This window comes from Pseudorasbora parva, chromosome 19 (genome assembly GCF_024679245.1).
Source record: "Pseudorasbora parva isolate DD20220531a chromosome 19, ASM2467924v1, whole genome shotgun sequence".
In the NCBI taxonomy this organism is placed as follows: domain Eukaryota; kingdom Metazoa; phylum Chordata; class Actinopteri; order Cypriniformes; family Gobionidae; genus Pseudorasbora; species Pseudorasbora parva.
In genome coordinates, this window is record NC_090190.1 from 1053686 (window position 1) to 1197864 (window position 144179).

At 41.3% G+C, this 144179-nt stretch overlaps 4 protein-coding genes and 1 long non-coding RNA gene across 6 annotated transcripts in view; 3 read left to right on the forward strand and 2 right to left on the reverse strand.

Annotated features, from left to right (window-relative positions):
- LOC137047989 (fucolectin-like) overlaps positions 1-10918 on the reverse strand; it is a 14179-nt gene extending 3261 nt beyond the window's left edge. Inside the window, exons 1-5 of the mRNA XM_067425933.1 lie at positions 10843-10918; positions 10635-10689; positions 10354-10418; positions 10219-10251; positions 2130-2162 (exon numbers count right to left, since the gene is read on the reverse strand). Of these exons, the coding sequence (XP_067282034.1) occupies positions 2130-2162; positions 10219-10251; positions 10354-10418; positions 10635-10648 (145 nt within the window). The 5' untranslated portion in view covers positions 10649-10689; positions 10843-10918. The remainder of the gene's footprint in view (positions 1-2129; positions 2163-10218; positions 10252-10353; positions 10419-10634; positions 10690-10842) is intronic.
- A 17439-nt stretch (positions 10919-28357) lies between these two features.
- LOC137048369 (uncharacterized) lies at positions 28358-39100 on the forward strand. The gene is made up of 6 exons (XM_067426505.1): positions 28358-28445; positions 30843-31125; positions 31887-32026; positions 37107-37386; positions 37558-37694; positions 38947-39100. Exons 1-6 carry the CDS (start codon positions 28358-28360, stop codon positions 38949-38951), a joined length of 933 nt encoding a protein of 310 aa, XP_067282606.1. The 3' UTR covers positions 38952-39100.
- A 5885-nt stretch (positions 39101-44985) lies between these two features.
- On the forward strand, positions 44986-52680 carry LOC137047985 (fucolectin-4-like). Its single transcript, XM_067425928.1, has 9 exons — positions 44986-45040; positions 46335-46399; positions 46501-46539; positions 48449-48734; positions 50494-50630; positions 50716-50748; positions 51717-52002; positions 52177-52313; positions 52600-52680. Exons 1-9 carry the CDS (start codon positions 45030-45032, stop codon positions 52602-52604), a joined length of 999 nt encoding a protein of 332 aa, XP_067282029.1. The 5' UTR covers positions 44986-45029; the 3' UTR covers positions 52605-52680.
- LOC137047992 (uncharacterized) lies at positions 51847-116572 on the reverse strand. 2 transcript variants are annotated; one of them, XR_010899300.1, is made up of 3 exons: positions 116275-116572; positions 116056-116170; positions 51847-51973 (listed from the first exon to the last, which is right to left on the reverse strand). It is a non-coding gene; the product is annotated as an uncharacterized lncRNA (long non-coding RNA). The 2 variants fall into 2 exon arrangements; XR_010899299.1 differs by lacking the exon at positions 51847-51973 and adding an exon at positions 111463-113953.
- A 12024-nt stretch (positions 116573-128596) lies between these two features.
- LOC137047986 (fucolectin-like) lies at positions 128597-141492 on the forward strand. Its single transcript, XM_067425929.1, has 10 exons — positions 128597-128688; positions 128878-128932; positions 130285-130349; positions 130444-130482; positions 133520-133579; positions 133670-133729; positions 133816-133848; positions 140594-140870; positions 141050-141186; positions 141286-141492. Exons 2-10 carry the CDS (start codon positions 128919-128921, stop codon positions 141288-141290), a joined length of 690 nt encoding a protein of 229 aa, XP_067282030.1. The 5' UTR covers positions 128597-128688; positions 128878-128918; the 3' UTR covers positions 141291-141492.
- The last annotated feature ends 2687 nt before the right edge of the window (positions 141493-144179 follow it).

Consider the following 144179-nt stretch of genomic DNA (forward strand, 5'->3'; position numbering starts at 1 on the left):
ATGTATTTAGCTTTTAAATATTACCTCAGAAACAAATGTGTGCGCGTGTCTCTATTAATGGAGCTACAGTGGTCCCTAGAGGCGACACCCACCAACCACTGGCACAATGGCTTAAGCTGAGTGTGAATTTGTGTGCCAAACATTTGAAATTATAGTTACATATCACATATTTGAGCTTCATGTTTTACAAATTATTTACTTCAAGAGTAAATCCAAAAATTACCGAGATCGTAAAGTCTTCATCTTGTACACGCTTTAAAAGAAACATATAACTTTACCGTTATTGAACTATTTTAAAGTGATGCCCTATAAATGAGATTACTAGTTATCAAAGTCCTTTTAGATCTTTTTGAAACCTGTGAAAGTTACTTACCGAAGCTGCTTAAGTTAAACTTCTTTCCTCGTGATGACACTATAATAAAAAACATTTTAATACCTTTCCTTTTGGTGGTGTTTGACGCTATGTACGGCAAAATTATGTGATTTTATTTTAAGCTTTGTATCCTACGTATCCATTTGAAAGTTAAATACACAAAAATAAAGCAAATACATTTTAATGGTGTCTTGAGTGTGTTTTTTTCTATAGTGCAGCACTCGTATTCAGAGTTAGACAGCATATTTTTCAGATACACCTGCAATTAGCTTGTTTCAAAAACCAGCAACACATACAGAACGCTTTAAAAAAAATACTCAAGGCCATATATTAGCAATTTACCACTGACAATATAGCTACTATAAAGCCCTAGGAATTAAGTGTTTTGTAATATAACTTGCTAAACAGCATGACGGTGAATTTACAAACAAATGAAAGGAGACACTGTATCATTTGATTTCTTTATTAACATCATTGTTTAGCAATTATTTCTAGTAGCCGAAGGAATCTTTTCTTTCTCTCACTTCTCGGTTAAAACACGGGTGGGTGTTCATCAGCCCCTGCAAAATCAACACAGATATTAACATGTGATGAACCATGGTCAGTTTATTAATGCTAACGGTAACGTACATGGACAAGCTGAGGTAATTTAAACTTGTTAACAGCAGTTTGCTGTGTAACCAACAACATTTTGATAATATCAACACTGGTAAAGGAGAAATACATCGTTTTAATTTACTGAAGTTGTGTAATTATCTCATTAAACTGCTAAACAACGAACGTCTTTGTTTTGTGAAAACAGTGCTATCGGTAGCTGATTTATATTAGTCTACTAATGATAAAACTATAATTTTTCTGAATTGGCTGGAAAAGGACACCCTTACTTTACATCATATAAACTTCTAACAAGACAGTCGTTTACTTATATGATTTTAAACAAATACAATTTAACCACAAATAAACAAAAAGTTGTTTATAAAGTACTTACACTTGAAAACAGCTGCATCTCCGTTTTCCGCCATTTTCAAATATAACGCCAGCTCCTCTCTCCCGTGGCATCATGGGATAGTAAAGTGTCCATCGTATGCGCACTTCATAATCTCGCCGGAAGTAGTATGCCATCCGGGTACTTTTCGCATACTGTTTTTCGAATTCTATGAATTCGGACATACTACTCTGCTCGCGTACTGTTTTTCGCATACTATATAGTATGGAAGTACGCGATTTCGGACGCAACCTATATCTCCGCAACGCTTTGTCGTATTCAAACCAAACTTGGTACCTGTCATTACAAGCATGATGTGAGGCAACATGCAGCGTTTCGGCGCAGCGCCACCTACTGGTCAGGAGATAGCAAAAATTGCTATTTTGGCTAATAACTTTGGTCTCATTAGATTCAGGGCGTCATGTCGAGTCGAATGATATCAGATTTTACCATGTCGGCCATTTTGGGTGTCGGCCATTTTGAATGATGTGCTAAAATGCTGTATTTTACGAATGCATGAACGGATCGTTACGAAACTTGGTATGGGTCATCAACACAATGCCCTGAAGTAGCCCGAAAAGTTTCAAAACAGCGCCACCTAGTGGATAATTTTTTTTCCAAACGCTTATTACTTTGGGTGTGGTTTGACATGTTTGTGTCATTGGTCTCCTACCTTGTATAAGCTACTGTTAAGTTCATTTGCAATTTTACTCAATTAAAAAATTAAATTATATGCCACTGACAACATTCAAAGTAATGAACAACACTCACTTGCAACACAAATGTAGGCTGGCGATGCATTTTCTGTTAATAAAATAATAACAGTTATACACACATTAAGTACATAAACAAATCATATGACAGAGTCTTTTTTTCTCTGTCCATACCTCCAAACACCTCAACCTCACACAGAGTGAGACATTCATTGCACTTAGGAATAAATTATTGACAAATTGCCCCATAATAGGCTTAAATGGAAATGTTTTTGTTTTTAAATGTATGACTGCATAACCTAACAACCAGAATTGGATTCCTGTTGCCATAGACAGCATTTTGAGTTCCTCAACTATTGTATGTGGAAGACTGGACAGCTGTGGCTGTTTTTTTTTTTTTTTACTTTTTTTTTTTTTACTTTAATGCACTAAAGTATAATTACAATATAATGGGGAAATTAATGCTAAGCTATGTAGATACAATTATTATTACACAGCTCTCTGGAATACATGATTCTGATTCTAATGGCTTGCATTTTTATCAAAAAAGAGCATAAGGGTTATGTAATAATTATCAATGACTTAATTGATGATACTCGACCTCAAGGCTAGATTATTGTAATGCTCTACTGGGTGGTTACCCCGCACACTTAATAAACAAACTCCAGCTGGTCCAATGCGCAGCAGCTCGAGTTGATAATGCATAGAATATCAAAATCAACTGCAGGCGTTCAGTCTTTATCGTACTTAGTACCTAAACTATGGAGCAGTCTTCCTAGCATTGTTCGGGAAGCAGTCTGTCAGTTTAAGTCTAGACTAAAAACACCACTTTAATCTGGCATACACAGAAAATTATCAATTATTTCTATTATTTAAATCAGTTAAATGATTTTTAGGCTGCATTAACTAGCTCAGCCGGAAACCGGGAACACTTCCCATAACACCTGATGTACTCGTTACATCATCATAAGAATGGCATCTACGCTAATGTTAGTCTCTCTGTTTATCCAAAGGAAACGACAAAAAACACTGTATTATGCATGCCAGATAAATTTTGCTCTTTTTTTAAAAGCTATTTTAGACCTATTTCAAAGTTTGCATTCTCTAGCCACCAAACAGTGTTGCCATGCAAATTAATGGGCAGAACAAATTAAAAGTTTAGTTCTATTTTAGTTCAATGGTGTCGTGTAATTGGCCCCAATGTAAATAAGTAAATGATTCTTTACAACGGAAATGAATATATTAAAAACATACTTTAGCTGGACAATTACCTTTTCTCGAACTGATATACAGCCAAAACAATCTCTTTCCCATTGGTTTCCAATTATCACTGTAAAGCTGCTTTAAAAACAAGCTATATTGTAAAAACCGATATATAAATGAAGGTGACATTGTAACACTCAGCCTGTTAAAGGCCGTTTACACAACTATCACGGTACGTTAATCCTATTTTTAAAAGGTGCTCAAATAAACTTTTCACAACATCCACTTAGATAATAAACCAAAGTGTATTGAATCAACAACCCCAAACCCAATAAACAAATATATATATGTATACAATATTAACAATGGTAGAAAAATAATGTATAGAGAATTCAGTCCAAGTCCTGTGTGTGTGTGTGTGTGTGTGTCGAATCGGTCTCACCGGTGCAATATTATAGTCCGGGAGCTCGATGAAGCAAAGTTATCCTGTGCTGGATCCTCAACCAGAAATAGTCCACTCTTATTTCCTTAGGGAGATCATCACATCCACAGACGGTGATAACCAAGCTCTTGTGTAATGATCGATCGATCGCGTAATCCTGAGAGCGTCCTCTCTCGAGCGCCGGTAAGCCGGCTTCTTTTATCTGATGTGCCACATCAGCCGTCAGGACCGATGACGTCACTGGGGATTCCCTGACGCTCCCGACGGAAGTCACGCGAGAGTAAGAACGAGAACCAACACATATCCGGGGCAAACAACGACAAGGGGAAATACATACAACAGCTGTAATGTGTTAATAATTAAATGAATTAACGGCAGTCTATATATATATGTATCCCTTTATGTGGCGGCGCTACATAGATCCCCTCCCCCAGCCAGCGGCATCGGAGGAGAACGTCCGTAATAACGCTTCAGGTTTACCACATTTAATACATCGATTCTAGGTGGGTTGCCCCAGCACACAGTGTAATTTATTGGCCCCGTTTTACTTTTTATTTCAGCTGGACCCTCCCACTTGGGCGCTAGCTTGGCAGAGAACCTATTCGATGAACTAGAGAGAGGATGAGTTTTAATCCAAACTAGGTCACCCGTTTGAAACTGCGCATTTTTTCTACGGTAATTATAATACCTAGCTTGTTTGGCTTGGCACATCCTCATTCTATTCTTCACCTCCTCCACCATGATGTTTTGTCGTTCCACCAGGGAATATGCAGCTTGATCTGGCGACGGTGGCCGATGGATTAGGCGCTCCAGTGGTCCCCTAATTTGCCTGCCCATCATAAGCTCCGCAGGTGTCCTTCCTGTGGTTTCCTGTTGGGCATTGTTGATGGCATAGCGGAACTCGGGCAGCCACTGGTCCCAGGTCTGATGTTGTTGACCCACATAAGCCGCAATCATGGTCTTTATGGTCCGGTTGAATCTTTCAGTGAGATTTGATTGGGGATGATAGCTCGTGGTGAGTTTTTGAACGCAACCCCATGTCTTGCACAGATCCCCCAGCAGACTAGAAGTGAATTGGGGACCCCGATCAGACACCAGATATTTAGGCACCCCCCATCGGGTAAATATCTCCTCTCGGAGTATTTTCACTAACTTCTGGGTCTTTCCATCCCTCAATGGAAACATTTCCACCCACTTAGTGAAATAATCCACAATGACCAGGAGGTAGGTGTTCTGTTTTTTACTGCGGGGAAAGGGTCCCATTAAGTCCACCCCGAGCATGTAACCTGGTTCTGTGATCGGTGAACTTTGCATAAATCCAGACGGTTTTGTGTTACAGGGTTTATATTTCTGGCATACCTCACAGCCTTTGACGTACTGCCACACATCCTTCCTGATGGAGGGCCACCATGCCACATCTAGGATTTTCAGCAGGGTTTTCAACTGTCCCAGATGGCCACCTAGGGGGTTATCATGGTAATAATGCATGAAGTCAGTGGTTAATGATTTGGGTACTACCAACTGGAACTTCTCTCCCTTAGTTCTTAAAGGCACTTTGCGGTACAACACCCCCTGGTGGTCTTCAAAGGTGATGGGCTGTTCCTTGGCAGACCGAGGGTTGAGGCCAGACTGCAGGTGAGTAATAGTATCGTCCACCCGTTGAGCTTGAGCTATTTCTTCCAGAGAGTGTGGTAATGTGGTCGAATGTTGTGTAGACATGGCTAGACACGGGGCATCATCTGTAGAAAACGGCTCCTGAACCCGGGATAGAGCGTCGGGTCCCATGTTGAGGCAGCCCTTTCTATGGTGAACCTGAAAGTTGAATTGTTGCAGGCGGAGTGTCCAGCGAGTGAGTCGAGAGGAGGTTTTAGGGCAGTTGAATGCCCATGTGAGAGCTGCGTGGTCAGTGAAAACCTCAAAAGGCCATCCCTCCAGGTAATGCCTCCACTTCTCCACCGCCCACACCACTGCTAGACATTCCTTTTCAGAAGTGCTGTAATTTTTCTCTGCTCCTGTTAAGGTCCGTGATGCATAAGCCACCACTTGTTCTCCTTCCTCAGAGTGTTGCGTGAGTATAGCGGCCAGTCCTACATCACTCGCGTCCGTGTGAACCTGGAAGGTTTTGTTGAGGTCAGGTTGAATTAAGACGGGTGCATTCTGTAGTGCTTGTTTCAAACCATCCATACTAGCCTGACACTCTGTAGTCCAGTACCACTTTACTCCTTTCTTTTTTAGATGGTTCAATGGGGCGGATATGTCTGCGAAGTGGGGTATGAACTTATGATACCACCCCGCCAGGCCCAGACACCTTTGCAAGCTCTTGAGATCTTGTGGTGGCGGGTACTCAGCCACTGCTCTGGTCTTCTCTCTGTCAATCTCCACCCCCCTCTCAGAGACTATATGGCCCAGAAATTTGAGCTGGCGCTTGAAGAAGTGGCATTTCTTCATGTTCAACGTCAAATTGGCTTGTGTAAGTTTCTGAAAAACAGAGTTAATGTCTTGAATGTGGAGCTCTTGAGACTTTGAATAGATTATTATGTCGTCGATATATACAAAGCAGATTTTCCCTCTCAACTCTGCTAGCACACTCTCCATCAAACGCTGGAAGGTGGCCGCGGCATTTCTGAGTCCATAGTGCATGGACTTGAATTGGTATAACCCTTTGGTGGTGATAAAAGCCGTCTTCTCCTTGCTCAACTCCTCCATCTCCACCTGCCAGTACCCAGACTGCAGATCTAAGGAGGTAAACCATGAGGCCCCTTCTAGCGATTCCAGAATGTCGTGAATCAAAGGCATTGGGTAAGCATCCGGTACGGTCTTGCTGTTAAGCTTTCTATAGTCCACACAGAAACGATATGCACCATCCGGTTTGGGGACCAGAACCACCGGAGAAGACCAAGGAGAGAAGGAGGGCTCAATGATGCTGTCCCGCAGCATCTGATCCACCTGCTCCTCTATGACCTGCTTCTTTAGAGGTGACACTCTATATGCCCGTGATTTGATGGGTATATCTTCGGTTACCATAATCTTGTGTCGTACCACTGATGTTTTACCCAGGGTGTTAGAGGTGGTGAATGGCCAGGTGGAGATCAATTTTGCCATCTCTTCCGGATTGTCGGAGTCCCACTGGCTGATCTCTGTGTTGAGGTACGGGAGTTCGGAAAACCTGCCAGTTGGTGGTAAGGCGTAATATAGGTTCAGCGTTGCAGCCGTAAGAGTATGAGCTTGTTCTTCCGGGGTCGCTGCGCCTGTTGGTATCAGTGATGGCAAGAAAGGGTAGTATGTGTATCCTTTTTCAGATTTTAACCCATACCTCCGTTGTCCCACCTCCAAGACTGCTCCTGTGACCCTCAGGAAATCCAGACCCGCAATAAGCGGAAAGGCGAGGTGAGTGTTTTTCAGGATATAAGTATCCATAATACACTCGTGGTCATGCCATTGAAACCTAACCTTTTGCAGGTCTCTGGACTGATGAATGGTTCCATCCGCCATAATAAATCGCTGAGGGCTGGAGTTCATTGCCACTGGCTTCTCTGCCTTCAACTGATTCCACAGGTTTTCTTGCATTAAGGTATAAGTGCTTCCTGTGTCCAATACAGCATTCACTTCTTTACCATTCACCTTTACCGGCACCACAAGGAGTGACGACCCCGGATGGTGTTGTGCCAGAGTTACTCCTGCCAGGTTTTTGTTGAAGGTACGTTCTCCAGATTTCTTGTAGGCCTTCTCTTTGCTGCTCTGAGAGCCGACTTTTTGCCAATAGTCCTTGGCTCCCATGCAGTCCTTTTCCACCCTTGAGCCAACCTTCACCAGTTGTTCCACTGAATTCACCGTTCCCCTTAGACATCCTGCGACCCTGGGGTTGATGTTGTTTAGTATTCGGTTCACCAGTTCCTCCTCAGATATCTCAGGCTTCCACTTCAGACAGAGAGCTCTATAGTCGTAAGCAAAGTCCCTCAGGCGTTGTTGTGGCTGCTGAACCAGAGTCCTCAGTTTTTCCTCCACTTCAGAGAGGTAATCATCGGCGAGGAAAGCAGCCATGAATGCCTTTTTGAAGGATTTCCAATCTGTTATCTTTGACTTCTCTGCCTTCCACCAGCTCAGAGCTGGTCCCTTCAAGACTGTGCTTAAGGTTCCAATAAGCTCGACACCAGGAAGTGGCCTGATCTCTAGGAAGTTCTCACATTGTTCAAGGAAGTTAAGCACCTCCGCTGTTTCACAGGAGTCTCCAAAGGACGGGAACTCCAGGCGGATGGGAGGTCGAGCGTAGAATGAGGATGTACCAGCCCCTACTGCAGAGGTAAACACATTAGGAGTTTTAGAATGCACAGTAGGTTGAATGTCATATGTATCATTAACCGTGGGAATTCGCTGCCTAGTTACAGGAGCTGGGGTTGGGGGATGTCGGACCGAAGCCACCCGAGAGGCCTCAGGGGTGAAGGCCTGCAACCTGGAGAGTGTGGGAGTGCTAGTTAGTCTCAACTTCCTCATTTGACTTTCCCATTTATGGTCTCGCCTGAGAAAACAGTTTGTGACTGCTTTTTCTAATTTTTCTAGCGACTTTAAAAAATAGTCCTCCAAACCTGCCAAGCTAGAATCCACGGCCTCCCTGAAACTGGTTTCTCTGTTCAATGTACTGTCCATTGACTGTTTAAAATCATTTTCTAAGGTGTGTACCTTTTGATTAAGAGCCAATAAATCCACTTTACATTGTGCCAGATCTGTGTGTATTGATTGTACTACCTCAGCATTCCTCATATGACCTTCATCATCATCATCATCATCATCAGACTGTTCAGAGTCAGACATGTACAGTGAACTAATCATAGAAGTTATTTCTGCAGTAGGATTACGCCGGGTCACAAACGGGCCTGCAGTAAAATCTGTCTCATTTTGTTCTACATCATCTTGAACATTTACTGGCGTCACCGGGTTATCAGTATTCTCTATCTGAACTTGAACAACTGTATCCCTATTTACCTCATCCATAATTCCGGTTGAAAAAACAAAAAAACAACAAAAAAAACAATTCAAACACCTTAATAAGGAAAATCCCCGTACGGGCCACCAATATGTAACACTCAGCCTGTTAAAGGCCGTTTACACAACTATCACGGTACGTTAATCCTATTTTTAAAAGGTGCTCAAATAAACTTTTCACAACATCCACTTAGATAATAAACCAAAGTGTATTGAATCAACAACCCCAAACCCAATAAACAAATATATATATGTATACAATATTAACAATGGTAGAAAAATAATGTATAGAGAATTCAGTCCAAGTCCTGTGTGTGTGTGTGTGTGTGTGTCGAATCGGTCTCACCGGTGCAATATTATAGTCCGGGAGCTCGATGAAGCAAAGTTATCCTGTGCTGGATCCTCAACCAGAAATAGTCCACTCTTATTTCCTTAGGGAGATAAACATCCACAGACGGTGATAACCAAGCTCTTGTGCAATGATCGATCGATCGCGTAATCCTGAGAGCGTCCTCTCTCGAGCGCCGGTAAGCCGGCTTCTTTTATCTGATGTGCCACATCAGCCGTCAGGACCGATGACGTCACTGGGGATTCCCTGACGCTCCCGACGGAAGTCACGCGAGAGTAAAAACGAGAACCAACACATATCCGGGGCAAACAACGACAAGGGGAAATACATACAACAGCTGTAATGTGTTAATAATTAAATGAATTAACGGCAGTCTATATATATATGTATCCCTTTATGTGGCGGCGCTACAACATGACTTGACTTGCTCTGGTGGTTGCTGGGTTTCTAATTTCAATCAGCTTACAATGTTAGATCTATTGTTCCCGAGAACACATAGCATGCGTTTCTAGTGCTAAGCTGGTCGGCGAGGTAGCAAAGGTACACATATAGTGAAACATACGGTCCCATAAAAAAACAAAGCAGTATATATGTCCCGTAGTAGTGAACACACACCCAGGGAGCAATTGTGGATTAAGGGCCTTGCTCAAGGGCACATAAATCATGAGTAATGAGTGGAAGAGAGCTCTGTTCATTCACTTCCCCACCGGAGATTCAAACCCACAACCTCCAGATTGCAAGTCCAACTCTCTAAACGTTAGGCTACAACCGAGAGTAATAAACAAGTACCAATTTAAAACGGTTTCATCTCGAATCAATGTCATACAGAATATAGTATTTAATTATGTAATTATTTATTTGGGTGCTCATTATCTCTTAAATGTTTGTCTTGCTTGAATGCGTTCGTTTTTCTTGCTAGGAATAATTTTCACGGAAGCTTTGCGTTTATTACAAGTGAGCTACTACAACATTTTTTACTCAAGTCAATATTTTGTGTCAAATTATTTATTTGGGATTAGTAACCATGTAATAAGCCAGGGACCTGATCAGCCTGTCTGTATTTTGCCATAACAACCAATAAGGGATAATGTACATGAAGACGGTTATCAAATGTTTAGTAAGAATATTATATCTATTTTACTGAGAACATTCAAAGTAATAAAGAACACTCACCTGGACCACAAGGGCACGATGGTGTGTCCGTTACTAAAGTAATGAGAGTTATGCACACATGATTAAGTACATACATTTAATCTGGTTACTGATTTTTAAATCCAGGCATTTTTACTTCTATTATTCTAAACGTACCAGTGGAATTAGCGACGCACATCCCAGTAAAAAGTGTCAGAAACAAAATCACACGTACAGCCATCCTGATATGAGACACAACAACATACAGCTTCATCTCAGCATATGAAGAATTTTTTTTTCAATTTCTTATCTTTATTTAAACAAAGAAACTGGTGAGTTTTGTGCCAAGAGTTTTGCAAATTTATCACCAATAAAACTGATCAAATGTATTCAATGCATTTTTAATCCAATTATAATTTTACCCTGGTGTAGACAGTTCATAAACATTCATAACTCACCTGGAAATCATCATTGAATCAACCTCACAGAAGACCTTCACAATTCAGCAGTTATCTGTAAATAAGTTTTTATATAATACATAAATTACATTTATTACATAAATTACATAAATTACAAGTTATTCATATGAGGAATATTTTGCCCTGTCTAAACACTACAAACCAACAATGCGCTATTAAACAGAGATATATGAGTAGCAATACTCACCAGCACTCTGTAAAGAGGGTCTAGTTGAATAATATTGTGCTCAGAAATGATGCTCTATTTATTGGGGAATTAAGGTCCTCCTAATCAAATAAGTCTTATCTGATATCATTAAAATCAACATTAATTTGACCTATTACAAAATATTGCTTGTTTTTGTGATCTGATATTGTGAAAGTCCTAGATCAAACATTACTTTGGAGTTTGAACATCCGACATGCAAAGCAAATCGCCCACTTGATTGTACCCAAAATGAGGCTTTATTTGGTCATTGATCACAACCCCGGGACTATGTGAGACCAATGCATTCCACGATACGGGGCTTGGAGGAGATTGTGCTGCGATATAATACTTGAATCTCCAGTGTTATTCGTAACATCACTAGCATGTTTTGTGAGCGCAAACTGCAATCAAGGGATATAAAGAGGGGAAAAAGGTGCGTGGACTCGTGCAGATAAATAAAGATTTATTAACAAAAAATAAAACATAAACACAAAACAAAACCCACAAGGGGGCAACGTGCAAACTAGAAATAACAGAACAGAACTAAAACTTACATTCGTGGTCAAAATTGTTGGTACCCCTGGTAAATATGATCAAATATGGCTGTAAAAAATTCACAAAAATCTAACCCTTTCATTAAAGTAAAATATTTGAAAATGAGGGGTAAATCACATTATGAAATTAAAGGACAACTCCGGTGAGAAATGACCCTAGGGGGTAATCAACAGATGGTTACCGAGTAGATCATTCTCTGGGATGCGTTTTCATGAAAATCGAATGAAAAGAGTTTATCTTTAAAAACAGATTAGCTTATAACGCTAGTCTATGGGGCACAGGGAAGACACAGGGTGGTAAAATTAAATCGCTAGTTAATACCACTAACAAGGCTCAAAATATCCTCACACTAACACAGTAGCATAATGAGTGTCCCTACATGCAAACCGAAGCATTGAGAACTTTGTAAGAGTACAAACAGTTTAATAAGAAGATACTTTATAAACATAGTGCCTTACGCATTCACGGACAGGCACCATCTTGGAAAACAGTCTCGACGAATCGATCCAAGAGCGCTGTTCTAAGTGAGCTGGTCGATAGGAATTAAGTTTGTGAAATGTAATAACATGGAATTCTGTTGTGTTCAGTGTTTTCTACCGGAAACAACAGACCACATGAGATTCCTAGTCACAGTTCATCACTTAGCACAGCGTTCGTGGCTCGATGAGTCAAGACTGTTTTCCAAGATGGCGCCTGTCCGTGAACGCGTAATGCACTCGGTTTATAAAGTATCTTCTTATTAAACTGTTTGTACTCTTACAAAGTTCTCAATGCTTCGGTTTGTATGTAGGGACCCTCATTATGCTATTTCATTATGCTATGCTATTATTTTTTAGCCTTGTTAGTGGTATTAACTAGCGATTTAATTTCACTACTCTGTGCCCCATAGACTAGTGTTATAAGCTAATCTGTTTTTAAAGATAAAACTCTTTACATTCGATTTCCATGAAAACGCATCCCAGAGAACGATCTACTCTGTAACCATCTGTTAATTACCCCTAGGTTCATTTCTCACCGGAGTTGTCCTTTAATTCTTTTCTCCAAAACACGTTGGCCACAATTGTTGGTACCCTTTTATTAAATACTCTTTGCAACCTCCTTTTCCCAAGATAACAGCTCTGAGTCTTCTTCTATAAAGTCTGATGAGTTTGGAGAACACCTGAATAGAGATCAGAGACCATTCCTCCATACAGAACCTCTCCAGATCCTTCAGATTCCCAGATCCATGCTGGCGCTTCTTCTCTTCAGTTCAGCCACACATCTTCTATAGGGTTCAGGTCAGGAAACTGGGATGGTCATGGCAGAAGCTTCATTTTGTGCTCAGTGACACATTTGTGTGTTGATTTTGATGTTTGTTTTGGATTGTTGTCCTGATGGGAGATCCAACCACGGTTCATTATAATATTTCTAGCAGAATCCATCGGGTTTTGATTTTTTATCTTTTGGTATTTGCTAAAATCCACGATACAATGTATCTGAACAAGATGTCCAGGACCTCCAGCAAAAAAAATAGGCCCTCAACATTATAGATCCAGTGGTATTTTTAGCTGTGGGCATGGGGTACTTTTTATCCCTGTTTGCACCAAACCCATCTGGTAGATTTGCTGCCAAAAAGCTATTTTATAGTTTCATCTGACCACAGAGGATTTTTCTTGAATCCCTCCCAAACAACATGTGGTGATGTAGGGGTTGTTTGAATTTATTTTTTTTAGGCTTTCTGACCCCAAGACTCAACTAATCTCTGCGATTCTCCATCTGTGATCCTTGGAGAGTCTTTGTGCACAAGAACGTTCCTCCTCGCCATGCATTAGGACAATATAAACACGTCCCCTTTCAGGCAGATTTGTAACATCTTTAGTTAAATGGAGCTTCTTAATTATTGCTCTGATGGTGGAAATGGGGATTTTCAATGCTTTAGCTATTTTCCTACAGCCTCTTTCTATTTTGTGAAGGTCAACAATATTTTGCTGCACATCAGAACTATATTTTCTGGTTTCACTCATTGTGATAAATGATTAAGGGAATTACAGTATCTGCTTTTCAACAATAATAAATAAATTGAATTAATAAATAAAACAATTGTTTATAAAAACTGATTATTTATCCAGAATATTATTAATATGAGGAATATTATGTCCTGTCAAAACATTTAAACCAAAAATGTGCCATTAAACATGAATATTGACCAGATTTCCATTGTAATATTCCAGCATTATTTATATCTTTATTTTTGGCATATAGCAGAGTCGTCTGCAGATATTTTTATTTTCTGAGGTTTTTTTCCCCCATTGATTTGCTTGTGGTCACAACATAAAAAAACAACTAAAAATAGACAGACTTTTGCATGCCTTCGAGAAACTCTCCTAGAAACTATTCACTATAAGAAGTCTTCCAGAAACTATTCACATGCACACTGGAATTTTTTGCATGCTTACACATTACAATTTCCAGTTATATATATATATATATATATATATATATATATATATATATATATATATATATATATATATATACTACAACCTATTTCCTATCTTACTATGAAGAACAAGATCTGTGCATCATCTGTGGTGACAGAGAAACCATGACGCGAATTAGGCTGATGGCACTGTGTGCTTTTGCCTATTTGCCAAGTTCAAGGGTCTATGAAAAAGACTGGTAGTACATCATATTTCAAGGACTTTCTAAATCTGCTTTAACCCACGTTGAAATGGACTGATGGCGCAATATGTGGCTCATTGTGCATTGTCCTATATGCATTGTCCTATAGTTTAATGGTTTCACATTTGCACATGAAAGCCTATATATTTCGATTATTTTCTCTTTCCTTTTAGTAGTTCTGTAATACGGTACTAAGAATATTGTGAAAAAACCCAAAATGCTTATAACTGCAATTTTTCATAATGAAAAAGTGCACCTTGAATTAATTGAGTTGTGTTTGATAGTTGCTAAAGCATCACTAAAGAGCTGCCATGAATTTTTTGTAAGATAAATATATTTTTAATACATTCTTAATTTTCTATATAGAATGCTAAAAAGGGGCAATAGCCTGGAAATGCAAAATATTTTTCCATACTCTGTTTTCTTTTCTTCATACTTTTCCAAACTGCGTAGGAACCCTGATGGGTGCATGGGTCCAATATTGCATCACCATAAATCTTTTTTATTTTTTTTATTTTTTACAAATGTATATGTTGTGGAGCAAAAACTAGACAAATAGGTTATCTTTTAAAAGCATGAGAAAACTTTCTTGACAACACCATTGCTTTTTAATTTATGTTACGAATAATATTTAATTTCATATTTATAATCACACAAACTCGCCAAACGGAGACGTATATCAAATGAAAGCTCTATTATCGCAGTGTGGTTTATTTCACTGATCTAACACTTTACAGTTACATAGTTATCAAAATAATCACAAAGAGGGAAATGACTCCTGCATCACATTCCTCTAATGCTACATCAGCTCTTTCCTTGTTTTTTTTCTTCAAGATGAGACTCTTTTAACTTGTCTGTGAGCATGCATGGTCAAATGACACTGCAATATGTCTGATGCGAAGATCAAAACGTGATATGCAGCCAAAAACCTTTATTATATGTAGTTACCCAGACAGCAAACAGGCATTGAAAGTTTGTTAAATCAACATTCCATTGTTAACCTTTAGTCACTGAATCAACATCAAACTTGAATCATCAGACTTTTGGCAGTTTGATACACACTCAGGGTGCAAAATGATGTACAATCAACATCAGAGTTCAATGTTGATTTAGTGACAATGTTGATTTAACAAAAATTCATTACCTGCTATCTGGGTAACTAGGGGAAATAAAGGTTTTTAGCTGCATGATCACATGTTTTGATCTTCGCATTTGAGACATCTTTGGAATACAAATGATGATAATTTTGATGAAATCTGAGAGTTTTTTGTCCACTGATAGACTGGAATGTTATTACCACTTCCAAGACCCAGAAAGGAAATTGTCATGTCCAAGGACGTATTGGCATTTGTTTCTTCCACAATAAGTGTTATTGGAGTATTTCTTCTTCTTCTTCTCTCTATCTTTCTCCCTTCCTGTGTTTTCTTGGCTGATAGGTAAATGGTTACCACCTGTGTTCATTCATCTAATCTGGAAGTTGTCTACACCGTAATTGGTGCGTGTCCTGAGGAGTCCAATATAAAGCTGCAGAGAGAACGCGGATGGCGGAGAGACATGCGGCGGTTGAGGCTGATCCGTTCTTTGTTGTAATGTGTAATGGGTGTCATAGAGTGTTAACAAGTTGGTGTCAGTTATAATCAGTTAAGAAGTTATGGGTAACGTAGGGTGGAGGATACCTAATATCTTTTCTCCTGTTTAATGGTTAGTTAGGGAGTGAGGGAAGTTATCTGTTGTTTTGTTTGTTTTTCTTTAACGTAGGTCATTTAATACTTAATTCCTTTTTGGTAGAGGTATTTTTGTTTTCTTTTGTTTAGGCCCTCCTCTCGAGGTAAAGTTTGTTCTTTTGTTTATTTTTCTATTCATTTATGGATGGGCTTTATTTCAAAGGAAATTTATATTTAAATTTGTGATCGCATCTTGGTAACAATAAAAGGCAGATCAAAATGGCATTTCAAAATTAAAAAAATGTTGTTTGATTATTTGTTGCTCTGGGTCTGGAGAGCTGGAGAACCTCAGTCTCTCCTTCTTTTTTTGTTTGTCATTCCCTATTTTCTCCTAGATTAAGGGAAGACGTAACAAAATAAAGACATTGGAAAGACATGAAATTACAGCTTTGTCCCTGTTATGATTGAATCACAGGACTGGATACCACTTGCCTTGTTAAAAACTATTGTCATATGTATCAGGCATAGGAGAGAAACTTTTTGTCTTTGTGTCAGCTGTATGTGTTTCTCTGGGACAGTGCATTAAGTAAGCATTATATAACATGTGTTTCACACTTTCAACTCAGGTAGAGACGAGGTGGTTTCGGTTGTGGCGCAGGTTCCCTCTAGGAGTGTCAATGACGTATGACCTTGGTGCATCCCCCTGGCCTCACTAACACCGCTACAGGCAGCAACCCAGTTTTCCCAGTTGGTCTCCCATCCAGGTACTGACCAGGCTCAGCCCTGCTTTGCTTCAGTCTTGGACTACAGGGTGATATGGCTGCTGGCCCAAAATGTGACTTACCTTTTACTTCAATGAAAGCTTAGATTTTTTTGCGACTTTTTTGAATGATAGATCAAAAGGATAAACAATGCATATTTATTTTTTACAGAAATCATATTTTAATCATATGTGCCAATAATTCTGACCACAACTGTATATATAATTTAATGTATATTATCACAGGGTTAAGGTTAAATTAAACAATACAATTAATTTATAAAATGTATCAATAAAAACATGAACATTTTTGTGCCAAAATTATTGAAATTGTGACAAAACAGACACACAGCCTTTAAAGTAAAAAGCAAACAAACAATTATTAAAACAAAGTATTTAAATTCTAGAACGTTTGATAATTTCTTATTGTCACAAACTTGGCCTCTATGGCTCCCTTTGATCGCCACCAGAGGGCTCCCTCACCCAAGTATTACCCTTTCTTGCACTACATTTCCTATAACCCCATACCTGAACTGATTGCACACAAACCTGCCTCATATCACCCAGACTATTTAAGCTTCACACTCTCACACTCATTGCGAAGTCTTGTTTTTGCCATGGCTGACATTACTGAGCATTTCCCCTTTGATCTTGGACTGTTTTGAACCCTCAAGTTTGTCTTGCAGCCTGCCCTGTGATTTACCTGCCTGTTTACTGTTTTACTCTGTCTTGTCTGCTGCCTGACCTTACCCTTTGCCTGCTTCCATTCACGATTTTTCTTTGTACATTTTTGCTGTTATTCACCCCTGCCTGTACGTCTTTGTTTGTTTATAATAAAGCTGCAAATGGATTCGACCGAGTCTGCTGCCCCATTACAGTTATAACATCTGTACTTATAGGATACTTCTTTTTTTGTAATCCTGAGACCAATTTATGAACGCGATCTTCCACCAGTGTTATTAAAGTTTTATTAATAGTTTGAATTCGTTTTTATGTTTATATTTTTAGTTTTCATATTCATTTCAGTTTAATTTTTAGTTAAATATAATTTGTTTACAAATATTGCAATTAAGTTTTAGTTTTATTTTTTAGTTCCAATTAATAATTTTAGTGCTTCAACTTAAACTAAAATGAAAATTAGGTTACTTTGGTGTTTCAACTATATCTTATTTTATTTCAGCTTAATTTCAATTAACATAATAGTTTTTTTAATAGCTTTAAGAACATAACCCTTCCCTCCAGTTGTAGAACGACTGCTAGAATCACAGTACTGGGCGTTTACCAGCAGATGGCATCATTGTGACATTTTTTAAATTACTCCACATTTTTCTGTTTGTGGAGACTGTGACAAACACCTGACAACCTATCAGTTCAGCTCCTTTTTTTGCATAATTGAATGAGAAGTGAGAACACATGGTTGTTCAGACGCAAACTATTAAGGAAACACCAGGCCATTTAAAAAAAGACTCCCTTCTATCCCTTAAAAAGGCTGTGAGTGGGAGGAAAGAGGGGCTTGATCAAAGCATAGACTAGGTTTGTCCTGGGCAGAGAGTTTATGACAGTGTATATATGTGGGTGACAAACCACTTAAATGAATCTGTAATGTGCATAACATCATTACACACTCTAATTGTCAAGGTATATACAACGATGATTGACTATTGATGATGGTCTGAGACAGAATGAAAGATAGTATCACATTTGAATGAATTCTTGTGGAAATCTGGGGCTTTATTAATAACCAAAATTGTCTTGGTTATTGACATAACCCTCATTGATTTATTTGCATGTCAAGCCTTTCCCCGGTACATACTGGTATATAAGGCTCACATTCACTTATTCAGGATTTTGTTGAGGAGCCGAGATGGTGGTTCAGGGTTGTGTGTGTGTGTGTGTTAGTGGGGTTATGTCAGGGGCCAAGACTAATAAGTTATGCCGACTGACAAATGGGTTCCCTATGGAAAGCGCCACAACCACTGAACTGTGTTGTGACAGTAAGAGACGCAGATGCTGGCAAGTTTAATGTGCCCTTTTGGCAACTGCTCTCTTAAGTAATGACCTTCCCAGCACCCCATGTAAGCCCTCAGTGATGTGTTCATCACATATGCAAAATCGAATGGCTCTTGCATCCAAGGAAGGTACACCAAAATGGCACAGAGAATAGATGGTGACGAAATATAAGGCCGAGGGAATGGCCACGAAACCAAGCCGAGAGATGATGCACTGTGTGCGGGCTGAGACTTACAGGAATGACCTGCCAATACAATTTGCCCATATCAGAGCAGGTTCAGCCCTTCCCATGGGGAGGTGGTGCTGTCCGGGGCACAAATCAAAGCTCAGAATTCAAATTAGGCCGTTGGAATTTCAAACAGCCACAGCTCCGCCGCTGTGCCGCCTAGAGGCACTCGTGGGCCCCTCTCCGACGCCCCCGACACCAAGCTTCTGGGGCCCCCACGGGCTGAGATATAGGGCCCAACAGAAAAGGGTGCACTTCCCCCAGGGCCCCCTAACCACCCCTAAGGACGGGCCACAGGGACCTGCCCTTTCCGTGATACGCCCGCTTTTGTCCGAAAATCCCTTGCGTAAAACCGGTTGGTTCTCAGGGGTCAGGCCGAGTCGTAGCTCCAAACTCCGGGAGTAGAGAGGTCCCGCAGTGCCCCTTCCGTCCCCACTGTCCCCATTTTTGGACTTTGGGGGATTTTCACATCGGCCAAAGGCTCTGAACTACAGATGGCCACTGCTCCGCCAATAGAGGCACCAAACTTGGGGTGTAGGAGGGACCGGGGGGGGGGGGGGCTCTCTGATGCCCCCCACCCGAGCTTCTAGCACCCCCACGGGCAGAGATATATGGCCCAAAAGGAAAGGGTGTGTGCTTTGGAAGGAAGGGTTTTAGAGGCTCGGGTCTCCGGGGTCCAAGAAGGCCCCAATGGCCCCCTCACCAACCTGCGCGCACCTCTTTTTACGGGCTTTCCGGCATGCCATTCCCTTAGTTTGTTACTAGCGTGTGCGTTTCAACTGGCAATTTCGCCCTCTCCCCGACAAAAGCCTGACGGGTCGTTTTGAGTCCGACTGAGGGAATGGCCATGAATAAAGCCCAGAGATGGGGCGTGGGCTGAGACTTACAGGAATGACCTGCCAATACAATTTGTCTATATCAGAGCAGGTCACCCCCCCCCCCACACACACACACACAGGGAGGTGGCACTTACCGGGGAAGCACATTATGTTGCTTAATTTGACTCAACACGGGAAATCTCACTTGGCCCGGACAGGTAAAGGATTGACAGATTGATAGCTCTTTCTCGATTCTTTGGGTGGTGGTGCATGAAGGGTCAAGCCGAGTCGTAGCTCCAAACTCCGGGAGTACAGAGCTCCCGCGGTGCCCCTTCCGTCCCCACTGTCCCTATTTTTGGACTTTGGGGGATTTTCAAATTGGCCAAAGGCTTTGAACTTCAAATGGCCACTGCTCCGCCACTGGGCTGCCTAGAAGCACCAATCTTGGGGTGTAGGAGGGACTGGGGGGGCCCTCTCTGATGCCCCTCACCCTGAGCTTCTAGCGCCCCCATGGCCAGAGATATACGGCCCAAAAGGAAAGGGTGTGTGCTTTAGAAGGAGAGTTTTAGAGGCTCGGGTCTCCGTGGTCCAAGAAGGCCCCCAGGGCCCCCTCACCACCCCGAAGGAGGTCCTTTCAAAGATAAGGCCGGTTTTATCCACAAGTCCCTTACGTAAACTGGGTACATCTCGGGGGTCGGCGGAAGGGACGTGCTGCAGGGCAATGGTGACTCTGGATGTGCACCGCTCACGGATCTCCACAGCTACGGCTCGCGCCGGGACCGCCGCGTGGTGTCCACCTCCCTAGCCCAACTCTCGCGCACCTCTTTTTACAGGCTTTCCGGCATGCCATTCCCTGGGTCTATTACTTGTGTGTGCGTTTCAACTGCCAATTTCGCACTCTCTTTTTTCGCAATGGCTGGTCTTAGTTGGTGGAGGGATTTGTCTGGTTCATTCTGATAACGAACGAGACTCCAGCATGCTAAATAGTTACGCGGTCCGAGCGGTCGCCGTCCAACTTCTTAGAGGGACAAGTGACATTCAGCCACGTGAGATGGAGCAATAATAGGTCTGTGGTGCCCTTAGATGTCCGGTGCTGCACACGCGCCACAATGGGTGGATAAGCGTGTGCCTACCCTGCGCCGAGAGGCACAGGTAGTGATAGGGGCCCCCACTCGGGATCAGGACTGGGGATTGAAACTGTTTCCCATCAACGAGGAATTCCCAGTAAGCGCCGGTCATAAGCTCGCGTTGATTAAGACCCTGCCCTTTGTACACACCGCTGGTCGCTACTACCGATTGGGTGGTTTAGTGAGGTCCTTGGATCGGCCGGAGCTCCTCGCAGTTCCTGGCAGAGCGTTGAGAAGACAATGAAACTTGACCATTTGGAGAAAGCAAATACAATGAAAAAGTACCGTTGACATTGATCACACATCATTTTCATAAAAAAACTTTACTCTAACAGAGAGTTTTGTATAGAGATTCAGTTAATTTACATTGTAATATCATAATATACAGACAAGCATGAATGTAATGGAAGAAATTTTGAGTTTTACATCCAAATCCAATCCCATGCGGAAACAAACATGATTCATGTTATCCCCACTCAAAAGCATATGTTAACTTTCATTTCGCAATTTTAAGATAATTGAGTGCTCCGGGGATGAAGATTTAGCCGTGCTTTCCCCTTCTTGGAGAGTATTACAGGTTAAGTTGACAGCCATGCTTTCCCAGGCTGCTGCGATTGCTGGGCTTGATTTGAACCCTCCACTCTGTTCTGCACATTCATGGCTGGACGATGGGTTTCTTGGTGTGGGATATGCTGCATAACATTTTTACTACCCTGGTATCTTTCTTCCAGGAGGTGTAAGAAAGTGGTTTGGGGTTGATGTAGGAACACATGGAGACTGACCTTGCCCCCGGCAGGATGCTGCTGCCACCAGACCACCAAGGGTGCAGCAACCAACATCCAGGCCACAACATCAAACCTCTTTCAGGAAGGAGATGCAGCCCATCTCAGCCACCAATAAACCCTCAAAGCATTTGGGGGAAGCAACATACCTGAGATGTCCAGAATGTGATATCCGGACTTGTTTGCACCACTCCTTCCCCTGGAAGAGGACCTGGTGGAGAATCTTCTGTTTAAAGACTTTATTTCTGTTCTGTATCCACATAAAAATAAAAGAAGTTTCTTCAATCTCTAGGTTACATGAGGCGTGGTTTGACTGTGAGTGAAGCAGCTTTTCCCCACTCTCAACACCCTCTTATCTTGCCACATTGCAGGAGTTTGCAGTTTGAGGACACAATGCCTCCTCACACATCTCCAGCCAAACCCTAGCAGGATTCATGAAGCCAGGTAAGAGTCTCATCACACTCACTGCCTCTACTGGGCCTCAGCGCTCAACCTCACTGCCCCACTGTGGGTACGTCGGTAGTTCTACTGATGGCACTTGCACAGTGTTTGGGAGCCTGTTTAGTGCTTTTCAGCCCATCTCTTTGGCTCATTTGGAAATGATCACACCCGTTTACATGATTGTATTCACCCGGCATCCCTCCAGGTTTAGTGGTGTCCAGTTTACCTCAGTAACAAACAAAGATGCCCCTGTCCTGCTTGCAGAGATTATGATCTTGAATGGCGAAATACAACCTTCACCACGCTTCCGTTCAAGATGCTTATGCAGAAATGCATTCTCATGTGCGTTTGTCCCCAAGATTGGTTTTGCAGGCACCTCAGCCAGCTCAGTCATCCAGAGCTTTGGGTCAACTGGGAAATGAGAAAACTACTGATAGAGTTCTGTGCTCCAGTCTGGCCGTGTTCGATGATTAGATGTCAATTGTGGGGTTCGCAAAAGGATCTGTCAATAGGGTTTGAGACTGCTGCAACACTTTCTTAGTCCTCTAAGTTCCGGAACCCAATGGCTGATCGATCTAATTCTGAGGAATTAGATGCGCATTGCATTGAGGCAGTTGAAGGGTCTAATTTAGGATGGATAGTATGCGAATTGGGACGCAGGGTCTGTTTATGTCTATGGCAAGTCACACAGGGGCTGTGCTCCTCTGCAGCGGTACCTACCAGTCTGGCCTGAAATAGTCCCAATATAAACACTTATTATAAATTTACCATAATGATTCAGGGTAAGACAAAACCATGGTTTAGAAAATGGATTCATGTTGTACATTGTCATCGTATAATATTTGTAAATCTTGAACACAAAAAGTTACAGACAGCAGCTTTAAATAATAATTATAAAATAAAGACATTCTTCTTCTAAATAACAATAAACGTCATTAATAATAGAAATCATAATAAGAAGAAGAATCTTACAAATTGTCATGCAATTATTAATGTGAATTAATGGTAGTACTCCACATCACATCATCATCACTATTGTACACCCCAATACATTTGCCGTGATATGAAATTAAATGCTAATTGTTTCAAAACACATGCTGTAAAATAATGAATTGTGATGGTCATTTCTCATCCATACAGCGATTTTAACTGCTGGAGTGCGCTTCTCAACCTCCACACTATTAACAGTACTCGTAATTTAGGTCCACATTTTGTTTTTGAGGGTGCCTTTAATCCCACTCTTTAAACTCTCAAATAAAACAATTTTGTTTTTTTTCCACCAGGTGATGGTCTCGATTTCCACGTTGGAGAAGTTTCACTTCTTTGCCGTCTTCCGTGTTTCCATGGCGTAAAATGAGGGCGTAGGGGAGGCGGAGACTTGAATATATAGGGGCGTGTTATTCTAATGACGATTGTTTTCAGCCGCCGCATTTATCAAGGGCAGGTATTGCGTACACCTGGATTGCAGAGGTGCGCACAGCTTCATAAATCAGGCGGTGAGAGGAGTGAACATTTTTAAACCCGTAAAAACCCGTTTCTACGCAAGGTTGATAAATGGGGGCCACTGTGTGTATTGTGTCAACATCTTTACTTTGTAATTGTGTTTTATATTTTTATGCTGAAAGTTGTGTACCACTGATTCTTGTTTAATTATTTGTATTTAAGTTCTGTCTGGCCACAACAAATGTCACTCTTGATTTATCTTGTATTATTTTGAAATCATTATTATAGTTTAGATTGATGTGGAGTCCTTTATTTATGCAAATCTGGAGCATGGAGCACATAATTGGGGAAAATCTGATTTCTGACTGTCACTGTTATTAGCAGGTGCAGCTTTCGTGACTAAAAATAAAATAATAAAGTATTCATGGGGTGAGATTTAAAATTAGATATCAATAAATTAAGTGCAGTTAACAGAAATGCTGAAAAGGTTATACGCTGAATCCTTCAAACAAGCCGTTGGATTTCGTTTTTGGGCTAACCGATGGACGTAACACATAGACAAGACAAATAGATAAAATAGTGGGTCCAGTGGCATTAACAGTTAACAGTTTAATAACAGAATTGAAAGGAGGATGATAAAAAAAGAAAAGAAAATTACAACCAGTGAGACGTAGCTGTCATGAGAACGAACCTCAATGGTTCTTGCAGAAGAACAGAATTTATGACAGTAATTAAGTAAGTAATAATTAATGACATAATTTTTCTTTCTGGGTGAAAAATCCTTTTAAGGACATATCAGCCTGCGCCAAACCAGAACTTTATTGTATTAAGCAGGCCGGTGGAGTGATTGCTAATGGGCGCCAACATGCCACACCAGTCTCGTCTTGCACAGTCGTCACTCCTCGTTTTATCCTGCCATAACACTCGATGCCAGCGTTGCCACATTTGTCTTTGTTTCATATCAGAATAAAGGTATATAAAATATTACTCTTTTGTAATATATCCTTTTATTCAGACATCTGGTAAGACTTATTTTGGCTGGGAGGTCCATGATTCAGCAATAAATAGAGCACCATTTCTGAGCACAATATTATTCAACTAGACTCTCTTCATTGACTGCTGGTGAGTATTCATATTCATATCTATATTTAACAGCACATTTTTGGTTTGTAATGCTTTCACAGGGCATACTATTCCTCATATGAATAATATATTGGATAAATATATATATATATAAATATACCAATTGTTTATTAAAAAAATAATTCCATTCAATTATTTTATAAAAACGTGTTATTTTGTTTAAAAATCAGATAACGGCTGAATTATGAAGGTCTTCTGTGAGGTTGATACATTGATTTCCAGGTGAGTTAGTTGATGTTTATGCTCTTTCTACACCAGCTTAAAATTAAAATCGGTATGAATGAAACATTAAATACAGTTTAAAATTAAATTTGGTATCCCTTTCATTAGATTTGCAAAACTTGTGAATGTTTGTACTTTGCAAAAAACAATAATAAACCAAGTTTATTAACTTTAAGATAATTTAGATTCAATTACATTAAAACATCTGTTACTTATTGCACAATGAGTTTCATTAGGGGGCAATTGTTCAGTCTATCGGATGGACTGAATGTATGCAGTTATACTTTATCACTAAATTGTGTAGCATTTAATACAACGTATTATTGATAGCAACTGTTGTTAGGTAAAGAAGGCCTTGTTAGTGAAGAAGCTGTTAGTGTGTTTCTCTGAGAGCATCATATACAATGGAGGATTTACTAATAAAACAAAACTTTACTTTGGACGATTCAAGTCAGGGTGTAAAGATGTAGTTTATAGTAGTCTTCACTCTTTTGCCTTTGGCTTTTGCCTTCCTTAGTTGGGGATACTAAATATTCAACTATATTACTGATCTGCCCACATAGACTCTATGATTACTGAACTGAGCTGGATGACAAATGTTTTCTCCAGAACGACTGTACAGCCGAATTAAATTCTGTTGCATTATTTTCCTGTTTAACACAGCTGCTTTAAAATAATCTGCATTGTAAAAAGGTGACTTGACTGCAATGCAGTAATGTCAAGAGAACATTCAACAAGAATCAGCTGTATGAATAATTATACATGGTGTCCTCAAGAGCTACACAAACTTTGATCCTATTTTGAATTAGGAAAGCATAATGCAGCCAAAGATGAATGATGAAAAACATAAATGAAATATAAAAATAAGTATTTTAATAAGTAATTGACAGCACTGAAAACAAAATATTTGCGAATCTGTGTGAATGTGTAGCAGCTCCCTTGTATTAATATTAAAACCGTGGCATTCATGTTTTTATTATTTTGTATTTAATTGTCATGTCATTTACATATTTTCAGTCGCATTTGTTAAATGCGTTTTACTTGTCTACTTACTGTAATATTTCTCCTATGCAGCGACTGACAATACAATCGTAAAATACATAAATTATACGTAAACGTTTACGTAAAATGCATAAAAATAACCCCACTGCTTAAGAAACCCTCTTAACCGGTATCCCTTCTGCCTTTCATTGCAAAGACCCTTGAGCGAGTTGTGTTCAATCAACTCTCTATGTTTCTTGAACGGGACAACCTCCTAGACAACAACCAATCCGGCTTCAAAAGCGGCCACTCGACTGAGACTGCCTTGCTCTCGGTAACTGAGGCACTGAGACTGGCAAAAGCAGCTTCCAAATCCTCAGTGCTCATCCTGCTGGATCTGTCTGCTGCTTTTGCAGAGTTAACCACCAGATCCTCCTGTCAACACTTAAGAAGATGGGGATCTCAGGAACTGCTCTCCAGTGGTTCAGGTCTTACCTCTCTGGTAGGTCCTACAGGGTGTCATGGAGAGGTGAAGTGTCTAAGTCACATCATCTAGAGCTACTGGGGTTCCCCAGGGCTCAGTGCTTGGACCACTTCTCTTCTCCATCTACATGTCATCATTAGGTTCTGTCATTCAGAAACACGGCTTCTCCTATCACTGCTATGCTGATGACACTCAACTCTACTCCTCATTTCAACCAGATGATCCTACAGTCAGTGTTCATATCGCTGCCTGTCTGACAGACATTTCTGACTGGATGAAGGAGCATCACCTTAAACTCAATCTTGCAAAGACAGAATTACTTGTTGTCTCAACCAACCCAGCACTTCATCAAAATTTCTCCATTCAGCTTGGTTCATCGACCATAACTCCATCAAGGACAGCCAGAAACCTTGGAGTTGTGATTAATGACCAGTTAAACTTCACTGACCACATTACTGCAACAGCCCGGTCCTGCAGATTTGCTTTATACAACATTAGAAAGATTAGACCCTTCCTATCAGAACAGGCTGCACAACTCCTGGTTCAAGCTCTTGTTCTCTCCAGACTGGACTATTGTAATGCTCTTCTAGCTGACCTTCCAGCATGTACTATCAAACCCTTTCAGCTGATCCAGAATGCAGCGCCGAGAGTGGTCTTTAATGAGCCGAAGAGAGCGCATGTCATGCCTCTCTGTCTCACACACACACACACACACACACACACACACACACACACACACACACACACACACACACATACACACACACACAGAGAGAGAGAGAGAGACGTCACGCCTCTCTTCATCAGACTGCACTGGTTGCCAATGGCTGCTCGCATCAAATTCAAGGCACTAGTTCTCGCCTACAAAACAACCACTGGCATTGCACCAATATACCTAGACTCACGTGTTCAAACTTACACACCCTCTTGTGTTCTGCGAGTGAACGTCACCTCATGGTTCCATCCCAAAAGGGCATGAAATCGCTCTCACGGACATTTACCTGGACCGTTGCCACCTGGTGGAATGACCTGCCGATCTCAATTCGTGCTGCCGAGTCTGTAGCCATTTTTAAAAAAACATCTTAAGACACATCTTTTCCAATTGCACCTGACCAATAAAGACTAGCACTTAAACATCCATATAAATTTGTGTACTGTGCTCTGTGTGAACTAAGAATTCTCTCAGCTCTTGCAGGTTGCTGGCCTTGTTTGTTTCGTTGCTTCTATTGCTCTCCCCTTTTTGTAAGTCTCTTTGGATGAAAGTGTCTGCCAAATGATTAAATGTAAATGTAAAATTCACAAAAGACATGCATTGTCTTTGTCTGGTGTAATCCAAATCTTTAAAATCTATATGTTTGCAAGAAACAGATTCAAATTGAGTCCTTTATCCGAGGAAGAGATCTTCCTCCACATTCTAAGCAGTGACCATACAAACGTCAAATCCCATGCTTGATTTGTCATGAATTCAAAATTAAATAAATTGTGCACTCAAAAACATTGACATGTTTTATGGCAGTGTTATCGAATGCTCATTGGCTCTCGCCTGCTTTGTCACAGATTGTGACATGTTGTGTTTTAGCCGACGTACAGTTGAAATGGAAAATGTGTACCTTCACAGAATGAAGCTGGATTAACATTGTACTAATAATTTTAAATTCTGCTCTGTACCTCATACAAAACTTTATGACCAGAGAAATATGGGACGCAAAAACTCAATCCATCGCTGCTTTTCTGCCCCATCGTGAATAAGTCTGTGGTTCGCATGACCCTGCTGGTTCAGTTTTTGGGAGCCTAACTAGAGCTAGCTTGCTCGAAAGATCAGGCTCGGCTAAACTTATGTGATTCATGGTCTCCTCCCCACTTTCAGGGAATCCGCTATGCCATGGTGGGTGGCAATGCCCCTGTCATGTGCACAGAGGTCAACACCATAATGGCGCGGCAGTGGCTCAGTGATTCATGTAGGTTGTCTACAAACCAGAAGGTTGGTGGTTTAATCCCTGGTTCCACCTGACCAAGTGTCGAGGTGTCCATGAGCAAGACACCTAACCCCAGCTGCTCCCGACGAGCTGGATGGCACCTTACATGGCTGACATCGCCGTCAGTGTATGAATGGGTGAATGTGAGGCAAAATTGTAAAGCGCTTTGGATGGCCATAGGGTCTGTCAAAAGCGCTATATAAATGCAGTCCATTTACCATAATGGTGAGGGGTGCAATCGAGGCCGTCTCTCCAGCTGAGATGAAGTCTGGCTTCTACAGCCCCTTTTTCATTGTACCCAAGAAGAGCAGTGGGTTACGATTAATCCTGGACCTGCATGTCTTGTAGCGATTCCTTAACATTTTCGAATGCGTTCATCCGCCAGATTGGTTTGGGTCAACTGGGAAAACAACAAACTCTCCCCTGTGCAGAGGATCTCTTTTCACAATCACGTGCAGTCAATGCTGGTTTGCCAGAGTCAATTCGAGGGCAAGAATGCGGTTCCACTGAATTTATTTCAGAGGCTCTTAGGGCATATAATCGTCCTTTTTTAATCGGGCCCCAGGAGTGCAGGAACAACTTAAATGGTGAACACAAACAAGAATGATTACTACACACAGCTGACACGTATAAACTAATAATGAAGGTAACAAAGGTGAGTGGCGGAAGTCTGAACGAAGAAACAAATTAAAACAAACTGAAAAACCATGAACTAAACAAAACATAATGAAAACAAATATGCTGAGATGAGGTGTTGTGTTGTTGTGTCTTATATCAGGATGGCTGTACGTGTGATTTTGTTTCTATCACTTTTTACTGGGCTGTGTGTCGCTGATTTCACAGGTACGTTTAGAATAATACAAGTCAAGATGTCTGGATTTTAAAATCTGTAACCATTCTGTATTAATACATATTAATTAGATTAATTTATTAACATTATAGGCTGAAATGAGATAAACTTGTGATTTATTTATTTGTATTTTGTGGCAAGCAGGGCAGGGCTGAGAGCCATGGGAACAGAGCGAGGCCAGTGGCGTGATTGCTAATGAGCGTCACCTGCGGCTTTGAGTCTCTCACGGAGGGGCTACAGGAGGTTAAAAGGAGGAGCGATGACAACAAAGTGAAGAGGACCAGGCCTGAAGTTTATATTGTGTCTTGTTGTTTTTGCCTTACCGACACTTCATCCTAAATAAACCCATCTCCAGTGCGATGACTCAAATCCTTCAAATATTTATATTTTTGTATAATCGATGCTTCATCCTCAATAAACCCGTCTCTTGTGTGATACCTGGACCTTTCAGATATTCCAATATAATATGATTTCTGACCTGTAAGGGTGCCAGAATAATAATCATACACGGTGTGTTAATAGGCCAGAGGAGAACTGTCCCCCTGACTGAGTCTGGTTTCTCCCAAGGTTTATTTTTCTCCATCATGCCCTGATGGAGTTTTGGTTCCTTGCCACTGTCCCTTTTGGCTTGGCTTGCTTAATTGGGGACACTAAAATTTCAATCAAATTTTTCAACTAAATATCCAAATAAAATTAATTACTAAATTAACTATATCAACTATATCAGTGATCTGCCCACATTGTCGCTATATGATAAATTGAAATGAGCTGATAAAATTACTGTTCTCTCCAGAACAACTGTACAGCTGAATCAAATTTTGCTGCAACATTTTCCTGTTTATCCCTGTGAAGCTGCTTTGAAACAATCGTCAATGTAAATAAAGTTGACTTGACTTGACTTGTTTATGTTTGTGCGGAAGTTGTCTGTGTGGATCTGCCATTTTACTTTCATTTTGTGTTTAATTTATAGTTAAAGTATATTTAACATTTGGCGGTTCCCGCCTCCTTCTTGGATGCCAGCCGCCCCTCCACAACCCAGGCAGTCAGTTGGTCCGTCTCCCTAGTAAATCACTCCAGACCAGAAGCTCGAGCTTCAGTAGACGGCGCTCAGTTGGATGGCACTGCAGATTTCCCACAGCAGAGAGGGATCGTTGGCAGCACATTCCTCTTTCCTCCTGGATTTCGGCACCAGTATAGCAATGTTTTAGGTTCAGGGAAGGAGGAGGAAATACCACATAACCGGCAAAGCCAAAGTGAAGCGGTATCCCCTAATGGACGACTGCCGCACAAAGTCCAGGCCTTGTCAATCAATCAATCAACTTTATTTATATTGCGCTTTTACAATGATGGTTTCAAAGCAGCTTCACAGTGTTAAACAGGACAATATTGCAACAATTTTTTTTTGGCTTGTTTGATTTGGATAGTTTATAGAATTAAATATGACCTAATTAATACATTTAATTTGTATATTTAGTTGAATAACTTGGATTGTAATTTTAGTGTCCCAACTGAGCTAGCCAAGCCAAAGGTGACAGTGGCAAGGAACCAAAACTCCATCAGGGCATGATGGAGAAAAATAAACCTTGGGAGAAACCAGACTCAGTCGGGGTGCCAGTTCTCCTCTGGCCTATTAATACACAGTGTATAAGTATTGTCCTTCCCTTTCGTCACTCCTCCTTTTATCTTGCCAGAGCTTCTTTGTGAGACTCGAGGCTGGTGTGGCGTGCAGGTGACGCACAATAGTAATTGCACCACCGGCCTCACTTCATTCCCATCGCTCTCTGCCCTGCACTATTTGCCATACGTTGACCCTGTCTTATCCTCTTTTTGTTGTTGATTTCATCTCATATTTAACAGGAAATCTTGCTCTCAATGGTGTAGCCGTGCAGTCATCCTTAGGACACCCACAGGGAGATGCTCAACACGCAGTCGATGGAAACAGAGACTCAATTTACGCGAAGGGCTCATGCACTATCACTAAAACTGAGTTCAATCCATGGTGGAGAGTTGATCTTGGAAATGTCTACAGTATAAGCAACATTACCGTCACTAATCGTGCAGACTGTTGCAAAGATCGACTTAGAGGAGCTCAGATTCGTATTGGGAACAAGCTGGACAACAACGGAAACAACAATGAGCTGTAAGAAATGTTTCAATTGTTTAATCTTCCCATGTTTATGATGTTCAATCTGGTGGCAAAATTGTACCTCCTCCACAAACCAACCACTCAGCGAGTCACAGCCATGGAGATGAGCTTTACTTGAACATATTTTATTCAGATTGTCGTTAGACATTTGTGCGTCTAGACCATTTTTTCTTGTAGCAATGTAATATAAATCATCAACAATAATTTGTATAGTGAGTATTATGTAACCATTTGATTTCAGTACAGTTTAATTGAATTTGTTAGACGTGTGCATTATTATTATTATTATTATACCTTTTATTTATAGGCGCCTTTCAAGGCACTCAAGGACACCTTAAAAGTTCACACAAATAAATAAATAATAATTTAATCATACAATAAAGACAATACAGATCTAACAACTATAAAATCACAAAAACCTGCCTAAAAAAGTAGTTTTAAGATGAGTTTTGAAAACTAGAAGACTTAAACTATTGCAAACTTTTACAGGAAGTTTTTTTACATAAATGAGGAGCCACGTAACTAAAAGCTTTTGACCCCATGGAAGTTTTCCTAGTGTTTGGAAGAACAAGTGTAAGTCCAGTGCGGGAAGGTGTGTATAGATCAAGAAGATACCAAGGAGCCAAAGTGCTTTACAAGTTAAAAAAATTTAATTTACACAAAATTTACCTGGATGTCAATACATATTTTGAAAAATAAAAGTAATATGGTTAGAAATGGAAATTTTGGTAATAATGTTCTTTGTGTATTTGCAGGGCTGCAACTATTCTCACTGCTCCTAATGGCTCAGAAACATTTTCGTTCGAGTCTGTTAGTGGCCGATATGTCAACATTTTTTTACCTGGGAATGATGAAATCCTCACACTGTGTGAGGTCGAGGTGTTTGCAGGTGAGGGTCAGACAGAGAAGAAAACTGTGATAGAATTTGTTTATGTACTTAAATGTGTGTCTAACTGTTATTATTTTATTCACAGATACATACACACCACCGTACATTTGTGTTCCAAGTGAGTATTATTCATTACCTTAAATGTATGTCAGAAATACATTCAGCTGCTGGTCATATTATTATAATATAATCAGAAAGTTGGTTTATTTCACTAATTCCATTCAAAAAGTGAAACTTGAATATTATATTAATTCATTACACACAGACAGATATATTTCAAAGGTTTATTTTTTTAATTTTGCTGTTTATAACAGACAACTAAGGAAAATCTAAAATTTAGTATCTTTGATCATTTGATTATTACTTGAGACCAATAAAAAGAAAGGATTTTTAGAAATCTTAGCCAACTGAAATGTATGAAAATGAAAAGTATGAGCATGTACGGAACTCAATACTTAGTTGTGGCTTCTTTAGCCTGAATTACTGCAGCAGTGTGGTGTGGCATGGAGTCGATCAGTCTGTGGCTCGGCTCAGGTGTTATGAGAGCCCAGGTTGCTCTGATTATGGCCTTCAGCTCTTCTGCATTGTTGGGTCTGGCATATCGCATCTTTCCTCTTCAAAATACTGCATAGATTTTCTATGGGGTAAAGGTCAGGCGAGTTTGCTGGCCAATAAAGAACAGGGAAACCATGGTCCTTAAACCAGGTACTGGCTGCTTTGGTACTGTGTGCAGGAGCCATGCCCTATTGGAAAATGAAATCTTCATTTTCAAGAAGTATACCTCCATAAAGGCTGCGTTGACCTTGGACCTCAGAAATCACAGTAGACCAACACCAGCAGATGACATGGCACCCCAAACCATCACGCACTGTGGAAACTTTACACTGGACCTCAAGCAACATGGACTGCGTGCCTCTCCTCTCTCCTCCAGACTCTGGGACTCTGATTTCCAAAGGAAATACAAAATTTATTTTCATCAGAGAACATAACTTTGGACCACTCAGCAGTCCTTTTTGTCTTTAGCCCAGATTAGACGCTTTGACGCTGTCCGTTGTTCAAGAGCAGCTTGACACGAGGAATGCGAATCTGAAACCCATGTCTTACATATGTCTGTGCGCAGTGGTTCTTGAAGCACTGACTCCAGCTACAGTCCACTCTTTGTGAATCTCCATCACATTGTTAAATGGGTTTTGTTTCACAATCCTCTCCAGGGCACGGTTATCCCTATTGCTTGTACACTTTTTTCTACCACATCTTTTCCTTCCCTTTGCCTCTCTATTAATGTGCTTGGACACAGAGCTCTGTAAACAGCCAGCCTCTTTTGCAAAGACCTTTTGTGTCTTGCCCTCCTTGTGCAAGGTGTCAGTGGTCGTCTTTTGGACAACTGTCCAGTCAGCAGTCTTCCCCATGATTGTGTAGCCTACAGAACTACACTGAGAGACCATTTAAAGGCCTCTGCAGGTGTTTTGAGTTAATGAGCTGATTAGAGTGTGGCACCTGCAGGTGTCTTCAATATTGAACCTTTTCACAGTATTCTAATTTTCTGAGATATTTAATTTGAGATTTATTTAAGTTATCAGTTATCAATAAAATTAAAACAAATAAGCATTTGAAATATATCAGTCTGTGTGGAATGAATGAATATAATATACAATTTTACACATACACCAATTTTAACACATTACAATTAATGCGAAGCGCAACCCATTAGTGCTCTGCAGTGGTCAAAAAGGATATAAACAGTGCATTTGAAGTGATCTCTTTTTGCAGGCTCAGAGGGTGTTTTCACACTTGGGTCCTCTTTAAAAGAACCAAACTCAGACTCCTTTAAGTGGACCAAGAGGTGAACCAAGTGAAAAAGGACCCAGTTCTCTTTACGTTCACACTGTCCCTGTCCCTGAAAGAGGACTCAGATCCTTTTTGGTTCCCTTTAGTAGGAATGTGGTCTCAGACCCTTTTCTGTTCATACTGTTGATTTTTTTTATCTAGTCCAGTTCAGCCCATTCACTTGCATTGTTTGTTTCTCAGTAACCAATATATTTGTTTGTAAAGATTATTATTACTTTATGACATTGCAAAGGCTGTTGTATTAAGTAGTTAATCTTTTTTACATTTATATATATATATATATATATATATATATATATATATATATATATATATATATATATATACTACATATTCTTGCACTAGCTATTTCACACATCCACCTTTGTAACTAACATTTATTTTCAGATGTTTTACTTGATTCATGTTTATTTTATTGCAGAAGACAATGATAACATCAGCACACAAAAAATAAAATAAAATATAGATGCAAATTAAATCAACTGCTTTAAATGTTCCTGGTAACGTACAGGTATGCCTAAAAGCAGCAAAATTCACATAAATAATCACATTAAAAAAAACTGCTTATTCTTCTCTTATGATGTACTCCAGTGATTCTTATGTTAGGCTAGTAATGCAGATGTTTACATTCACTTAAGACAAAACCACCTGTTTATGTGAAAAGTTTGTTTTTATATATGTGTTCACTGAACCCGAGGTTCCACTATCGGCCGAATTCTTCTCTCCAGTACCCTGGCATAGACTTTCCAAATATATAATCTCATCCACCCCCGGCGCCTTGCCACCGAGGATCTTATTAACTACCTCGATGACTTCAGCCCGGGTGATGGACGAGTCCCCCCCCCGAGCCCTCAGCCACTGCTTCCTCAAAGGAAGACGTGTCAGTGGGATTGAGGAGATCCTCGAAGTATTCCCTCCACCGTCCAACAATATCCCCAGTTGAGGTCAGCAGCTCCCCATCTCCACTGTAGACAGTGTTGGTAGGGCACTGCTTCCCCCTCCTGAGGCGTCGAACGGTTTGCCAGAATCTCTTCTTGTCTTTCTCCATGGCCTCACCGAACTCCTCCCAGGCCTGAGTTTTTGCCTCCACAACTTCCCGAGCTGGTGTCCGCTTGGTCTGCTGGTACCTGTCAGCTGCCTCAGGAGCCCCACAAGCCAGCCAGGCCTGATAGGACTTCTTCTTCAGCTTGACGGCATTCCTTACTTCCGGTGTCCACCACCGGGTTCGGGGATTGCCACCTCGACAGGCACCGGAGACCTTACGGCCACAGCTCCGAGCAGCCGCATCAACAATGGAGGTGGAGAACATGGTCCATTCGGATTCAATATCTCCAGACTCCCTCGGGATCTGGTCGAAGCTCTGCTGGAGGTGGGAGTTAAAGATCTCTCTGACAGGGGGTTCAGCCAAACGTTCCCAACAGACCCTCACAGTACGTTTGGGTCTGCCGAGTCTGTCCAGCTTCCTCACCCGCCATCGGATCCAACTCACCACCGGGTAGTGATCGGCTGATAGCTCCGCCCCTCTCTTCACCCGAGTGTTCAAGACATACGGCCGGAGGTCAGAAGAGACGACCACAAAGTCGATCATCGACCTTCAGCCTAGGGTGTCCTGGTGCCATGTGCACAGATGGACACCCTTATGCTTGAACATGGTGTTCATTATGGAAAAGCCATGGTTAGCACAGAAGTCCAATAACAGAACACCGCTCGGGTTCAGATCAGGGGGGCCGTTTCTCCCAATCACGCCCCTCCAGGTGTCTCTGTCACTGCCCACGTGGGCGTTGAAGTCCCCCAGTAGAACGATGGAGTCTCCAGTCAGAGCACTTTCTAGCACCCCTCCCAGAGACCCCAAGAGGGCCGGGTACTCTGCACTGCCATTCGGCCCGTAGGCACAAATGACAGTGAGAGACCTATCCCCTACTCGAAGGCGCAGGGAAGCGACCCTCTCGCTCACCGGGGTGAACTCCAACACATGGCGACTAAGCTGGGGGCTAAAAGCAAACCCACTTCAGCCCGCCGCCTCTCACCATGGGCAACTCCAGAGTGGTAGAGAGTCCAGCCTCTCTCTCTCGTGTGTTTCCAGAGCCCAAGCTGTGCGTGGAGGTGAGCCTGACTATTTCTAGTCGGTATCACGACCTCCCGCACAAGCTCAGGCTCCTTCCCCGCCAACGAGGTGACATTCCAAGTCCCTAGAGCCATTTTCCGTGTCCAGAGATCGGGTCGTCGGGGGCCTCGCCTTCGACTGTCGCCCGATCCACTATGCACCGGCCCCTTATGATCCCTCCGGCAGGTGGTGAGCCCACAGGAGGGCGGCCCCACATCGTTCTTTCGGGCTGAGCCCGGCCCCATGGGGGAAGGCCCGGCCACCAGGCGCTCGCATACGAGCCCCAACCCCTGGCCTGGCTCCAGGGTGGGGCCCCGGCTGTGCCATGCCAGGCGACGTCTCGGTCCTTGATTTTACGGTCATCATAGTGGGCTTGTCAACTCCTCTTAGTCTGACCCGTCACCAAGGACCTGTTGGCCTTGAGAGGCCCTACCAGGGGCATAAAGCCCCGGACAACATAGCTCCTAGGATCATTCAGGTACTCAAACTCCTCCACCACGATAAGGTGACAGTTCAAAGAGGGGAAAAGGGAACATTATTAAAATTAATTTTAATTGCTGTCTTGAAATAAACTGAAATCTTCTATGAAAAAAAATATATTTGTAGCAAGACAAACATTTAATGCACAGTCATGTATACTAAATAAAGAATTACATGGACATATTGATTTGAGATTCTATTATTTTTTATTACAATGTACATAAACAATAAGTCAGGCAACAAGACGAACACTACAGTAGTCTTAATACTAAAAATACTTCAATACAATCTCTAACTATAACAGAGATGGCACCAGTTGCGTTTGAATGAAACGAGAGAGCGGGTCTGTGTGTGACACAAGAAACATCAAAGAAAGACCGGCTTCAGAAACCGGATGAGCTTTCTGTTATACAGCGCTGCTATTGATGATGCTCATTATCTGGAAATATCTGACCTCAGAATGCCATGACTGACCAATCAGAATCAAGTATTCCACAGAGCCATGCTTTATTTTGCTGATTATATTTAGCACATTAAAATTATAAATAAAGAATATCATTTTTTACTTTTTACTATTTATTTTTTTTACTTTTTACTTTTTTACATTAAAATTACATAAAAATTTTTTTTTTTTTTTTTTTTAATGTTAAACAGGGAATCTTGCTCTTGGAGCCCCAGCTGTCCAGTCTACCACTTACCCTCAAGCAGGAGCTACATTAGCTGTCGATGGCAACAGGAACTCAAATTTCAATCTTGGGTCATGCAGTGCAACTGATGGGGACATGAGCCCCTGGTGGAGAGTTGACCTGCAGGAAATCCACGCAGTAACCAGAGTCAGCATCACTAATCGAGGAGATGCTGTTGCAGAGAGGATAAATGGTGCTCAGATCCGCATCGGCAACAGCCTGGAAAATAATGGCAACAATAATGCGCTGTAAGTATTGTCTCTCTCTTAATACTTGGTTAAACAATTAGTAAATAAGATGAAATTATTTTGAATAAATCCTTTTAATACAAACCTGCCTTAAACAGAAATACATTTAATGTGCGTCATGCCGTTTTGCTACGCTCATCTCTATTTCTCTGTTACTGTGTGTCTTCACAGAGCTGCAACTGTCGTGTCCATCCCACTTGGAGTGGCAAAAACATTTGAGTTTAAGCCTATTAGGGGCCGATATGTCAACATTTTTATACCTGAGCGCAGTGAATATCTCACACTGTGTGAGGTCGAGGTGTTTGCAGGTGAGTGATAAAAGAGGAGCGACAGTGTGTGTAGACATTTGGGTAACACTTTATAGTAATGTTCAGTTGTAAGTAAGTTATAAGTGGTTAGTTAATGATGAACTAATCTTTTACAAAACATAAATGATTATCAAGTGATATGCTAACATTTTATCTATTGTTTGTAAAATCCGTTACAAGTCATTTACAATGAATGAATGAATGAATGAGGCATTTATATAGCACTTTCATATGTACTACTGTACACCCAAAGCGCTTTACACTCATGTCAGGGGTCTCTCCCCAACCACCACCAGTGTGCAGCATCCACTTGGATGATGCGACGGCAGCCACAGTACAACGGTGCCAGTGCGCTCACCACACGCCAGCGAAAGGTGGAGGGGAGAGAGGGTGATAGAGCCAAATCAGTGGATGGGGATTATTAGGAGGCCATGATTGGTAAGGGCCAATCGAGGGAATTTGGCCAGGACACCGGGGTTACACCCCTACTCTTTTACAAGAAGTTCCATGGGATTTTTAATGACCACAGAGAATCAGGACCTCGGTTTAACGTCTCATCCGAAGGACGGTGCTCTTTGTCAGTATAGTGTCCCCATCACTATACTGGGGCGTTAGGACCCACACAGACCACAGGGTGAGCGCCCCCTGCTGTCCTCACTAACACCTCTACCAGCAGCTCCTGGTTTTCCCAGTTGGTCTCCCATCCAGGTACTGACCAGGCTCAGCCCTGCTTAGCTTCAGTGGGAAACCAGTCTTGGGCTACAGGGTGATATGGCTAATGGCTAATAACGAATAATAACTAATAAAATAAATACTCATTATTTGATATGCTTTTTTTAAAGATAACAAAGATGATTGTAAATCATTAGCATATCACTTATGAACATATAGTCATGATTTGTAAATGATTAGTTTATCATTATCTAATAACTTGTAAATAATTTATAACTGAATCTGCAAAACACAAAAAGTAACAATTTATTAACATTTATGAAATGCATAGTCATGTTTTTTATTATTAGTTAATCATTTACTAATCACTTGTAAATGTAACAGAACTTACAAAACATACATAAAATGTTAGCATATCACTTGATGATCATTTATGAATGTTTTTAAATGATTAGTTCATCATTAACAAACCACTTATAAATGACTTACAACTGAACATTATTATAAAGTGTTACCGACATTTGTTCTATTTATACTGTGTGCATTGCCTTAATGATTTGTGTTCTGTTTTCATTGCCAGATTGAGTGGAATGAGATGTTACACCACTGTCCACCTATCAGTGAAATACCAAACTACTGTTTTCTGAGCAATTATAATATTGCACTTTTTCATTCTTTTCATTTGACCTCTGCACCTTTTATCCTTAAGATAAAAAATCAGTTTCAGTGCATATTCAGTAAATGTTTGAAGTGGATTGTACAATGCACCTGATTCTTAACCGCAGTATGATCCAGAGGGGTGTGTATTTACCCTACTTTGTTTATATTTGATTTATACTTGAATAAATTACTACAGCATCACATGTGGTATTGTGTGTTTCTGGATCAATAACGCAATGTCAATGTGGCATTCCGAAGGGAGGGTTATAGATTTAATTCAGCGACTACGCCACCCTGGATTTTCGCCAGGGACGATACCAAGTAAATTCTCTTTTGTTAAGACACCACAGGTTCGTTATCTATATGGGTGAAGAGACGCAAGTCGCATGTATGAAAAATTACTACTTTATTGTATCAATATTGAATAAAAGACAACTTCAGAGCAGGAGTCGCCAATCTGCATCCGACACATACACACACAATACAAATAATACAAAATGACCAGAAGCGGAGGTATCTGGAGGGTTGGGCCCACTGTCCAATTTAGAACGTTACCATGATACAATACACGCCCATACCACACGTGAAGATTGGATACAAGAAAACACACAGCACTAGGTGTGAACACCACACTATGGCAGCAGGACGTCACCCTCCAGAAAACTCCCAGCTCCTGTAACAAATTAAATGAAAACACAATGAAAAACAATTTGAACAGAAACCAAAAACAACAGAACACAAAATGAAACATTAAAAGGTGAAAATATCCCTAAATTAAATTAAATACAAATTCACACTTACCATTCACTCGGACTTCTGGCAGTCCAGTTACAATGTCAGAGTGAGGTGACATACGTTGACTGAACACACACACAGTCCTGATATACAGCCACTAGTATCAAACAGGTGGCAGTCGGCAGAAACAGATCGGCCAGTCAGGCCGCTCAGACCTCAGAGGCGATAATCTCAGAAACAGTTACTATTAGGAAGATAAAACTAAACAGTACAATGATGAAACTGTGGTATCAGCAGACTTTCAGGAAAACCGAGTCGGACTTGTAGTGTAGGTGAGATCCCAATGTATTAGTATTTGTATCCCAATGTATACTACATTGTTTCATTTATGTTTAGCAAAAGCACTCAATACAGTGCTTTATATCCAAACCCAACAGTATTTATATCATTTTTTTTTACCTCAAATACAACACTGTCCAACAGCCACAAGCTCGCCATCACTTCCACTGGATGAGGTCAAATTACACAATCCGGTGTCCGATACTCGTGAGACATCACTACCGCTGCTTGTTTCCCATTGAGATATGCCATATTGTGTATTTTGACCTCACCCAGCAGAAGTGATGGCCGCTCTTGAGAAGCTTTGAAAGGATTCAAAGCTTCATGAAGCAGTGTTTCGAAATTGTCCATCACTAACTACGGGTAATAAAACTTTTTGGATGCATGTCATGATCGCATGATTTTGATCTGCACACCTGAGACATATTACAGTGTCGTTTGGCCATGCATGCTCACAGACGAGTGAAAATAGTCTAATTTTGAAGGAAAATCCCAAAAGAAAAGGCTGATATAGCGTTAGAGGAACGGTAGTGATCGGAGCAAGAATGTGACGCAGGAGTCATTTCCATCTTTGTGATTCTTTTGATAATTATGTTACTTTAAAGTGTTAGATCGGTGAAATAAACTACACGCTGATATTCTTGATCAGAGCATTCATTTGATACGTCTCTGTTTGGTGAGTTTGTGTGACAAATATGAAATTAAATATTATTCGTATTATTATTTGCAAGTCAAGGTGGTTGAATTCAGACCTTATATTTATGTAACATAATGAAAGCTGAGGTTCTTTCAAAAGATGCCATATGTCTAGTAAAAATGATAATGATGATACAATAATGGACCCACCTGTGAAATGATCTGGTTGATATTTATATTTATGTTTCATAACACATTTATTAATTTGTTGCTATATGTATTAATTCCGTTTATTTATTACTTAAAAATATTTTGTTTAAAAGCAGCTACTTCTTCTTTGAGGTTGATACATTCATAAAATTCAGGTGAGTTGAATGTTTATGCAATTTCTTTTAGAGCATGATAAGCAATAGAGCTTAAAACTAAATTTTTGTTTGGACAAGTCAATGTGTAAAGATATAATATATAATATTCTAGAAGTGTCTTGTTGCACTCGTTGTAATCCAATAATGACAAAAGAACATTCAAAGTGTATCAGTTCTATTGTCAATTTGTTGCTAAAATTGTTGCTAATAGTGTTATTTTTCATCTGTTTATCATTAACGCTGATGGTTCCATGGGGGGGGGGGGGGGGGGGGTTTGCTAAAGCTCTTGTATTTTCTATTAATTATGGAGAGAGACCCCCATAAGGAATCATACTGCCAAAGATAACTTGAGTTTATCAAAGTATTTGCCAAAGTGGTCCTGCCTGAATTGTGTTTGTCAGAACTTGAAGGTTTCTGGACTCTTTGTGCTCTTCACAAAACACACACTAGTGATGTTACGTATAACACTGAAGCTTCGAGGAGCATATCAAGCACGCAGCACAATCTCCTTCAAGCCCTGTATTGAGGAGTGTTTAATCTAGGGCTGTCATGATATCAGCTTAAAAAAGGGGGTTCTTTTGCAAGGTCCAGTTAATGTTGATTTAATCTTATGCCTAAATGCAGCTGTGCACACAACGGTGGCCTTTTCTGTCATTCATCTCAACACTAAAGTGCTTACAGCAGCTCGATGGCCCAGGGGGAAATACTGTTACCTCACAGCAAGGTGTTTCTATAACACACACATGCACATTTGACAAAATGAGGATTCAAAACTTTCCATTTGTATGTGTGTTTTCGGTAACACTTTAGTATGGGGAACTCATATTCACGGTAACACTTTATTTTAGGGTTCAGTTATTAACTAGTTGCTTATTAGCATGCATATTACTATGATATTGTCTGTTTATTAGCACTTATAAAGCTCATATTAATGCTTTATTCTACATGACCATATTCTACATCCCTTAATCCTACCCAATACCTAAACTTACATTTTACAAAAACTACCTTACTAACTATTAATAAGCAGCAAATTAGGAGTTTATCTGGTCAAATTTCGTAGTTAATAGTGAATATGGTAACACTTTATTTTAAGGTTTAGTTATTAACTATTAACTAGTTGCTTATTAGCATGCATATTACTACCCAATAATTTATTTAACAAAGTTTTACACACAAAATAAACGAAAAAGAGAGATGGGGAGCCCAATAACCGTAGGTAAGATAATCATACAACGGATATGAGTCTCCCCACTCTAAACCAAAAATGTAACTAAAGTAAAAAGGACAATGTGACAGAAATGGCTTGTGGCGTCGGCGGCTGGCAGCGAGAGAAAGCACAATCTGTATTTCCGGCTTTATATCCCAGCTTCCCGGGCTTAACCAATCCAGAGCTAGGGAAAAAGGAAATCACATTCAATTATACGAATAATGCACTAGGGCTGGGCGTCCACGTGGTGTACATAACAGGGGTTAATGATAAAGAGCTTGTATTTTCTATTCATTATGGAGCAAGAACCCTCATAAGAACTGTATCACCAAAGATAACTCGTGTTTATCAAAGTATTTGCCAAAGTGGTCCTGTCCGAATTGTGTTTGTCAGAGCTTGAAGGTTTCTGGACTCTCCTCTGGATTGCAGTTTCCGCTCTTCACAAAACATGCGAGTGATGTTACGAATAACACTGAAGCTTCGGGGAGCATGTCAAGCACACAGCGCAATCTCCTCCAAGCCCCATATCGGGGAGTGTATCGGTCTCATAGTCACATGACATGATCAAGGACGAAATAAAGCCTCTTTTTGTGTAAAATCACCAGGGCGATTCACTTTGCATGTCGGGATGTTCAAACCTCAAAGTAATTTTTAATCTAGGGCTGTCATGATATCAGCTTAAAAAATAGGGGTTCTTTTGCAAGGTCCAGTTAATGTTGATTTTACTCTTATGCCTAAATGCAGCTGTGCACACAACGGTGGCCTTTTCTGTCATTCATCTCAACACTAAAGTGCTTACAGCAGCTCGATGGCCCAGGGGGAAATACTGTTACCTCACAGCAAGGTGTTTCTATAACACACACATGCACATTTGACAAAATGAGGATTCAAAACTTTATTTTAATTGTATTTTTTAATGTGTGTTTTCCACACATTGCATGCTGGGATGCATTCCAGTCCTGTCAGACCCATTTCTCCATCTTCTTCTATTTTTGGTTTCAAATGTCTCAGTATATGGATTCTCTCACACGAATAAACATGCACATTCTGATCAGATAAAATAGCAGCCAATTCTTTATGTTTGCTGTATGCCATTATTGATAGTTTATTGGTGTTTTTTGGGGAGTACGAGCTTTTAAAGAATATATCTACTTTTCTCAGTTCTATTCACACTTTACTTTGTAAAGCAATTTGGATCAACTGGTGTGTGGCCAGAGGCCTGACAGCTTCAACTGGAGAGCAGTGCAGCTTTATACTCTTTAGAAACAGATTATGCACTGTTTGATATTTTGCTATTGTTATATTTGTATCCAGAATTTATAGTTTGAATGTAAAAAACAAAAAAACAAAAACAAAATATAAAATTAAAGTAAAATATCTTTATTTAAATAAAGTGCAGAAACAATAATTGTAAAGAAATGTTTTTGTGGAGCACAAATCTAAACATTATATGGTATCTTTTGAAAGAATCTCATCTTTGTTTGTTACATATAAAGAAAGCTGAGGTCCTTTCAAAAGATTGTCAGGGTTCTGTCACTTGTTTAGCATATTCTTGCACTGTAAAAAAGTCTCCAATTGAAAATTTTCTAGTGACTGATCACATCTAAACTTTTTCAGTTGGCTGAATGGAAATTCTGTGAATTGATGCAGTTTAATTAACAGAAAAATCAATTCGGCCAACTGAAAAATTTAGATGTGATCAGAAACCTGAAAATTTTCAATTGGAGACCTGTATTATTCTACAGTGTGGGTTTGTGACCAAACTCTGACACTCCCGGGTTTGTCTAGTTTTCTGTGAGCACATGGCTGGTGTTTGTCTTTGCTGGCCATGTGCTTGTGCTTGTCATGTTTTGTGTGAGCACGTGGTTTGTCACGTGTTCCTTGTGCCATGTGAATTAGAATTAGACCCCATTGACATGCATTATACGAGCTAGAGTTAAAAATCTTAATTTGTGTTCTACTGAAGAAACAAACACATCTACATCTTGGATGCCCTGGGGGTAAGCAAATGAACATCACATTTTTATTTTTAGGTGAACTATCGCTTTAATTCTCCTTGTGTCTGCAGTCCTGTGCTGCGTCTGTGTCTCCTGTTTCTTGTCCTGCTTCACCTTCCTGACTCTTGTGATTTGTCCTTGTCAAGTTTGGTTTTCTCCCTCGTGGGTGTTTGGTTTGGTTTGGTTTTATTTTATTTAATAAATAATAATTTCCTCCTGTAATTGAGTCCTCACTCTTTTCTAATTTACCCAACCATGACAACGATAGCATATATGTCTAGTTTTGTGCTCCACAACTTATAAATTTGTAAAAAAAAAAATAATAATAATAATTATGATGAGGCAATATTGGACAAACCAGTAAAATTATCTGCTTAATATTTATGTTTAATGGCACATTTTTGGTTTAAATATTTTGACTTGCATAATATTAATCATATGAGTAATATACATAGTTGTGATGTGATCAATGATGAAATAAAGCCTAATTTGGGCAATCATGTGGGCGATAATGTAAAAAGTAAAGTAATGTTTGATTAGGGCCGTCACAATATCACAGAAACAGGGAATCTTTTGTAACAGGTCCATTTAATGTTGATTTAACGGATATCAGATAAGACTTATTTGGTTGGGAGGGCCTTATTTCAGCAATAAATAGAGCATCATTTCTGAACTAGACTCTCTTCACTGCTGGTGAGTCTTCTGTGAGACTGATTCATTGATGATTTCCAGGTGAGTTATGAATGTTTATGAACTCTCTACACAAGTGCACAATTATGAAAATGAAAATATATTAAATGCAGGTGATAAATTTCATTAGTGATGAATTTGCTAAACTCTTAGCACAAAGCTCTAAGCCGTTCACTCTTGTAACGCAGCCGTGTTCTTTAATGTTGTGTTTCCTTTTTCAAAACCATAATATCAGAGTAAATGTCACATTCATAATAAACCAAGTGAGATAAAAAATAATAATAATTATGATGATGATTAAAACATCTCAGTTACTTATTCACATTTAATATTAACCAATCACTTATGATTAATAGCAACTGCTGTTAGTGAAGAAGCTGTTAGTGTGTTTCTCTGAGAGCATCATATGCAATGGAGGATTTACTAATAAAACTAAACTTTAGTTTGGACGATTCAAGTTAGTCAGGGTGTAAAGATGTAGTTTATAGTAGTCTAGAAGTGTCACTTGCTGCAAACTATGAATGACAAGAGAACATTCAACAAGAATGAGTTTTACTGATACTCTGTCTTTTAGAAAAGGGCAAAATGTGGCTAAACAATAGTGTTGCTAATTATTCTAAATAGCATTAAATAACACTGAATATTTAATGCATTGAACAGCATTTATCTGAAATGCAAAACTATTATAATGAATAATAAAATATCAACATTATAAATGTCTATACTGTCACTTTTGATCAATTTAATGCATCCTTGCTGAATAAATGTATTAAACCTGTGAACAGTAGTGATAATGTTTCAAAAGCTTACTATTTCAGAATACATGCTGTGCTTTTTAATTTTCTTTTCTTAAAATAATCCTGTTTCCAACATTGATAATAAGCAAATCCTCATGTGAGAAGGATCTGAAGACTGGAGTAATGATGATAAACTCAGCTTTGATCACAGGAATAAAATGCATTTTAAAATATACTCAAATTGTAAATATATTTCACAATATTACAGTTTTTCTGTATTTTGGACCAAATAAATGCAGTTTTGGTGAGCAGAAGAGGGACCTTTTATTTTGGACCTTTTAACAACATTAAAAAAATCTTACCATCTTTTGACCGGTAGTGTATAAGTTAAAACTAGATCAAACTCAGCAAAGGCATTTAAAACCCAAAGAATGGAGGCAGGTTAGTCTCATTACACTGACTTTAAGTCTTGGGTTCTTCTACTATTTTATCATTACAGTAGCAATATATATGTTTCATTGTTTATATGAGGATGATAAATTGAAGATGATTCCTTCATATTCTGAGATGAGGTGTTGTGTTGTTGTGTCTCATATCAGGATGGCTGTACGTGTGATTTTGTTTCTGACACTTTTTACTGGGCTGTGTGTTGCTGATTCTACAGGTATGTTTAGAATAATAGAAGTATAAATGCCTGGATTTAAAAATATGATTAAATGTATGTACTTAATCATGTCTGTCTAACTGTCATTACTTTATTAACAGTAAAGGACACAACATCGTGCCCTTGCTCTAGTGGTCCAAGTGAGTGTTCTTCATAACTGAATGTTGTCAGTAACACACATATACTACTCTTAGTAAACATTTGACAACCGTCTTCATGTACATTATCCCTTATTGGTTGTTATGGCTAAATAAACCCAGACAGGCTGATCAGGTCCCCAGCATATTACATGGTTACTAACCACAAATACATAATTTGACACAAAATATTGAGTTAAACTTTTTTGAGTAGCTCACTTGTAATAAACGTAGAGCTTCCTTGAAAATGATTCCTAGTAAGTCAACAACATGTTCAAGCAAGAAAAATATTTAAGGGATAATGTACAGTCATAAGCACCCAAATAAATAATTGCATAATTATATACCGTATTGTCTATGATATTTTGACCTGTTTATTACTCTCAGTTGTAGCCTAATGGTTAGAGAGTTGGACTTGTAATCTGGAGGTTGTGGGTTTGAATCTCCGGTGGGGAAGTGAATGAACAGAGCTCTCTTCCACTCATTACTCATGATTTATGTGCCCTTGAGCAAGGCCCTTAATCCACAATTGCTCCCTGGGTGTGTGTTCACTACTATGGGACATATATACTGCTTTATTTTTTTTTATGGGACCGTATGTTTCACTATATGTGTGCCTTTGCTACCTCGCCGACCAGCTTAGCACTAGAAACGCATGCTATGTGTTCTCGGGAACAATAGATCTAACATTGCAAGCTGATTGAAATAAGAAACCCAGCAACCACGAGAGCAAGTCAAGTCATGTCACCTTCATTTATATATTGCTTTTTACAATAAAACTTGTTTTTAAAGCAGCTTTACAGTGATAATAGGAACCAATGGGAAAGAGGTAGTTTTGGCTGTACATCAGCTCAAGAAAAAAGTAATTGTCCAGCTAATGTAAGTTTTTAATATATTCATTTCCGTTGTAAAGAATCATTTACTTATTTACATTTAGGCCACTTACAAGTCACCATTTCAACTAAAATAGAGAACTTTTAATGCTTTCTGGCCACTAATTTGCATGGCAACATGCAAGAGAATGCAAACTCTGAAATAATTCTGAAATTGCTATAAAAAAGATAATTTTGTCTGGCATGCATAATACAGCGTTTTTAGTCATTTGCTTGGGAGAAATAGAGAGACTAACTTTAGTGTAGATGCAATTCTTCATTTTGCCAGGCTTCATTTTCAGGTTGAAATCTTTCATTTTCATTCCAGGTTTCATTCCAGGTTTTATTTTTCAACATATAACGAGTACATCAGGTGTTATGGGATGTTTTTCCGGTTTCTGGCTGACCTAGTTAATGCAACTGAATAATCATTTAACTGACATGAATAATACAAATTGATCATGTTCTTTGTATGCCAGATTACAGAAATTAGTCTAGATTTAAACTGACAGAGTGTGTCTGCTTCCCAAACAATGCTAGGGCGACTGTTCCAGAGTTTAAGTGCTAAATAGGGAAAGGATCGACTGCCTGCTGTTGATTTTAATATTCTAGGTATTATCAACTGGCCAGAGTTTTGAGATTCCAAAAGTTTAAATAGGGAGCCCGTGCAGTGTTGACAGAACAGGGTTAATATGATCACACTTCCTGGTTCTAGTAAGAATTTGAGCTGCTCTGTTTTTAGGCAGCTAGAGTTTGTTTATTAAGTGTGCGGGGCAACCACCCAGTAGAGCATTACAATAATCTAGCCTTGAGGTCAAGTATCATCAATTAATTTATTTGATAATTATTACATAACCCTTATGCATTTTTAAATAAAAGGCAAGCCATTAGAATCAAGTATTCCATAGAGCTTTGTAATAATTATTTGGATTACATAGCTTTGCATTATTTTGCCAATTATATTGGATTTATACTTTAGCACATTAAGGTACTAATAAAGAAAGAAAGAAATAAGTTGTTAATTATTTTATGTTAAACAGGGAATCTTGCTCTTGGAGCCCCAGCTGTCCAGTCTTCCACACACCCGGTGCTCAAGGCAGATGCTCGAAATGCTGTTGATGGCAACAGGAATTCAGTTCTGGATAGTGGATCATGCAGTCATACTGATGAGGACATGAGCCCCTGGTGGAGAGTTGACCTGCTGGACGTCTACACAGTAACCAGGGTTAGCATCACTAATCGTGGAGATGCTTTTGCAAAGAGGATAAATGGTGCTCAGATCCGCATCGGCAACAGCCTGGAAAATAATGGCAACAATAATGAGCTGTAAGTATTGTCTCTCTCTTAATACTTGGTTAGAAAATGAGAAAAACAAGATACAATGACTTTGAATGAATATTTTTAACACAAACTTGCCTTTGACAGAAGTACAGGTGCTGGTCATATAATTAAAATATCCCCAAAAAGTTGATTTCTTTCACTAATTCCATTCAAAAAGTGAAACTTGTATATTATATTCAGTCATTACACACAGACTGATATATTTTAAATGTTTATTTATTTAATTTTGATGATTATAACTGAAAACTAAAGGAAAATCCCAAATTCATTATCACAGAAAATTAGAATATTGTGAAAAGCTTCAATACTGAAGACACCTGCAGGTGCCACACTCTAATCAGCTCATTAACTCAAAACACCTGCAGAGGCCTTTAAATGGTCTCTCAGTGTAGTTCTGTAGGCTACACAATCATGGGGAAGACTGCTGACTGGACAGTTGTCCAAAAGACAACCATTGACACCTTGCACAAGGAGGGCAAGACACAAAAGGTCTTTGCAAAAGAGGCTGGCTGTTCACAGAGCTCTGTGTCCAAGCACATTAATAGAGATGCGAAGGGAAGGAAAAGATGTGGTAGAAAAAAGTGTACAAGCAATAGGGATAACTGCACCCTGAAGAGGATTATGAAACAAAACCTATTCAAAAATGTGGGGGAGATTCACAAAGAGTGGAGCTTTAAGAACCACTACGCACAGGCGTATGCAAGACATGGGTTTCAGATTCACATTCCTTGTGTCAAGCCGCTCTTGAACAACAGACAGCGTCAACAGCGTCTCGCCTGGGCTAAAGACAAAAAGGACTGCTGAGTGGTCCAAAGTTATGTTCTCTGATGCAAGTAAATTTTGTATTTACTTTGGAAATCAGAGTCCCAGAGTCTGGAGGAACAGAGGAGAGACACACAATCCACATTGCTTGAGGTCCAGTTTAAAGTTTCCACAGTCAGTGATGATTTGGGGTGCCATGGCATCTGCTGGTGTTGGTCCACTGTGATTTCTGAGGTCCAAGGTCAATGCAGCTGTATACCAGGAAGTTTTAAAGCACTTCATGCTTCCTGCTTCTGACCAACTTTATGGAGATGCAGACATTATTTTCCAACAGGACTTGGCACCTGCACACAGTGCCAAAGCAGCCAGTACCTGGTTTAAGGAACATCGTTTCCCTGTTCTTAATTGGCCAGCAAACTCACCTGATCTTAACCCCATAGAACATCTATGCAGTATTTTGAAGAGGAAAGATGCGATATGCCAGACCCAACAATGCAGAAGAGCTGAAGACCACAATCAGAGAAACCTGGGCTCTCATAACACCTGAGCCGAGCCACAGACTGATCGACTCCATGCCACACCACACTGCTGCAGTAATTCAGGCTAAAGGAGCCACAACTAAGTATTGAGTTCCGTACATGCTCATACTTTTCATGTTCATACTTTTCAGTTTGCCAAGATTTCAAAAAATCCTTTCTTTGTATTATTTTGAGAAGGTCTTTAAAAAGTCTTAAAAAGGTATTGAAATTAACTTCAGGATTCCTGCATATACCCTGTGCGATCGAGGCCTCCTTTAATGTAATATTCAAATTTTCAGATATAATGAATTTGAGGTTTTCCTTAGTTGTCTGTTATAAACATCAAAATTAAAATAAATAAACATTTGAAATATATCAGTCTATGTGTAATGAATGAATATAATATACAAATTTCACTTTTGATATGCTCATCTCTATTTCTATCTTACTGTGTGTCTTCACAGAGCTGCAATTGTTGTGTCCATAGCACACGGAGAGACAAAAACCTTTGATATTTTGCCTATTCATGGGCGATATGTGAACATTTTCATTCCTGGGCGCAGTGAATATCTCACACTGTGTGAGGTCGAGGTGTTTGGAGGTAAGGGACAGAGAGAAGAAGAATGTGATATAATTTGTTTATGTACTTATGAATATGTGTCTAACTGTTATTATTTTATCAACAGATAAGTACACATCAGCGTACACTTGTGCTCCAAGTGAGTGTGTTCCTTGCTTCTAATGTTGTCAGTGTCATATACAATATATTTTTTATTTTGTTTTTTAATTGATCAAAATTGCAAATGCACTAAAATGTAACTTATACAAGGTAAGACCAATGACATAAACATACAGAAGAGAGAAAAACAAAGTAAATAATATATTTTGTAGTAAAAATAAAATAGTAATAGTGTTGCAGTAGAAGTAGATAATCATACTAATAATAATAACAATAATAATAAAAAGTAGCTGTGGTAGTAGTAACAACAATAATATTCATGATTATAAGTACTGGTAGTACTTGTAGTAGTACTGATAGCATAAGTAATTTATGATAATAGTATTAGTATTGTTAATAATAATAAAAATAAAAATAATAATAATAATAATAACAACAACAACAACAATAATAATAATAATAATAATAATAATAATAATAATAATAATAATAATAATACAAAGTACCATAAGCGCCTACAAACCAAGCTCATCTAGTCTGAATGTGACCTGACAGAACAAAAGTCATGTTTGGTTGCTCCCTTTTCTTTCCCCCTTTGGCTTGGACCATGATGTGCAGCGGTTAGCTCCCCAGCCAGAGACACCACATCCAGCCCAGATATTAATCCAAAACAGTTATTATACATGGGAGAAGGGATTGGGGCAAAGGCGGTAAGAGTCGGTCTGGTTCCTGGTGACTGATTTATATGAAGATGAGTCAGGAATGGTTTCCAGATAGATTCCAGATAAGAAATGTAGATATAATATATTTTTTAGTGACTGTTATTTTTTATAATGTGATGTATTCTATAAGAAGATAACCAGTGAACATTTGATAACCAATAAGGGATAATGTACATCAAGACAGTTACTGTATGGCAAAATAAACCGTGACTGGCTGATCAGGACCTATACAGGGATACTAACCACACACAAAAAAAGCTATTGTTTGTTATTTTATGTTAAACAGGGAATCTTGCTCTTGGAGCCACAGCTGTCCAGTCTTCCACACACCCGGTGCTCAAAGCAGCTGCTAAAAGTGCTGTTGATGGCAACAGAAATTCAATTCTGGATAGTAGATCATGCAGTCATACTGATGAGGACATGAGCCCCTGGTGGAGAGTTGAGTTGCCAGAAGTCTCAGAGGTAACCAGAGTCAGCATCACTAATCGTGGAGATGCTTTTGCAAAGAGAATAAATGGTGCTCAGATCCGCATCGGCAACAGCCTGGAAAATAATGGCAACAGTAATGAGCTGTAAGTATTGTCTCTCTCTTAATACTTACACAAATGGTTAGAATATGAGTAAATAAGATTAAATTACTTTGAATAAATCCTTTTTAATACAAACTTGCCTTTGACAGAAGTATATTTATTATGCTTCATGTTGTTTTGATAAGACCATCACTCTGTTACTGTGTGTCTTCACAGAGCTGCAACTGTAGAGTCCATCCCACATGGAGAGACAAAAACATTTAAGTTTAGGCCTATTAAGGGCCGATATGTCAATATTGTTATCCCTGGACGCAGTGAATTTCTCACACTGTGTGAGGTCGAGGTGTTTGCAGGTGAGTGATAAAAGGAGAGAGACGGTGTGTAGACATTTGTACTATTTATACTACAGTGTTAAAATAAATAAATGAATGTCTCCAACTGAAAATGTTCTAGTGACTGATCACATCTAAATTTTTCAGTTGGCAAATAGAATTTCTGTGAATTGATGCAATTTTATTCACAGAAATTCAATTCGGCCAGCTGAAATATGTAGATGTGATCAGTCACTAGAAAATTTTCAATTGGAGACAGTGAATGTATACAATGCCGTAATGATTTTTGTTCTGTTTTCATTGCCAGATTGAGTGGAATGAGATGGTTACAACACAGTCCCTCCTTTGATTATCTTTACTTTCTACATCAATAAATGACTTCATCACATGTTGTATTGTGTGTTTCTGGATCGAAAAAGGTTCCATTCAAATTTTACAATGAGGAGGAGGAGGTGTAGTGTTACAGCTATCCATCTAGGATTGAGGAGCTGGTAACAAAGTAAATACTTACATTTTATCAAAAAAAGAAAGAACAAAATAATGGACAGGATGAGGATGTCCAACCAAAAATAGAGACACCAGCCACCATAGTCACATGTTTACTGGGAGCCAGAGCGCCTGACATCAAAGCTAATTTAAAAGTGCTTGCTAATGCTAATCATAAATTCTCTAAGATTATCATTCACCTCGGCACTAATGATGTTGACTTCGCCAGTCGGAGATCACCAAAATTAACATTAAAGAGGTGGATAATCTCACAAGTACGATGTCAAAGGCAATCTGTTTCTCTGGTCCCCTCCCTGTTAAAAGTCCTGTTCTTTGCGATCCCATCTTTCAAACTTAAGTTAGTGTGTAATGTTGCTTTTAGAGCATAAATAATACCTATAAAATTATAAAGCTCAAAGTTCAATGCCAAGAGAGATATTTTATTTAACAGAAGTTCCCTTTCAAAGCCTACAGCGAACGGTCGCTTTGGACTACACCCCTGCACTTCCTGCTGTAATGACATCACTAGAACAGTTTGTTGACTAGCTCTCTGCCCACAAGTACACGCAAAATAGGGGGCGTGGTCTTGTTGCTCTCCCACATGGAGAAGAGCGCACATTGAACATGTGCATCTCCCTGTTATGGTAGGAGGCTTGACCTTTCCGGACAACTTGAGCTAAGCTGCTGTCCAATCACAACACGGGAAGTGCTGGCCCAATCAGAACTTGTTACGTATTTCTGAAGGAGGGACTTCATAGAACAAGGAAATCATCAGGCCATTTTTAGGACAGATAAAACAGCGGTATACAGTTAAGTAAATTGAGTGAAAAATACTTTGTTTTTTTACAGGCGAAACATGAACTCATGTTATATTGCACACTGTAAACACAATCCAGGCTTCAAAAACACATGAAAAATTGGACTTTAAAAGGAGTGATGAGATAGTTAGCAGATTATCATCACTCAGTTGCTGGTTGTCTAAGTGGTGTCTGCAAAATAACATAGGGTTCATAGACACTTGGAAACGTTTTTGGGGCAGACAAGACCTGTTGAAGATAGACCGCATTCATCCCTCCTGAACTGGTGCCGCTCTTCTCTCTAGTAATTTGGTACAGTCTTAGAGCTAAACCCTGAATCACTTGTGCCCAGGTCAGTAAGCAAACAAACTGGCTAAACCAACCGTCTGTTAGCTGTCTCGCATCACCAGAGTCAGCTAAATCCCAGCTCATAGAGACTCTTTTACCTAGATATTATCACATAGAGACTGTGTCTGTTCCCCAAATTAGTAAATACAAAAAAACATCTAAACCATTCAACAGTAAAAATGTAATTGATGTCCAGCAAATAAACAACAGATATAATACAAACTAACAAATGATAAAGCTTGGGTTGCTGAATTTTCGATCCCTTTCTCCAAAAGCGCTTAATTGTTCATGATATGATTACAGATAATAATCTAGATGTGCTGTGTTTGACAGAAACCTGGCTAAACCTGAGGACTACATTACTTTAAATGAGTCCACCCCCCGAGATTATTGTTATAAACACGAGCTGCGTCTGAAAGGTAAAGGGGGAGGTGTTGCTGTAATTTATAATAATATCTTCAGTATTACTCAGAAGTCTAGTTTTTTAAATATAATTCCTTTGAAGTTTTGGTGCTCTATGTAGCGTTATGTAGTGTAAATGATAAATCCCGTTTTACATTTGTGTTGGCTACTGTATACTAACCCTGATAGAAAATCAGCAAATTCTTTGATAAAGTATTATTTGTTGGTGATTTTAATATTCATGTAGACAATGAAAAAGATGCATTGGGATTGGCATGTAGAGAAATTCTAAACTCTATTGGAGTTAGGAAACACGTATCAGGACCCACTCATCGCCTTAATCATATTCTAGACCTAATACTGTAAAATGGAATAAATGTTGAAATGGTTGAAATTTTGCAGCAGAGCGATGACATCTCAGATCATTACCTAGTATCATGTATGCTTAATTTGGCCAAGGCTGCAAAGCCGTTCCCTCGCTTCAAATATAGCAGGACTATCACCGCTGCGACTAAAGATTGCTTTGTAAATAATCTTCCTCATCAGTTTCATCTCCTAACCATCCCAGATAGCCTAGAGGAACTCAATGTTGCAACAAACTATTGACTCTCTCTTTTCCAGCACTTTAGACACAGTTGCTCCACGGCGCTTAAAATAGTCCAACGCCGTGGTACAATGAGCACACCTGGGCCCTTAAAACAGCAGCCAGAAAAATTGAGAGCAGCTAGAAGAAAACAAAACTAGAGGTTTTTCGCAATTCATGGTAAGAGAGCATGATTGTATACAGAAAGGCCATAAAAACTGCTAGATCTGCTTATTTCTTGACTCTCTTTAAAGAAAACAAACATACCGCTAGGTATTTCTTCGATACAGTGGCTAAATAACCAAAAATAAAACTACAACTTCTGATGTTTGTAAACAGCACTACAGCAGTAATAACTTTATGAACTTCTTTACATGTAAGATTGATAATATTAGGAATAAAATTATAACCATGTAGCCGTCTACTACAGTATCACATCAGACAGAGCATTGTAGTGTCACTGAGGAAACAGTACACTCATTCACTGCTATAGGAGATATAAATCATTGGCTGAACTCATTAAATCATCAAAATCAACAACATGAATGCTTGACAGATATACACACATTATACTACTGAGGAGGAGATCTAACTTGTTTACACAGAGTGCTGCTAGTCTGACAGGAGGATGGCAGGAAAAATTGGGGTCAGTCAAAACGGTCCCATTGACAAAATCAGTCAGCATTTATGTCAGTGTTTCTGTAAATTTCTAAGCTTTTAGTTGGTTGTATATAACGTTTAACAACCTATTTGGAGAACAGAGATATTGACATTTAAGGGGAAACCTGGAACAAAGGGAAATGCTCAGAAGTGACGAGAGGAGTTGAGAATGTTAATTTCCAAAGAGTTTTGTAAACTTTGTCAAATTTAGTAGTCATTTAATTGTGTTTTAATCATCAGATAATTGATTAAAGGTATTTACCTTTAATCAATTATCTGGACAAAAAAAATTAAGGAGATTATTTTTGAATGTCTGTTCTTTGAAATTAGCTAATAAAAAAGAAAAATCGTTATTTTCATTGTTTCATTTTTGTTTTCAAATTATCGACCTATATCTTAAAATAGAACATTGCGACTTCCGACTCATTTGGCCAGATCAGGTCACATGTTTCTTCATTCCTCTTCCCTTATCCCTTCTTCATCCTCCCTCTATCCTTCTACACCAATGTTGTCCATCTCTGTGCTCTGTTCTCTGATCTCTCGATCTTCCATGACAGTACACTCAATTTGGATGTTATTTAGAGGAACTCACTAAGAAGAGATTTCTTAAAAAGGTAGAGAAACATAAGTCCTATGTTTAAAATGGAGCGTATATTTCATGCTTACACATGTGTTGCACAATCCACTTTCCTTATAAAGAACACTGTACATCATGGAACAAATACATCAGCAATACTATAACTATAACCCAATCTTTATCTAGTGTATACACCTGGGAAGTATATTTCAAAATTGTGATGATGAACACAGGGCTCATCATCATGGCAACGTACATTCACATTATTATTGAGTGTTTTAATGTATTATTTTCATGATTATGATTTAAATGTCTCAATGTCTAGTGTTTATAACATTTTGTTATGTTTACAGTGTGATCAATGCTATTCATGGTTTGAATTGTGTTTAAATTTAAATGTGATAGCATTGTTGATCTAAACCAGTGTTATTGTGTTATGGGTGTTAGTTGAGTCGACCCCTGTAGATGGTATGATCCGTGAGGGTTTGGTGGGAAATATGCTTATTTAAGTTTGGAGAGTAGGTTATGTAACTCGCCATTAAACAAAAGAATTAGAAGAAGTAGAATGGCACGCTTCTTCTTAACGTATGTTTCAGTGGTGAATTATTGATTCGTCGCTCTGCTGAGAATGTCTTGTGAGTTAACCAGGAACATACTCTGAGTTGTCTGAACTTACTCCCGGACTTGTTTTTGGCACCAGCATACCTTGAAGAAGCAAAGTTTGGGTTAATCAACTGAGAGTTCAAGGTATATGTGATGGTAAGTTAACCGTGCTTTCTGGAATACACCCCCTGGTTATTATACAAATTTATTCTTTAAGGATAAACCCCTTGAGATGCACCATCTCGTTTTCAAGGGGGTCCTCATACACAGCATTAACCAAACAAAAAACAACACAGAACAGAACAATGAAACACAAAACAAAACAATAACAACAATCATCAATCTAAATAAACAGACATACCACTACGCAATTAGTATATAAAAAAATAAATAAATAAAAAACTATAATAATAATAAAAATAAGGAATTGCTGCCAAATTAATGCATATAGACGGTTTCAACGGTAACAACATAAACAAACACTACTGCGCATGCGCGCTTTTGTGGCCCAAACTTAACTTCCGGTAGACATCAATAACACCAGAGGATGCGTTATCTTTCTTATGCGTTAGCATCTTTAATTTTGATTGTGCACCATTATCTTAATGTATAGATTTTTTTTTGTTTCAGCATGTTTATTACAAATAATCTCCCATTTATGTCTTTAATATAGAGTGGGAAAACGCCCCACTTAAAGGGTAGGTCACCCAAAACTAAAAATCCTGTCATTCATTACTCACCGTCACGTTGATCCCAGAGTTTCCGCTAGAAAAAAATGGAGCCGGTCAAAGTGACCGGCAGAGGTTTCGTTTTCCGGACATTTTGATGATATATGCCGGTCAAAAACTCCTGAAAGCAGTTTATGTAACTTATTAAAAAAAATTACCATGTTTATTAGCCGAACTTTCAAATAGACGGAAAAAAAACATGAACGTCCGATTGGCGTCAATCAACCAATTTTTTTAACTTATAGGCGTAATTTGCGGGTGGGACAGGTGGGACATGTCCCTACCACTTTTTTAAAACATCTTGCTTCACGGATTAACCTAACTAATACAAACAATGCAGTTCAATGCAGGAAACGCGGCTCATGCAGTCTTCACACAGACGAGCGCTTTAATCTAACGCTTAACGCCGTTGCAGAGACTTTCTGTTTGTTCCGGTCAGATCGCGAAACAAAATGCACAAAAACTGTTCCTGCTCTTGATGTACAACCACTGATGGTATTCAGTTTTGATGAGAGAAAAAATAGACCACGAGGGCATATTAGAAACGAGAACTTCTGACAAGTTTAACAGACTAGACCAGTGATTAAGCAAAGTGTGCAAATCTATTTGCCTTTATTCACGTGAAAAATCTTTAGATGCAATAATTAAACGCAATTAATAAATTTAATTATAAACTCAGTATGTCTCATTTAGTTGGTAACATTTAAAAATTGGCCACAGTGTGAAATGACAAAATCATATAATAGAATATAACAGTATACTGATAACTGTAAGCAGGTAAGCACTACAAGATGTTTTTGAAATCATTAGAGAAAACGACAAAATTACTTATTCACAAAATTACGTGTGTGAATAAGTGCTACCTGTTTAAAATGTGCTTGCACCCGATCAGATTCAGTATAAGGTAAAAAAAAAAAATCCCTTAAACTTTAACATCCCGCTCATGCCCATCGCCGTGATCATCTGTATCCAGCTGGTTGTTTACCGTGTGAGTTCTGAACACTGCACCATGTGCTTATTTAAATCTTTTCGTTTCTACACATATTAGGCTACATATTCCTCATGTCTGTGAGGCAAGCCTGCTGAGTTTCAGTTTGAGACGCGCTTCGGTTCATGATGAAAGCGATGGCTTCCGCGACCTAGTCTATTTATTTATTTCTTATTAATTAAATACATGCAATTAACCGAAGAACCCTTTATTAAAATTAAGAGACAATTTGTACAAAACGAAAGAAAGGCTTTTTACAAAACAAAACTTAATATTAAACTAAATATAACCACCAAAATCATTTCTGACCCACTCGCATCTTTGCACTTATAGCCTATCATAATCAGATGAGATCTAAAAATAATATTATAATATTTAAACATAAATATGAAGAAAAAAAAACATTGTTTAATGGCTACAACAAGTATAGTAAGCTACAGATTTATGTCATGCCTGAGCTGGATTTGAACGAACATCATTTTACCGGTGGGTTCACAGTAGCCTATATAAATGCATGCGCACTCGCCTTTCATTTATGCAATGCGTCGGCATAACATGTTTCTTTGTTTCATAATATAAGAATAATGTTGGGAAACTTGTGTCATGTGCTCTCTGTTTGATTTTTAATATTTATATCATGTTAACCAAGAATAGTACTTTAAAATGTATTTCTACTGAGTAGTGCGCCATACAAACAGACACAGACCGGAAGTTAACTTCGGGCCAGGCGTGTAACCGTAGCAACGCGCGTGCGTTCGATGAAACCGTCTATACTCATATCATCTAAAACAATTACAACAAGTTTCAAAACAACAAAATAAACATTTTTTAAACATATTAAATGAAGTCACCGTTCGTACTTTTAAAGGTAAATTATTCCAATCTGCGGGAGCCTTAAACCTGAATGCTTTCTGTCCAGAAGTTTTCTTAACTGAAGGAGTGAAGAAAAAATACTGTGACAAATGTCTCAAATTATATAATGAAGTATATGGCATCAAATACTGTCTTAAATAACTGGGGTAATTAAAGTGTATACATTTAAAAATAAACTGCAGCCAGTGAATATGCCTTCTAATATTGAGAGGAGACCATTTAAGTAACTCATACATAATACAATGATGCGTAACAAATGGGCATCCAATAACAAATCTACACAATTTATTATAGGCTATAGTTAGAGGCAAAATATCAGTTTTAGATGTGTAACGAGTGAAAGTGAATTATAAAAGTATGTAATACTTTGCTTTTCACTAAAATCCCTTTTATTGTTTTGTTCATGTTTTTCCTTGAGCATTATTTGCTTATTTTGCTGTAAACTTTATGGGGACTTTTATTTTGACGCTCTTTTGGTGCTCTATCGACGCCATTTTCGAGTGAATGCGCGCCTCTCGCCAGTTCGCATTGCATGCACTGGAGAGAGGTAAGCGGTTTTCTGAGCTCTTCGTATTATGGACAAATTAAGTCTTTAAAGTGTATAAATTGGTCCTATATCTTGCTGTGGACTGTCTTGAGACTATTAGCAGTGTTTTGGTCTATGTTTTGTATCCGTGTGAATTGAGAATATGTAGTTATATCGAGTGCATGGAATGATATGTTGTTGGCATGGTTCTGAGTATTAACAGTTATTATGTCATATAGGATATCTTGTGAATCTTCCATGAAGAGATATCTTTGTGCATATCAATTCACAGGTATTTTACTTTTATTTCATTTTCATGTTCTTGCACTGTGAATAACGCTATGTCTCAATGTTAGTATTATTTCTTTTAAATTGTAAACATATTAGTTCGCATTGCATGCACTGGAGAGAGGATATCTTGTGAATCTTCCATGAAGAGATATCTTTGTGCATATCAATTCACAGACAACATCCATTTCTGAGCCAGTTTGGTGTCAATAAAGATCCCCAATTGATGAGCAGCAGTGAGAGTGTCCTGGTTCTTCCTTAAACACAACGCAGAGAGAAAGAGGGAAAGAGAGCGTAACGGCGGTCGTCAGAGGACCGGTTACATTGGTGCCGTGACCCGGATGTGAAGAATTGCTTCCAGATTTACGTCAGTTGGGTCGCCGAGGGACGCTGCATTCAGGTTCACTGTCTTATTAGTGAAGAACTGTGAGAAAACAAACATAGACACTTATTTCTAACACTGACTTTTCTCATTTGAGCGACACTTTTTCTGATATTTTTCATGAGTGTTAATTCTGTCCAGAAATGTATAATTAAGTGTAATTTTTGCGTGTGAGAGAAATTGAAAATGGCATTCAGTTTAAAAGCTGATGAATTTGATGCATATGAGACAATGACTGGGTTAGGTCTTGGGAGAGGGAAGTTTTTTTGTGAAACTCCAGTTACTCCAATTGTGAGGGAGAGTAAAGTGAATCGAACACCCCCTGTATTATGCTCCACACGTGTAATTGATCATGATCCAAATCCAGGAGCTGAGACTGTGCCCTTAGCCGTTCCAGACATAACAGATCCAAACTGGCAAGGTTTGATAGCACATATTGCTCAACAAGTCGGCCAGACTATGTTAGCATCCCAAAAAGAGGCTAGTTATGGTCAAGAAGAGATCAGAGCTGCACAAACACAAAGGTTAGGTGCTAGCAAAACGTTCTCAGACATGCCTTCACTTAATTTGACTGGAGTGAGGTTGGTCATGCAGAGTGAAGCAAAAGAACCCCCAGTGTACCGTGGTGATACATCAGACAAGCTTAGTGTGCGTGAATGGGAGGAGCTGATGGAAACATATCTGAGGAAAAGAGGAATACCATTAGCAGAGCAGCATCAAGAGATCTTGAGCAGACTGATGGGTAAAGCTAAAGATGTCGTCAGAGTCACTCTCCGTTGTAATTCAGCTTTAAGCCCAGTTGAGAACCCAAAAGTTATTATGGACATCCTGAAGCAGCAGTTTAGTGATGTTCATTACTCATGTATGCCCTTGGCTGACTTCTATGGAACTGTCCCATTAGCAGGAGAAGACCCAGTTGAATACTGGGTGCGTCTGAATAAAGCAGTGGATCTTGCGGAGGAAGCTTTAAAGAGACTTGGACGACGGATAGAGGATCCATGTCAAGAAGCTGCAATGATGTTCGTGAAGTACTGTCCTAATCCCGCTCTTGCTGCAGTGTTCCGTTTTAAAGCTCCAGAAAAATGGACAGCACAGGAGATCCAAGAGCAGCTTGATCGTTACCAGAAAGAGTTAAAAGAGCAGATGTCAATCAAGACGAAACGTCATGCTCCTACAAGACACGTCGCTGCTCATGTTCAGATGTCCCACGAAGATGAGGAGGATGTTGGCTCTCCGATAGAGTCAGGTGATTGTAGCAGAGTCAACACTGCACATACCATGCAGAGTGATGACAATTGCATGAGAACTTTAATTAGTCTTCTTGATCGCGCACTGTCTCAAAATGTCCAAATGCAGTCTCACCAGCCACAAAGCAAGTTCTGTAGAGTATGCAGATCCAAGGATCACTCTACTACCGCACACTGCCGTCGAGACCGTCTGTGTTTTGCATGCCTTCAGCCTGGGCATAGCAAGAGAGAATGTACAAGTGACAGGTCCAGGTCCGGCCCAGCACCATTCCGGGGACCACCAAATTTAAACTAGGTGGCTCACGTTTAGAAGGGGGATGCGTGAGCACAAGTGAAGAACCCCTAGAGAATAATGATCTTCACCAGTTTTATGAGAACGCATGTGCGCAGGTTCCCACTGGGACCAAGGTGATAGCGCAAAATGTCCAAGCAGTTGAGGTATTCGACGATTTGTTCTATACAGCAGTCAGTGTAAATAATGTGTTTTCAATGAAAGGAATGCTTGACACGGGTTCCATGGCCTGCACTTTTAGTGACAAAGCAGAAAAGAGGATGTTAAGTGAAAATGTACTGCCTTTGCCCACACTACTTCAGGAGGAAGTTGTCTTGGTGGGATGTGGTGGCAAGGTTACAAGACCAAAATGCTTATATGAGGTTGAATTGAAAGTTTATGGAGAGAGCTGCCTGGTGCCCGTTCTCGTTGTACCCGGCCAGCGGGATGATCTCATCATTGGCACGAATGTAATCAAATTCCTTGCACATCGCATGAAAGGTAGCAGTGATTACTGGAGACTTGTTTCTAATCACAGTGTGGAACCAATGGCAGGATGTGAGCAGTTCTTGGATGTGATGGCCAACACGTGCCGGTGGAGGGGTTCAGAGCTGCCAGACAAGGTGGGAACCATCAAGTTACAGCAGAGTGTCACCCTTTTGGCAAGGCAGGAACATCTTATCTGGGGAAAGTTGCCTAAAAATGTCCCGATGTCTCCAGGGAGCACAGTTGTGGTGGAACCAACAACTTCGAGGTCTGCGTCACGAGACATCATGATCGGGCGAGTCATCACGCCATTATGGGGTGATCGCTGGGTTCCTGTTAAAGTCACTAACTTCTCTGACAAGCCAGTCACCTTAAAGAGAAACCGCAAATTAGCAGATGTGTTCCCGTGTGTTGCAGTAGAAGATTTTGAACTTTTCCAAGGGCTAAGTCAAGCTGAGGTGGTTGAGGTGGTTACAGAGGAGAATCAGCATTCACCTGATTCATCAGCTGATGTTAGGCGAAGATTGGCGACCGTTGGTCTCGCTGATCTTGACATCCAGTCTTGCTCTGTCAGCCACGAGTCAAAAGAGAAATTAATCCAGTTGCTGGAGAAGTACAACAATGTGTTTTCCAAGCATGCATTGGATTGTGGCGAAGTTAAAGGGTTTGTTCACCGCATCCGACTAATGGATGAGCGTCCATTCAGACTCCCTTATCGTAGAGTACCGCCAGCGCACTACCAGAAGTTGCGGCAAGTTTTGTCCCAGATGGAAGAACAAGGGATAATCAGGAAGTCTGTAAGTGAGTACGCTTCCCCGTTAGTCCTAGTGTGGAAGAAGGATGGCAGTCTGAGGATATGCACAGACTTCAGATGGTTGAATGCAAGGACAATAAAAGATGCACACCCACTTCCACACCAGTCTGACTGCTTAGCTGCCTTGGGCGGAAACACACTCTTTAGCACCATGGACCTGACGTCAGGATTCTATAACATACCCATGGCCGAAGAGGACAAAAAATTTACTGCGTTCACGACTCCAGTAGGGTTGCACGAGTACAATAGAATGCCACAAGGGTTATGCAATAGCCCTGCTTCCTTTATGCGGATGATGGTAAGCATCTTTGGAGACTTAAACTTCAGCAGCTTATTATGTTACCTTGACGACTTGTTGGTGTTCGCGCCAAATGAACAGCAGGCACTGGAGAGATTAGAGGTTGTGTTCAGTCGTCTGAAGCAGTACAATCTTAAGCTGAGCCCTAAGAAGTGCCATCTACTGAGAACTTCTGTAAAATTCTTGGGTCACATTATAGATGGAGATGGAGTTTCTGTAGATCCTGCTAAAGTTGAGGTTATTTCCAGGCTGTCCAAGTTTGACTTGATGGAAGATGACAGATGTACTCCATCAGTACGGAGAATTAAGTCAGTCCTTGGTATGATCTTATATTACCAACATTTCATTCCTGGATGTTCTGCATTGGCGAAGCCACTTTTTGCTCTCACAGCAGGGCAGAGAAGGAAGCGTGGAAGCAAGGGAGAAACTAAAGCAGGAACTTACAGGAAGCTCAAGCCCTCAGATTGGACTGAGGAATGTGATCATGCATTATGTACCCTCAAGGAGAGCTTGCTTAAAAGTGTGGTTTTAGTACACCCTGACTTCACTCGACCTCTAATTCTTGCAATCGACGCTTCACTGGATGGGTTAGGAGCAGTATTATCCCAAGTGCCTGCGGGCGAAGAGCGAGCTCGCCCAATCGCATTTGCGAGTAAGACCCTGAGCAGGTCGCAGAGGAACTATCCAGTTCATAAGCTTGAGTTTCTGGCACTCAAATGGAGTGTGTGCGAGAAATTTAGCCACTGGTTAAAAGGTCAAACATTCACAGTCTGGACAGACAACAGTTAGCTCACGTATGTTATGTCCAAAGCTAAACTAAATGCTTGTGAGCAACGTTGGGTGTCCAGATTGGCAGCTTACACTTTCGAGCTGAAGCATATAGCAGGGACGAAAAACATAGTGGCAGACGCTCTAAGCAGAGACCCCTTCGTCGAAACTGTGAGTAGCAGGCTAATGAAGGAGAGCTATCGTGATTTACTTGTGGAAGCTAAAGAGGTTGATGGAGATGGAATTCGAGATGCCTTTCGTCAAGGAACTCAGAACTTGCAGATCTGCCTCCAATCCTGTCTTGCCTTTCCATCTGACAGCACCACTGTCCAAGCCTGTTTAAGTTTACATGATCAGTGGGAAGAAACATCAAAAGCAAGAGCTGTACAGCTAATTCAGTCTTATCAAGATCTAGTTCCAGATAGTATTGATGCCCTCCCAACTATTCCTGCAGACAAAATTCGTGAGTTGCAGGAGGCAGATTCAGTCATTTCAAGGGTGACATTCTTTTTGAATTTAAAGCGTCAACCATCAAGGCGAGAAAAGGCCCACCTGAGCTCTAGAGCCATAACTCTCTTTAGACAATGGGACAAACTAAAGATTGAGGATGGAACACTCTACCGAGTCACACAAGATCCACATAGTAAACAAAGGCGGTATCAGCTGGTCTTACCTTCTAGTCTCAAGAGCCAAGCTTTGAAGGGTGTGCATGATTTGGCGGGTCATCAAGGCCAAGCGAGAACCATTCATCTAGCCCGCCAGCGCTTCTTCTGGCCAGGAATGGGGAAAGATGTTTGTGAATACATCAAGTGCTGTCAGAGATGCATTCTGGCCAAAGCTCCCGAGCCATCCGCACGAGCCCCGCTTGAAAGTATTAAGACTTGTATGCCCATGGAGCTGGTATGTCTTGATTTTTGGACCGCAGAGGATGGGAAGAAACACTCAGTTGATGTGCTTGTTCTGACAGATCATTTCACGAAGTTGGCTCATGCCTTCCCCTGTGCAAATCAGTCTGCAAAGCAAGTCGCAAGGAAACTGTGGGACCGTGTATTCTGTGTGTATGGATTTCCGAGTCGCATCCACACTGACCAGGGAGCCAACTTCGAAAGTGCTCTTCTAGCGGAGTTGTTAAAACTATCAGGGGTCGCTAAGTCTCACACCACCGCTTACCACCCCATGGGAAATGGAGGGGTAGAGAGGTTTAATCGAACCTTGGGGAGTATGCTCCGAACCCTGCCTCTGAAAGAAAAGCACAAATGGCCAGAGCAAATACAAACGCTGACCTTCGCCTACAACGCTACGGTTCATGAGACAACAGGGTACGCTCCATTTCAGCGTATGTTTGGCCGTGTACCAAGATTACCCGTGGATGTTATGTTCAGACAGGTGATACATGACCCTGTAATTGTTGATCACAGTACTTACCTGGAGTCGTTAATGTCGTACCTTCATGAAGCAGCTGAGATTGCGCAGCGACACTCTGAAAAAGAGCAGCGTAAACAGGCAAGAGGTTACAATAAGAAAGTCAGGGGGACATGTCTGAATATTGGGGATCGTGTGCTGGTGGCGAATAAAGGAGAAAGAGGAAAGAGGAAGCTAGCAGATAAGTGGGACCCTGCAGTGTACACTGTAATGGACAGAAACTTGCAGACGCACACCTACAAACTAAAAGATGAAAAGGGGTGTGTGAGAATAGTGCACAGGAACATGCTGCTGGATATTAGTTTCCTACCTGTTGAGTCGCCTGATGGAAAGGGAAACATTTTACCTTCTGCAGTGGAGTCAGAGAGTGAGTCAGGGAGCGTCCGAAGTGAAGCTTGCGTGGAAGACCTTGATGCGATGGATTTGGAGGAGAGAACCTTGAGATGGGTGAATGAAGACTTTGAAAGCCCTGTAGTTCGAGAGTCCGAAAGCCGTGTAATTCAAGAGTCTGAAAGCCCTGTAGTCCAAGACTCTGCTGTTGAGGAAGCGTCAGGAACAGACCCTCTCAGTTCAGGTGGAAGAGAGTCCAGTGATCAGTTACAGACTGAAGAGAGCAGTAGCGGAGACTTTCCTCAGAGTGAAGCTGAAGCCAGTGCAAGATCTCTTGACGTTAATCTTGACTATGACATAGATACACATGCACACATTCTGACTGACATTCATACTGACACCCGCGTTCCAGTTCTTGACATTCAAGGTGTTAGAACAAGAGCAGGCAGAGTTGTTAAGAAGGTGAACAGATTAATTGAGTCAATGGTTCAGAATCCCTTTTACCTCCAAGGTGTAGGAAGTACATTGAAGAAGAGATCTGGTTCATTTCTTTCTCTGTTCTAAGGAGTATTCTGTTATTACTGTTTTTTTTGTACTGATGTGAAAAGATATTTTGATTCCTAACATAAGGGCAGGTTATATTATGGTGTACGAGGCATCATAATTTTCCGAGATGATCTTAGGCTTGATCACCCTGAGGTTTTTCTTGACCTATAAGTAGGTGACTCTCAAGTTGAATTAATGAATGTTTCATTATAGACCTGTACCTGTTGTTTGGTTTGGATTCAGTGCAGATTTTAGTGAAATCCGGAAGGGGTGAATGTAACGAGTTAAAGTGAATTATAAAAGTATGTAATACTTTGCTTTTCACTAAAATCCCTTTTATTGTTTTGTTCATGTTTTTCCTTGAGCATTATATGCTTATTTTGCTGTAAACTTTATGGGGACTTTTATTTTGACGCTCTTTTGGTGCTCTATCGACGCCATTTTCGAGTGAATGCGCGCCTCTCGCCAGTTCGCATTGCATGCACTGGAGAGAGGTAAGCGGTTTTCTGAGCTCTTCGTATTATGGACAAATTAAGTCTTTAAAGTGTATAAATTGGTCCTATATCTTGCTGTGGACTATCTTGAGACTATTAGCAGTGTTTTGGTCTATGTTTTGTATCCGTGTGAATTGAGAATATGTAGTTATATCGAGTGCATGGAATGATATGTTGTTGGCATGGTTCTGAGTATTAACAGTTATTATGTCATATAGGATATCTTGTGAATCTTCCATGAAGAGATATCTTTGTGCATATCAATTCACAGGTATTTTACTTTTATTTCATTTTCATGTTCTTGCACTGTGAATAACGCTATGTCTCAATGTTAGTATTATTTCTTTTAAATTGTAAACATATTAGTTCGCATTGCATGCACTGGAGAGAGGATATCTTGTGAATCTTCCATGAAGAGATATCTTTGTGCATATCAATTCACAGACAACATCCATTTCTGAGCCAGTTTGGTGTCAATAAAGATCCCCAATTGATGAGCAGCAGTGAGAGTGTCCTGGTTCTTCCTTAAACACAACGCAGAGAGAAAGAGGGAAAGAGAGCGTAACGGCGGTCGTCAGAGGACCGGTTACATATGCATTCAGATAGACTATGTCAGCATAATCAAAGAAAGGTAATATAAATTGTGTAGCAAGTCTTTTTCGAACACTAAATGTAAAGCAAGTTCTAGATCTGTACAGTACACTTGTTCCAAAATTTATTTTTCGAAGTATGTAGTTGATGTGATGTTTATAAGTGAGTTCAGGGTCCAACCATAATCCCAAATATTTAATTTGATCTACTCTACTAATATGTGTACCATCATTACAAATTATTGTTAGATTACTTGATTTTAATTTAGACATACGCTTTGTATTAAAGACCATAGTATGAGATTTAGTTTTATTAAGTAATAAATTATTTGAGCAAAGCCAGTCTTGCAATGCATTAAAGTCAGACTGAAGTAGTGTTTGGATTTGTGTCATGGTGGGTTTTGTGGTATAAATGACAGTATCGTCTGCATAAAGAAGAACAGAAGATTGCACAAGAACTGAGGGAAGATCATTAATGAAAATCGAAAAAAGAAGAGGACCCAATGTTGAGCCCTGTGGTACACCTCTTTCTTGAACAAATAAATTTGATCGTTTTCCTTGAATGACTACGCATTGTTTTCTATTATGTAAATAAGAATTAAACCATAATAAAGAGTTTTGAGAAAGACCAATTGTATAAAGCTTATCTAATAATAAATAATGATCAACTAAATCAAAAGCTTTTTTTAGATCAATGAAGATCGCCCCTGTTAGATCGCCCCTGTCCAATGCTGAATACACATCGTTTGTTAATTTTAAAAGTGTACTTGTGGTTGAATGATTAGGCCTGAATCCGGATTGGAAAGGTGATAGAATATTATTCTTTTCAAGATACATTGATAGTTGATTATAAATTAATTTTTCAAATACTTTAGCAATAACACAAATTATCGAAATTGGTCTATAATTTTGTGGGTCAAGAGTATCACTTCCTTTATGGATTGGGGTAATTCGGGAATACTTCCAAAGAGCTGGTAGCTCACAAGTCTGTAAAGACATGTTAAAAAGATCAGCAAGTGGATATATGAGAATATGTGAGGCTAATTTAATATATCTTGGCTCGATTCCATCAAGTCCAGCACCGGTATTAGCACTAAGCTGATCAATAACCTTCAGAACTTCTATAGGTGTTATCTTAGTAAAGGTAAATGTATTATCAAATAAGTTTGATTTATTATAACAGTTTGTGGATAGATAATTAGATGGTAAATTAGAACAGACAGTAGAAAAGAACTTAGCAAATACTTGGGCAATAGATATGGAATCATAAACTATAGTGTTCTCATCTCTTATCTGCTTAATATCGCATCTGTCTGAATTATTTAATAAACCTTTTATATTACTCCAAAACTGTTTGGGATGTTTAAAGTTATTGAATAAACAATCTTTATAATAGTTACATTTAGCGTTACGAGTCATAGTTTTTGATAGATTTCTTAAGGATCTATAATATTCCCAGTTTTCATTTGTTCTTGTTTTACGGAATTTAGCCCAGGCCTTATCTCTCTGTCTAAAAGTACTTATAAGTTCTGCATTTATCCAAGGTAAATGTTTTCCCTTAACCTTTGATATTTTCCATGGAGCATGTTTATCAAGTACTCTAGTAAACTCTGAATATAAGAAATCCCATGCATCCTGAACATTGGGTATTATCTGATATCTATCCCAGTTTATTGAAATTAAATCATTAATAAATAAATCTAGATTCATCTTCTTGTGTTGTCTGATTTGTATCATTCTAGGAGGTGATTTAATCATTTTAATTTTCCATATACAGTAAATAATAGAATGATCGCTAAAGCAGTCCGACATGATACCAGCCTTAGCAAATCTATCAGGGTGGGTAACAAGAATCCAATCTATTAAAGATTGACTCATTGGTGTAATTCTAGTTGGTTCTTTGATTAATTGTGTTAGGTTCAAATTTTCAAAGTTATTTTTATCTTTAAACTTATCAAGCCAATTTTTATTAAAATCGCCTAAAATAATAATTTCTTTCTTAAACAAAATGGAATCAATAGTAGAAAACAAACAGTTAAATGATTCAACAGGTACAGATGGCGGTCTATATATACTTCCGATAGTTAAATATTTGTTCGGATGAAAGGTTATCTTAACAAAAAGACCTTCAAAATATCTAGGTTGAATTGCAGGTATAATTAATTCAGATGTTAATTTAGAAGAAACATAAATTGCTACACCACCACCTCTGGAGTTTCTGTCAGTTCTATAAAGTTCATAATTTTCAAGTTTAATTTCCCTATCGGAAATCTTACTACTCAACCACGTTTCTGACAAAGTAATAACATTCGGATTATATTGGACTACCCAAGCACGTAGCAGATCAATTTTAGGTAGAAGACTTCTTACGTTCAAATGTACAATTATTAAGCCTTTAATATTATTCATTTAATAATAAAATAAATAAATAAAATAAAAAATGAGTGATAAAAATAATAATGTTTGTAATGCTAAGTAGTAAATTAAATTAGATATTGGACAAAAGTAGGAGTATTGCAGCAGTATAATATATTGTGGTGGCATGGCAGAAAAACACATCCACATATAACGATCAACAAACCAGACATAACTCCAAAAAACACTAACTAACAACATCAAAAACATTAAATCTGGCACAGCAGCCCTAGCCATCCTAAGCCAAGGCATAATCATAAGTGGGTCAAATTAAGTCAGTATGAACACAAAGTAAACATTTAATACACAGGCCGGTCTGTATTACGAAAAAAAAAAAAAAAATTACAGACTCATTAAATGAAATATGGGGGGGGGGGGATAAAAAAAAAAAAAAAACAATAACAACAGAGGAACATTATCGAAAACATCAATTCTCACATCCCTACGCAAATAAACAAACAAAAATAAATAATATATTTATATTCCCCTCTCCACCTACGTTTAACCACTCAAACTTCCCCCAGGAACAAAGTTGTCCCAAACAGTATTTTATCTTTTCCTCTCCTCTTTATAATGGAGAGTCCATTGGTGACATGAAAACAGTTTCTGCCGTTTTGTGGCAAGTAAACAATTGTGGCTTGCCATCAACAATCACACTCAGTGTACACGGATAGCGGAGAGAGTATTTCAAGTTCAGCTCGCGCAGTCTTTGTTTGACTTTATCAAAACTGCGGCGTCTCTTTAAAAGATCCGCGCTGAAATCAGGGTAAACATAAATACGAGTACCTTTGAACACCAACTCCTTCTTCTCCCTGGCAAGACGAAGAATTTTGACCTTATCCTGAAAATTGCTACATTTAATCAGGATAGGCCTTGGACCAGCTCTCTCGTTGTTCCGAAACAAAGGAGTGCGATGCGCCCTCTCAATGGCTGGCGGCGAAGGAAAGTTTTCACGTCCGAACAGCTGTTGGATCAGTTGGGATATAAATCCGTGAATATCGCGTCCTTCAGATGATTCAGGAATTTTAACAAAACGAAGATTGGAGGCTCTGCTGCGATTTTCTAGATCCTGGACTTTCTCCATCAGGTATACGTTATCTTTTGTTAGAGCTTTAATCTGTGTCGTAAGATCTTGTAGATTATCTTCATTAGTACCAATACGCTGTTCAAGTGACACAACATGTTCCCCAAGAGTATCCAGGGACATTTGTATACTGCTCAATTTTATTTGAATGGGATCGACTTTAGAATCAAGATGAGTAAGCATCTCAGTCTTAATCTGTTTAATACCGTCCCATAAAGTTTGCAAGGAGATCTGATCTTGTTTCCCCAATGCCATTATTCCACTGATCGATGGTTATAAAGTCTTCATCCAAAATATAGATTAGAATGATAGAAATTGTGGAAAATTATATTGCAAGAAAGCAGTACAACAATGAGTGTTGAATCGAGCGAGTCAAAAAAACAAATATATCAGCTCAAACAGACCGACCTCTGCGACACGCACTCACGCTGCGGCCATCTTTGCCCTGGTTGTGGTTATGGTTGTTGCAGCATTATGGCAAACATCTAAATTTGCTGGGGGAATTTTTTTTGGTGAAAAAGAAGGGCCACTCTCTTGCAGAGTTTAGCTCCAACCCTAATCAAACACACCTGAAGCTAATCAAGGTCTTCAGGATTACTAATGTTACAGGCAGGTGAGTGTTTTTTTCCCCCCAGGGTTGAAGCTAAACTCTGCAAGAGAGTGGCCTTTCTAGATCTACGTTCTCCACCCCTGCTGAAAAGGATGAAATTGATCGTTTAGTTATGGGATTGGTCTGGTGTGAATTGTTGTAATTTGTGTGATGTTGTAAGGGTGGATCACCTACAGTGGTTCAGGCTGCAGGGTTGCCGAATGACTAAAGAAACTTTATCAGCAAGATGATAGAAAACTGTACATTTCTCGTCTATAACCACCCACTGCTACTTATACCAATGACGGAAATAATCACCGTAAAAATAGCAAAATGGGAGAGCGTTGCTATAATGTGACTATATTTTATTGCAATAGATAACACTTCGAAGTCAATACAAAATCAAAACTAGATAGCACATAATTTGTAATAGACATAAATTATTTGCAATTTCTGGTTATTGTTATACTTAAAATGGTTCAAAATAGATTTATGAGAAGATAAAAACTTATACCATTAATTGTACCAAGCATGAATGTTACCTTGGGGATAGAAAAAGAGAGAGGAAGAGAAAGAGAAGAAAGCAAAGAAGAGAAGGCCCAAAGACCTCAAGAGCCAGGAAATAAAAGAGAAAGAGCAACCGTTAGAATGGACTAAGCTCAAACATGACCCGCTCAAACTGATCAATCAGACCAAACTTCCCCTACCGTACTAAAGGTGTGACACACATTTGGCCTGCAGGCCTTCAGCATCTCTTTGTCTTTATTCATTCCAAATGGCCCTTCTGATAAGAAAGATGGGGGTTGACAACAGTAAAGCAAATATCTTTTTTGGATTTCAAAAATCATATATTTGATTATTTTCAATTCCTTCAATGTTGATCATTTGCCTAAAGAATGGGGATGTAATGAGTGGGATGTTATTTGGTCTACTTGGTGGCAGTAATGGATAGGAGAAAATTAGGTGCATGTAGTGAGGAAGTTGTCATTTGTATTGATGTCCCATGTGGAATAAATACCCCACAATCGAGTTCCTCTTATATTTATGATGCCTGAATAATACACATATCTTCTGTAATAACATCTGTGGATAATTAAGAGGTAGCCGAACTGTCTGGAAGGTATTTATCAGTGAATGTTTTTTTTTTTTTTTTAGAACATCATGTAATAAAAATTGGTTTTTATTGACAGGACCTTCTCAGTCGTCTCTGGGTAGAACGAACCTGCTTGCATATCCTTTGGTGAAAGTCCCGAGGTGGCGTAGTTGGCTACATTAAGACTTTATTTGAGCTTAAAGTGAACTTCCCTGTTGTTCAGCTTGGTTATCATTTTTCAATCCGCATTACCTTCTCACAACAATCCATTCTTTAATTGACTGTACTCCACATTTTTTTTACCACCATATTTATATTCACTTTATTTGATTCACGTTATTATATATATCACGTTATTTGATTTCTTACTTTGCAATAGACGCCCCAATCCTCCTTGTTCCCAGTTCTGTTTGCTGTACCCTTTGCCACATCTCTCAATTATAATGTGTTTCAACTCATTATCAATCCATGGTGCCCTAACATTCTTCACTGTAATTTTTTTTCATAGGTGCATGTTTTATATAAGTGGCATTATTAATGTTCTTATTAACAATTGCTTTGTTTATTAATATTGTGACCGAGCGTTCATGCAGGTAAAATACTTTGTCATAAGGAAAACAATAAACGACAGCCGACTGAACATTCCTTCCGTTATTCTCTGTCACACATGTAGTCACCAACCTGAAAAACCCCCGACACCCCAGTACAAAAAGTGCGCATGCACCAACCTATCTACGGCAAGCCCTGAGGGGAAAAATACACAGACATATACATAACGAGCGCCAGAACGTACCAAATTAATTCATTATGCTAGATCAAATAAACTCTGTTACATACGCCCCCCCCCCCTTTACAAAATAAACGTCCCCGTTTATATATGAATAACTATATTCACAGGCATAACAATAAACAGCTGTGTACAATGAAACAGAGAACAAAGCACTTTTTTCCCTTATATTTCCGATAAGTCTAACAAGCACAATTTCCAGCAATAACATGCTCATCAATATAACAAATCTTCATTCACAGAAAAATACAGGTCTCTCAATACAAAACAAAATCAACGAACCCTCCCAGTTCTACTCATGTCTGGTCTAATTGAACGCGGTGGGTCAGACAAAACACTCAGATCCTCCTGGGGAGAATCACACACCTCTCCACCAGAGTGGTCAGGCTGTGAGTCCCGAGCATTAGACAGTGTCTGGTTCTGTGACAGAGGAGACACAGGCAATGTGTAAGTCCACAACCTATTATAGTGTACTACCTGCACCCTCTCATCTCAAGTCAAAAGGATTTTCAATCCTGTAGGTCAGTCCCTGTTCCCCACATGAGTCCATGACTGGTGCAATTTTATAAGGTCCCTTCCAATGGGGTGCTAGCTTCATACGGCTCTCTTCTGGGTAGTGGAGCCACACCATGTCACCTACATCATAAGGCTGGTGACGTAAGCCAGCATCATCGTGCAGTTTTTGACGATCGTGAGCTGCGTTACCGTGCATCCATGCACTACTAAAAGCAGAGTTCAGTTTTGTCAGCAATGAGGAAACAAACTCAGCGTGTGATGCTGACATCTGAGAGTCAAGTGCACGGGTGGGCAACAGTACATCAGCAGGAACACGTGCTTCTCGACCATGGGTCAAGAAGTAAGGTGTGAAACGAGTGGTGGAGTGAGTCGTTGTGTTGAAAACAAAAGCCACATGCTTCACATAATCATCCCATTCAGCTCCATAGGTCAAAAGTGTCTTAGCTAGTTGATCAAGTCCGATTAAAGCGCTCAACCATACCATCCGACTTTGGATGGTAGGAAGTGGTGTGTGTCTTTTTAATGTTCAGCAGATGACAGAGATTCTGAACCACCTCCGCCTCAAACTGACGACCCTGGTCCGAATGCAAAGTCTCTGGAACGCTGTGGATCAGAACATAGTCCTCAAACAGACAACAAGCCACTGTCTGTGCTGACTGATTAAGCAATGCATATAAATTGACACATTTTGTGAAATAGTCCTCAACAACCAGCATATAACGGTTTTCTTTCGAAGTCCCCAGCAGCTCTAATATGTCCATGTCCACTCTTTCAAATGGGCGCACTGACTGGGACCCACCCATAGGTGCACAGTGGGCTGGAATAGGACCGTGTCGTGTTTGACAGGTTTTGCACTGCTCACACCATGCTTTGATGTCCCTGTACATGGAGGGCCAGTAACAGAATTGTCTCGCCCGTTCCCACACACGCTCAGAAGAGAAATGGGCAGAAGCGGGGGCCCCATGCAACTGCAAAAGAATGTCTGATATTAAAGCAGAGGGAACAACTATCTGGATTACAGGGCTACTTGTGAGGGGACAGAAAACTGTGCGCCATAACAGTCCATCAGTCATAAAAAGACGGTTAAATTCAGTCCAAAACCTGCGTAAACATTGAGTTGTAATTTGTAATTTTTTCTTGTAATTTTTTCCTTGATTGTCTTTGGGATTGCGTCACCCAACTCAACACAGTCTCAATATTGGGGTCAGCCTGCTGCAATACCCTTATATCTGATAAACTGTGAGACAAAACATTCATGAAAGACATACTGTCTAAATAATCAAGTGAGTTCACAGCAGTTGCATCTCCTGCAGAGTCAGTGACTTCAGATGAACATTGAATGTAGTCTTTTTGAGTAGAACTCACCACATTCACTTCCAGTACCTCATCAACACAAAGCAAATAAACAAAACAAAACTGCTGCCACCAATGTGACGAGCGTTCATGCAGGTAAAATACTTTGTCATAAGAAAAACAATAAATGACAGCCGACTGAACATTCCTTCCTTTATTCTCTGTCACACATGTAATCACCAACCTGAAAAACCCCTGACACTCCAGTACAAAATACATTGCACACGCATATACATAACGAGCGCCAGAACATACCAAATTAATACATTATGCGAGATCAAATAAAGTCTGTTATAATATTATTCATATGAGGAATTACGACCTGTCAAAACATTGTAAACACAAAATGAGCTGTTAAACTCTGAGATATAAAGCAAAGCTTCGAATCAATTAAACCAATTGTTTGGACAAAATGTTTTACTGTTTCGAAGCATTTTAAACGCCACACGCTGGCAACCCCTGATGGTCAGAACAGTGTTAATGCAACAACTCAAAGCAGACATGCATTAAAAACAGCTTTTACAAACACAAGGCAAAACATTTCGAAATAGTTATTGCGTATTAAAGCCTATAGTTTACTGAAATCATGTGACTTCCAATTGGATACACACTCCGAACCACTGATTCGAAACTTCATGAAGCATCTATTACTGCTACTTTTTATGGTGTAAATAGAAAATATCAACTTAGTATGCTTTTCTCTTAGTAAATAGCATCTACAACTATTTGCATTTGTGTAAAAAGCAATTATCATTAAGAAAATGTGCTATTTTCACTTGGTGCAAATAGCCACTGCCAATAAATTTGTATTGACATATTGTAAAGTGTTAAACATGTTAAACATGAAGATGACAATAAACACGACTGCATCAGGATATGCTGTTCTTGTTCCTCTAATCTTCTCGGGTATTTTCATAATAATAAAGTATGCAGTGCTGAATGACAGTTTAACTGTTATGTTCTGTTTGGTTCAATGGACGTCCTGTGTTCTTCCTGTCACATGTTCCTTTGTTCTAGTTTTCCCGCCATGCGTCTGTCGTCGGGGTCACCGTCGTCATTAGTTCATTATGGTCCAGCTCTGTGTTATCATCCTCATCTAGGTTCCCTATTTAAGTTCTTCCATTTCTGTCACTCCTTGTCCGGTGTTATAAGTCTTCAGTTGTATTAAGTTGTGTGTACCTACCTACCTGCCTGTTTGAGTTATTAAACTTCAATTTGCACTTCATGCTCCTACCATTGTCTTCCTACCTGGACACAGCCCTGACACATAGGCTGCATTTACACTGCAGGTCTTGATGCACAATTCCGATTTGGTGACTATATCCGATTTTTTTGACGACCCGCTTAAATCATCTTTTCAAAAGCGACCCGTATCCGATATTTGCATTTACACTGTACACTGGCAAAACAGCCCAAGACGCTCTTAACCGGTGAAAGGAAGTAAAACAGCGCGATATGCAATGGACGCAGACAAAATGATTGCACAATGTTTTGCTGTCTGCACTGTTCCACACATCTTTAAAGTCGGCAAAACATTTCTCTCTTAAGGTGGAGAAAAAGAGGAGAGCCCTTGACGGGGTTGCCAGGTTATCACAACAAAACCTGTCCAATTGCAGCTCAAAACTGTGTTAAAGTAGCCCAATGCCGCATGAAAACCGCAGACTTGGAACACTGGATCGCAGTTTGTGTCCACCTGAGTTGACGTCATTCGCCTCTGTCCTTTTTTCAATGACGTACGACTCGCATTTACTGGGGAATATCCGGTTTGACCGCTTACATGGCAGACGCTAATGCACGCATCCGGATTTATTACCACATATGAGTGAGACCTGAATCCAATCTGAGGATATCGGAATTCATGCGTTTTTTTACTGCTTACACGTTCACATGTCATATCCGCTCTGTGCCATATGAGAGGAAAAAAATTGGAATTGGGTCACTTGAGCCATGCAGTGTAAATGGGGCCATAGACTGTATCACTGTATAGAAAACTATAAAATAATGTGTTGTGTGCCTCATTCTGTGATAAGAAGCCACATCAGCTTTTTTTTACACTGTTACAGATTTGGATTCCTATGCTTAACATGGACAAAGTAAAACTGTTTCAGTGCCAAAAGTACTCATTGTAAAAAAACTCTTTGTCCTGCAGTCACAGGACTTCACGGAATCAATAATGTCACCAAAGAAGTGTGTTTTTGGTTGTCAGGGCAAGACAACCCTGCACAGCTTCCCAAAGAACCCAGCGTTAGTGGGACAGTGGATGAAGTTAGTTTTTTCTGGAGCAGCAACAGAGATGTGCAAGTGTTTTTGTTTGTTCCCTGCATTTCAGCGACAACGGTTTATAAAAAAAAGCCCAGGAGCGGTCCCAGCGATTAAAGGGGGGGTGAAACACTCAGTTTCAGTCAATCTCATGTCAATCTTGAGTACCTATAGAGTAGTATTGCATCCTTCATATCTCCGAAAAGTCTTTAGTTTTATCATATTTATAAAAGAAATATGGGCTGTACCGAGTCTTTCCTGAAAAAACCGAGCGGCTGGAGGCGTATCGTGTGGGCGGAGCTAAAGAATGACAAGCGCGCAAAGCGGTGACATCCTCAAGCGTGGAGAAACCCATGGCTATCTCAGCTAATACAGATAATGATCCACAATCAGATCTGAGGGAGAAATAAATTGAACAGGAGAAACGGCAACATCAGGATGTCCGTCTCTGTGGTATGTACTGTATTTAGGGGCCTTTGTGTGTCTTTAGGTGCAGTTTATGAGGACATGATTCGGTTTATGGACTATTGTATGTGACTAGACCTTAGAGGTAGCAAGCAAAACGGTTTTGCACGTCAGAGTCAGAATAGTGTAACGTTATAAAGAACAACAATGGAGTAACCGTTAGCGCATTTGAATGACGAAGCACGCGATCGTATCGTTTACTGATGTTTACTCATGCGAAGGTAGCCAATAGCAGAGACATTTGAAGTTGATTTACTCACCGGCTGCTTCCAAGTACCGAACCTTTATCGCTGGGACCGCTCTGTCAAAAACACACTTCTTTGGTATGATTTGGTGAAGTCCTGTGACAGCAGTGACCGTGGAAATCCACTTTGCGACACGACTGAAGCAATGCCTTGAAGCTTCCCGTTATTTCTGCGTTCAAATCGGTTCAAATGCAGCGCTGCCTTCCCGGAATGCTGTGCTGAAGCGTTGAAGTCGCTCGACGTCACCCATAGGAATAAAGTGGAGCGCGGCGCGTCATAAGTGTTCACGGACGACTGGATCTGCACCTGAGAGACTGTTTACGCCGTGCATTTCCTCTCTCTCCCTCTAGTTACGCGCGCGCGCGCACCCTACCGGGAGAAGAGCCCGTACGGCCCATACAAGGACCTTCCCCCCCCTTTAACGTCAAGTAGACCCATACTCGAAAAAAACTCTCTGAAACTTGTGAGAAACCGGAAGGAGTATTTTTAACACAGAAATACTCCATCAAACGTCCAACATTAGTTTTTGAAACTTTGTCTGTTTAGGATGGGAATCCAAGTCTTTAACAGTGTAAAAAGCTCAGTATGCATGAAACAGCATTTCACCCCCCCTTTAATGTTCAAGGTCATGTGCTGAAAGCAGGCAGTGAGTAAAACTACTTCAAATGTACTTCACAAATGTTGTTGGCTATCGATTACAGTCATATGCGCTACTATTCCATTAATTTTCTATGTAAACACACACAATTCTGACATGCAAGCCATTCTGCTTGCTACTGCTAACATTAAATTGCATACAATAGTCCATACACTAAATTATGTCCTCATAAACCATGAGTAAACACACATGAATGTTGTAAAACTTGTGCATGACAGGCCGTCAAGCAAATATATACGTTACAGTTACAGTACACACCATAGAGATGTCCTGCTGTAGTCGTCGTTGCTTCTGCTCCTGTTTAGTTTCAGCCTTCAGATCAGATTCTGGATCATATACGTATGGCTAAATCTGCTTGATCTCCACAGTTTATTAAGAATAACGTTTTTTTCCTTGTTTCAAGGGGGGGTGAAATACTGTTTCATGCATACTGAGCTTTTTACACTGTTAAAGACTTGGATTCCCATCCTAAACAGACAAAGTTTCAAAAACTAATGTTGGACGTTTGATGGAGTATTTCTGTGTCAAAAATACTCCTTCCGGTGTCTCACAAGTTTCAGAGAGTTTTTTTCGAGTATGACTCGGGTTGACGTCGAGAGAGCGGAAGGTCCTTGTATGGGCCGTACGGTCTCTTCACCCGGAAGGGTGCACGAGCGCGTGACTAGAGCGAGAGAGGAAATGCACACCCATAAACACTCTCAGCTGCAGATCCAGTCGTCCGTGAACACTTCTGTCGTTATAGTCCGCGCCGCGCTCCACTTTATTCCTATGGGTGACGTCGAGCGACTTCAACGCTTCAGCACAGCATTCTGGGAAGGCAGCGCTTCATTTGAACCGATTTGAACGCAGAAATGACGGGAAGCTTCACAACATCGCTTCAGTCGCGTAAAGTGGATCCCCATGGTCACTGCTGTCAGGACTTACCAAATCATACCAAAGAAGTGTGTTTTTGACGGAGCGGTCCCAGCGATAAAGGTTCGGTCCTGCTTTGGAAGCAGCCGGTGAGTTAAACTGCTTCAGATGTCTGTGCTGTCGGCTATCGTCGCGTGAGTAAACATCAGTAAACGACACGATCACGTGCTTCGTCATTCAAATGCGCTAACGGACTCCATTGCTGTTCTCTGTATAACGTTACACTAGTCTGACGTGCAAAACCGTTTTGCTTGCTACTGCTAAGGTTTAGTCGCATACAATAGTCCATAAACCGAATCATGTCCTCATAAACTGCGAGTAAACACACACAAATGTTGACAGGCCACTAAATACAGTCCATACCACAGAGACGGACGTCCTGCTGCTGCTGTTTCTCCTGTTCAATTTATTTCAGCCTCCGGATCTGATTCTGGATCATATCTATTAGCTGAGCTCAATAGCGATGGGCTTCTCCACGCTTGAGGACGTCACCGCTTTGCGCTCATCATTCTTTAGCTCCGCCCACTCGATATGCCTCCAGGCGCTCGTTTTTTTTTCCGGAAAGATTCGGTACAGCCTATATTTCTTTTATAAATATAATAAAACTAAATACTTTTCGGAGATATGAAGGATGCAATACTAATCTATAGGTACTCAAGATTGACATGAGATTGACTGGAACTGAGTGTTTCAACCTTTAACAGCAGAAGGGATTGTATACGAGAAGGTAAGTATTTCAGATGTGATGAATGGTAGATGACTGGAGAATGGGAATACTGACAGTCTCTGTGGTTGTAGATGGATGAGGAGATTGTGGATGGCGGTGATGATTGAAGCGGATGCACACACCTCGGTGAAGGGAAGGAAGCCTGGTATTGGAGAAGGAGACGAGGAACAGACATAGAGGACCAGGGAGACAAAGGAGACATGATGGAACAGGAGATACAATAGAGGAAGGTAATCTTTGTTGGAATCGAGTAGGTAATATCAGGTGGTGAGTCCTTACTCATGAAGGAGACCAGACAATGTGACTGTGATAGTGATGTTTGATTCTTGAACAAATCGTTCTTTTGAGCCGGTTCTCAGCATGTAACCTGTTGAGCTGGTTCATTAATCGAACTGTAGTTCCAGGTTGATAATGCAAGACGCAGAAGCTGAAGTAGCACGTCCGACTAAAAAAGAACTGAAAGAGATGGTTCAACCAGCTGTCGAAGTTTGCAGAGGATTGCTGAGGACTCAAGGAGAGAGAGCAGCCTGGTTTGTATGAGCACTGGATTAAACTCTGATGTTGTTTCATCGGACTTTGGTAGTTTGATACACACTCAGGGGTCAAAATGATGTACAATCAACATCTGAGTTCGATTTTGATTCAGTGACTTAATGTTGACAATGGAATGTTGATTTAACAAGTTTTGATGCCTGTTTGCTGTCTGGGTTACTACGGGTAATAAAGGTTTTTGGCTGCATATCATGTTTTGATCTTCGCATCTGAGACATATTGCAGTGTCGTTTGAACATGCATACTCACAGACAAATTAAAAGAGTCTCATCTTGAAGAAAAAACTCAAGGAAAGAGCTGATGTAGCGTTAGAGGAATGTGACGCAGGAGTCATTTCCATCTTTGTGATTCTTTTGATAACTATGTTACTGTAAAGTGTTAGATCAGTGAAATAAACTGCACACTGATATTCTTGAGAGAGCATTCATTTGATATATGTCTCCGTTTGGCGAGTTTGTGTGATATAAATATGAAATTGAATATTATTCATAACATAAATTAAAAAGGAATGGGGTTGTCAAGAAAGCTTTTAGAAACTTTCAAAAGATTTCATTTATGTCTAGTTTTTGCTCCACGACATATAGATTTGTAAAAAAAAAATATTATGGTGATGCAATATTGGACCCATGCACCCATCAGGGTTCCTACGCAGTTTGGAAAAGTATGGAGAAAAGAAAGCAGAATATGGAAAAATATTTGACATTTCCAGACTATTGCCCCCCTTTTAGCATTCTATAATAAAAAATTAAAAAATAATGCAAATGCATTTATCATACAATTTTTTTTTATGGCAGCTGTTTAGTGATTCTTTAGCAACTATCAAACAAGACTGAATTAATTCAAGGTGCACTTTTTCATTATGAAAAATCATTTTGGGTTTCTTTTCACAATATTCTTAGTGCAATAAAAGCTACTAAAGCTACTAAAAGGAACAAAAACATAGTAAAATATACAGACTTTCGTGTGCACATGTGAAACCATTAAACTTTACATATAGGACGATGCACACTGAGCCACATATTGCGCCATCAGCCCATTTCAATGTAGGTTAAAGCAGACCTAGAGAGTCCTTGGAATATGACGTACGACCCTAAGGAGAGCCAAAGTTTGAACACTTTTTCACAGTACCAGTCTTTTTCATGGACCCTTGAACTTGGCAAATGGGCCAAAGCACACAGTACCATCAGCCTAATTCATGTCATGGTTTCTCCGTCACCACAGATGATGCACAGATATTGTTTTCTTCATAGTAAGATGGCAGTGACACACAAAGGATATATGATGTAGTATATATATATATATATATATATATATATATATATATATATATATATATATATATATATATATAGCGACAACATACAAAGCCCCTAAAAAATAGACAGATTTTTGCATGATTCGATGTCTTCCAGAAACTGTTCACATGTTCAGAAACGTCTCGGTTACGTATGTAACCCTCGTTCCCTGAGGAGGGAACGGAGACGTAACGTCAGTGACTGACGAATGGGGGTTTCGCTTAGAAGCCTGTCATCTCCGAGACTAGAAAGCGCCCAATGGCAGTGCCAATGCCATGGGCATGCGAGATTTGCATGCGTAACTCCGCCTGCCCACGTGGGTATATAAGGAAGTAGCTGGCATCATCGCATTATGTTTTACCTGCTGAGGAGCCAAGTTGAACTCCGTTCCAGCGGTACAGCGGATGTGCCAACGGGACGTTACGTCTCCGTTCCCTCCTCAGGGAACGAGGGTTACATACGTAACCGAGACGTTCCCTTTCGTTCAGTCACTCCGACGTAACGTCAGTGACTGACGAATGGGGGTCCCAATGCAATAACGCCACTCGGCTGTCTTCCAGTGCCCTGCGCAAGCGTGAGAACCCTGATGCAAGTTAGAACGGTCAAAGGCCTCTACTTAACGCAGGAATACCAAGGTACACTGGGAGGCATATTCCAGGAGAAGATATGCGCCAAGATGCCTACCCGTAGGGAGGACTTAGTAATACACGTATGACCCCGGGGGGCTGCATACGGAAGATCACTGGGGTACCAGCCGCAGGTGGATTTTTAACCCCAGGGGGTGGCAAGGTTGCCAAGGGAATACACCCGCTCAGGGAGGCTTACGGTGGAAATACACATGTGGGGGTCGCCGGAGGGGAACCATGCACATGGGGCACCTGGCCGGACACGAGTGTCTGGGCTAAGGGCAGACTTACTGGCGTCGTCGTCAGTGCTGGAGGAGCTCAGGGCTCTCGGGGAACTCACCTGAGAAGAATATCGCACGTATCCAGTCCGTGGAGTGGAATGGTGAGCAAGTGAAGACACCTGAGCCAATCCATTACCGGCCACTTGTAGAGGCGAGTACATAGTCGGATACAGGCTCCACTCGGAGGTTATAAAACCTGGCGAATGTGTTTGGTGTCGCCCAGCCTGCAGCTCTGCAGATGTCTGTCAGCGGAGCGCCATGTGCTAAAGCCCAAGAGGAGGCCACGCTCCGGGTGGAATGGGCCCTGACCCCAAGGGGACATGGGCGTCCCTGCTGCTGGTAAGCCAAAACAAAGGTGTCCACTATCCAGTGGGACAACCTTTGCTTTGAGAGAGCCTTCCCTTTCAGCTTCCCACCATAACAGACAAAGAGCTGGTCTGAGGTCCTGAAACACTGCGTCCTGTCTACGTAAGCGCGAAGGGCGCGTACTGGACAGAGCAATGCCAAGGCTGGGTCTGCCTTCTCCAAAGGCAGCGCTTGCAGGTTCACCACCTGGTCTCTGAACGGAGTGGTGGGAACCTTGGGCACATATCCAGGCCGGGGTCTCAGGATCACGTGAGAGTCGGCCGGCCCGAATTCCAGGCACGCTTCGTCAACCGAAAATGCCTGCAGGTCCCCTACCCTCTTGATGGAGGCCAGTGCGGTCAGGAGCGCTGTCTTCATAGACAAGAACTTAACATCTACTGACCGCAAAGGCTCAAATGGGGCCCTCTGCAGAGCACTTAGAACTACTGAGAGGTCCCAAGAGGGTACGAGAGGAGCACGAGGAGGATGTAGTCTCCTCGCACCCCTCAGGAACCTGATGACCAGGTCGTGCTTACTTACCGTTTTCCCATCCAGGAGGTCATGGTAGGCGGCGATAGCGGCCACATAAACCTTCAGGGTGGATGGAGACAGCCTTCGATCCAACCCTTCCTGGAGGAAAGAGAGCACAGACCCGATCGGGCATTTCCAGGGGTCTTCTTGGCGAGAAGAGCACCAATTGACGAAGAGGTTCCACTTCAACGCATAGGCCTGTCTCGTGGACTCGGCCCGAGCGGAAGTGATGGTAGCCACCACCGGAGGTGGTAGGGTACTCAAACCTGCCGCGTCCCATCCAGGAGCCACACGTGGAGGTTCCAAAGATCGGGACGTGGGTGCCACAGGGTGCCCCGTCTCTGAGAGAGTAGGTCTTGTCTCAGAGGAATTGGCCAGGGAGGGGGCTGTCGCAAGGAGCACTAGTTCTGGGAACCAGGTCCGGCCGTGCCAGTACGGGGCGACCAAGATGACCTGCTCCTTGTCCTCCCTGACTTTGCACAGAACACGTGCAAGAAGGCTCACTGGGGGAAACGCATACTTGGGTAGGCCCCGCGGCCAGCTGTGCGCCAGTGCATCCGTGCCAAGAGTGCAGGGACTCGGTCAGGGAATAGTACAGGCTGCAGTGGGACGAGTCGTGGGAGGCAAACAGATCTACCTGTGCGTCCCCGAACTGATCCCAAATCAGCTGGACCGACTGGGGATGGAGTCTCCACTCCCCAGGGATTGGCTGAACCCGTGAGAGCTCGTCGGCTGCACGGTTCAAGATCCCCGGGATATGGACAGCACGAAGGGACCTCAGGCGCTTCTGACTCCATAAAACGAGATGGCGAGTTGAGACATGCGGCGGGAGCGTAGACCGCCCTGGTGGTTGATGTACGCTACTACGGCCATGTTGTCCGATCTGACTAGTACGTGTTGACCCTTCAGCAACGCTCGGAAGCGGTGCATGGCGAACCGTACTGCCAGCAACTCGAGGCAATTGATATGCAGGCGGCTCTGGCTCTCTGACCAAGAGCCGGCGGCTGCATGACCATTGCACATGGCACCCCAACCCGTGGTGGACGCATCTGTTGACACAACAACATGCCGGGAAACTCGTTCTAAGGGCACTCCTGCCCGTAGAAAGCTGAGGCTCGACCACTGGGTGAGTGCCTGTCTGCAGGCCTGAGTCACTGGGACCCTGAGCGTGCCAGACCGCCATGCCCATCTCGGGACTCGATCGCGAAGCCAGTGCTGAAGCGGTCTCATATGAAGCAATCCGAGCGGCGTCACCGCGGCTGCAGATGCCATATGCCCCAGGAGCCTCTGAAATAGTTTCAGTGGAACCGCACTCTTGCTCTCTATCTGCCTGAGGCAAGTCAGCAGCGACTGCGCGCGCAAGCCGGTAAGCTGCGCGCACATGGCGACCGAGTCGATCTCCATACCGAGAAAAGAGATCCTCTGCACGGGGCAGAGTTTGCTCTTCTCCCAGTTGACCCCAAGGCCCAAACGAGCTAAGTGGTGGAGAACCAGGTCTCTGTGTTCGCACACCCGGTCCCGAGAGTGGCCCAGTATGAGCCAGTCGTCGAGATAGTTCAGGATGCGAACCCCTTGTTGCCTGAGTGGCGCAAGGGCTGCCTCGACAATCTTCGTGAAGACGCTTGGGGACAGAGCTAGCCCGAATGGTAGTACGGCATACTGATATGCCCGCCCTTCGAACGCAAACCGTAGGAACGGTCTGTGTCGCGGAAGGATGGACACATGGAAGTACGCCTCCTTCAGGTCGATCGCTGCAAACCAATCGCGTGGACGAACGCATTCGAAAAGGCGTTTCGCAGTCAACATCCTGAACGGAAGCCTGTACAGGGATCGGTTCAGGACACGAAGGTCCAGGATCGGTCGTAACCCACCGGATTTCTTCGGTACAATGAAGTAAGGGCTGTAGAAGCCGGACTTCATCTCGGCTGGAGGGACGAGCTCGACCGCACCCTTCGCCAGTAGGGTCGCGATCTCCGCACGCATGACTGGGGCATTGGACCCCACCATGGTGTACCGGACACCCCGGAAGCGGGGAGGAGCTCGCGCGAACTGAATCGCGTAGCTGAGCCGGATGGTCCGTGCGACCCAGCGGGACAGTCCCGGCAGCTGTAGCCACGCTCCCAGGGAGTGTACCAACGGGGGTCATGCGGAGCACCGGCGTACCCTCGGTGGGGCAGCGAGGCAGCGTTACCGGCCCGGACTCGGGTGGCGTAGCGGCACGGTGTCGGGGCGGCGGTAACAGCTGCGCCCTCACGACCTCGGTCGGTCGCGGCACGCAGCTCATCTCTGAGCCCTGGGTCAGCTCCACCCTCGTGCATGTCGCACAGCAACTTGGCCTGGTAGGCCTGGAGGATTGCCATGGCATGGCCGAGCCCGAGGCCGCGGGCTCCATCACAACGCTCGCGGGTACCGGTGCAACAGAGGGGGGTGTGGGCCGAGTCATGAGCGTCGGAGCTGTGTTCCACACCATCACCCTCAGGTCACCCTGGCCACCAGCCGAAGAGACGCCCCGCGGACCGGATGAGACCGAGGCCGCGGACACGTCAGATCGGGGGGTGACGGAGGGGACTCTCACTCCGGCGGCCGCACGGAGATCATTGAGTCTCGACCGCAACACGGAGATGGCCATGTTCCCGCAGTGAGAACATGACTCATCCACAAGCGCCGCCTGAGCATGCTGGAAGCCCAAGCATGCCAGACAGTGCGAGTGCCCATCAGAAGAGTGTAGAGACCGGCCACACCCAGAAGCACACGGGCGAGACATCCTGAAAAGGACATGCCACGTGTGAGCTCTTTTGTGAGAGGATTAACCTCGCAGTCGATGCCGAAGCGCCCAGGGGACCACACACCAACTGGAAACCAATCGTCTGACCAGCAGGCAGGAAGTATGTGACCGCTGGAACGCGCCGAACACCAACACCGACTGGAAGATCCTGATCGTCTCGAAGAACTGACTTAACTCAGAAGGCTTATAGGAGTGAAAGGTATGTAACCCTTGGCTCCGAAGCATTAAAACATAATGCGATGATGCCAGCTACTTCGTTATATACCAACGTGGGTAGGCGGAGTTACGCATGCAAATCTCGCATGCCCATGGCATTGGCACTGCCATTGGGCGCTTTCTAGTCTCGGAGATGACAGGCTTCTAAGCGAAACCCCCATTCGTCAGTCACTGACGTTACGTCGGAGTGACTGAACGAAAGGGAACTAGAATTTTTTGCATGCTTACGCATTACAATTTCTAATAATAATAATAATATGTTTATTTTTTATAGCGCCTTTCAGAAACCCATGGTCGCTTTACAATGTAGTACAAAAACAATCGGCCTGTTCATGATAACACATAAACAAGCAGGTGTACAACAATCAACTCCAGATAGACAACAACAACAAAGAAGTTACATAATCAAACTGAACAATTAACAGCAACTAGTCATGTAACATGAAAAGGTGTAAGATCACTTTGAAGGCTGATGTGGTGCGAGAGATAATTATTTACTGCCCAAAGAAAACAGGTGAGTTTTAAGTTGGGATTTAAACAACTGTAGAGTCGGTGCTTACGGATAGTCCAGGGCAGCTTGTTCCAAAATGTAGGGCCAGCAAAACTAAAAGCCCTACCTCCTAAAGCCCTAGGGATGCACGATATTGGATTTTTGCCGATATCCGATATGCCGATATTTTTCAGCTCAGTTTGGCCGATGCCGATACCGATGTCAATATATGTTTATTTTTTCCCTTTGTTTGGAAACACCATTTTAAACAAAAACTTTTTTTTTTCATTCTGGTTTCAGATTTCTGAGGTTTACTTACTAAAATGATTCTTGTTGAAGATAAATAAATGTTAATAAAGTTCTTTTTATTATAATAAAATAACAATAATAAAGTCAGTAATTTTTCGCCCAAGATGCAGCTGTAACCTAAATATTGTATTTTTGGATTTAACCTCTGTGCACATGAAGTGGGGGTGACATGACATCCGTTGATGCTGTCTTTCAATTCTACAATTGTTGTAGAGCTCCTTGGATTATTGTTCATCATCCATTTCCTAAAATTATCACAGATTAATACACTGTATATAAAAGTATTTAATTTACACGTGTCTTGCTTGTGATTTATGAAATCATTACTTATTTGTTTATTCAGAACAAGAAGTAACTTCAATTTTTTTGTGTGTATTTTACTTTTTATTGTATAACTAACAACAGCGCCCCCACTACATAAATATATAGCATCTGGAGGGTGGGCACTAGGACCTGGAGGAGCTTCTGCTGTTGTGGAGGCGGCCGCACGTGCTAGAGAGTGCAGAGACGCGATTGGGCTTGTTTTGGGTTCGTTTTGGTCTAGTTGTTGTGAAAACCGGGCAAATCTGCTGCTGATGGTCACGCGCATTCACAAATTCAAGGAAGCATTTAAAAACAGTCAATATAAATCACTGTACATGCAATGTATTTGCTTGTTTACACTTCAAGAATGACCGCAGTGCTGATATGGTCTCATCGCTGTAGCACTCCTTGCACACGTGAGTTATTGCAGGCGCATATCAACCAAGCGGCAACCTCCCGCGATCTCTCTTGAAGCCAATACGGAAGTAATGTAAACTGCAATTCCTCAACTGGCCGCTAGAGGCAGGCTCCAGAAGGAGCAGAATCTCATTGAGCCCCATGTTAAAATTCTCAACTTTAAAGCAGAAAAAAACATGTTTACAGCCTGGTACAAATTGTGGTTTTGGCTTATAAGGCTAATTTTGATCTTCATGACAGCTCTGAGGGGGGTGAATTTTTTTATAACTAGTTCGTTTACGTTATATAAAGCCTTAAGGTTCTGCATAATTAAGGGCGTGGTTACAAGTGGATAGCCATTTATCCACCGTCTATAGTTATTGCGTCACCTCAGCTCCGCGCAAATCCCGCCTTTTTGCCCTTTTTCTGTTATCCGGGAGTGACACGCGATGACTCGCTCACAAGATGGCAACGCCCAGCTCGTCCATACTTTAAGCTTCAGAACGGCTTATCAGAATCCTATGGGTGACGTCACGGACACTACGTCCATATTTATTTACAGTCTATGATATCAACACGTTATCATATCGGTAAGGCATATCGGCATAATGTTTTCATATTGGCCGATGCCGATTGTTATATTTTAAGTGTTTATCGGCCGATTCCGATGTCATGCCGATAATATCGTGCATGCCTAGTTGTCAGGGCAAGACAACCCTGCACAGCTTCCCAAAGAACCCAGCGTTAGTGGGACAGTGGATGAAGTTAGTTTTTTCTGGAGCAGCAACAGAGATATGCAAGTGTTTTTGTTTGTTCCCTGCGTTTCAGCGACAACGGTTTATAAAAAAAAGCGGTCCCAGCGATTAATGTTCACGGTCGTGTGCTGGAAGTAGGCGGTGAGTAAAACTACTTCAAATGTACTTCACAAATGTTGTTGGCTATCGATTACAGTCATATGCGCTACTATTCCATTAATTTTCTATGTAAACACACACAATTCTGACATGCAAGCCATTCTGCTTGCTACTGCTAACATTAAATTGCATACAATAGTCCATACACTAAATTATGTCCTCATAAACCATGAGTAAACACACACGAATGTTGTAAAACTTGTGCATGACAGGCCGTCAAGCAAATATATACGTTACAGTTACAGTACACACCATAGAGATGTCCTGCTGTAGTCGTCGTTGCTTCTGCTCCTGTTTAGTTTCAGACTTCAGATCAGATTCTGGATCATATACGTATGGCTAAATCTGCTTGATCTCCACAGTTTATTAAGGATAACGTTTTTTTCCTTGTTTAAAGGGGGGGTGAAATACTGTTTCATGCATACTGAGCTTTTTACACTGTTAAAGACTTGGATTCCCATCCTAAACAGACAAAGTTTCAAAAACTAATGTTGGACGTTTGATGGAGTATTTCTGTGTCAAAAATACTCCTTCCGGTGTCTCACAAGTTTCAGAGAGTTTTTTTCGAGTATGACTCGGGTTGACGTCGAGAGAGCGGAAGGTCCTTGTATGGGCCGTACGGTCTCTTCACCCGGAAGGGTGCACGAGCGCGTGACTAGAGCGAGAGAGGAAATGCACACCCATAAACACTCTCAGCTGCAGATCCAGTCGTCCGTGAACACTTCTGTCGTTATAGTCCGCGCCGCGCTCCACTTTATTCCTATGGGTGACGTCGAGCGACTTCAACGCTTCAGCACAGCATTCTGGGAAGGCAGCGCTTCATTTGAACCGATTTGAACGCAGAAATGACGGGAAGCTTCACAACATCGCTTCAGTCGCGTAAAGTGGATCCCCATGGTCACTGCTGTCAGGACTTACCAAATCATACCAAAGAAGTGTGTTTTTGACGGAGCGGTCCCAGCGATAAAGGTTCGGTCCTGCTTTGGAAGCAGCCGGTGAGTTAAACTGCTTCAGATGTCAGTAAACGACACGATCACGTGCTTCGTCATTCAAATGCGCTAACGGACTCCATTGCTGTTCTCTGTTGTATAACGTTACACTAGTCTGACGTGCAAAACCGTTTTGCTTGCTACTGCTAAGGTTTGGTCGCATACAATAGTCCATAAACCGAATCGTCCTCATAAACTGCGAGTAAACACACACAAATGTTGACAGGCCACTAAATACAGTCCATACCACAGAGACGGACGTCCTGCTGCTGCTGTTTCTACTGTTCAATTTATTTCAGCCTCCGGATCTGATTCTGGATCATATCTATTAGCTGAGATCGATAGCGATGGGCTTCTCCACGCTTGAGGACGTCACCGCTTTGCGCTCGTCATTCTTTAGCTCCGCCCACTCGATATACCTCCAGGCGCTCGTTTTTTTTTCCGGAAAGACTCGGTACAGCCTATATTTCTTTTATAAATATAATAAAACTAAATACTTTTCGGAGATATGAAGGATGCAATACTAATCTATAGGTACTAAAGATTGACATGAGATTGACTGGAACTGAGTGTTTCAACCTTTAACAGCAGAAGGGATTGTATACGAGAAGGTAAGTATTTCAGATGTGATGAATGGTAGATGACTGGAGAATGGGAATACTGACAGTCTCTGTGGTTGTAGATTGATGAGGAGATTGTGGATGGCGGTGATGATTGAAGCGGATGCACACACCTCGGTGAAGGGAAGGAAGCCTGGTATTGGAGAAGGAGACGAGGAACAGACATAGAGGACCAGGGAGACAAAGGAGACATGATGGAACAGGAGATACAATAGAGGAAGGTAATCTTTGTTGGAATCGAGTAGGTAATATCAGGTGGTGAGTCCTTACTCATGAAGGAGACCAGACAATGTGACTGTGATAGTGATGTTTGATTCTTGAATGAATCGTTCTTTTGAGCCGGTTCTCAGCATGTAACCTGTTGAGCTGGTTCATTAATCGAACTGTAGTTCCAGGTTGATAATGCAAGACGCAGAAGCTGAAGTAGCACGTCCGACTAAAAAAGAACTGAAAGAGATGGTTCAACCAGCTGTCGAAGTTTGCAGAGGATTGCTGAGGACTCAAGGAGAGAGAGCAGCCTGGTTTGTATGAGCACTGGATTAAACTCTGATGTTGTTTCATCGGACTTTGGTAGTTTGATACACACTCAGGGGTCAAAATGATGTACAATCAACATCTGAGTTCGATTTTGATTCAGTGACTTAATGTTGACAATGGAATGTTGATTTAACAAGTTTTGATGCCTGTTTGCTGTCTGGGTTACTACGGGTAATAAAGGTTTTTGGCTGCATATCATGTTTTGATCTTCGCATCTGAGACATATTGCAGTGTCGTTTGAACATGCATACTCACAGACAAATTAAAAGAGTCTCATCTTGAAGAAAAAACTCAAGGAAAGAGCTGATGTAGCGTTAGAGGAATGTGACGCAGGAGTCATTTCCATCTTTGTGATTCTTTTGATAACTATGTTACTGTAAAGTGTTAGATCAGTGAAATAAACTGCACACTGATATTCTTGAGAGAGCATTCATTTGATATATGTCTCCGTTTGGCGAGTTTGTGTGATATAAATATGAAATTGAATATTATTCATAACATAAATTAAAAAGGAATGGGGTTGTCAAGAAAGCTTTTAGAAACTTTCAAAAGATTTCATTTATGTCTAGTTTTTGCTCCACGACATATAGATTTGTAAAAAAAAAATATTATGGTGATGCAATATTGGACCCATGCACCCATCAGGGTTCCTACGCAGTTTGGAAAAGTATGGAGAAAAGAAAGCAGAATATGGAAAAATATTTGACATTTCCAGACTATTGCCCCCCTTTTAGCATTCTATAATAAAAAATTAAAAAATAATGCAAATGCATTTATCATACAATTTTTTTTTATGGCAGCTGTTTAGTGATTCTTTAGCAACTATCAAACAAGACTGAATTAATTCAAGGTGCACTTTTTCATTATGAAAAATCATTTTGGGTTTCTTTTCACAATATTGTTAGTGCCGTATTGCAGAGCTACTAAAAGGAAAAAAAAAAACATAGTAAAATATACAGACTTTCGTGTGCACATGTGAAACCATTAAACTTTACATATAGGACGATGCACACTGAGCCACATATTGCGCCATCAGCCCATTTCAATGTAGGTTAAAGCAGACCTAGAGAGTCCTTGGAATATGACGTACGACCCTAAGGAGAGCCAAAGTTTGAACACTTTTTCACAGTACCAGTCTTTTTCATGGACCCTTGAACTTGGCAAATGGGCCAAAGCACACAGTACCATCAGCCTAATTCATGTCATGGTTTCTCCGTCACCACAGATGATGCACAGATATTGTTTTCTTCATAGTAAGATGGCAGTGACACACAAAGGATATATGATGTAGTATATATATATATATATATATATATATATATATATATATATATATATATATATATATATATATATATATATATATATATATATATATATATATATATATGTATAGCGACAACATACAAAGCCCCTAAAAAATAGACAGACTTTTGCATGATTCGATGTCTTCCAGAAACTGTTCACATGTTCAGAAACTGGAATTTTTTGCATGCTTACGCATTACAATTTCTAATAATAATAATAATATGTTTATTTTTTATAGCGCCTTTCAGAAACCCATGGTCGCTTTACAATGTAGTACAAAAACAATCGGCCTGTTCATGATAACACATAAACAAGCAGGTGTACAACAATCAAATCCAGATAGACAACAACAACAAAGAAGTTACATAATCAAACTGAACAATTAACAGCAACTAGTCATGTAACATGAAAAGGTGTAAGATCACTTTGAAGGCTGATGTGGTGCGAGAGATAATTATTTACTGCCCAAAGAAAACAGGTGAGTTTTAAGTTGGGATTTAAACAACTGTAGAGTCGGTGCTTACGGATAGTCAAGGGCAGCTTGTTCCAAAATGTAGGGCCAGCAACACTAAAAGCCCTACCTCCCATAGTAGTGCATTTAAACTTTGGTACAACAAGCAGATTATCATTGCTGGATCTGAGGGTCCGGGCAGGAACATATCTGTGAACAAACTCAGCAAGGTATAGTGGTGCAGGGCCATGAATGGATTTGTAGACTAAAACTAACAGTTTAAACTGAATGCGGCTGGCCAAAGGAAGCCAGTGTAGTTGGTTAAACTCTGAGATATAAAGCAAAGCTTCGAATCAATTAAACCAATTGTTTGGACAAAATGTTTTACTGTTTCGAAGCATTTTAAATGCCACACGCTGGCAACCCCTGATGGTCAGAACAGTGTTAATGCAACAACTCAAAGCAGACATGCATTAAAAACAGCTTTTACAAACACAAGGCAAAACATTTCGAAATAGTTATTGCGTATTAAAGCCTATAGTTTACTGAAATCATGTGACTTCCAATTGGATACACACTCCGAACCACTGATTCGAAACTTCATGAAGCATCTATTACTGCTACTTTTTATGGTGTAAATAGAAAATATCAACTTAGTATGCTATTTCTCTTAGTAAATAGCATCTACAACTATTTGCATTTGTGTAAAAAGCAATTATCATTAAGAAAATGTGCTATTTTCACTTGGTGCAAATAGCCACTGCCAATAAATTTGTATTGACATATTGTAAAGTGTTAAACATGTTAAACATGAAGATGACAATAAACACGACTGCATCAGGATATGCTGTTCTTGTTCCTCTAATCTTCTCGGGTATTTTCATAATAATAAAGTATGCAGTGCTGAATGACAGTTTAACTGTTATGTTCTGTTTGGTTCAATGGACGTCCTGTGTTCTTCCTGTCACATGTTCCTTTGTTCTAGTTTTCCCGCCATGCGTCTGTCGTCGGGGTCACCGTCGTCATTAGTTCATTATGGTCCAGCTCTGTGTTATCATCCTCATCTAGGTTCCCTATTTAAGTTCTTCCATTTCTGTCACTCCTTGTCCGGTGTTATAAGTCTTCAGTTGTATTAAGTTGTGTGTACCTACCTACCTGCCTGTTTGAGTTATTAAACTTCAATTTGCACTTCATGCTCCTACCATTGTCTTCCTACCTGGACACAGCCCTGACACATAGGCTGCATTTACACTGCAGGTCTTGATGCACAATTCCGATTTGGTGACTATATCCGGTTTTTTTGACGACCCGCTTACATCATCTTTTCAAAAGCGACCCGTATCCGATATTTGCATTTACACTGTACACTGGCAAAACAGCCCAAGACGCTCTTAACCAGTGAAAGGAAGTAAAACAGCGCGATATGCGATTGGACGCAGACAAAATGATTGCACAATGTTTTGCTGTCTGCACTGTTCCACACATCTTTAAAGTCGGCAAAACATTTCTCTCTTAAGGTGGAGAAAAAGAGGAGAGCCCTTGACGGGGTTGCCAGGTTATCACAACAAAACCTGTCCAATTGCAGCTCAAAACTGTGTTAAAGTAGCCCAATGCCGCATGAAAACCGCAGACTTGGAACACTGGATCGCAGTTTGTGTCCACCTGAGTTGACGTCATTCGCCTCTGTCCTTTTTTCAATGACGTACGACTCGCATTTACTGGGGAATATCCGGTTTGACCGCTTACATGGCAGACGCTAATGCACGCATCCGGATTTATTACCACATATGAGTGAGACCTGAATCCGATCTGGGGATATCGGAATTCATGCGTTTTTTTTCTGCTTACACGTTCACATGTCATATCCGCTCTGTGCCATATGAGAGGAAAAAAATTGGAATTGGGTCACTTGAGCCATGCAGTGTAATTGGGGCCATAGACTGTATCACTGTATAGAAAACTATAAAATAATGTGTTGTGTGCCTCATTCTGTGATAAGAAGCCACATCAGCTTTTTTTTACACTGTTACAGATTTGGATTCCTATGCTTAACATGGACAAAGTAAAAGTGTTTCAGTGCCAAAAGTACTCATTGTAAAATAACTCTTTGTCCTGCAGTCACAGGACTTCACGGAATCAATAATGTCACCAAAGAAGTGTGTTTTTGGTTGTCAGGGCAAGACAACCCTGCACAGCTTCCCAAAGAACCCAGCGTTAGTGGGACAGTGGATGAAGTTAGTTTTTTCTGGAGCAGCAACAGAGTTGTGCAAGTCTTTTTGTTTGTTCCCTGCATTTCAGCGACAACGGTTTATAAAAAAAAGCCCAGGAGCGGTCCCAGCGATTAAAGGGGGGGTGAAACACTCAGTTTCAGTCAATCTCATGTCAATCTTGAGTACCTATAGAGTAGTATTGCATCCTTCATATCTCCGAAAAGTCTTTAGTTTTATCATACTTATAAAAGAAATATGGGCTGTACCGAGTCTTTCCGGAAAAAACCGAGCGCCTGGAGGCGTATCGTGTGGGCGGAGCTAAAGAATGACAAGCGCGCAAAGCGGTGACGTCCTCAAGCGTGGAGAAACCCATCTATCTCAGCTAATACAGATAATGATCCAGAATCAGATCTGAGGGAGAAATAAATTGAACAGGAGAAACGGCAACATCAGGATGTCCGTCTCTGTGGTATGTACTGTATTTAGGGGCCTTTGTGTGTCTTTAGGCGCAGTTTATGAGGACATGATTTGGTTTATGGACTATTGTATGTGACTAACGTTAGACCTTAGAGGTAGCAAGCAAAACGGTTTTGCACGTCAGAGTCAGAATAGTGTAACGTTATAAAGAACAACAATGGAGTAACCGTTAGCGCATTTGAATGACGAAGCACGCGATCGTATCGTTTACTGATGTTTACTCATGCGAAGGTAGCCAATAGCAGAGACATTTGAAGTTGATTTACTCACCGGCTGCTTCCAAGTACCGAACCTTTATCGCTGGGACCGCTCTGTCAAAAACACACTTCTTTGGTATGATTTGGTGAAGTCCTGTGACAGCAGTGACCGTGGAAATCCACTTTGCGACACGACTGAAGCAATGCCTTGAAGCTTCCCGTTATTTCTGCGTTCAAATCGGTTCAAATGCAGCGCTGCCTTCCCGGAATGCTGTGCTGAAGCGTTGAAGTCGCTCGACGTCACCCATAGGAATAAAGTGGAGCGCGGCGCGTCATAAGTGTTCACGGACGACTGGATCTGCACCTGAGAGACTGTTTACGCCGTGCATTTCCTCTCTCTCCCTCTAGTTACACGCGCGCGCGCACCCTATCGGGAGAAGAGCCCGTACGGCCCATACAAGGACCTTCCCCCCCCTTTAACGTCAAGTAGACCCATACTCGAAAAAAACTCTCTGAAACTTGTGAGAAACCGGAAGGAGTATTTTTAACACAGAAATACTCCATCAAACGTCCAACATTAGTTTTTGAAACTTTGTCTATGTTCAGGATGGGAATCCAAGTCTTTAACAGTGTAAAAAGCTCAGTATGCATGAAACAGTATTTCACCGCCCCTTTAATGTTCAAGGTCATGTGCTGAAAGCAGGCAGTGAGTAAAACTACTTCAAATGTACTTCACAAATGTTGTTGGCTATCGATTACAGTCATATGCGCTACTATTCCATTAATTTTCTATGTAAACACACACTATTCTGACATGCAAGCCATTCTGCTTGCTACTGCTAACATTAAATTGCATACAATAGTCCATACACTAAATTATGTCCTCATAAACCATGAGTAAACACACACGAATGTTGTAAAACTTGTGCATGACAGGCCGTCAAGCAAATATATACGTTACAGTTACAGTACACACCATAGAGATGTCCTGCTGTAGTCGTCGTTGCTTCTGCTCCTGTTTAGTTTCAGCCTTAAGATCAGATTCTGGATCATATACGTATGGCTAAATCTGCTTGATCTCCACAGTTTATTAAGGATAACGTTTTTTTCCTTGTTTCAAGGGGGGGTGAAATACTGTTTCATGCATACTGAGCTTTTTACACTGTTAAAGACTTGGATTCCCATCCTAAACAGACAAAGTTTCAAAAACTAATGTTGGACGTTTGATGGAGTATTTCTGTGTCAAAAATACTCCTTCCGGTTTCTCACAAGTTTCAGAGAGTTTTTTTCGAGTATGACTCGGGTTGACGTCGAGAGAGCGGAAGGTCCTTGTATGGGCCGTACGGGCTCTTCTCCCGGTAGGGTGCGCGCGCGCGTGACTAGAGCGAGAGAGGAAATGCACACCCATAAACACTCTCAGGTGCAGATCCACTCATCCGTGAACACTTATGATGCCGCGCTCCACTTTATTCCTATGGGTGACGTCGAGCGACTTCAGCGCTTCAGCACAGCATTCTGGGAAGGCAGCGCTGCATTTGAACCGATTTGAACGCAGAAATGACGGGAAGCTTCACAACATCGCTTCAGTCGCGTAAAGTGGATCCCCATGGTCACTGCTGTCAGGACTTACCAAATCATACCAAAGAAGTGTGTTTTTGACGGAGCGGTCCCAGCGATAAAGGTTCGGTCCTGCTTTGGAAGCAGCCGGTGAGTTAAACTGCTTCAGATGTCTGTGCTGTCGGCTATCGTCGCGCGAGTAAACATCAGTAAACGACACGATCACGTGCTTCGTCATTCAAATGCGCTAACGGACTCCATTGCTGTTCTCTGTATAACGTTACACTAGTCTGACGTGCAAAACCGTTTTGCTTGCTACTGCTAAGGTTTAGTCGCATACAATAGTCCATAAACCGAATCATGTCCTCATAAACTGCGAGTAAACACACACAAATGTTGACAGGCCACTAAATACAGTCCATACCACAGAGACGGACGTCCTGCTGTTGCTGTTTCTACTGTTCAATTTATTTCAGCCTCCGGATCTGATTCTGGATCATATATCTATTAGCTGAGCTCAATAGCGATGGGCTTCTCCACGCTTGAGGACGTCACCGCTTTGCGCTCATCATTCTTTAGCTCCGCCCACTCGATATGCCTCCAGGCGCTCGTTTTTTTTTCCGGAAAGACACGGTACAGCCTATATTTCTTTTATAAATATAATAAAACTAAATACTTTTCGGAGATATGAAGGATGCAATACTAATCTATAGGTACTCAAGATTGACATGAGATTGACTGAAACTGAGTGTTTCACCCTTTAACAGCAGAAGGGATTGTATACGAGAAGGTAAGTATTTCAGATGTGATGAATGGTAGGTGACTGGAGAATGGGAATACTGACAGTCTCTGTGGTTGTAGATGGATGAGGAGATTGTGGATGGCGGTGATGATTGAAGCGGATGCACACACCTCGGTGAAGGGAAGGAAGCCTGGTATTGGAGAAGGAGACGAGGAACAGACATAGAGGACCAGGGAGACAAAGGAGACATGATGGAACAGGAGAAACAATAGAGGAAGGTAATCTTTGTTGGAATCGAGTAGGTAATATCAGGTGGTGAGTCCTTACTCATGAAGGAGACCAGACAATGTGACTGTGATAGTGATGTTTGATTCTTGAACAAATCGTTCTTTTGAGCCGGTTCTCAGCATGTAACCTGTTGAGCTGGTTCATTAATCGAACTGTAGTTCCAGGTTGATAATGCAAGACGCAGAAGCTGAAGTAGCACGTCCGACTAAAAAAGAACTGAAAGAGATGGTTCAACCAGCTGTCGAAGTTTGCAGAGGATTGCTGAGGACTCAAGGAGAGAGAGCAGCCTGGTTTGTATGAGCGCTGGATTAAACTCTGATGTTGTTTCATCGGACTTTGGTAGTTTGATACACACTCAGGGGTCAAAATGATGTACAATCAACATCTGAGTTCGATTTTGATTCAGTGACTTAATGTTGACAATGGAATGTTGATTTAACAAGTTTTGATGCCTGTTTGCTGTCTGGGTTACTACGGGTAATAAAGGTTTTTGGCTGCATATCATGTTTTGATCTTCGCATCTGAGACATATTGCAGTGTCGTTTGAACATGCATACTCACAGACAAATTAAAAGAGTCTCATCTTGAAGAAAAAACTCAAGGAAAGAGCTGATGTAGCGTTAGAGGAATGTGATGCAGGAGTCATTTCCATCTTTGTGATTCTTTTGATAACTATGTTACTGTAAAGTGTTAGATCAGTGAAATAAACTGCACACTGATATTCTTGAGAGAGCATTAATTTGATATATGTCTCCGTTTGGCGAGTTTGTGTGATATAAATATGAAATTGAATATTATTCATAACATAAATTAAAAAGGAATGGGGTTGTCAAGAAAGCTTTTAGAAACTTTCAAAAGATTTCATTTATGTCTAGTTTTTGCTCCACGACATATAGATTTGAAAAAAAAAATATTATGGTGATGCAATATTGGACCCATGCACCCATCAGGGTTCCTACGCAGTTTGGAAAAGTATGGAGAAAAGAAAGCAGAATATGGAAAAATATTTGACATTTTCAGACTATTGCCCCCCTTTTAGCATTCTATAATAAAAAATAAAAAAATAATGCAAATGCATTTATCATACAATTTTTTTTTTATGGCAGCTGTTTAGTGATTCTTTAGCAACTATCAAACAAGACTGAATTAATTCAAGGTGCACTTTTTCATTATGAAAAATAATTTTGGGTTTCTTTTCACAATATTCTTAGTGCAATATTGCAGAGCTACTAAAAGGAACAAAAACATAGTAAAATATACAGACTTTCGTGTGCACATGTGAAACCATTAAACTTTACATATAGGACGATGCACACTGAGCCACATATTGCGCCATCAGCCCATTTCAATGTAGGTTAAAGCAGACCTAGAGAGTCCTTGGAATATGACGTACGACCCTAAGGAGAGCCAAAGTTTGAACACTTTTTCACAGTACCAGTCTTTTTCATGGATCCTTGAACTTGGCAAATGGGCCAAAGCACACAGTACCATCAGCCTAATTCATGTCATGGTTTCTCCGTCACCACAGATGATGCACAGATATTGTTTTCTTCATAGTAAGATGGCAGTGACACACAAAGGATATATGATGTAGTATATATATATATATATATATATATATATATATATATATATATATATATATATATAGCGACAACATACAAAGCCCTTAAAAAATAGACAGACCTTTGCATGATTCGATGTCTTCCAGAAACTGTTCACATGTTCAGAAACGTCTCGGTTACGTATGTAACCCTCGTTCCCTGAGGAGGGAACGGAGACGTAACGTCAGTGACTGACGAATGGGGGTTTCGCTTAGAAGCCTGTCATCTCCGAGACTAGAAAGCGCCCAATGGCAGTGCCAATGCCATGGGCATGCGAGATTTGCATGCGTAACTCCGCCTGCCCATGTGGGTATATAAGGAAGTAGCTGGCATCATCGCATTATGTTTTACCTGCTGAGGAGCCAAGTTGAACTCCGTTCCAGCGGTACAGCGGATGTGCCAACGGGACGTTACGTCTCCGTTCCCTCCTCAGGGAACGAGGGTTACATACGTAACCGAGACGTTCCCTTTCGTTCAGTCACTCCGACGTAACGTCAGTGACTGACGAATGGGGGTCCCAATGCAATAACGCCACTCGGCTGTCTTCCAGTGCCCTGCGCAAGCGTGAGAACCCTGATGCAAGTTAGAACGGTCAAAGGCCTCTACTTAATGCAGGAATACCAAGGTACACTGGGAGGCATATTCCAGGAGGAGATATGCGCCAAGATGCCTACCCGTAGGGAGGACTTAGGAATACACGTATGACCCCGGGGGGCTGCATACGGAAGATCACTGGGGTACCAGCCGCAGGTGGATTTTTAACCCCAGGGGGTGGCAAGGTTGCCAAGGGAATACACCCGCTCAGGGAGGCTTACGGTGGAAATACACATGTGGGGGTCGCCGGAGGGGAACCATGCACATGGGGCACCTGGCCGGACACGAGTGTCTGGGCTAAGGGCAGACTTACTGGCGTCGTCGTCAGTGCTGGAGGAGCTCAGGGCTCTCGGGGAACTCACCTGAGAAGAATATCGCACGTATCCAGTCCGTGGAGTGGAATGGTGAGCAAGTGAAGACACCTGAGCCAATCCATTACCGGCCACTTGTAGAGGCGAGTACATAGTCGGATACAGGCTCCACTCGGAGGTTATAAAACCTGGCGAATGTGTTTGGTGTCGCCCAGCCTGCAGCTCTGCAGATGTCTGTCAGCAGAGCGCCATGTGCTAAAGCCCAAGAGGAGGCCACGCTCCGGGTGGAATGGGCCCCGACCCCAAGGGGACATGGGCGTCCCTGCTGCTGGTAAGCCAAAACAAAGGTGTCCACTAACCAGTGGGACAACCTTTGCTTTGAGAGAGCCTTCCCTTTCAGCTTCCCACCATAACAGACAAAGAGCTGGTCTGAGGTCCTGAAATACTGCGTCCATTCTACGTAAGCGCGAAGGGCGCGTACTGGACAGAGCAATGCCAAGGCTGGGTCTGCCTTCTCCAAAGGCAGCGCTTGCAGGTTCACCACCTGGTCTCTGAACGGAGTGGTGGGAACCTTGGGCACATATCCAGGCCGGGGTCTCAGGATCACGTGAGAGTCGGCCGGCCCGAATTCCAGGCACGCTTCGTCAACCGAAAATGCCTGCAGGTCCCCTACCCTTTTGATGGAGGCCAGTGCGGTCAGGAGCGCTGTCTTCATAGACAAGAACTTAACATCTACTGACCGCAAAGGCTCAAATGGGGCCCTCTGCAGAGCACTTAGAACTACTGAGAGGTCCCAAGAGGGTACGAGAGGAGCACGAGGAGGATGTAGTCTCCTCGCACCCCTCAGGAACCTGATGACCAGGTCGTGCTTACTTACCGTTTTCCCATCCAGGAGGTCATGGTAGGCGGCGATAGCGGCCACATAAACCTTCAGGGTGGATGGAGACAGCCTTCGATCCAACCCTTCCTGGAGAAAAGAGAGCACAGACCCGATCGGGCATTTCCAGGGGTCTTCTTGGCGAGAAGAGCACCAATTGACGAAGAGGTTCCACTTCAACGCATAGGCCTGTCTCGTGGACTCGGCCCGAGCGGAAGTGATGGTAGCCACCACCGGAGGTGGTAGGGTACTCAAACCTGCCGCGTCCCATCCAGGAGCCACACGTGGAGGTTCCAAAGATCGGGACGCGGGTGCCACAGGGTGCCCCGTCTCTGAGAGAGTAGGTCTTGTCTCAGAGGAATTGGCCAGGGAGGGGCTGTCGCAAGGAGCACTAGTTCTGGGAACCAGGTCCGGCCGTGCCAGTACGGGGCGACCAAGATGACCTGCTCCTTGTCCTCCCTGACTTTGCACAGAACACGTGCAAGAAGGCTCACTGGGGGAAACGCATACTTGGGTAGGCCCCGCGGCCAGCTGTGCGCCAGTGCATCCGTGCCAAGAGTGCAGGGACTCGGTCAGGGAATAGTACAGGCTGCAGTGGGACGAGTCGTGGGAGGCAAACAGATCTCTAGACTCTAAACAACTGTAGAGTCGGTGCTTACGGATAGTCCAAGGCAGCTTGTTCCAAAATGTAGGGCCAGCAACACTAAAAGCCCTACCTCCTAAAGCCCTAGGGATGCACGATATTGGATTTTTGCCGATATCCGATATGCCGATATTTTTCAGCTCAGTTTGGCCGATGCCGATACCGATGTCAATATATGTTTATTTTTTCCCTTTGTTTGGAAACACCATTTTAAACAAAAACTTTTTTTTTTCATTCTGGTTTCAGATTTCTGAGGTTTACTTACTAAAATGATTCTTGTTGAAGATAAATAAATGTTAATAAAGTTATTTTTATTATAATAAAATAACAATAATAAAGTCAGTAATTTTTCGCCCCAGATGCAGCTGTAACCTAAATATTGTATTTTTGGATTTAACCTCTGTGCACATGAAGTGGGGGTGACATGACATCCGTTGATGCTGTCTTTCAATTCTACAATTGTTGTAGAGCTCCTTGGATTATTGTTCATCATCCATTTCCTAAAATTATCACAGATTAATACACTGTATATAAAAGTATTTAATTTACACGTGTCTTGCTTGTGATTTATGAAATCATTACTTATTTGTTTATTCAGAACAAGAAGTAACTTCAATTTTTTTGTGTGTATTTTACTTTTTATTGTATAACTAACAACAGCGCCCCCACTACATAAATATATAGCATCTGGAGGGTGGGCACTAGGACCTGGAGGAGCTTCTGCTGTTGTGGAGGCGGCCGCACGTGCTAGAGAGTGCAGAGACGCGATTGGGCTTGTTTTGGGTTCGTTTTGGTCTAGTTGTTGTGAAAACCGGGCAAATCTGCTGCTGACGGTCACGCGCATTCACAAATTCAAGGAAGCATTTAAAAACAGTCAATATAAATCACTGTACATGCAATGTATTTGCTTGTTTTCACTTCAAGAATGACCGCAGTGCTGATATGGTCTCATCGCTGTAGCACTCCTTGCACACGTGAGTTATTGCAGGCGCATATCAACCAAGCGGCAACCTCCCGCGATCTCTCTTGAAGCCAATACGGAAGTAATGTAAACTGCAATTCCTCAACTGGCCGCTAGAGGCAGGCTCCAGAAGGAGCAGAATCTCATTGAGCCCCATGTTAAAATTCTCAACTTTAAAGCAGAAAAAAACATGTTTACAGCCTGGTACAAATTGTGGTTTTGGCTTATAAGGCTAATTTTGATCTTCATGACAACTCTGAGGGGGGTGAATTTTTTTATAACTAGTTTGTTTACGTTATATAAAGCCTTAAGGTTCTGCATAATTAAGGGCGTGGTTACAAGTGGATAGCCATTTATCCACCGTCTATAGTTATTGCGTCACCTCAGCTCCGCGCAAATCCCGCCTTTTTGCCCTTTTTCTGTTATCCGGGAGTGACACGCGATGACTCGCTCACAAGATGGCAACGCCCAGCTCGGCCATACTTTAAGCTTCAGAACGGCTTATCAGAATCCTATGGGTGACGTCACGGACACTACGTCCATATTTATTTACAGTCTATGATATCAACACGTTATCATATCGGTAAGGCATATCGGCATAATGTTTTCATATTGGCCGATGCCGATTGTTATATTTTAAGTGTTTATCGGCCGATTCCGATGTCATGCCGATAATATCGTGCATGCCTAGTTGTCAGGGCAAGACAACCCTGCACAGCTTCCCAAAGAACCCAGCGTTAGTGGGACAGTGGATGAAGTTAGTTTTTTCTGGAGCAGCAACAGAGATATGCAAGTGTTTTTGTTTGTTCCCTGCGTTTCAGCGACAACGGTTTATAAAAAAAAGCGGTCCCAGCGATTAATGTTCACGGTCGTGTGCTGGATGCAGGCGGTGAGTAAAACTACTTCAAATGTACTTCACAAATGTTGTTGGCTATCGATTACAGTCATATGCGCTACTATTCCATTAATTTTCTATGTAAACACACACTATTCTGACATGCAAGCCATTCTGCTTGCTACTGCTAACATTAAATTGCATACAATAGTCCATACACTAAATTATGTCCTCATAAACCATGCGTAAACACACACGAATGTTGTAAAACTTGTGCATGACAGGCCGTCAAGCAAATATATACGTTACAGTTACAGTACACACCATAGAGATGTCCTGCTGTAGTCGTCGTTGCTTCTGCTCCTGTTTAGTTTCAGCCTTCAGATCAGATTCTGGATCATATACGTATGGCTAAATCTGCTTGATCTCCACAGTTTATTAAGGATAACGTTTTTTTCCTTGTTTAAAGGGGGGGTGAAATGCTGTTTCATGCATACTGAGCTTTTTACACTGTTAAAGACTTGGATTCCCATCCTAAACAGACAAGTTTCAAAAACTAATGTTGGACGTTTGATGGAGTATTTCTGTGTCAAAAATACTCCTTCCGGTTTCTCACAAGTTTCAGAGAGTTTTTTTCGAGTATGACTCGGGTTGACGTCGAGAGAGCGGAAGGTCCTTGTATGGGCCGTACGGTCTCTTCACCCGGAAGGGTGCACGAGCGCGTGACTAGAGCGAGAGAGGAAATGCACACCCATAAACACTCTCAGCTGCAGATCCAGTCGTCCGTGAACACTTCTGTCGTTATAGTCCGCGCCGCGCTCCACTTTATTCCTATGGGTGACGTCGAGCGACTTCAGCGCTTCAGCACAGCATTCTGGGAAGGCAGCGCTGCATTTGAACCGATTTGAACGCAGAAATGACGGGAAGCTTCACAACATCGCTTCAGTCGCGTAAAGTGGATCCCCATGGTCACTGCTGTCAGGACTTACCAAATCATACCAAAGAAGTGTGTTTTTGACGGAGCGGTCCCAGCGATAAAGGTTCGGTCCTGCTTTGGAAGCAGCCGGTGAGTAAAACTGCTTCAGATGTCTGTGCTGTCGGCTATCGTCGCGTGAGTAAACATCAGTAAACGACACGATCACGTGCTTCGTCATTCAAATGCGCTAACGGACTCCATTGCTGTTCTCTGTATAACGTTACACTAGTCTGACGTGCAAAACCGTTTTGCTTGCTACTGCTAAGGTTTAGTCGCATACAATAGTCCATAAACCGAATCATGTCCTCATAAACTGCGAGTAAACACACACAAATGTTGACAGGCCACTAAATACAGTCCATACCACAGATACAGACGTCCTGCTGCTGCTGTTTCTCCTGTTCAGTTTATTTCAGCCTCCGGATCTGATTCTGGATCATATCTATTAGCTGAGATCGATAGCGATGGGCTTCTCCACGCTTGAGGACGTCACCGCTTTGCGCTCGTCATTCTTTAGCTCCGCCCACTCGATATACCTCCAGGCGCTCGTTTTTTTTTCCGGAAAGACTCGGTACAGCCTATATTTCTTTTATAAATATAATAAAACTAAATACTTTTCGGAGATATGAAGGATGCAATACTAATCTATAGGTACTCAAGATTGACATGAGATTGACTGAAACTGAGTGTTTCAACCTTTAACAGCAGAAGGGATTGTATACGAGAAGGTAAGTATTTCAGATGTGATGAATGGTAGATGACTGGAGAATGGGAATACTGACAGTCTCTGTGGTTGTAGATGGATGAGGAGATTGTGGATGGCGGTGATGATTGAAGCGGATGCACACACCTCGGTGAAGGGAAGGAAGCCTGGTATTGGAGAAGGGGACGAGGAACAGACATAGAGGACCAGGGAGACAAAGGAGACATGATGGAACAGGAGATACAATAGAGGAAGGTAATCTTTGTTGGAATCGAGTAGGTAATATCAGGTGGTGAGTCCTTACTCATGAAGGAGACCAGACAATGTGACTGTGATAGTGATGTTTGATTCTTGAACGAATCGTTCTTTTGAGCCGGTTCTCAGCATGTAACCTGTTGAGCTGGTTCATTAATCGAACTGTAGTTCCAGGTTGATAATGCAAGACGCAAAAGCTGAAGTAGCACGTCCGACTAAAAAAGAACTGAAAGAGATGGTTCAACCAGCTGTCGAAGTTTGCAGAGGATTGCTGAGGACTCAAGGAGAGAGAGCAGCCTGGTTTGTATGAGCGCTGGATTAAACTCTGATGTTGTTTCATCGGACTTTGGTAGTTTGATACACACTCAGGGGTCAAAATGATGTACAATCAACATCTGAGTTCGATTTTGATTCAGTGACTTAATGTTGACAATGGAATGTTGATTTAACAAGTTTTGATGCCTGTTTGCTGTCTGGGTTACTACGGATAATAAAGGTTTTTGGCTGCATATCATGTTTTGATCTTCGCATCTGAGACATATTGCAGTGTCGTTTGAACATGCATACTCACAGACAAATTAAAAGAGTCTCATCTTGAAGAAAAAACTCAAGGAAAGAGCTGATGTAGCGTTAGAGGAATGTGACGCAGGAGTCATTTCCATCTTTGTGATTCTTTTGATAACTATGTTACTGTAAAGTGTTAGATCAGTGAAATAAACTGCACACTGATATTCTTGAGAGACCATTCATTTGATATATGTCTCCGTTTGGCGAGTTTGTGTTATATAACTATGAAATTGAATATTATTCATAACATAAATTAAAAAGGAATGGGGTTGTCAAGAAAGCTTTTAGAAACTTTCAAAAGATTTCATTTATGTCTAGTTTTTGCTCCACGACATATAGATTTGTAAAAAAAAAAATATTATGGTGATGCAATATTGGACCCATGCACCCATCAGGGTTCCTACGCAGTTTGGAAAAGTATGGAGAAAAGAAAGCAGAATATGGAAAAATATTTGACATTTTCAGACTATTGCCCCCCTTTTAGCATTCTATAATAAAAAATTAAAAAATAATGCAAATGCATTTATCATACAATTTTTTTTTTTATGGCAGCTGTTTAGAGATTCTTTAGCAACTATCAAACAAGACTGAATTAATTCAAGGTGCACTTTTTCATTATGAAAAATAATTTTGGGTTTCTTTTCACAATATTCTTAGTGCAATATTGCAGAGCTACTAAAAGGAACAAAAACATAGTAAAATATACAGACTTTCGTGTGCACATGTGAAACCATTAAACTTTACATATAGGACGATGCACACTGAGCCACATATTGCGCCATCAGCCCATTTCAATGTAGGTTAAAGCAGACCTAGAGAGTCCTTGGAATATGACGTACGACCCTAAGGAGAGCCAAAGTTTGAACACTTTTTCACAGTACCAGTCTTTTTCATGGACCCTTGAACTTGGCAAATGGGCCAAAGCACACAGTACCATCAGCCTAATTCATGTCATGGTTTCTCCGTCACCACAGATGATGCACAGATATTGTTTTCTTCCTAGTAAGATGGCAGTGACACACAAAGGATATATGATGTAGTATATATATATAATATATATATATATATATATAGCGACAACATACAAAGCCCCTAAAAAATAGACAGACTTTTGCATGATTCGATGTCTTCCAGAAACTGTTCACATGTTCAGAAACGTCTCGGTTACGTATGTAACCCTCGTTCCCTGAGGAGGGAACGGAGACGTAACGTCAGTGACTGACGAATGGGGGTTTCGCTTAGAAGCCTGTCATCTCCGAGACTAGAAAGCGCCCAATGGCAGTGCCAATGCCATGGGCATGCGAGATTTGCATGCGTAACTCCGCCTGCCCACGTGGGTATATAAGGAAGTAGCTGGCATCATCGCATTATGTTTTACCTGCTGAGGAGCCAAGTTGAACTCCGTTCCAGCGGTACAGCGGATGTGCCAACGGGACGTTACGTCTCCGTTCCCTCCTCAGGGAACGAGGGTTACATACGTAACCGAGACGTTCCCTTTCGTTCAGTCACTCCGACGTAACGTCAGTGACTGACGAATGGGGGTCCCAATGCAATAACGCCACTCGGCTGTCTTCCAGTGCCCTGCGCAAGCGTGAGAACCCTAATGCAAGTTAGAACGGTCAAAGGCCTCTACTTAACGCAGGAATACCAAGGTACACTGGGAGGCATATTCCAGGAGGAGATATGCGCCAAGATGCCTACCCGTAGGGAGGACTTAGGAATACACGTATGACCCCGGGGGCTGCATACGGAAGATCACTGGGGTACCAGCCGCAGGTGGATTTTTAACCCCAGGGGGTGGCAAGGTTGCCAAGGGAATACACCCGCTCAGGGAGGCTTACGGTGGAAATACACATGTGGGGGTCGCCGGAGGGGAACCATGCACATGGGGCACCTGGCCGGACACGAGTGTCTGGGCTAAGGGCAGACTTACTGGCGTCGTCGTCAGTGCTGGAGGAGCTCAGGGCTCTCGGGGAACTCACCTGAGAAGAATATCGCACGTATCCAGTCCGTGGAGTGGAATGGTGAGCAAGTGAAGACACCTGAGCCAATCCATTACCGGCCACTTGTAGAGGCGAGTACATAGTCGGATACAGGCTCCACTCGGAGGTTATAAAACCTGGCGAATGTGTTTGGTGTCGCCCAGCCTGCAGCTCTGCAGATGTCTGTCAGCGGAGCGCCATGTGCTAAAGCCCAAGAGGAGGCCACGCTCCGGGTGGAATGGGCCCTGACCCCAAGGGGACATGGGCGTCCCTGCTGCTGGTAAGCCAAAACAAAGGTGTCCACTATCCAGTGGGACAACCTTTGCTTTGAGAGAGCCTTCCCTTTCAGCTTCCCACCATAACAGACAAAGAGCTGGTCTGAGGTCCTGAAACACTGCGTCCTGTCTACGTAAGCGCGAAGGGCGCGTACTGGACAGAGCAATGCCAAGGCTGGGTCTGCCTCCTCCAAAGGCAGCACTTGCAGGTTCACCACCTGGTCTCTGAACGGAGTGGTGGGAACCTTGGGCACATATCCAGGCCGGGGTCTCAGGATCACGTGAGAGTCGGCCGGCCCGAATTCCAGGCACGCTTCGTCAACCGAAAATGCCTGCAGGTCCCCTACCCTCTTGATGGAGGCCAGTGCGGTCAGGAGCGCTGTCTTCATAGACAAGAACTTAACATCTACTGACCGCAAAGGCTCAAATGGGGCCCTCTGCAGAGCACTTAGAACTACTGAGAGGTCCCAAGAGGGTACGAGAGGAGCACGAGGAGGATGTAGTCTCCTCGCACCCCTCAGGAACCTGATGACCAGGTCGTGCTTACTTACCGTTTTCCCATCCAGGAGGTCATGGTAGGCGGCGATAGCGGCCACATAAACCTTCAGGGTGGATGGAGACAGCCTTCGATCCAACCCTTCCTGGAGGAAAGAGAGCACAGACCCGATCGGGCATTTCCAGGGGTCTTCTTGGCGAGAAGAGCACCAATTGACGAAGAGGTTCCACTTCAACGCATAGGCCTGTCTCGTGGACTCGGCCCGAGCGGAAGTGATGGTAGCCACCACCGGAGCACTAGTTCTGGGAACCAGGTCCGGCCGTGCCAGTACGGGGCGACCAAGATGACCTGCTCCTTGTCCTCCCTGACTTTGCACAGAACACGTGCAAGAAGGCTCACTGGGGGAAACGCATACTTGCGTAGGCCCCGTGGCCAGCTGTGCGCCAGTGCATCCGTGCCGAGAGTGCAGGGACTCGGTCAGGGAATAGTACAGGCTGCAGTGGGACGAGTCGTGGGAGGCAAACAGATCTACCTGTGCGTCCCCGAACTGATCCCAAATCAGCTGGACCGACTGGGGATGGAGTCTCCACTCCCCAGGGATTGGCTGAACCCGTGAGAGCTCGTCGGCTGCACGGTTCAAGATCCCCGGGATATGGACAGCATGAAGGGACCTCAGGCGCTTCTGACTCCATAAAACGAGATGGCGAGTTGAGACATGCGGCGGGAGTGTAGACCGCCCTGGTGGTTGATGTACGCTACTACGGCCATGTTGTCCGATCTGACTAGTACGTGTTGACCCTTCAGCAACGCTCGGAAGCGGTGCATGGCGAACCGTACTGCCAGCAACTCGAGGCAGTTGATATGCAGGCGGCTCTGGCTCTCTGACCAAGAGCCGGCGGCTGCATGACCATTGCACATGGCACCCCAACCCGTGGTGGACGCATCTGTTGACACAACAACATGCCGGGAAACTCGTTCTAAGGGCACTCCTGCCCGTAGAAAGCTGAGGCTCGACCACTGGGTGAGTGCCTGTCTGCAGGCCTTAGTCACTGGGACCCTGAGCGTGCCAGACTGCCATGCCCATCTCGGGACTCGATCGCGAAGCCAGTGCTGAAGCGGTCTCATATGAAGCAATCCGAGCGGCGTCACCGCGGCTGCAGATGCCATATGCCCCAGGAGCCTCTGAAATAGTTTCAGTGGAACCGCACTCTTGCTCTCTATCTGCCTGAGGCAAGTCAGCAGCGACTGCGCGCGCAAGCCGGTAAGCCACATCCCGCCTTTTTGCCCTTTTTCTGTTATCCGGGAGTGACACGCGATGACTCGCTCACAAGATGGCAACGCCCAGCTCGGCCATACTTTAAGCTTCAGAACGGCTTATCAGAATCCTATGGGTGACGTCACGGACACTACGTCCATATTTTTTTACAGTCTATGATATCAACACGTTATCATATCGGTAAGGTATATCGGCATAATGTTTTCATATTGGCCGATGCCGATTGTTATATTTTAAGCGTTTATCGGCCGATTCCGATGTCATGCCGATAATATCGTGCATGCCTAGTTGTCAGGGCAAGACAACCCTGCACAGCTTCCCAAAGAACCCAGCGTTAGTGGGACAGTGGATGAAGTTAGTTTTTTTTGGAGCAGCAACAGAGATATGCAAGTGTTTTTGTTTGTTCCCTGCGTTTCAGCGACAACGGTTTATAAAAAAAAGCGGTCCCAGCAATTAATGTTCACGGTCGTGTGCTGGATGCAGGCGGTGAGTAAAACTACTTCAAATGTACTTCACAAATGTTGTTGGCTATCGATTACAGTCATATGCGCTACTATTCCATTCATTTTCTATGTAAACACACACAATTCTGACATGCAAGCCATTCTGCTTGCTACTGCTAACATTAAATTGCATACAATAGTCCATACACTAAATTATGTCCTCATAAACCATGAGTAAACACACACGAATGTTGTAAAACTTGTGCATGACAGGCCGTCAAGCAAATATATACGTTACAGTTACAGTACACACCATAGAGATGTCCTGCTGTAGTCGTCGTTGCTTCTGCTCCTGTTTAGTTTCAGACTTCAGATCAGATTCTGGATCATATACGTATGGCTAAATCTGCTTGATCTCCACAGTTTATTAAGGATAACGTTTTTTTCCTTGTTTAAAGGGGGGGTGAAATACTGTTTCATGAATACTGAGCTTTTTACACTGTTAAAGACTTGGATTCCCATCCTAAACAGACAAGTTTCAAAAACTAATGTTGGACGTTTGATGGAGTATTTCTGTGTCAAAAATACTCCTTCCGGTTTCTCACAAGTTTCAGAGAGTTTTTTTCGAGTATGACTCGGGTTGACGTCGAGAGAGCGGAAGGTCCTTGTATGGGCCGTACGGTCTCTTCACCCCGGAAGGGTGCACGAGCGCGTGACTAGAGCGAGAGAGGAAATGCACACCCATAAACACTCTCAGCGGCAGATCCAGTCGTCCGTGAACACTTCTGTCGTTATAGTCCGCACCGCGCTCCACTTTATTCCTATGGGTGACGTCGAGCGACTTCAGCGCTTCAGCACAGCATTCCGGGAAGGCAGCGCTTCATTTGAACCGATTTGAACGCAGAAATGACGGGAAGCTTCACAACATCGCTTCAGTCGCGTAAAGTGGATCCCCATGGTCACTGCTGTCAGGACTTACCAAATCATACCAAAGAAGTGTGTTTTTGACGGAGCGGTCCCAGCGATAAAGGTTCGGTCCTGCTTTGGAAGCAGCCGGTGAGTAAAACTGCTTCAAATGTCTGTGCTGTCGGCTATCGTCGCGTGAGTAAACATCAGTAAACGACACGATCACGTGCTTCGTCATTCAAATGCGCTAACGGACTCCATTGCTGTTCTCTGTATAACGTTACACTAGTCTGACGTGCAAAACCGTTTTGCTTGCTACTGCTAAGGTTTAGTCGCATACAATAGTCCATAAACCGAATCATGTCCTCATAAACTGCGAGTAAACACACACAAATGTTGACAGGCCACTAAATACAGTCCATACCACAGATACAGACGTCCTGCTGCTGCTGTTTCTCCTGTTCAGTTTATTTCAGCCTCCGGATCTGATTCTGGATCATATCTATTAGCTTAGATCGATAGCGATGGGCTTCTCCACGCTTGAGGACGTCACCGCTTTGCGCTCGTCATTCTTTAGCTCCGCCCACTCGATATACCTCCAGGAGCTCGGTTTTTTCCGGAAAGACTCGGTACAGCCTATATTTCTTTTATAAATATAATAAAACTAAATACTTTTCGGAGATATGAAGGATGCAATACTAATCTATAGGTACTCAAGATTGGCATGAGATTGACTGAAACTGAATGTTTCAACCTTTAACAGCAGAAGGGATTGTATACGAGAAGGTAAGTATTTCAGATGTGATGAATGGTAGATGACTGGAGAATGGGAATACTGACAGTCTCAGTGGTTGTAGATGGATGAGGAGATTGTGGATGGCGGTGATGATTGAAGCGGATGCACACACCTCGGTGAAGGGAAGGAAGCCTGGTATTGGAGAAGGAGACGAGGAACAGACATAGAGGACCAGGGAGACAAAGGAGACATGATGGAACAGGAGATACAATAGAGGAAGGTAATCTTTGTTGGAATCGAGTAGGTAATATCAGGTGGTGAGTCCTTACTCATGAAGGAGACCAGACAATGTGACTGTGAAAGTGATGTTTGATTCTTGAATGAATCGTTCTTTTGAGCCGGTTCTCAGCATGTAACCGGTTGAGCTGGTTCATTAATCGAACTGTAGTTCCAGGTTGATAATGCAAGACGTAAAAGCTGAAGTAGCACGTCCGACTAAAAAAGAACTGAAAGAGATGGTTCAACCAGCTGTCGAAGTTTGCAGAGGATTGCTGAGGACTCAGAAGGAGAGCGTGTCCTTCTGGACCCTGGTTTGTATGAGTGCTGGATTAAACTCTGATGTTATTTCATCGGACTTTGGTAGTTTGATACACACTCAGGGGGCAAAATGTGTGCTTTGGCCCATTTGCCAAGTTCAAGAGTCCATGAAAAAGACTGGTACTGTGAAAAAGTGTTCAAACTTTGGCTCTCCTTAGGGTCGTACGTCATATTCCAAGGACTCTCTAGGTCTGCTTTAACCCACGTTGAAATGGGCTGATGGCGCAATATGTGGCTCAGTGTGAATCGTCCTATATGCAAAGTTTAATGGTTTCATATGTGCACACGAAAGTCTGTATATTTTACTATTTTTTTTTCCCTTTTAGTAGCTCTGCAATATGGCACTAAGAATATCGTGAAAAGAAACCCAAAATGATTTTTCATAATGAAAAAGTGCACCTTGAATTAATTCAGTCTTGTTTGATAGTTGCTAAAGAATCACCAAACAGCTGCCATAAAAATATTTTTTTTTTGTATGATAAATGCATTTGCATTATTTATTTTTTTTCTATCATAGAATGCTAAAAGGGGGCAATAGTCTGGAAATGTCAAATATTTTTCCATATTCTGCCGTACAAGCCATAATTCATTCTGGTAGTCTCACACACATACATTCTCATTTCACACACACACACACATATATATATATATGGGTCAAGTCCAGACCGAACAGCCCGAGCTCAAATGTTGTGGGTGGGGCTGAGTTCGGCTGCCATTCAGGCTACCTTTTCTTATCTATACATCATCTTTTTAATCTTTTTATAACTGTTTAGTTTACCTTTGTTCTTATCTTTAGTTAATGTTATTTTATCTATATATCATCATTTTATTCTTTTTAATTCTCTTTACAACTGTATATTTCTATTTTTTATGCATCTGTTGATTATTATTTTTGGTTAGGGTGTCTGACTTGAAGAGATTGGAAAAGGAGAGCAGTGTGCTTTGCTTTATTCTGCTTGTGGTAGCAGACAGTGAAGCGGACTCAAGAAAGGGGAGGCCCTGCAGGGTGACCCCTACAGGAGCCCGTCTTGGACCGACTTGTAAGGTCCAGAAGACATTGCAAATCTGCTCGAGCTCTTCCATCTCAGATAGGGGTACCCGAATTTAGAATCAGGCAGATAGGGGTCTATTTCTCACCATTTTTTTAAATTTTATTCTCTTTACAATCCTTGTATTCTTATTTCTTATGCATATGTTATCACTATTTTAATTCATTTATCTGTAAAGCACTTTGAATTGCCATTGTGTGTGAAATGTGCTATACAAATAAACTGGCCTTGCCTATTTATTACTTCAATTTATTTATTATTGTTTAAAAGCAGATCATTTCTGAGTTGTGACGTTCTTTTGTAAGGTCGATACATTCATGAAGTTCAGGTGAGTTGAATGTTTATGCACTTTCTATAGAGCATGATAAGCAATGGAGCTGTCACAACTGCACTTCTTGCACCATCGGACACGGACACATATGCTACGCCCACTCGTTCACAATCACCCGCATTCTGATCACCTGTGCATCATCACCAGATCCACACATAAGCACACCATCCACAAGCAGTCATCGTCTGGTCTTCCACTGATCACCACCCCATGGTTTAGGGTTAGGGTTAGGGTTAGGGTTAGGGTTAGGTTTGGTTAGGGTTAGGGTTAGGGTTAGGGTTAGGGTTAGCCGTCTACTTAACTTTTGTGCTACTTGCCTGTCTTTGTCATCTTCATTGTCTCCATCATTCTCATCATCATCATCATCATCATCATCATCATCATCATCATCATCATCATCATCATCTTCTTCTCCATCCGCATCTCCACCATCTACAAAGGAAAGTTCCGTCATCAGTCAGTTAAGGTTTCTACCTGTCAAGATTCATTCTGTGTTCTGCCTGTGTCCTTAATAAACTGTTTCACATTTCACTTACCTCTGTGTCTGACAGAAGACCAGACCTAATGCAGAGCTCTCCACACACAGGCGGGGACCGCACCGCTGATCACTTCACCAACTTGGTTTACGCTGTACAGTCCACCCTGATCCAGGACATCACACCTTTAACACCAGTGGCTAACACGACCGTCCCACAATCACCAGCCCCGGCATCACCTGTCACTTTTTCAGCTGCCTCTGGGTGTCCCATGGCCCGTCCAGCAACATACACCAGCGCGGCGGAGGATTGCAGCGGGTTAATGCTCCAATGCTCTCTCTACATGGAAGTGAACTCCACTTATAGAGGTCAGTGGCCAGACGGCACAAGACAGCGCGACCGCGAGCTCACTGCTGCAGAGAGATGCTGTTTTCACAGCAAACTGAGAAACTGAGCAAATTGCACTACACACACACCACACACAGTTGGTTCGGTGGGCGTGTTCCTTTTCTGGTGAGAGCAGAAAACAGGCTGCACACAAAACCTGTTATTCTGCCGTGGTGGTTCAACTAAAAGAGCAAATTTTCCTCACAAAAAGAGCCAGACGGGTGACGTGCCGTCCTTTTCAGGATGTCTTTCCACCCGTGCGTTTCTGGATGCGGTCGTTCCCTGTCGCCTGCTGACGGTCACAAGCTGTATCAAGTGCCTGGGCTTAGAGCACGCTTAGGCAGCGCTTGTGGATAGCTCGTGTTCTCACTGCGGGAACATGACTCGGCACTTAGGTCGAAACTCGCCTAACCATAGCTCGATTTAGGTCTATTCCTGCCCAGCAGAATAGACCTACTTTGACGGATGGCCGGGGTGACCTGAGAATCACGGTTAGGGCAAACCCGTCAAGTGAGCCTCCGCGGGACCCTAATCCCTCACACGCGCCGCAACCGGTGGTGCTTCCGGATGACCCCGTCAGCCCCCCACATGCGTGGCCCACGGTGTCTTTTGGGGCACCCACGGATGAGCAGATGTCGATCGCTGCATCGAAGGGGGAGTTTAAGTCCTCTGGGGATGAAGATTCGGCTGTACTGCCTCCCTCTGGGAGAGCGGCAACGGTCAAGTCGGACCCGGAGTTGACCGCTATGCTTTCCCGGGCCGCCGAAAAAGGTCGGGCTTGATTGGAACCCTCCACCACGTCCCGAACCTTCTAGGTTGGATGATTGGTTTTTTTGGGGCGGGCCGCGCTGGATCTCAGCGTCCCGCCCCGTTGCCTTTCTTCCCGGAGGTGCATGAGGAGCTGACTAGGTCGTGGAATGCACCGTTTAGCGCCCGCGGGCGACCTGGTGGCTCCTCCCTCCTCACTACCCTTGACGGCGGGCAGGCCAGGGGGTATGAGGGTCTCCCGCCGGTGGAGCGGGCCGTCGCGATGCAACTGTGTCCGACGTCCACCTCTAGCTGACGCTGGGACCCGAAGCTCCCGTCCAGGGCCTGTAGAGTCTCTTCCGGTCTGACCGCGAAGGCCTACAGGTCCTATGGCCAGGCCGCGTCCGCCCTGCATGCCATGGCATTGCTTCAGGTGCATCAAGCACAGGCACTCATGGACATGCACGAGGGTAGTCCTGGCCCAGAGCTCTTTCGGGAGCTCCGGACGGCTCCAGACCTCGCCCTACGAAGGCGTGGAGCTGGCCGTGGGAAGGACGTCCAGCCTGCTCAGGCCGCTGCCAAGCCAGGTGGCAAGCGCTGTCGTAAGAGACCCTGAGACGGGCCACCCAGAGATGGAGGATCCTGTTTGACAGGAAGTGGCAGCAGCACCACTTCCTCCCCCCGGAGGAGGGCCGGGGGGCTCCCTTGTGACAATTACATCCGTCCCGCCCCCAAAACTTCAGAAAAAGAGCAGTTTTCAAAATCTCTGGGTGCCAAGAGAGCGCGCTTGGCGGTGTTCGACGCTTTCGTGCCTTGTCACCCTCAGGCACCTCTCCAATCTCCAGCAGGGGGCAGGTAAGTGTTGCCACGCGCACGCAAACCCCACCACGGGCCGCCTCCTCACCATCCGGGTCGGGTCCCTGCATGCCGCTGTGCTGCCCTGCTGCGGGTACGTCTGTGGTGTTGTTAGTCCCGTGGTTGCAGTCGCTGGGAGCCTGGCTAGCGCTCCCCAGCCCATCCCGCTGGCTAATCTGCACCACCAGACTCGGCTGTGCGATTCAGTTCGCCCGGCATCCCCCCAAGCTCAGGGGCGCTCACTTCACCTCTGTGTTGAGGAAGCACGCCCCGGTGCTTCAGGTGGGGATCGCAGTCCTACTGGCGAAGTATGCGACTGAGCCAGTCCCTCCAGCCGATATGAAGACCGGCTTTTACAGCCCGAACTTCTTTGTACCCAAGAAAAGCGGCAGGTCCCGGCCGATCTTGGACCTGCGGTTCTCGAATCGGTCCATTCACAGGCTACCATTCAGAATGTTAATGCAGAAACGCATCCTCAGATGCATCCATCCCCAAGATTGGTCTGCAGCGATCGACCTGAAGGACGCGTACTTTCATGTCTCGATTCTCCCACGACACAGACCGTTTCTACACTCTGTGTTTGACGAACGAGCATATTAGTACGAGGTCCCACCCTTCGGGCTTATGGTGCTCGAGCACCTTAGCCAGTTGGGGATTCAGGTCAACTGGGAGAAGAGCAAACCCTGCCCGATGCAGAGGTTCCCTTTTCCCGGTATGGAGCTGGATTCGGTCGCCCTGACAGCGTGCCTCACCGAGGAGCGTGACCAGTCAGTGTTGAACTGCTTGAAGTCGTTCAAATGCAGGACGGCGGTCCCACTGAAACAATTTCAGAGGCTCCTGGGGCATATGGCATCTGGAGCGGCGGTCACGCCGCTCAGGGTGCTCCATATGAGACCGCTTCAGTACTGGCTACACGGCCGAGTCCCGAGGTTGGTGTGGCCCACTGCCAGTTGTTTTATTCCCTGACCGAGGGGACCTTCGGCATGGATGCGCTGGCACACAGCTGGACCCGGGGCCTACAGCGTTTTCCCCAGTGAGCCTTCTTGCACAGACACTGTGCGAGGTCACGGAGGACGAGGAGCAGGTCCTGTTGGTGGCACCGTACTGGCCCAACAGGACATGGTTCTCGGAACTAGTGCTCCTTGTGACAGCACCTCCTTGGCCCATTCCTCTGAGGAAAGACCTCCTGACTCAGAGACGGGGCACCCTCGGGCACCTGCGTCCAGACCTCTGGAAAACCCATGTCTGGTCCCTGGAAGGGACGCGGAGGTTCTAGGTGGCCTGCCACAGGCTGTGGCAGACACCATCTCTTCCGCTAGAGCTCCCTCTACAAGGCACCTCTATGTGTTGAAGTGGAACCTGTTTGTCGACTGGTGCTCTTCTCACCGAGAAGACCCCCGAAGATGTTCGGTCGGTACCGTGCTTTCCTTCCAACAAGACGGGTTGGATCAAACTAGTAGAAGGTAAGTCTTTGGGGAAGCACGACCTGATCGTCAGGTTCCTGAGGGGTGCGAGGAGATTAAATCCGCCTCGCCCCCCCTCTATACCTTCTTGGGACCTGTCTCTGGTGCTCAGTGCACTTCGCAGGGGGAACCCTCACGGCTCCATCCATATTCCTTCTTCTCAAAGAAGCTATCCCCGGCGGAGCAGAATTATGACATTGGGAATTGGAAACTCCTAGCTTTCAAACTCGCCTTGGAGGAGTGGAGGCATTGGCTAGAGGGAGCAAAACAGCCCTTTGAGGTCATCACTGATTATCGCAATCTCGAGTATCTGAGAGATGCCAAACGACTCAACCATCGCCAAGCCCGTTGGGCATTATTCTTTTCCTGCTTTAACTTCAAGGAAATGCATCGTCCTGGAGACCTAAACAACAGGGCGGATGCCTTGTCTCGGTTGTACCAAGCGGATCCTGACCCTAAGAACCCAGAAACCATCCTCCCTCCAGCCATGATCGTCAGTCCCATCCAATGGGCAGATCAATGGGCAATGGGCATCAACAGATCCAACAAAAAAACACCCAAAACCCTGCTCCACCGGGAGGTCCAGAGGGGTGTCTGTATGTACCGCCAAATCATCTCCTTCTCCTCTTGGACTTAGCTCACTCTTCACCTGGCTCTGGACACCCAGGCAGAAGAAGGACCCTCTCGCTTCTCCGTCAATGCTACTGGTGGCCCTCCATGCCTCAGGACATTCCTGTCACATTCCTCCCACAATCAGGAGATTCCTGAGGGTGTACTGCCACCGGAACCAGGAGGGTTGGAGCCAATACCTTCCCTGGGCCGAATATGCTCAGAATGCCCTCCGGCAGTCCACCACAGGGCTCACCCCATTCCGGGGTGTTCTAGGATATAAACCTCCTCTCTTTCCTTGGTCGGGTGGGCCCTCGGAGATCCCAGTGGTGGATCATTGGTTCCGACAAAGCGAGAGGGTCTGGGACTCAGCTCACGTGCAACTCCAGCAGGCAGTCCGGAGGCACAAGGCACAGGCTGATGTCAAGAGAGGACCCACACCGCAGTACCAACCTGGCCAGAAGGTCTGGTTATCCACCCAGGATATTCAATCTTTATCCAAAATCTGCGGATGTGTCATTATGAGCGCAGTAGACTGTGATGTGCTGTGTTTTCAATTCATTCTGGCAGCTGGAGGGCGCTGGAAAGCTGTACTACTGAAAATTCAGTCCATATATGGCTCATGAAAAACAGACACACCATGTGACATTCAGGAAGTATCTGACATAACCAACACAGCTTCCAGAGATCGTCAGACCGCTATTTCATGCAGATAGACACGTTTGAATACAATAAAAACACACAATCGCGGCAATATATGGTTGGTCTGTGTTCTTTATGCCATGTTGGGTGGTTTCATAATAGATTATATTTATAATGCAATGCTATTCCACATAGCTTTTAGCATTGTGTATTTTCTGTCAGATTTTTTGACCGGAAGCTACATGAGATCACAGATTGTTATATAAAACACTCGACTTATAAAGTATAAAGTGATATGAAGTAAGTTTTGAATAAAACATGATTTTAATCTTATAAATTGTTGTTTTGCTGGTGTGCTAAGCTAACATGCTAGCTTGCCCTAGATGCACCTGCCACTGAGCAAATACTTAATTTTTATGAACATTTTCTAAATGTAAAACTACTGAAATGCTTATTTGGACAAAATGCATTTGATAGAGTCAGGGAAGGTAAAGTGAGAGGTTTGATTTAGAAATGAGGTTTGAATAGAACAGTTTGAATAGAGAGTCATTATTAGTAATTATAATGCAGACAAAAGAATAATAATTAGAGCCATAACCAGTCCGCAGAAGTGTGAATGTGTGCAACATTCAAGTTAGTGTGGGCAACCCACTGTGGGCTTTCCCACAGAAAACCCACACAGGCCCTCAGTGGGTTACTCATGCAGGGCCCATAGCAGTTTTGCACTTTTAAGCCCCAATGAGAGCAGCTGTTCCCAGACAGACTGATAAAGTCAGACAGACCATATTACAGTAGTTTAAACACCATTAGACCATTAGATCTCAATAAATCACAGGATATATATATAATATATAATAACTAAATTATAATACTATAAATTGTATGTTGTAATTCAACACTTTATATGAAGTCCATGATATTTCTTACCATATTTATTAAATACAATTTTAATTAAATCAATTAAATCAAATAAACTTATTTGTCACAATTAAACAATGCAAATGTTTGATAATTAGCTGATTTGTTTATTAAGTTGGCTTGAAAGAGGGGCTTCAGGATGACTGGACTACTACAGCCAAAGTGATCAGGGAGACGGGTAGGAAGGTGCTAGGTGTGTCATCTGGAAGGAGGAAAGAAGACAAGGAGACTAGGTGGTGGAATGAAGAAGTCCAGGAGAGTATCCAGAGGAAGAAGTTAGCTAGGAAGAAGTGGGACAGTGAGAGGGCAGAGGAAAGTAGACAGGAATATAGGATGATGCAGCGTGAGGTTAAGATAGAGGTGGCAAAAGGCCAAACAGAGAGCGTATGAGGACATGTATGCAAGGTTAGATAGTAAGGAAGGTGAGAGGGATGTGTATCTGTTGGCGAGGCAGAGGGATAGAGATGGAAAGGATGTGCAGCAGGTTAGAGTGATTAAAGATAGAGATGGAAATGTTTTGACAGGTGACAGGAGGGTGAGGGAAAGATGGAAGGAGTACTTTGAAGAACTGATGAATGAGGAAAATGACAGGGAGAGAAGAGTTGTAGAGGCAAATATTGTTGACCAGGAAGTAGAAAGTATTAGCAAGGGTGAAGTTAGGAGAGCCCTGAAGAGGATGAAGAGAGGAAAGGCAGTTGGCCCTGATGACATACCAGTGGAGGTATGGAAGTGTCTAGGAGAAATGGCAGTAAAGTTTTTAACTAGGTTGTTCAACAAGGTCTTCTAGAGTGAGAGGATGCCTGAGGAATGGAGGAGAAGTGTTTTGGTGCCGATTTTTAAGAACAAGGGAGATGTGCAGAGTTGTGGAAACTATAGAGGTATTAAGCTGATGAGCCATACAATGAAATTGTGGGAAAGAGTAGTGGAAGCAAGGCTAAGGGGAGAAGTGGACATTTGTGAGCAGCAGTATGGTTTCATGCCAAGAAAGAGCACTACAGATGCATTATTTGCTTTGAGAATGTTGATGGAGAAGTACAGAGAAGGTCAGAAAGAGCTGCAGTGTGTCTTTGTAGATTTAGAGAAAACATATGACAGAGTGCCAAGAGAGGAGCTGTGGTATTGTATGAGGAGGTCTGGAGTGGCAGAGAAGTATGTTAGAGTGGTGCAGGATATGTATGAGAGCAGTAGGACAGTGGTAAGGTGTGCCGTAGGTGAGACAGAGGACTTCACGGTGAAGGTGGGACTGCATCAAGGATCGGCTCTGAGCCCCTTCTTGTTTGCGGTGGTGATGGACAGGCTGACAGATGAGGTCATGGACTATGATGTTTGCGGATGACATTGTGATCTGTAGTGAGGGCAGGGAGCAGGTGGAGGAAGGTCTAGAGAGGTGGAGGTTTGCTCTGGAGAGGAGAGGAATGAAGGTTAGTCGCAGCAAGACAGAATACATGTGTGTGTGAATGAGAGGGAACCGAGTGGAACAGTGAGGTTACAGGGAGAAGAGGTAAAGAAGGTGCAGGATTTTAAGTGCTTAGGGTCAACAGTCCAGAGCAATGGGGAGTGTGGAAAAGAGGTGAAGAAGCGTGTGCAGGCAGGTTGGAATGGGTGGAGAAAAGTGCCAGGTCTGTTGTGTGATAAAAGTGTACCAGCAAGAATGAAAGGAAAGGTGTACAGGACAGTAGTGAGACCAGCGATGTTGTATGGTTTGGAGACAGTTGCACTGAGGAAAAGACAGGAGGAAGAGCTAGAGGTAGCAGAGCTGAAGATGTTGATGTTCTCTTTGGGAGTGACGAGGATGGATAGGATCAGGAATGAGTACATCAGAGGGACAGCACATGTGAGATGTTTTGGAGACAAAGTTAGAGAGGCCAGGCTGAGATGGTTTGGACATGTTCAGAGGAGGGAGAGTGAATACATCGGTAAAAGGATGCTGAGGTTAGAGCTGCCAAGCAGGAGGTCAAGAGGAAGACCAAAGACGAGGTTTATGGATGGAGTGAAGGAGGACATGAAGGTAGTCGGTCTGAGAGAAGAGGATACAGAGGATAGAAATAGATGGAGGCAGATGATTCGCTGTGGCGAACCCTGAAGGGAACAGCCGAAAGAAGAAGATTTGTCATAGATTAATAAAAAAAACTTTCTTTGCACCATATAACTGTATTTACAGTTATCAAGGGTATCAAGATTTTTTAAATGAGAGAATTTTCACCCACTTAAATACTGTATTTGTCAGTACATTCTCAGCTGTTGTACATATTTATAAAAAAAAGCTTTATAGCTTTAAATGTTGTTTGTCCTTTTTCTTTTCAGTATGTATTGCCATCTAGTCCTGACTGCAGAATTGAGCTCCAACCCCAGTAAGCAGACCTGAACCAGTTGATCAAGGTCTACAGGATCATCAAAAACAACGGGCAGGCTGAAGCTATGATCTGCAGGATGTTTGGTCCTCCATGTCCAGGACCAGTGTTGTAAGTAACTGATCTAGCAGCCATTCTGGATCTCTGATTTGACATACTCAGAACATATTGCTGAAGATCTCAGCTCTTGCCCTCGAAGACCACTGTCCTGTAGATTTTAGCACCAACCCTGGTCCAACACACCTGAATGCTAATCGAGGTCTTTTGGTTTACTGACTAGAAATTATCAAGCAGGTGAGATTAATCAGGTCTGGAAATAAACTCTGCAAGATGGTGCACTTCGGCCAGAGTTGAGAATTGTATTATTATTATTTATTAACTTTTATTATTATTATAACTTTTATTATTATTATTTATTAAAATTACATTTTAATTTGTATAAATGTATGCAGTATTTGACTAATATTCAGTTATTTTCTTTTTTTCTCCTTTGTGATTTTGTGTCAGCCGCAGCTCAATAAACTCAAAGGCCACTCAAGCACAGGTCACTGCATCTTTTGCTGTGTAAGTACATTTTTGACTGTCAGACACATTCTAAGTGTTTGCATTTATTTAAAAAAAAAAAAAACATGCATATTCATAATGCAAGTTAAAGTCATCAATGATTTCTTAAAGGGGGGGTGAAATGCTGTTTCATGCATACTGAGCTTTTTACACCTTTAAAGACTTGGATTCCCATCCTAAACATAGACAAAGTTTCAAAAACTAATGTTGGACGTTTGATGGAGTATTTCTGTGTTAAAAATACTCCTTCCGGTTTCTCACAAGTTTCGGCGAGTTTTTTTCGAGTATGGGTCTAATTGACGTTAAATAGAGCGGAAGGTCCTTGTATGGGCCGTACGGGCTCTTCTCCCGGAAGGGTGCGCGCGCGCGTAACTAGAGGGAGAGAGAGGAAATGCACGCTGTAAACAGTCTCTCAGGTGCAGATCCAGTCCTCCGTGAACACTTATGTCGCGCGCCCGGGAAGGCAGCGCTGCATTTGAACCGATTTGAACGCAGAAATGACGGGAAGCTTCAAGGCATCGCTTCAGTCGCGTCGCAAAGTGGATTTCCACGGTCACTGCTGTCACAGGACTTCACCAAATCATACCAAAGAAGTGTGTTTTTGACAGAGCGGTCCTGCTTTGGAAGATGCCGGTGAGTAAATCAACTTCAAATGTCTCTGCTATTGGCTACCGTCGCATGCCGGGGACACACTGCAAGCGTGTCGTGAGCGTCTCGGCTGCGTGGCGTGTCCGTTTTTATTTCGGCTCCCATGTTAACCGGTTAGCGCTTACATACTGCCTGCGTCAGCCGCGCGGCTCACGCGCGGTCCGAGCCGCGCGGAAAACGCGTGCATGCTTCAAATAGAAGAGTCGCCTATTTTTCACGCGACACGCGAGCGTGTTGGAAGCGTTTCTAGGCAAAACAGCATAGGAAAAGGAGTTTATATGCCATTTTGACACGAATACATATTAATAAATGACATTTTCATGTGTGAAAGTCTTTAGGTTAACATAAATGCAGATATAGGCCTACTTGTAATAACAAAAACAACATAATTATCGTTTTGAAATATTAAACCTGTCAATACAGAACGAAATATTCTGTAGCCTATTTTGCCGTCAATGCCAAATATATGTATGGTCAATAGGCTACTGCCGACGTTGTATTTGCTGTATCAATAGGCAATATATTTATATTTAACATGAAGTATAGGGCTTCCCAGCAGCAGCAGCCCCGCGAGTCACGCTTCTGGTGTGCAAAGACAGAGAAAACGCCAGGCGGCCGCCCCGCGGCTGACACGCAGCAGAAACGCCACGCTTGCAGTGTGTCTCCGGCCTAAACATCAGTAAACGATACGATCGCGTGCTTCGTCATTCAAATGCGCTAACGGTTACTCCATTGTTGTTCTGTATAACGTTACACTAGTCTGACGTGCAAAACCGTTCTGCTTGCTACTTCTAAGGTCTAGTCGCATACAATAGTCCATAAACCGAATCATGTCCTCATACACTGCGAGTAAAGACACAGAAATGTGGAGAGGCCATTAAATACAGTAACTTACATACCACAGAGACGGACGTCCTAATGTTGCCGTTTCTCCTGTTCAGTTTATTTCTCCCTCAGATTTGATTGTGGATCATTATCTGTATTAGCTGAGATAGCCATGGGTTTCTCCACGCTTGAGGACGTCACCGCTTTGCGCGCTCGTCATTCTTTAGCTCCGCCCACACGATACGCCTCCAGGCGCTCGGTTTTTTCCGGAAAGACTCGGTACAGCCCATATTTCTTTTATAAATATGATAAAACTAAAGACTTTTCGGAGATATGAAGGATGCAATACTACTCTATAGGTACTCAAGATTGACATGAGATTGACTGAAACTGAGTGTTTCACCCCCCCTTTAATAAAGACATTAAAGGGATAGGTTTGGAATTACATGAGGGTGAATATAAGTTAATTTCTTTACATTGTGTTGACAATTTTAGCATCTCATGCGCTCAGTTCCTCATGCCTTCAATTTGTTTGCTCGCTGTATCTTTCTCTATCAACAACTCGGGCTAAATTTGTTTTTAATATTAAAAAAAACAACACCAGGAACTATTTTTTAGGAAATCAAATTATGTCAATTACATTATAACTGGGACAATATTTGTTTTGTTTTTGTTTTTATGTTAACATTTTAATTGTTGTTGTTGTTCCCCACTTAAGTCATAATCCACTTAATGTGTTATAATTGGTTATAATTGGTAATTTTTCTGTTTTATAATTTTTTTTATTATTATTGTTTTGAGAGAGATAAAATTAGAAAGGATGCATGAAATTGATCAAAAGTGACAGTAAAGACTTTTATAAAGTTACTTAAAAAATAGTTACTTTGTAAAATATATTAAAACAGCAACCTGTTATTTTAAGTTGCAATATTACAATCTTTATTATTTTTTATTTTTTTTATTATTTTTTTTTTATCGAATAAATGCAGCTTTGATAAGCAAAAGGGACCTTTTTTTTTATCTTACTGACCCAAAACTTTTGAATGGTAATATATTGTATATTTAACTTTTTTTACATGACTGAATAAATTAAATTATTTGAAAAAATGACTTATTTATTTATTATTTCTACTTTTTACAAGTGAATTTTTTGTGTGTGTACTGTGGGAAATGCAAAGAACCAAACTAAACTTGTTGTTCGTTAGGGCTGCAGCAGGTATATTCTGACACATCTCTGCATTGCCCACAGTATTCCCACACTTTTTCCAGTGTACCCACAGAATACCCACACTTTGCCCACAGTGTGGGCTTGCTGTGGGGCCCACAAATAGCCCCAATGGGGCCCACTATGCTTAGTGTGGGTCAGCCCACAGTCAGCCCACAATTTGAGCTGTCCCACAAGGGCCCCACCTGGGTCCCCTAGTGTGGCACACAGTGAGCTTGCTATAGGCACACAACTGACCCCAGCAGGCACACAACTCTGGGCAGGCCCAAAGTCAGCCCACACTCTGGGCTGTCCCACTAGGGCCCCATCTGGGCCCCATAGTGTGGGGCCCACATGTGCCCCGCATTTCACGCCGGTATCTGGGCCCATATAGAGGCAATACACTGAATGAAAGCTCAGAAGACAGTTGATATTTTAGAGATATCTCAAAATCACACGAAATCACATGAAACGATCTTGTAAAACATTTAATACAATTCAGAGTTTTAGACTGATTATCTTCAGATCTGAAATATAACATGGTCAGACTTGTGGCTTTAGCTGTAGTGCATTTCTAGATTTCTCCAAGGCCCACTTCAATTTTATTTTCATAAAGATATTTCATACAAATACATTTCTAATAACTTTACAAAACTTTGAAGCTTATTATAGCTTTTTTTGATTATAAAAAATATTATCATTTTGACTTTACAGTAAACTGCCAGGTGTCTGCTTTCAAATGAGACCATAATTATGCTTTTAGTGCAAAGGATTCCCAAACTGTATTTGTTTTAGTCTGAGTATGCATTTCTTAGGATTTTGCTTAACAGGTTAATAAACTGTTTCACATTTCACCTACCTCTGTGTCCTCGTCTGTGTCTGACAGGAGCTTTAACTAATAAAACTAAACTTTTGTTTGGACAAGTCGCTGTGTAAAGATATATATAAAATAGTCTAGAAGTGTCTTGTTGCTCTCGCTGCAATCCAATAATGACACACACACACACACACACACAAAAAAAAAAAAAAACATTGTGTGGGCAAATGTGTGTCGGATGTTCAAACTCCAAAGTAATGTTTGATTAATGCTGTCACAATATCACAGAAACAGGGAATATTTTGTAATAGTTTTTTTTTTAAATGTTGATTTTACTGATATCAGATAAGACTTATTTGGTAAGGAGGAACTTAATTCAGCAATAAATAGAGCATCATTTCTGAGCACAATATTATTCAACTAGATCCATTTCACAGACTGCTGGTGAGTATTAATATTCATATCTCTGTTTAATGGCAAATTTTTTGGTTTGTAATTTTTTGACAGGGCATAATATTCCTCATGAATAATATATTTGATAATAATACATATAGCAATTGTTCATGAATAAATATTAATAATGCAATTGATTTATTACATATAAATGTATTTTTTACTATTTATTACTGACAGATAACAGCTGAATTGTGAAGGTCTTCTGTGAGACTGATTCAATGATGATTTCCAGGTGAGTTATGAATGTTTATGAACTCTCCACAAGGTGTTGTCAAGGGCACAATTATAATGTATTGAATACAGTTGATCAGTTTTATTAAGGATACATATGCTAAACTCTTGACACAAAACTCTAAGCCGTTCACTCTTGTAACACAGCCGTGTTCTTTAATGTGGTGTTTCCTTTTTTAAAATCTTAATATCAGAGTTAATGTCACATTATTACTTTGAAAAAACACAATATAGTATAACAAGTGATATATTAAGAGCAGCTAGGTTAAATTCCATTAAAACATCACAGTTACTTATTGAACACACACATTTAATATTAGCCAATCACTTGTGATAAATAGCAACTGTTGTTAGGTAAAGAAGGCCTTGTTAGTGAAGAAGCTGTTAGTGTGTTTCTCTGAGAGCATCATATGCAATGGAGGATTTACTAATACAACTAAACTTTAGTTTGGACGATTCAAGTTAGTCAGGGTGTAAAGATGTAGTTTAGAAATAACACTCGCTGCAATCCAATAATGACAAGAGAACATTCAACAAGAATCAGTTTTACTGACAGTCTGTCTTTTAAAAGAGGGCAAAATGTGGCTAAACAATAGTGTTGCTAATTATTCTAAATTGCATTAAATAACACTGAACATTTAATACATCAAGCAGCATTTATCTTAAATATATAAACCTATTATCATAAATAATTTAATATCAACATTATAAATGTCTATACTCTCACTTTTGATCAATTTAATGCATCATTGCTGAATAAATGTGTTAAACTTGTGGAAAGTAGTGATAATGTTACAAAAGTTTAATATTTCAGAATAAATGGTGTGCTTTTTAAATTCTATCCTTAAAATAATCCAACATTGATAATAAGCAAATCCTCATATGAGAAGGGTCATATGACACTGAAGACTGGAGTAATGATGATAAAGTCTCTAAAGCTTTAATCACATTAATAAATTGCATTTTAAAATATATTCACATAGAAAATAGTTATTTTAGGTAGTCAAAATATTTCACAATATTACTGTTTTTCTGTATTTTTGGACCACATAAATGAAGCTTTGGTGAGCAGAAGAGACTTCTTTTAAAAACATTTTAAAAATCTTACCATCCAAAAACTTTTGACCGGTAGTGTATAAGTTAAAACTAGATTAAACTCAGCAAAGGCATTTAAAACCTGAAGAATGGAGGCAGGTTAGTCACATTACACTGACTTTAAGTCTTGGGGTTCTTCTACTATTTTATCATTACAGTAGCAATATATATGTTTCATTGTTTATATGAGGATGATAAATTGAAAATGATTCCTTCATATGCTGAGATGAAGCTGTATGTTGTTGTGTCTCATATCAGGATGGCTGTACGTGTGATTTTGTTTCTGACACTTTTTACTGGGCTGTGTGTCGCTCAATCTAAAGGTACGTTTAGAATAATACAAGTAAAGATGGCTGAATTCAGATTAAATGTATGTACTTAATAATGTGTGTCAAACTCTCATTACTTTATTAACAGTAAAGGACCCACCATCGTGCCCCTGCTCTTGTGGTCCAAGTGAGTGTTCTTCATTATTTTAAATGTTGTCAGTAACACACATATAATATTCTTACTGATCATTTGATAACTGTCTTCATGTACATTATCCCTTATTGGTTGTTATGGCTAAATAAACTGATCAGCACCCCGGCTTATTACATGGTTACTAACCACAAATAAATAATTTGACACAAAATATTGATTTAAGTTTAATTGTTTTTAGTAGCTCACTTGTAAAAAAAGAAAAAAGAAAAAGCAAAGCTTCCATGAAAATTATTCCTAGCAAGACAAACATTTAAGGGATAATGTACAGTCATGAGCCCCCAAATAAATAATTATATTCTGTGTCACATGAGATGAAACTGTTTTAAATTCGTACCTGTTTATTATCTTAGAATCCATTACAGTGAACAAAAACAAGACGAACACTACAGTACTCTCAGTTGTTGCCTTCTTATCAGAACAGTCTTCCTACCATTGTTCGGGTAGTGCACACACTCTGTCAGTGTCACTGTCAGTTTAAATCTAGACTTATCTCTTTAATTATTATTATTAAAGTGCGCTTTTCCCTCCACAGAAGCACGTCGCTAAACTAGTGAATGAACTTGCGCTCCCTGGGCGGTTCAGCGCAAAAAAGGAGGCGTGTTCCGGCGCAAACAATCCCTGGTGCTATTTCGCTGTTCCATTAAACAGTTGCGCCACTGACCAGAAAAAACCCAGTCTAAAGTCAGCGGCGCGTTGCGCGTTGTTCATTATGCTATTTTAAGGGCGCATGCTTGACCATAATGTATAGCGTGCACAACGCGCATTCACTTTGCTCATGTAATCGACACAGATGCAACAGTTATTTTTGCAAATCATAAATTGTTACACTAAAAAAAAAAATATTACCACATTGTGGTGTGCCACGAAGATATGAAAAAATAGGCATAAATCTAGCTTACAAATATATATATATATAAAAAAGGACATCTGACAAATTGGTTTGTCCGTCAAGAACCAAAAAAAAAAATTGACTGAAAAAATAAAAAACTGTTTAACCGACGCTATTTCGGGTGGGTTTCTCCCATCCCCACACAACACAACTTCTCTGTCTTTCACTCCCTTACGAAATGAAAATATATTTACCAATATATTAGTTGAAATATATTTTAATATATTGTAAATATATGGAATAATATATTGATGGTATTATAAAATATATTATATATTCATGTAATATATTGCAAAATATACAAATGATTGCCGCTTTCAATATATTGCAATATATTGAAAGATATAAATATTAATTCCCATATATGTTAATATATTGCCTAATGTATTGCATGACATTTTCCAATATACTGCAATATATTTTTGTTTCGTGAGGGCTGCTCTTACAAGAACATTAGTCTCCTCGGCTGTGAACCGCTCCTGGCGTGCGTCTGGTAAATACGCCATAATAATAGCAACCCATAATGGAGCTTGCGCAGCTGCTTTTAAAGGGAATGTTGGATGCCGCTCTGATTGGTTTATTCACGTTACGCCCAAACCACACCTATGAATAATGAAGCTACTTCAGACCAACCCATTTTAGATTTGCGCCGGGCGCAAGAGCCATTTATCCCGCCGGGAAAATAGCAACAGCCCCGAGACCCGCCCACAAAGTTACTTGTGCTTCGCGCTTTGACACTTGCGTTTCAGATCGTTAAAATAGGGCCCTAGATGTTAAATAGGATTGACCACCTGCAGCTGATTTTGATATTCTAGGTATTATCAACTGGCCAGAACTCTGAGATCGCAATAGTTTTAATAGGGAGCCCGTGCAGTGTTGACAGAAGCGGGCTAATATGATCACACTTCCTGGTTCTAGTAAGAACTCGAGCTGCTGCATTTTGGACCAGCTGGAGTTTGTTTATTAGGCGAGCAGGGCAACCACCCAGTAGAGCATTACAATAATCTATCTATCTATCTATCTATCTATCTATCTATCTATCTATCTATCTATCTATCTATCTATCTATCTATCTATCTATCTATCTATCTATCTATCTATCTATCTATCTATCTATCTATCTATCTATCTATCTATCTATCTATCTATCTATCTATCTATCTATCTATCTATCTATCTATCATGGACCAGCTGGAGTTTGTTTATTAAGCGAGTAGGGCAACCACCCAGTAGAGCATTACAATAATTTAGCCTTAAGCTCAAGTGTAATCATTTAAATAATTTGATAAATATTACATAACCCTTAACCCATAAGGCTCTTTTTTGATAAAAGGCAAGCCATTAGGAGCGATAATGAAAGACAGGAGCGTGCTCTGACACCACATCAAAATGTAGCTTTGTGATATGTAGATAACGATGTGATCGCTACCAAATGAGTTAAAGGGTTAGTTCACCCAAAAATGAAAATTAGATGTTTATCTGCTGACCCCCAGGGCATCATGGGTGTGTTTGTTTCTTCAGGAGAACACAAATGAAGATTTTTATCTCAACCGTTGCTGTGTGCCAGTCTTCTAATCATGTGAATGGGGAACAAGTCTATTAGAGGAAAACATACAAACAAAAAAAACATGCTTAGGCAACGTGCACAAAAACCCTGCTGCTCCTGACGACACATTGATGTGTTAAGACACGAACCGATCGGTTTCTGTGAGAAACACAACAGTATGTGTTATTTTTTTACCTCATATCCCGACGAGTCTCATCATGGACCAGCTGGAGTTTGTTTATTAAGCGAGCAGGGCAACCACCCAGTAGAGCATTACAATAATCTAGCCTTGAGCTCAAGTGTAATCATTTAAATAATTTGATAAATATTACATATTTATCAAATTTATATTACATATTTATCAAAAAAAAAAAAAAAACTGGCACAAAATAACTTGATAAAATAGTAGTAATGGATGTTTTAATTCCAATATTAGTTACTTGTGAACCTTTAGTGGAAACCCGTGAGACATTTATTAATGAGTTATAAACGTTAATAACCTGTGAAAGTGAACCTTAATGTGAAATATGTATTTATTAATGTGTGAATAACTGTTATTATTTTATGCTAAACAGAGAGTCTTGCTCCCGGAGACGCAGCTGTCCAGTCTTCCACAAACGAGACGCTCAAAGCAGGTAAGAGACAGAGAGAGAAGACTCTGTGATAGAATGTGAATTATGTATTTAATAATGTGTGAATAACTGTTATTATTTTATGTTAAACAGAGAGTCTTGCTCCCGGAGACGCAGCTGTCCAGTCTTCCACAAATGAGACGCTCAAAGCAGGTAAGAGACAGAGAGAGAAGACTCTGTGGTAGAATGTGTTTATTTACTTATTAATGTGTGAATAAATGTTATTATTTTATTCACAGATGATTCTACGTCATTATACGTGTGTGTTCCAAGTAAGTGTTCTTCATTACTTTGAATTTTGCCTGTGTTACTGTCAGTAACATTCTGCATTTTTACTTTCTCAAAAAAAACAAAAACATAATTTAGTAATTATTAACTCATAAACCACATAAACAGGCTCACATTTAATCATTTTATTTGGAATGACAAAACAACACAGCATCCAAATATTCACAAAGAGCTTATCATGTTTAACCTGACAATACTGACAATGCAAACAGTCACAACCACATTAATCAATCGGTTATGGATAAAGGTGACATCGTCTTCTCCAAACATGCAGACTGCCTATGATCGCTGACACAGAACAATATCTGGCTATTTGCTTAGAGCTCTTTTTACTCAGTCCAGCAATCTGCAAGCCTCTGACACATAATCTATGTACATATCCTAAACTACCCAAAATAAGGACGATAAGTTTGGTCCTGTAGCCACACACTGCCATAGCATTTGTTAACGGTTGGTATTTAAACATTTTCTCAGAAAACACTTAAAGTCCATGTAAGCATCAAAACAACAGCCCACTTCTAGAATCAGAATGTTTTTAGAAAGTTCATTAACGACAACAATGTCTGGAGTATTTGGGTGTTCCCTAAGAACACTTTGAAGACAGTTTATATTATTATCATTCCGATTTGAGAACCAGCTGGTTTGTCTCATTTGTATGTATTACACTATGTCCAGAAACTTTATGCAGTTCTTGAGCCATTGTGTTTATGATGCGATCGTGGCGCGCGATGTAAAGTCCTTTGAACGCTGGGCATCCGTTCATTATGTGCGCTGTAGATTCCATTATCTTATCACGATGTAGTAAGCAGAATGGTTCGTGATATTTGGGAAACCACAGAGAGACAGAGAGAGATTGTATTTGGTCGGGAGAGTTTGTAGCGTAGCTTTAATAACAACCTTTAGGATACCGTCGGGTACGGCTGAGATTTGTAACACACACACACACACACACACACACACACACACACACACACACACACACACACACACACACACACACACACACACACACACACACACACACACACACACACACACAAACGCATATAATCTTGTGTCTTCCCCCACAAGGTACAAAGCTCATTTAATTCTTAGTTGTTTAGTATCTTAGAATCTCTTACAGTGTACAAAAACAATCATTCAGGCAACACGACGAACACTACAGTACTAAAAATACTTCAACACAATATCTAACTATAACAGAGCTGGCACCAGTTGAGTAACACTTTACATTAAGGTTCCCTTTGTAAAGGGTTTATAAAGGTGTATGTTAAGTAAGGGATAATGTCCACCCAGCCGGTTGTTATCGCAGAATAAACCCCTTCAGAGTGATCAGGACCCCGAGGCGAAGCGGAGCGTCACTCTGAAGGGGTTTATTCTGAGATAACAACCGGCTGGGTGGACATTATCCCGCTTATTACACGGCTACTAGTCTCAAATAAATAATTATTAGACACAGAATATTGTCTTGAGATTAAATATTTTATTAGCTCTTACGCAAAGCTTCCGCGCAGAAAAACAGTTCCAGACTGCTTTAAGCCTTTATCTATTGCTGCTAAATGTTGAGAATGAATGCTGAAAGGGTTAGTTCAGCCAAAAATGAAACCAAGCCTATGATTTACTCACCCTCAGGTCATTATAGGTGTTTATGACATTCTTCTGTCAGACAAATACAATCAGAGTTATATTAAAAAAGTCCGTTATATTTAAAAAATAACGTGCTCCACACGACTCCGATGGGTTAATAGAGCCTTCTGATTCCAATCGATGCGTTTGTGTGAGAAAAATATCCATATTTAAAACTTTATAAAGGAAACCTGCCTTGAAGTCTTCCATTGTAGCCACGGCTGTTTAAGGATTTAACAGCCACAAGATGGCGCCAGCGTTAAGCACAGAAGTAGAACCGGTCAAGATAACTCGCTGTACCCGGATGAGCGGGTGTTATCTGGGAATAACATACCGCTGGAATGCGCGATTGACCAATCAGCATCAAGTATTTCACAGAGCCGTGGAATAATGACTAATAAATAATTTACAAATGCATTATAAATCATTGATAAGCAGTTTAAACTGCATGAATAAAAATGGCGTCTTTAATGCAATGCCTGCCAAATAGTGATCCTTTTTAACTCACATGATATAAATGCTTAATAAATGTATTTATTAACACTTAATAAACTCAAAACCATTTTCCTGATTTATTTAATGATGCAGCAAAATAGACTTTCATAGTGAGACTGAGGGGTGTTGTATGTGGTTCTCTTATTAATATCTCATGTCTGCCACTTTTTAAAATGTTCCTTAAGTTACAGTCTTACCATGATATTCCACAAAAGGTTCATGATGCCTATCCACAGCATGCATCAAAACTGATTCTTGTTCATGAAGATGAAATCATGAAACTTTATTTTGGTAAAAAAAAAAAAAAAACTGGCACAAAATAACTTTAATAAAATAGTAGTAATGGATGTTTTAATTCCAATAGTTACTTGTGAACCTTTAGTGGAAACCCGTGAGACATTTATTAATGAGTTATAAACGTTAATAACCTGTGAAAGTGAACCTTAATGTAAAGTGAACACCTGTGAATTATGTATTTATTAATTATGAAGATTTTTTTTTCTGATTAAATTTTATTGTTGATGCATTGTATCAGTAAACACAACTTTAAACATGAACATTAACATATTGATACACAATCAATAATTTTGATATCATGCACAGGTAACGTTACTGTAACTAAAGTGTGGATGTTCAGATGTTCAGGTTACAGTGGTCTTTATCATGATATCAAAATAATTATTGATTGTGTATTAATATGTTAATGTTCATGTTTAAAGCTGTTTTACTGATGTAATGCATCAACAATAAAATATTGAATTAGAAAAAAAATGTCTGTTTGTGAATTCATAACATAATTCATGTGTTTACTTTACATTAAGGTTCACTTTCACAGGTTATTAATGTTTTTAACTTATTCATAAATGGTTCACAGTTGTCCACCCTACATTAAGGTTCTAACTTAGTAACTAATATTGGAATTTTTTTTACATTTTCCACCCAAAATAAAGTTCTTCTTTATCTTTATGAACAAGAATCAGTTTTGATACATGCTGTGGATAGGCATCATGAACCTTTTGTGGAATATCATGGTAAGACTGTAACTTAAGGAAGATAAAAAGTGGCAGACATGAGATATTAATAAGAGAACCACATACAACACCCCTCAGTCTCACTATGAAAGTCTATTTTGCTGAATCATTAAATAAATCAGGAAAATGGTTTTGATTTAAATAAGTGTTAATAAATAAATTTATTTATCATTTATATCAAAAAGGATCACTATTTGGCAGGCATTGCATTAAAGTCGCCCTTTTTATTCATGCAGTTATAACTGCTTACCAATGATTTATAATGCATTTGTAAATTATTTATTAGTCATTAACAAACACCTTTTTAAACCCTTTACAAAGGGAACCTTAATGTAAAGTGTTACCAGGTTGGTACCAGGGGGAAATAATTAATGACTAGTTGAAGTTTTGACTAATGAAGTTTTTCAACCAACCCCAGATGTCTTAAATTTTATTTTAGGAGAAACATGTTACATTTTAAATTTGTACTAATATTGTGAATACTGAAACTATCATTCAAAAAGCATTATGTGTTTCAAAATATCAAGGGTTACTCATTTAAATTTATCTTCAGTGCCCAGAAATGAATTATTATTATTATTATTATTATTATTATTATTATTATTATTATTATTATTATTATTATTATTTTTTTTTTTTTTATTTTTTTATTTTTTTTACCAGGGTAGTCACATTGAGACAGTAGTCTCTTTTTCAAGTGAGCCCTGGCCAAGAAAAGGCAGCACATAGCTAAATAAGACACATAAAAACAGAGATGGCCGCAACATAAAACATAAATACAATTTACAAGTGAGAATATGCAGGCTGTAAACAACAAAAAGTCTAGACACACTCACATGTATGATGCAAAATGTCTGCCAGATACGACTTAAAATCAGAGATGGGGATGAACATGTTTAGTTTTAGTTTCAGTTCTTTCTGTAGTGCGTTCCAGGTTGACGGAGCATTGTAACGGTAGGCTCTTTTACCAAATTCAAAATGAACAGTAGGCACATTAAAACGTATGCTATTGTTTGACCTGAGGTCATATCTATTGTTTGTTGCCAATGAAAATACTGATAAATATGATGGTAATGATCCGCTTTATAAATAAAAATCAACCAATTGCGTTGTCTGCGTTTAGACAGTGGTAACCTACCAGATAATCTGTACAAATTGCAGTGATGTGTATTATAGTCTGCTTTGGTTATAAATCGTAGTGCTGAACGGTAGACAGAATCCAGAGAACGCAATACAGACTTTGAGGCATGCATATAGATAATGTCGCCATAATCCAGAACAGATAAAAATGTGGCTGCTACAAGTTCTTTTCTAGCGTTCAAATTAAAACAAGCCTTATTTCTAAAAAAAGAAACCTCGCTTTACTCTAAGTTTCTTTACCACATGCATAACATGAGGATTAAAAGAAATATTTTCATCCAAAAAAAAACCTTGATATGTGTAGCATGACACCTTCTCTATTTCCTGCCCCTGTGCGGTTACAATTGGAGTTAGCGATTTTACTTTGAACTTGGAGTGTGTGAACAGCATGTATTTGGTTTTTTTAGCATTAAGCACTAACTTTAATTTCCTTACATTTTCTTGCAAGACTGTGAAAGCCTCCTGCAGTTTTTTTAACGCCTCACATGGAGAGGGTGCAGTGCAATAGATGATGGTGTCATCCGCGTAAAGGTGTACATTAGCATTTACACGTTCAGAAACAGAATTTATGTAGACAGTAAACAATAGTGGCCCTAAGATGGAGCCTTGTGGAACCCCGATTGTAATTGCAGCCTTCCCTGATGTAATACTATCACATGCAACACATTGAAATCTCCCTGCAAAATCATTTTTAATGACTTACTGCATTTGAGGACACCCCAATTTTAACTAGACATTTTAAAAGAATGTTGTGATCCACTGTATCAAAAGCCTTAGAAAGGTCAATAAACAATCCTGCGCATGAGTTTTTGCAATCAATGGCAGACACAATGTCATCAATTACTTTAGTGGCTGCCATGCCCCTTCCTGAAGCCTGACTGAAAAGGGGTGAGGATACAATTGAATATGCAGTGCTTATTCCAAACAATGATCAGACAAGTGTATGGTGTTTAGTCGAGGTAAATTATTTCTTTATAACAAATGTAATACTATAGTGTATCAGTGCTTCATGGTTGCTGCTTAACCTTTTGGTTCTTCGTTTAACATTAGAAAGTTTATCTTGTACGACCCATTTTGCATGCATGTAATAGATTGTTTTGTTCTTTGCATGTATTGTACTTGATTGAAATGGCATGGATGAATCAAATATAAGCTACCCAGAGGGGAAAAAAACCTTTAACAATTCAAATGTTTCTGCGAGACATAAATGAGGATACATTAACATTAAATGGAGACTTTTTCTTGAGTCTCCTGTTTCTCAGACTTGTCTCCTGAGACAAAAACTCTCATTTGTCTCCTCTAAATTTTAGAAGAGATCTCAACATCATCACACACTGTGCTCAGATTTTTCTCCTTAGCAAGAAACACTGGAGCTCTCACACACGTCTTCTCTGAAGATTCATAAGAGATCTCAACAACACCACACACTGTGGTCAGACTTTTCTCCTCAGCTAGAATACTCTGAAGCTCTCACATTTGTTTAAAAGAAGAGATCTCGACAACATGACAAATGCGAGATATCTGAGCACAGTGTGTGATTCTGTTAAGATCTCTTCTGAATCTTTAGATGAGACAAATGTGAGATATGCAGAGTCTCTAGGTAAGGAGACTCATGTCTAGAACAAAGGAAAACTGGTGCGAGGACTCAAGTGCAGAAAATGATAATTTATTAACTTAATAAAACATAAACACACAAAAAAAAAACCACGAGGGGGAAAAACATGAACTAGAAATACATAAAACACATACCAAAACGGGTGACATAGACAGTACAACGATCCGACAAAGACTGACAACCACAAAGAGCTTACAAAAGGGGACAAATCAGGCAGGGAATGAGCGAACACAGGTAGGGCAAATAAAACCAATAATTAGATAACGGGGGGGGGGGGGGGATAAAACAATGACAGAAGCACAATGGCCATACTAACAAAACCCACATGTGCACACAAGACAGGACAGGCATATGACAGAGACAAATCTGAGCACAGCGTGTCATTCTGTTGAGATCTCTTCTGAATCTTTAGAGGAGACAAATACGAGCAATCCAGTCTCTCTAGCCAAGGAGACAAATCTGAGCATGATGTTGTTGAGATCTATTCTAAAACTTTAAATGAGACCATTGTGAGAATGTTAGAGTTTTTGTCTCAAGACAAGCATGAAAAACAGGAGACTTAAGCAAGCGTCTCCATTTAATCTTAAACTAACCTCATTTTTGTCAAGGAGAAACATTTGAGATGCTAAAGAGTTCTCCCTTTGGATTTTTCTTTCCTATGGGTCAGAATGTCACAACTGACCAATCAGAATCGAGTATTCCAGAGAGCCATGTAATATCATTTGGATTGCATAGCTTAGCATTACTTTGCCCATTATATTGGGATTAAACGTTAGCACATTTAAGAAAAAAAGCAATTGCTTATTATTTTATGTTAAACAGGGAATCTTGCTCTCAAAGCCACCGCTGTCCAGTCTTCCCCAGTCCAACACAATGCTAAAAATGCTGTTGATGGCAACAGGAATTCAGTTTTGGCTAGTGACTCATGCAGTCAAACTGAGGAGGAAATGAGCCCCTGGTGGAGAGTTGACCTGGGGAAAACGTACGAGATAAACAGAGTCAGCATCACTAATCGTGGAGATGGTTTTGCAAAGAAGATAAATGATGCTCAGATCCGCATCGGCAACAGCCTGATAAATAATGGCAACGATAATCCGATGTAAGTATTGTCTCTCTCTTAATACTAACACAAACAGTTAGACAATTAGTAAATAAGATCAAATTACTTTTAATAAATCATTTTAATACAAAAATGCGTTTGACATAAATATATTGCAAATGCTTTATGCCGTTTTGATACGCTCATCTCTATTTCTCTGTTACTGTGTGTCTTCACAGAGCTACAGTCGTTGATTTCATCCCACTTGGAGAGACAAAATCATTTAAGTTTAGGCCTGTTATGGGCCGATATGTCAACATATTTATACCTGCGCGCAGTGAAATCCTCACACTGTGTGAGGTCGAGGTGTTTGTAGGTAAGTGATACAAGGAGAGAGATGGTATGTATACTGTTGTTCTATTTATACTGTGTGTGCATTGCCTTAATGATGTTTTTGTTCTGTTTTCATTGCCAGATTGAGTGGAATGAGATGTTACACCACCGTCCACTGATCCTATCAGCAAAATACCAAACTACTGTTTTCTGAGCAATACTAATATTGCACTTTTCATTGTTTTAATTTTACCTCTGCACCTTTTATCCTTAAGATGAAAGATAAGTTTCAGTGCACATTCAGTAATGGTTTGAAGTGCACCTTCATCAATAAATGACTTCAGCATCACATGTTGTATTGTGTGTTTCTGGATCAAAAAAGGTTCATTTAGATATTCACAATAAGGAGGAGGAGGTGTTGTGTTACAGTTTCCCATCTAGGGTTGAGGAGCTTACATTTTACTAAAAAGAGAAGGAGCAAAATAATGAACAGAATAAGGATGTTTAACCTTCTGTCCCAGAACCAACAACACAACCACCAATTCAACCAATAATTACTTTCAATTAGGGATGCACCGAATCCAGATTTTTGAGGTTCGGCTGAATACCGAATCCACTGGTTAAGATTCTGCCGAATCTGAAACCGAATACCGAATCCAACTCCCATCCTCAGTCCATTATCACAGTAAACACATTAATGACATAAACAACGTCCACAGCAGTGTATTTTAAATTTAATTTTAATTTAAAAAAAGGCAACATTATGCCAGGATGACTTTGCCGTATTGCTCTCTGTAGATTCCTTCATGCACAACTCTTATTCTCTCGGATGGGAAGTTTGGTTCTTTTCCGTGAAACGGTTCTTTCGGACAGTTCTTTTCAATGAACCGGTTAAAAAAAACGGATCACCGCTTCTTTTACGTCCTTACGTAATGACGTCATTTCTATCATCCCGGCGGATGAAAATACATTCAAAGTTTAAACACATTCATATAAAGTATTTTAATCAAAACTTAGTATAGTAATAATTATTATTGTAATCATCGTCATCTTGGATACATTTTTTAATTCATGTTTTGCAAAAGCACTCAATACAGCCACTGTCGTGCAAACACTGATGTTTTACACAGATTAAATAAACTTACATTGACATAACATAAACTTACACAAATCCTTGGTTCACCCGTGCTCATATATTATCAGCATCAGTTTTCCGAGAGAAACAGCAGCCGTCCCACTCCGAGAGGAACAGTTCTGTTCAAGACGACGCTATCACGCATGCAGTATCTCAGCTCACCGGTTCTCACAGCAAAACATGTCTCAGTTCAGTGAACGGCCGGAGTTACAACATATACTTCAAGATATTAGTTTATTTCTAGTCTGAGGGACTGTCACTCATGTCAGAAAGTGAGTAACTATAGTAACTTGTGGGATCAGCGCTGATTTGAGAGCGAACCGTTTAGAACGACTCAGTCCGATTTGGTGAAATGGTTCGACCGGATCACTAAAAAAATCTGGTTAAAAAGAACGATTTGTTCGCGAACCGGACATCCAGCGGCTATTGTTTAGGGTTCTTGCAACCACGAGACAATTCGGCATTGCAAATTGAACATATAGCTCGACTTGAATTGCCTTCTTGTGACTGAAAGTCCTGCCAAACAGCACATTTTCTGTTCACAAGTTCCATTTTCACTTTCTCACAGCTACTGCATTCCAGTCCACCTAGTAAACACGTTGCCATAATCAACCGCGGCATCATGTTTGACCAGTATCACGTAGTGCAAGCGGGTTCGGTTTGGTGGGAAGAAATTCTAAGGTTTGGCAGAAACAGAACCCAGTCAAAAAGCCCAATATTCGGCTGAATCCGAACCCAAATCCTGGATTCGGTGCATCCCTACTTTCAATGTTCAGTTATAAAGAGTGTATATAGGTAGGATGTGGGCTCTGTAGTTTTCCTTTCCAGCTAGATCTGGCATGCTTTCCCCAGTTTTATCCAACCAGGTTCTCCAGACTCAGTGACAAACCCACTAAGAATCCTGTCGAAAGTGCCCTATTCATTAGCAATTATATTACACCGAATGTGAAAATAAAGACACCAGCCACCATAGTCACATGTTTACCGGGAGCCAGAGCGCCTGACAGCAAAGCTAATTTAAAAGTGCTGGCTAAAGCTAATCGTAAATTCTCTAAGATTATTATTCACCTCGGCACTAATGATGTTTGACTTCGGTGATCACCAAAATTAACATTAAAGAGGTGTGTGAACTCACAAGTACGATGGCAGATGATGTTTTTGCTCTGGTCCCCTCCCTGTTAGAAGGAGTGATGAGATAGTTAGCAGATTATCATCACTCAGTTGCTGGTTGTCTAAATGGTGTCCGCAAAATAACATAGGGTTTATAGACACTTGGAAAAGCTTTTGGGGCAGTTAATTATGGTCCCTGACTCACTGGGGCCCAGGTCAGGAAACGCATGGACTGGCTAAACTGACCGTCTGCTAGCTGTCTCATGTCACAGAAGTCAGATAAATCACAGCACATAGAGAGACTACTTCACCTTGATATTATCACATAGAGACTGTGGTAAATACAAAAAACATCAAAACCAAAGTTTTTGGGGCAGACCTGACCTGTTGAAGATAGACCGCATTCATCCCTCCTGAACTGGTGCCGCTCTTCTCTCTAGTAATTTGGTACAGTCTTAGAGCTAAACCCTGAATCACTTGTGCCCAGGTCAGTAAGCAAACAAACTGGCTAAACCAACCGTCTGTTAGCTGTCTCACATCACCAGAGTCAGCTAAATCCCAGCTCATAGAGACTCTTTTACCTAGATATTATCACATAGAGACTGTGTCTGTTCCCCAAATTAGTAAATACAAAAAAACATCTAAACCATTCAACAGTAAAAATGTAATTGATGTCCAGCAAATAAACAACAGATATAATACAAACTAACAAATGATAAAGCTTGGGTTGCTGAATTTTCGATCCCTTTCTCCAAAAGCGCTTAATTGTTCATGATATGATTACAGATAAT

Coding starts and splice junctions, on each gene's coding strand:
- LOC137047986 (XM_067425929.1), top strand. Junction 130,350..130,443: donor GTGTGTCGCTCAATCTAAAG/GTACGTTTAGAA, acceptor CTTTATTAACAG/TAAAGGACCCACCATCGTGC. Junction 140,871..141,049: donor AATGGCAACGATAATCCGAT/GTAAGTATTGTC, acceptor GTGTCTTCACAG/AGCTACAGTCGTTGATTTCA.
- LOC137048369 (XM_067426505.1), top strand. CDS start 28,358: ATGGTGAGGGGTGCAATCGAGGCCGTCTCTCCAGCTGAGATGAAGTCT. Junction 31,126..31,886: donor AACGGAAACAACAATGAGCT/GTAAGAAATGTT, acceptor GTGTATTTGCAG/GGCTGCAACTATTCTCACTG. Junction 32,027..37,106: donor CGAGGTGTTTGCAGGTGAGG/GTCAGACAGAGA, acceptor AATGTTAAACAG/GGAATCTTGCTCTTGGAGCC.
- LOC137047985 (XM_067425928.1), top strand. Junction 46,540..48,448: donor CCCTTGCTCTAGTGGTCCAA/GTGAGTGTTCTT, acceptor TATGTTAAACAG/GGAATCTTGCTCTTGGAGCC. Junction 50,749..51,716: donor AGCGTACACTTGTGCTCCAA/GTGAGTGTGTTC, acceptor TATGTTAAACAG/GGAATCTTGCTCTTGGAGCC.